This window comes from Schistocerca americana, chromosome 3 (genome assembly GCF_021461395.2).
Source record: "Schistocerca americana isolate TAMUIC-IGC-003095 chromosome 3, iqSchAmer2.1, whole genome shotgun sequence".
In the NCBI taxonomy this organism is placed as follows: Eukaryota; Metazoa; Arthropoda; class Insecta; order Orthoptera; family Acrididae; genus Schistocerca; species Schistocerca americana.
The window spans coordinates 960,590,157-960,733,145 of NC_060121.1; the positions used below are offsets into that span (position 1 = coordinate 960,590,157).

General features: G+C 48.5%; 4 protein-coding genes, 14 non-coding genes and 15 pseudogenes across 18 annotated transcripts; all 33 read left to right on the forward strand.

Moving 5' to 3' along the window:
* Positions 1 to 30,529: 30,529 nt before the first annotated feature.
* On the forward strand, positions 30,530 to 38,595 carry LOC124606580 (translation initiation factor IF-2-like). The gene is made up of 2 exons (XM_047138565.1): positions 30,530 to 30,691; positions 37,498 to 38,595. The coding sequence occupies exons 1-2, from the start codon at positions 30,530 to 30,532 to the stop codon at positions 38,593 to 38,595; spliced, it is 1,260 nt and encodes a 419-aa protein (XP_046994521.1).
* A 5,355-nt stretch (positions 38,596 to 43,950) lies between these two features.
* LOC124607818 lies at positions 43,951 to 44,068 on the forward strand (annotated as a pseudogene).
* A 7,104-nt stretch (positions 44,069 to 51,172) lies between these two features.
* On the forward strand, positions 51,173 to 51,291 carry LOC124607820. The gene has a single exon (XR_006978847.1). It is a non-coding gene; the product is annotated as a 5S ribosomal RNA (ribosomal RNA).
* A 1,260-nt stretch (positions 51,292 to 52,551) lies between these two features.
* Positions 52,552 to 52,670, forward strand: LOC124607831. The gene has a single exon (XR_006978848.1). It is a non-coding gene; the product is annotated as a 5S ribosomal RNA (ribosomal RNA).
* A 1,259-nt stretch (positions 52,671 to 53,929) lies between these two features.
* Positions 53,930 to 54,047, forward strand: LOC124607821 (annotated as a pseudogene).
* A 7,074-nt stretch (positions 54,048 to 61,121) lies between these two features.
* On the forward strand, positions 61,122 to 61,240 carry LOC124607842. The gene has a single exon (XR_006978849.1). It is a non-coding gene; the product is annotated as a 5S ribosomal RNA (ribosomal RNA).
* Positions 61,241 to 62,499: 1,259 nt separating this feature from the next.
* On the forward strand, positions 62,500 to 62,618 carry LOC124608179. Its single transcript, XR_006978881.1, has one exon. It is a non-coding gene; the product is annotated as a 5S ribosomal RNA (ribosomal RNA).
* A 7,112-nt stretch (positions 62,619 to 69,730) lies between these two features.
* Positions 69,731 to 69,848, forward strand: LOC124607756 (annotated as a pseudogene).
* Positions 69,849 to 76,930: 7,082 nt separating this feature from the next.
* Positions 76,931 to 77,046, forward strand: LOC124607709 (annotated as a pseudogene).
* A 1,407-nt stretch (positions 77,047 to 78,453) lies between these two features.
* LOC124607722 lies at positions 78,454 to 78,569 on the forward strand (annotated as a pseudogene).
* Positions 78,570 to 79,971: 1,402 nt separating this feature from the next.
* Positions 79,972 to 80,090, forward strand: LOC124607853. Its single transcript, XR_006978850.1, has one exon. It is a non-coding gene; the product is annotated as a 5S ribosomal RNA (ribosomal RNA).
* A 1,264-nt stretch (positions 80,091 to 81,354) lies between these two features.
* On the forward strand, positions 81,355 to 81,470 carry LOC124607789 (annotated as a pseudogene).
* A 1,402-nt stretch (positions 81,471 to 82,872) lies between these two features.
* On the forward strand, positions 82,873 to 82,991 carry LOC124607864. The gene has a single exon (XR_006978851.1). It is a non-coding gene; the product is annotated as a 5S ribosomal RNA (ribosomal RNA).
* Positions 82,992 to 84,253: 1,262 nt separating this feature from the next.
* On the forward strand, positions 84,254 to 84,369 carry LOC124607790 (annotated as a pseudogene).
* Positions 84,370 to 85,771: 1,402 nt separating this feature from the next.
* On the forward strand, positions 85,772 to 85,890 carry LOC124607876. The gene has a single exon (XR_006978852.1). It is a non-coding gene; the product is annotated as a 5S ribosomal RNA (ribosomal RNA).
* Positions 85,891 to 87,152: 1,262 nt separating this feature from the next.
* On the forward strand, positions 87,153 to 87,268 carry LOC124607791 (annotated as a pseudogene).
* A 1,402-nt stretch (positions 87,269 to 88,670) lies between these two features.
* On the forward strand, positions 88,671 to 88,789 carry LOC124607888. Its single transcript, XR_006978854.1, has one exon. It is a non-coding gene; the product is annotated as a 5S ribosomal RNA (ribosomal RNA).
* Positions 88,790 to 90,051: 1,262 nt separating this feature from the next.
* On the forward strand, positions 90,052 to 90,167 carry LOC124607792 (annotated as a pseudogene).
* Positions 90,168 to 91,569: 1,402 nt separating this feature from the next.
* LOC124607900 lies at positions 91,570 to 91,688 on the forward strand. The gene has a single exon (XR_006978855.1). It is a non-coding gene; the product is annotated as a 5S ribosomal RNA (ribosomal RNA).
* Positions 91,689 to 92,950: 1,262 nt separating this feature from the next.
* LOC124607794 lies at positions 92,951 to 93,066 on the forward strand (annotated as a pseudogene).
* A 1,403-nt stretch (positions 93,067 to 94,469) lies between these two features.
* LOC124607911 lies at positions 94,470 to 94,588 on the forward strand. Its single transcript, XR_006978856.1, has one exon. It is a non-coding gene; the product is annotated as a 5S ribosomal RNA (ribosomal RNA).
* Positions 94,589 to 95,850: 1,262 nt separating this feature from the next.
* Positions 95,851 to 95,966, forward strand: LOC124607795 (annotated as a pseudogene).
* Positions 95,967 to 97,368: 1,402 nt separating this feature from the next.
* On the forward strand, positions 97,369 to 97,487 carry LOC124607923. The gene has a single exon (XR_006978857.1). It is a non-coding gene; the product is annotated as a 5S ribosomal RNA (ribosomal RNA).
* Positions 97,488 to 98,756: 1,269 nt separating this feature from the next.
* On the forward strand, positions 98,757 to 98,874 carry LOC124607768 (annotated as a pseudogene).
* A 789-nt stretch (positions 98,875 to 99,663) lies between these two features.
* Positions 99,664 to 100,380, forward strand: LOC124606581 (brain acid soluble protein 1-like). The gene has a single exon (XM_047138566.1). It carries the CDS (start codon positions 99,664 to 99,666, stop codon positions 100,378 to 100,380), a length of 717 nt encoding a protein of 238 aa, XP_046994522.1.
* Positions 100,381 to 105,884: 5,504 nt separating this feature from the next.
* On the forward strand, positions 105,885 to 106,002 carry LOC124607779 (annotated as a pseudogene).
* Positions 106,003 to 106,791: 789 nt separating this feature from the next.
* LOC124606582 (brain acid soluble protein 1-like) lies at positions 106,792 to 107,508 on the forward strand. Its single transcript, XM_047138567.1, has one exon. It carries the CDS (start codon positions 106,792 to 106,794, stop codon positions 107,506 to 107,508), a length of 717 nt encoding a protein of 238 aa, XP_046994523.1.
* A 5,504-nt stretch (positions 107,509 to 113,012) lies between these two features.
* Positions 113,013 to 113,130, forward strand: LOC124607788 (annotated as a pseudogene).
* Positions 113,131 to 113,919: 789 nt separating this feature from the next.
* Positions 113,920 to 114,636, forward strand: LOC124606583 (brain acid soluble protein 1-like). The gene has a single exon (XM_047138568.1). It carries the CDS (start codon positions 113,920 to 113,922, stop codon positions 114,634 to 114,636), a length of 717 nt encoding a protein of 238 aa, XP_046994524.1.
* A 5,463-nt stretch (positions 114,637 to 120,099) lies between these two features.
* Positions 120,100 to 120,217, forward strand: LOC124607697 (annotated as a pseudogene).
* A 7,016-nt stretch (positions 120,218 to 127,233) lies between these two features.
* On the forward strand, positions 127,234 to 127,352 carry LOC124608193. Its single transcript, XR_006978884.1, has one exon. It is a non-coding gene; the product is annotated as a 5S ribosomal RNA (ribosomal RNA).
* Positions 127,353 to 134,405: 7,053 nt separating this feature from the next.
* LOC124608309 lies at positions 134,406 to 134,524 on the forward strand. The gene has a single exon (XR_006978985.1). It is a non-coding gene; the product is annotated as a 5S ribosomal RNA (ribosomal RNA).
* Positions 134,525 to 141,577: 7,053 nt separating this feature from the next.
* Positions 141,578 to 141,696, forward strand: LOC124608424. The gene has a single exon (XR_006979066.1). It is a non-coding gene; the product is annotated as a 5S ribosomal RNA (ribosomal RNA).
* The last annotated feature ends 1,293 nt before the right edge of the window (positions 141,697 to 142,989 follow it).

Sequence of the window (142,989 nt, forward strand, 5' to 3'; positions counted from 1 at the left end):
CTGAAGCATCTTTATCTTCTATGGGTTGCAGGGGTTACGACCCCTGGGGAGGTGGGTGGGTATTCATGCATGGCTGTCTTCACTTACACGTTGTAGCTACGCAAGGCGTCTAAATTTGTTTATATTTAGTTTACCCCCCACCCAAAACACCCCATTTCCCGCGCTTGTCCCATTAGTGTCATTAGGCTTCTTGTGGAAAGTGTGTGTGTTTTTGTTTCCGCCATATTTGTGACGTCATAGGTCAAAGCAGACTGGTGGGCTCGGACGCTTCCGTATTTCCGATATAAATGAAAGTCAGAAGCAAAGAGGTATAAATATACTTCTCACGATTTTGATAAGACTAAAGTCACTTGTACCTCTTTCCTTCTGACATCCTCAAATAAGGTAGTTGTGTTCAATTTCATTTATTTTGCTAATTTAATATCATCTCCAAGTACATTAAATTTTAAAACAAGTTTAATGGGACAAATGCATCCTATCACAATTTTCGACAATTTTTTTGAAATCAGGTATCAGACTGCTAGTTCAGTATTTTAAACATAGCTGCGCAACAGCAACGGTTCCACGTAATAAGATTAAAAACAGCCGACCAGTTGCAATGGATAAAGTAATCTTTACCTAGGTTTCGACAGATTTAAATCTATCTTCTTCAGAAGGCGGCAGTATTACATTAATATGGAATGATATGTCATTGTCGTTTTTACTAATTCTTATTTACATGACAAACCCTATTTTCAGGGCTATATTTTATTTTGGACTAATGGATCTAGGCAGATATTTGTAAAAACGACAATGACATATCATTCCATATTAATGTAATACTGCCGCCTTCTGAAGAAGATAGATTTAAATCTGTCGAAACCTAGGTAAAGATTACTTTATCCATTGCAACTGGTCGGCTGTTTTTAATCTTAAGACTGCTAGTTGATATTCTCATCACAGCCTACAAATTACTGTCTGTTAAACAGCTTCGGTATTTGCTCTTGTTGATTTTTCAGGCAAGAAAAAACTTTTTGCACAAATATACGTCGATCCAAATATGGAGAACATTTTGCCTGCAAATTTCTTGATACATGGAAATTTTTCAGATGAGAAAGATTTATAAAAGTCAACTAAAGTTACAGCACTAAACATTTCTTTCACTGCGTGATCTGCCTGCATGTCAGTCGGTTCAAGTTGCAGCTCCTGTGGTGAAGTGTCAATATCAGCAGTGATGGGATACGATAAAACATTAAATTGAGCCTCAACTTTCTTAAAATCCTGAAATCTTATAGTAAACTCAGCCTCTACACTCTGCAGATAATCCCTAATCTTAGCTGAAACACTTCCAGGTACTTTGTTTCCCTAGTAAAGGGAAATGACAAAATTTGCCTTCATTTGCTTCCTTTGCAAACAGACCTAGTTTTGTTTTAAATGCTTTGACACATGTCCACATTTCATGAGCAAACAACCCCCTTCCCTGCAATCTCTCATTCAGCTCATTCAGTTTTTCAAAATCAGCTGCAAACATCATCTCATATCTCCACTCTTCACATCCTATTTTTGCAACAAAATCATGAGATATCTCCTTAGTGTCCAGAAATAAAATAATTTCATCATGTAATGGCCAGACTCTTTTTAATACTTTGCCCAAGCTCAGCTACGTCACACTGTTATGGTAAATTGCATCTTCATATTCGGCCCCCACCTCCTCAAGAAGAGATTTGAACTGTCTGTGATGGAGTGCCCTTGCTCTGATTGTGTTCATAACACCAACAACAGGATCTACCACATGCATTAAGTCTAGTGCAGTCCTGCGGAGGCCTTCCTGATTTAAATACAATGAAAATCCAAAATATCACCGTCTGTGTCTTCGGCTTGTAACTTGTTTTTTTAGAAGTTTCACCATACCTATATTTTCCCCACGGAAAGCTCTGGCCTTATCTGTTGTAATGCTCACCATTTTGTTCTAGGATAAGCCACTTGTTTCCACTTAATTAACAACACATTCTCACAAGTCCTGACCAGTGGTTCTATCTTTCATGGATACTATACCAAGTAATTCCTCGGTGATGACGAAATGTTCATTCATAAAGATGAGTACTTGTGCAGTGTCTTCAATATCTGTGCTTTCGTCCATTGCTAGTGAAAACCAAACAAAATCTTCGCTCACAGTCCTTAGCTGGTCTGCAAGTTCGTCACTAATTAAATCAATGCGCCGCGCTATAGTCCTCCGTGACAACGAAATGCTCTCAAATTTGGTTTTAGCCTCAGGACACAATACACTTGTACATTCTACCATGCTCTGTTTAATGAACTCGCCATCCGAAAAAGGTTGTTTCGTTTAGCAAGGTTATAGGCGACCGTGAAACTTGCTTCTATAGCACTATTTTGAAGCGGTGTTTGCTTCGTAAATAACACTTGTTACTTTTTCACGAACTCCGCTGCTTTTATTTTTCGTTCCTCATCCGAAAATTTGCAGCCAAAGTCACTGTATTTTGTTTCGTGATGCCGTTTCAGATTGTAGTCCTTGAATACGGCAACTGTATCGTGGCATAGTAAGCATGCGGCTTTATTTCCTGCATCAATAAAGAAATATTTGGTCGTCCAGTCTTCATTAAACAGACGGCACTTATTACCGACTTTACGCTTCTTCTTAAGTCATGATTGCACTGGAGTTATATATATATATATATATATGCTGCACAGACAAAACACAAGTAAACCCCACCCGAAAAAGAAGAAAATTGCTCTGAACATCTTACAAGGGGAGGCCGCCAATTGTGAAATTCAGATTCAATTCATACTGCGCATAATGAAAGCTCATGGCCAGAGGTGTAATGTGGCAAAGCACCAAGATGCACCTCTCAGCCGTTGTCGAGAAAATCGACAGTTAAAATAAACCGTTGCGGTGAAATACTCTCAACGATTAATAAATGTCGACAGCGTCATGGCGCAGCGGTAAGCGCTCGGGTTCGTAATCCGAAGGTCGCCGGATCGAATCTCGCACCATGCAATTTTTTTTTAGTATTTGTTTTTTGTTATTCAAATGTGTATATATATACACACACACACATATATATATATATAATCCCCGGCAATCAGTTGCAACAATTATGCATATAATAAGTTGTTGAAAGTCGTTTGTTGTGGAAAAACTGGCGACTTCGAACATCATTACGTTTTCGGCGAACAAAGTTGTATTTCACAAATGTTATTAATTGTCTTCATAATGTTAACCACGTATAGTTAACGGAAGACGTAGAAACGATATTCCGAAACGAATACGTATAGCGTAAGTCAAACGTTGGAATTAGAGTAGAGACCCCACGAACACAAATTTGCTGTGGCAGGTATGAAATATAAGCTCCGTTACTCGCTCGTTACACTTGAAGGACAGATGTTGAATGGGCCGAAACGAGCCGCCGCATAAAAGCGTAGTTGCCTGCTAACTTCGAAAGAAGGTAGATGCAGTCCCTAGCGCAACTTATAACATCGTCAAAAATCAGTGCGGACGTGAGAGCTTTGGTACACCCTGTTAAACAAACGGAAAAATGGAGGCGGTACAATTGGAGAGCGATCCGCCTTCACCAAAATGCATAAGCAATTCCTTAATAGTTTATATATATATATATATATATATATATATATATATATATATATATATATATATATATATATATAAATTTGAATTGCAAAAAACTAATAATAAAAAAATGTTGCATGGCGCGAGATTCGATCCGGCGACCGACCTTCCGGTTACAAACCCGAGCGCTTACCGCTGCGCCACGACGCTGTATAAAACTATTAACCGTAGAGAGCATTTCACCGCAACGGTTTCTTTTAACTGTCGATTTTCTCAACGGCTGAGAAGTGCATCTTGGTGCTTTGCCGCATTACACCTCTGGCCATGAGCTTTTATTATGCGCAGTATGAATCGAATCTGAATTTCACAATTGGCGGCCTCCCCTTGTTAGTATTCACTCGGCGCGGGAGAAATACAGCGCTCCCATCAGCCACCGCGTGGAGCATAAATTTGCGCCAATAGCAGGATGCACAGTGCTTTCTTCCGTGCCCGTGGTTGGTGATGGTAGTGCTCCCGTAATCCACCGCGCCCACATGCAGCTAGGTTGGTTGCGTGACAGTAGACATCAGTCGGTAGTACGCACTACCAAGTAGCGCAGACACTAACGGATTTTTTTAGTCGTGCGGGGAAGGGAAATTTTGTTTCTCCTATGATATTTGTAGATGTCTTGGCGGGCCACACAAAACCCCTCCGTGGGTCACATGTGGCCCGAGGGCCGCTATTTGCCCACCCCTGGCGTAGACCTTGGCCATCGACCGTCTCAGGGTGCGGGTAGCAGGCCTCTTCCCGCACTCAGCCGTAGTGATGGGCTAAACTGCGATTTTCCGATATCAGTGATTTCTGTGAATGCTACTTTTCAGTATCTGTTATTCTTAACTGTGATTTGTCGCAGTTAAGAGTCGCAGTTAAGGAACCTAAGTCGCGTATCCCTCCGCCACTGCTATTTCTGCGACTTCTGCGACTTCTGCGACTTCTGCGACTTCTGCGACTTCTGCGACTTCTGCGACTTCTGCGACTTCTGCGACTTCTGCGACTTCTGCGACTTCTGCGACTTCTGCGACTTCTGCGACTTCTGCGACTTCTGCGACTTCTGCGACTTCTGCGACTTCTGCGACTTCTGCGACTTCTGCGACTTCTGCGACTTCTGCGACTTCTGCGACTTCTGCGACTTCTGCGACTTCTGCGACTTCTGCGACTTCTGCGACTTCTGCGACTTCTGCGACTTCTGCGACTTCTGCGACTTCTGCGACTTCTGCGACTTCTGCGACTTCTGCGACTTCTGCGACTTCTGCGACTTCTGCGACTTCTGCGACTTCTGCGACTTCTGCGACTTCTGCGACTTCTGCGACTTCTGCGACTTCTGCGACTTCTGCGACTTCTGCGACTTCTGCGACTTCTGCGACTTCTGCGACTTCTGCGACTTCTGCGACTTCTGCGACTTCTGCGACTTCTGCGACTTCTGCGACTTCTGCGACTTCTGCGACTTCTGCGACTTCTGCGACTTCTGCGACTTCTGCGACTTCTGCGACTTCTGCGACTTCTGCGACTTCTGCGACTTCTGCGACTTCTGCGACTTCTGCGACTTCTGCGACTTCTGCGACTTCTGCGACTTCTGCGACTTCTGCGACTTCTGCGACTTCTGCGACTTCTGCGACTTCTGCGACTTCTGCGACTTCTGCGACTTCTGCGACTTCTGCGACTTCTGCGACTTCTGCGACTTCTGCGACTCCTGCGATTTCTGCGACGTACCACCGTATGAAAAAGTTACATCTGTCCACACAGAAAATTGCATCTCAACAAACCTGTCATTGGTAAGTATGTTTTACGTTTATTCTTCCGTTGGCTTTAATTTTGTATTAAAGAAACAACTGTGAAAATATTAATAGTGTAATTAATATGTAAGTAGCCGCACAGTACCGTAATAGTTCGTGTTTAGAAAATGAATTCTAACATATTGTTATGTTCATAGGTACCTGAACTACATTTCAGTCACTCAGTAAAGTGATAATTCAAAATATCATTGTCAACAGAGCTGAAGAAATTGCCAGTCTTTAGACCGTTTTCGTCAGACGAGAGGTTAGTTTCTAAGCGCTTTGATGAACTTAAATACTTCAGTGAGATCGTTCTTGCGAATGTGATATAGCAAATATTAGCAAATGTGATATAGCAAATATTAGCAATCTACTCTGTCAGTTATATTGCTAGTAAAGTGACAGCAAAAATTGTTTAATAATCCTTGTGTTTTTGCAGACACAGTTCTGACTGATTACTGGTTGCTGTACATATCTATCCACATCAAGGCTGTTGAGAGAGACTCGTGAAGATTCAAGACAGCTCTTAGAGGATTTGCAGTTTAAAAGTGAAATAATTATGAAATAAGTGTGTGACTGATTAAAGTGTTTTATTGAAGTTGTTGTGCGATTTTAAAGGAATAATAAATGTTAAATACATTGAGTGAATAATAAAAATCTCATTTTCCACATGTTAAGCCGTCCTATACCCGTAATTTTCCGCCACTTATTTACTGGTAAACACTTGTTGGAGAGTGACATGCCGCCCCCCCCCCCCCAACCCCCCTTCCCCACAATCTTGGTGTGACACTGACCTGTGACATATCCCGAAATCTACAATATGCATTTTGAGGCTGTTGATATGAAAGTGGGAAGTACAGATCTTCCAGTTAAATCAGGAATAGCTTAAGTGCATTACTTGAAAGTGACACAGGAAAAGCTTACTTATGTAGGTGGTAGTAGTGTCGGCAAAAAGTTCTTGTGTGTGAAGTTGCCATGTAGAACACCAGGTGTAAAACTTTTCTCCCGAGTCTTGAACTGTGTCAGAACAAAAGTGAGGCATTCATATGACTGTTTTCATTTCTCTACACTTATACAGATGTCTGAGTTCTGCTGTGTTAACATTGCAAAGTCCTGTAGGCATGTGGAGTATTAACCAAAACTGTCATATTGGAAGCAGAATCAAACACATTTGTTACGTTACTTGATATTTTCAGGAGAAAAAGGCAATGTTGCTTCTTATTAATATAATACATTCAGAGTCACAGCAGTATTTGACCAACCATAACTGATGCTGAATGTGCATGTCGTCATATAATATGAAGGGCTTATTTCAATAGTGGTACAAGTCCATTACCTACACTTTTCTGTCTATAATGCTTCTGAAATTAGTGATCCAAACAAACATAAATAAAGGTTCATCTCTAGCAAGAAGCCATATGCTTGAATATTTCTGGTATCTCAACTGCAGATTTTTCAGCACTCATTTAACTTTACGACTCTATATCTCAAAATGAACAAAAATGGACTTGTACCACTATTGAAATAAGCCCTTCATATGCACACACAGCACATCGATCTCGTGAGGCACAAGGCTCTCATAACGAAGTACGTACGTCGGTCAACAGATGACACTGGGAAAAGGATGTTAACTGCGCTTTTTAGTTGCTACCTGCGACTCTTAGTTGCGATTTGTCACAGAAATCGCAGTTTGACTCGGTAGCGAATAGCGTAGTATGAACTTTGCTCAACAGATGGCAGTGCTAACTGCGCTTTTTAGTTGCTACTTGCGACTGTTAGTTGCGACTTGTCACGGAAATCGCAGTTAGACTACCGCAGCGTACCGCAGAGATGGGCGTAGTACGAACTTTGACCCACAGATGGAACTGTTAACCGCGCTTTCTAGTTGCTACTTGTGACTCTTAAGGCCGGTTCCCACTAGAGCGCGGCAGCGCGTCGCGCGGCAACGCCAGCGGCAAGCGTTTTCCGCGTTGACGCGGCGGCTCGCGGAATTGGCGTTCCCACCTGGAAGCGGCAGACGCTAGCGGTAGCCAATGACAACAGCCACTGAGGTACGGGCTGGGACCCACCGAAACGACCGGTGTGTTTGAATAACTATATCTTATACCTACATGAAGGAAAGACGAAGTTGGGTGAAGACATACAAATTTTTCATTTTCTGTACAATGTACTCTTTTACACATTTCATTATTATGTTTTCTCATTTCAATATAAACAGATTTCATGACTACCGTTCATGATTGTTCACTATCTCCTTACACATTGAAACAATGTACGATAAAAGAGATTATTCAGATAGTTAAGCGAGACAAAAATTTAAAGTGTGATACGGTAGCAGGTACAGGAAAACACTAAAAACACAAAGGCTTGGGGGAAGGGATGAAAGTGGAAGCCACCTGATGGAATTTAGCACAGAGCACAATGTAATCATCGCCAGCACCTTGCTTAAGAATCATGAAAGAATTATAGATACTTGGAACAAAGTTTTCGAAACCAGATTTTAAATTATAAGATATTTCCTGGTGCAGACGCAAACCTACAATTATTTATTGGTTACGAGCTGCGGTTTACAACTAAAGAGACAGTAAACGGTAGCAAATTAAGGAAATGGAACTTGAATAAGTCAAGACCCACAGTTTCCGATAATCTTAAAGTTACCGTAATGCAACGACTGACTGAAACAGAGAAAGGAATCCGCTAGAATACGAATGGATATCTTTGAGAGAAAAAGTGGTGAATGCAGCAGAGTATGTGAACGGGAAGAAGGTACAGTAGAAATCGTTAGATAAAACGTGATATATTAAATTTGACACGAGGGAAATATATAAAAATGCAGCAAATAAAGTAGGCCGTGGGAAATAGAAATGTCTAAACATGACGTTGACAGAAAGTCCAAAATTGCAACGCGATTTTGCACTTGGAAAACAGGGGAATGAAAATGAGAAAGAACAAAGAAAACTTTGCTCAAAGGAGAAGCAACTGCCAAGGACTCATCTGGCAAGCCAGAACTAAGCAAATAAGAGAAGGCTAGAAAGTGGAAGGAATATGTAGAGAGGAGAGGGGGAGGGGTTGTACAAACTAACATAAGCACAATGTTAGATTCCTGTGAAATGTCTGAACACGCAAGGCAATACAGATCCTACCACTTAGTTAAGTAGACACACTGAAGAACTGCGAAACTGTGTTTATGGCATTTGCATGTTTAGAGAAAGATTTTGACAATCTTAATTAAAACATTCTTTGAAGCTCTAAAACATAGGGCCACAAGATTATCTACTACTTGTACAGAAACCAAACTGCATTTCTAAGACTTTAATGACTTGCAAGGGAAGCAGTAATTGAGAAGGCAGAAGTAGAGAGGATATAAAATGAAGACTGTGAATAGCAACAAAAGCGTTCTGAAAAAGAAACTTTGTTCACATCGAATATAAATTCTAATGATTGGGTACAATTTTACAAAGGTATTTGTGTGGAGTGCAGCCTTGTATGTAAGTGAAACGTGGGCTATGAACAGTTCTGTCAAGAAGACAATGGACGCTTTCAAAACGTGGTGATCAATAAGAATGCTGAAGATTAGATATGAGGAGCGTGTAACTAAAGAAGAGGAACGGAATTAGAGCAGGAAGAGGAAGAGGAAATTACGGCACAACTTTGACTACAAGAGGGGTAAGTTGACAGGACATATTATGAGGCGTCAAAGAGTGAGGACAAAGGGGTTGGGTGATAGTATTCTGATAATAATCATCTGTTGAAATGCTATTCTGCTATTTTATCGATTAATGTAAGCAGTGAATTTACTATTCCATGCACTTCTCCACGAAACATTTAAACCAGAACTGAAATCAGCTGAACACCAAATCTTTCAACCACTGTCTGACAACTACTGCATTCTCTTTCAACTTTCTATAACAATCACTGGCTAGCCACACACACATAAAGATATAAGGAGGACAGAAATAAACAAACATTAGTTTTCAGCACATAATTCTTTAGATTGACAACATGCACATAAACAAACCAAACAGGAAGGGACATGAGGTGAACACACAGTAGTTATGACTTCAAATCAGTGTTTTCGGTAAAATGTCTACAGCTAGTGACAGAAGAAAAAAGAGCGAATAAGAAAATATGCTTATGTTCCATAATATAAGTTTTAGTTCAACCTCCAGCATGTGACCAGGTGAGGGGAAACGCAGATGTCCGCCAAAAACTCGATTCACTGTAAGTAATCAGTTGTTGTTGTTGTTGTTGTGGTCTTCAGTCCTGAGACTGGTTTGATGCAGCTCTCCATGCTACTCTATCATGTGCAAGCTTCTTCATCTCCCAGTACCTACTGCAGCCTACATCCTTCTGAATCTGCTTAGTGTATTTATCTCTTGGTCCCCCTCTACGAGTTTTACCCTCCACGCTGCCCTCCAATACTAAATTGGTGATCCCTCGATGTCTCAGAACATGTCCTACCAACCGATCCCTTCTTCTAGTCAAGTTGTCCCACAAACTTCTCTTCTCCCCAATTCTATTCAATATCTCCTCATTAGTTATGTGATCTACCCATCTAATCTTCAGCATTCTTCTGTAACACCACATTTCGAAAGCTTCTATTCTCTTCTTGTCTAAACTATTTATCGTCCACATTTCACTTCCATACATGGCTACACTCCATATAAGTACTTTCAGAAACGACTTCCTGACATTTAAATCTATACTCGATGTTAACAAATTTTTTCTTCTTCAGAAACGCTTTCCTTGCCATTGCCAGTCTACTTTTATATCCTCTCTACTTCAACCATCGTCAGTTATTTTGCTCCCCAAATAGCAAAACTCCTTTACTACCTTAAGTGTCTCATTTCCTAATCTAATTCCATTAGCATCACCCGACTTACTTCGACTACATTCCATTATCCTCGATTTGCTTTTGTTGATGTTCATCTTATATCCTCCTTTCAAGACACTGTCCATTCCGTTCAGAGTAATCAGTTATTCACGTAAAAAAAGATGTGAACTGTTTTATAATCAGCAAGTATCACATATCAAAACAAAACTGAATCATTCTAGATTCCACCGAAGATGCCTTAAAGTAAAAGGCGAAACGCGTCTTGAACCAATAAAGTACACTGGATAAAGAAAAAAACGTTTGTTACTTCCAAAGGAAATAATCAATAGCTGTAGATAATTAGCAAATTACATCTTATGGCATACCAGCAAATTAGTCTCGGTTTAAGTTCTCATTACACATGCTATTAAATGCTGTTTAAAAAAATTCATCTATCCCTTCTGAAAAAACTGTAGTTTCTTTCATATCTTGGTAGGTAAACAGATTTTGGATATTTATCATGCGACGAAATACATGAGTTTTTACAAGTTATCGTTTGCAAAAAAACACGTTTCGATTTCTTGAACCGTTTACGAAATTTGCGGTTGATACAACCACATGGTTTACGACGAGCAGGACGAAAGTACCGGTCGCGTCGCGAGCGACACGCGGTCGGTCACCGCACAACCCGTCCGCCGACATATCATTCAATATCTCGAGAACGGTGATAGCTATCGTTCTGCTCTCAGCTTTAAAAACAATTTCGATATGTTGACTAAATTTCATACGCAATAATGTATTACCTAAAATGAACTGTACGCAAAGTCCACGCAATGCGTTTTTACCTCTGCACACTCATTCAAATTTCGTGTAAAGGTTTACGTAAATGCGATACAGCAAGTAACCACGACGAATAACGAGAAGAAATTCGGTCCTTTATCGAGAGAAGATATCAGGCTGTAACATGCCCAAGAATCAAATTTTTCTACCGAATAGTTTCCTTGGAATCGGATGATAAGTATTTCATAGCTGCCGCCGCGTCCGCGCCAGCGGTTCGGCGAAAGTTCGTGTGGCCCGGGAGTCAGGTACTGACGTCACGCTCAGCGCGTTCTGTGATTGGCGGCGCGCACCTGGAGCGCGGCACGCGGCAGCGGAAGCGGTTCGACATGGTCAAACCGCGACGCAGAGCCCGCCGCGCCTTGCCGCTGACGCCATTTCCATGGCAACCACGCCGCTGACGCGCCGTTTTGACGCGCGGCAGCCCTAGTGGGAACCGGCCTTTAGTTGCGACTTGTCACGGAAATCGCAGTTAGACTCCATAGCGTACCGCAGAGATGGACGTAGTACGAACTTTGGCCAACAGATGCCACTGTTAACCGCGCTTTTTAGTTGCTACTTGCGACTCTTAGTTGCGACTTGTCACGGAAATCGCAGAAAGCAGTGCTAAATTCGACCAATAGATGGCTCACGTCTTTGAATGTGAAATACTACTTGCGACTGCTAACTGTGACTGAAATCGCAGTTAGATTCTGTAAAGTTGCTACTGTGATATCTGTGACTTCTCAGTCACTGCGATTTCTAACAGATACGCGATTTCCTGCCCACCACTACTCAGCCGGAAGGCAATGTCACTACTGCAGCTCAAAAACGAGACATTACGGTTCAACACCTAAAAGCCATACTGAGTCAACCGAACTTGGATACCGATTCCGGCATGGCGGTGGATCCACCTCTGTCTCTAGCATCGTCCCACTTTCCTACAAAACGGAAAGTCGAAAATTCGTACCAGCGTCTTGCTCCACCTTCCACCCACAATTTGGTGCCAGTTTAATCTTCGGATGTAGAGATTCCCGTCGTGGAGCACTCGGCCACAGAGTGTGGTGTAACAATTTCTGCGCCCACACCCTACTCACACTTTGGACTGGTCGGCGGAAGTTGAGAAAGGTGACAGACCTTAGTGTGACTTATTGTGTATCCTCCCCCCCCCCCCCCCCTCCCAGCACGTTGGCGTGATTTTTAGTGTTATTTGTTTTTAACTGTGTCTTACGTGCACATGACTTAGGATTGTAGTCAGTGGAATATTTTTACTGTTAATCTTAACAAGATGCGCAATCCCAGAAGGCAATGCTTTTTAAAAAAATTTTGCAAGATGTCACTTGTGATGCTCTCTTATTTTTTGCACGATTTTACCTATTGTGTTGTGATTGACATTATTGTGCCCGATCAGGGTACGGGAACTGCAATTTTAGTGCGTTATGACTTAGAAACAACAAAAGTTGACATTTTACCAAGTGATCGTGTTGTGGCTTCTACTATTTTTGGAATTGTGTTTGTCAATGTGTATGCTTCGTTAGGGAACAACAAACCGGCCAGAACAGGATTTTATAGAAGAGACTTGTGTCAGCTTTTATATAGGAATGTAGATACTTCAATCGTCGGAGGTGATTTTGTGTTTTGGATGACAGACATCAGAACTGGGAACTTCGGTCATTAACTTTAAACTCCTCGATACGTGGCGTGCTTTAAATCCAGACGTTACGTGCTTCGCCTATTTTTACGGTGCGGGACGTAGCCGCCTCGACAGGATTTACGTGTCTACACAACTTTCTGCCCGCATCTGTCGGACTGAAGTGATTCCTGTAATTTTTTTTTCCGAGCACTCTAGTTATCCTTGTGGGGTCTTGTTGCCTCGTTTGTGTGTTCATCGACGTACCAATCAGTGGAAGTATAATTGTAGTTTATTAAATGACGAACATTTTGTGACTCGTTTTACCTTTATGTGGCAAAGCTTGGTGCGGACTAGGAACAGTCATAGTAGCGCAATTGCGTGGCGGGTCGAGATAGCCAAGCCGGCGATCAAAAAGTTTTTGATAGAGTACAGCCGCGAGGCGGCACGCTGGTCTCGGGCGACGACTACCTTCCACCAAGCGTGTTTACAGGACCTGGCGTTACGGGTGACGTCACAGCCCGAGCTGTTGCCCACTCTGAAACAGCTCCAAGCCAAACTTTTACATGAAATGCGTGCAGTCAGTGATGGAGTGACTAAACGCAGCCTGTGGGAACTGCTAATGGAGAACCTTTGTCCATCTATCATTAAAACAGGGAACGCAAAAGGCGCGACCGGTTGAGTATTAACGTTTGGCAGATGCCAAACGGCAGTCGGACTTCTGTACAGACAGACATCTAAACTGATATTTTTGAGCATTTCAATTAGCTTTTCCGTGCTATTGAGGTGGATTCAGAAGCACTGCGTTTTTTTTTACGGACTATACTACATGGATTAACGAGCACGGATAGAAATCACTTAAATGACGCCTTTATGTCAGACGCCGTTCGACCGAGCCCCAAGGGGAAATCTCCATGGTCCGATGGGATTCCCGCGGAATTTCACTTGAAAGTTTTTACTACTTTTAGGGAGATTTAGCGGATCCAGCAACTGATATTCAAAATGGTGTGACTATACCTACTGCCTTTGTGGAGGGGGAGGTGAGGCTCGTCCCCAAATCGAATGCTACACCACATATCCACGCTGTCCGGCGATTACTTTATTAAATGCCGATTACAAAACTATGACGCGCTGCGTAGTCCATCGAGTTAAAAAGTTTTACAGGCAGTTCTCAGTGACCATCAAACGTGTGCGGTGCGAGATCAGAACATTTTTGACGCTATCCTCACTTACAGAGACTGTATTGGTTACGTGAAAAGTGCTCGGCCACAGACAGCGGCGATACTATTAATTGACTTTAAAAACGCTTTTGAACGCATCAGTCATGTCTGCCTGCGTCGTATCATGGTGCGCGTGGGGTTTGGACTGAAATTTACTAAACTGGTGGCACATTGGTTACAAAATGCGACGTCCCATATATGTTATTGGACGCATTACTCCTGCTTTCCGGGTGGGTCGCTCGGTGCGGCAGGGTGTCCGCTTTCAATATCACTCTTTGCCATTGCACGGGATCCCCTGCTCCGGTATATCGCCCAGGAATGTCGTGGAATTCAGATGGAGGCTGCCAGATTAATATGCAATGTGTACGCTGATGGCCTTGGCGTTTTTATTGAACATTCGGACGATGTTGACAAGTTGCATGGTGTCCTGCAAAACTTTCAACGAGCTACAGGTGCAATTGTTAACACCCGGAAGACAGTAGTGTGTTTACATTTTGCGGCGTGCACTGCAGCTGTAGCGGTTATAAAGCTAAGTACTGACAAACGTATTTGTGCTCTGTAATACAGTTATTAAATTTAATAGTTTTCAGCGGTGTTGCGTGCCGTTTGTGGCGAAATAACGACTTAATAAACTTTTGTAATCGTTCGCTCGCTGTGTTTTTTAGGGTTTTCTGTGCGTCGAAGTCGTTTAGTAAATGTCGTGCTTTAGTTTTCAACTGACGTTTATTATTGTTTCTAGTGAAATATTTCAGTAAAATTTTCATTCGGTGTTTTAACTTCGCTTAGTGTTCCAGTGGCCGTTTGAATTTTTTGGTTTTAGCAAATAATTTTGTGAAATTTTGTTGGTATTGGTATTACCTGTTGTGTAGTAGTATTAATACGTGTAGTAGCTTTCTCAATAGGCAGAGAATTTCGAGACCAATATTGTTAGTTCTTAAATAGTTCTACTGGTGTACCTGAGCTTTGGTAACGTAGACATATAGTTTTTTCAGTAACTGTAAAATTTTACCAGTGAGAAGTGTGGGCCGGCCGCAGTGGTCTAGCGGTTCTAGGCGCGCAGTCCGGAATCGCGCGACTGCTACGGTCGCAGGTTCGAATCCTGCCTCGGGCATGGATGTGTGTGATGTCATTAGGTTAGTTAGGTTTAAGTAGTTGTAAGTTCTAGGGGACTGATGACCACAGATGTTAAGTCCCATAGTGCTCAGAGCCATTTGAACCATTTTTTGAGAAGTGTGGGCTCTGTCGAAGGTTTGTGGGTAGTGGGTTACGGTGTGGGATTTGTTGAAAGCATTTTCATCGATGGAAATGCAGTGGGGAAGCCAGTGGTCATTTTAGTGAGGTTCTCTCCTGGGAATGCAGAATCTGTAATAGAAATAAGTTGAAAGAGGAGCAGGAGCGTAAGATCTGTGCCCTTCAATTGCAGTTACAATGTGCAGAGGGGGAACTACATAGGTTGAGGAGGATGAAGGGTGGTGGGGAATGGGAACTGGCAGTTGGCAAGAAGGCAGCTAGGAAGAGGAGGTATTCAGACAGTTTTACTTTGCATACATGCAATAGATATGACCAACTGTCAGAGCTGAGTGGAGAGGAGCCTCGTGTAGCTGTAGAGGCAGGGAACATGCAGCAGTCCTCACCAATTAGGAGGCTTAGGTTAGTCGCAAAGTGTAGCAGAAAGAAGGAGGTTCTGCTGCTAGGTAGTTCTCACGGTAGAGGTGTGGGCCAGTAGTTGCAGGAAATGTTGGGGAGTGAGTACCAGGTCACCAGTATTGTGAAGCCTAGTGCAGGGTTGGCTCAGGTGACTGACAGCATAGGGGAGTTATGTAAGAATTTTACGGAGGAGGATCAGGTAGTGGTAATGGGTGGAGCAGGGAACAGTCTCGATAGGGACGGTGAATATGATGTGTTGACCCCGTAAAGATAGCTACTCCAACTGGTGGCACTAGTGTGTATTTTGTGCAACTGTTTCAGCATCATTATCAACCTCACCGTAATGCGGCTGTTAGGCGCGTTAACGTGGGGCTGTGGAGGGCGCTGATGGCGGAGGGCATGGGTTACATATCAGTGGTGCCAGTTGGGACTATCAGTAGATCGGATTTCACTAGGCATGGCCTGCACCTCAATAGGTACGGGAAGGGGATGCTGGCTAAGCTTATAGGTGACAGTGTAGTGGGGAGTGGTGATGTCACTCATGGAAAAATTCCTGTAGTAGTTGGTGTTAGAGGTGCACCTTTTTTAGATTGAAGTCAGCTGATAGGTATACCTGCTTAAAGGAAGTCCCTCTAACTAAGGGCTAACCTTCAGAGGATGTAATGTTTCCAAGTAGAGAAGGAATTAGCAATATTTCATCAAAATATAAGAGGTATTAAAGTTAGTGAACTGCTTATAGATGTTGACTATGAAATTATTGGTATATCAGAGCACCACTTAAACAATTTGACAATTCAGAGGCTTCCTTTACCAAGCTACAGATTAGGTGGCTGTTTCTCAAGGAGTTCCTTGCGGGGTGGGGGAGTGGCTCTATACGTAAAAAAAAAATAAATAAATAAATAAAAATAAAAAAACAGTATTCCATTTGAGTCCATAGACGTATCACAACACTGCACGGAGCAGATATTTGAATGTTGTGCAGCGGTAGTTGAATTTAGTGAAAGTAAACTTCTAATTGTTGTTGTTTATAGGTCCCGTAACTCCAACTTCAGAGCATTCCTGCTCAGGCTAGAGACGGTTTTTGGTTCACTTTGTAGTAAGTACCAGAAACTAGTTATATGTAGTGACTTCAATATAAATTTTGTATATGATCGTGCAAGGAAAAGGATGTTGGTAGATCTCCTAAATTCATATGATCTGATGCAAACTGTGTTTTTTAAACTAGGGTGCAGGGCAACAGTAGCACAGCCATAGACAATATTTTTATTCATTCTTCATTACTAGATGGGCATTCTGTTAGTAAAAGCGTGAATGGCCTTTCAGACCATGATGCACAAATTTTAACACTAAAAAGCTTTTGTACTCACACCAATGTCATATTTAATTACAAACTATATAGGAAAGTTAATCCAACAGCAATAGAGAGTTTTTAAAAACCTTGTCAAGGAACAAGAATGGCAGGATGTTTATAGTGCCGATAACATAGATGATAAATACAATGCTTTCATTAACACATTTCTCATGCTCTTTGAGTGTTGCTTTCCATTTGAATATCCTAAACGGGGTACTAGCAGTAGCCCAGGTGGCTGACTAGTGGGATAAGGATATCATGTAGAGCAAAGTGGGAATTATATCAGAATGTTAGAAGTCGTCACAATCTAGCTACAGTAGCTCATTACAAACAGTACTGTAAGGTGCCTAAAAATGTTATCAGGAAGGCAAAGAGTATGTGGTATGCAAATAGAATAGCTAATTCATAGGATAAAATTAAAACCATATGGTCAGTTGAGAAGGAAGTGTCTGGTCAGCAGCACAAGGTCGACGATATAACGTCAGTTTGCAGTAAAAATATGTCTGTTACTGATAAATTACATATATGTACAGTATTTAACAATCATTTTCTGAGCATTGCTGGTGAATTAAATAAGAATTTAGTTTGTACAGGAAATCATATAACTTTCTTGGCAAATGCCTTTCCGAGTTTGATGTCTGAAATAATCCTCTGGGATACAGACAAGAGGGAGATTGAGTCAATAATTAAATCACTGAAGACTAAGGACTCTACATCTACATCTACGTCCATACTCCGCAAGCCACCTGACGGTGTGTGGCGGAGGGTACCTTCAGTACCTCTATCGGTTCTCCCTTCTATTCCAGTCTCGTATTGTTCGTGGAAAGAAGGACTGTCGGTATGCCTCTGTGTGGGCTCTAATCTCTCTGGTTTTATCCTCATGGTCTCTTCGCGAGATATACGTAGGAGGGAGCAATATACTGCTTGACTCTTCGGTGAAGGTATGTTCTCGAAACTTCAATAAAAGCCCGTACCGAGCTACTGAGCGTCTCTCCTGCAGAGTCTTCCACTGGAGTTTATCTATCATCTCCGTAACGCTTTCGCGATTACTAAATGATCCTGTAACGAAGCGCGCTGCTCTCCGTTGGATCTTCTCTATCTCTTCTATCAACCCTATCTGGTACGGATCCCACACTGCTGAGCAGTATTCAAGCAGTGGGCGAACAAGCGTACTGTAACCTACTTCCTTTGTTTTCGGATTGCATTTCCTTAGGATTCTTCCAATGAATCTCAGTCTGGCATCTGCTTTACCGATGATCAACATTATATGATCATTCCATTTTAAATCACTCCTAATGCGTACTCCCAGATAATTTATGGTATTAACTGCTTCCAGTTGCTGACCTGCTATTTTGTAGCTAAATGATAAAGGATCTATCTTTCTGTATATTCGCAGCACATTACACTTGTCTACATTGAGATTCAATTGCCATTCCCTGCACCATGCGTCAATTCGCTGCAGATCCTCCTGCATTTCAATACAATTTTCCATTGTTACAACCTCTCGGTACACCACAGCATCATCTGCAAAAAGCCTCAGTGAACTTCCGATGTCATCCACCAGGTCATTTATGTATATTGTGAATAGCAACGGTCCTATGACACTCCCCTGCGGCACACCTGAAATCACTCTTACTTCGGAAGACTTTTCTCCATTGAGAATAACATGCTGCGTCCTGTTATCTAGGAACTCCTCAATCCAATCACACAATTGGTCTGATAGTCCATATGCTCTTACTTTGTTCATTAAACGACTGTGGGGAACTGTATCGAACGCGTTGCGGAAGTCAAGAAACACGGCATCTACCTGTGAACCCGTGTCTATGGCCCTCTGAGTCTCGTGGACGAATAGCGCGAGCTGGGTTTCACATGACCGTCTTTTTCGAAACCCATGCTGATTCCTACAGAGTAGATTTCTAGTCTCCAGAAAAGTCATTATACTCGAACACAATACGTGTTCCAAAATTCTGCAACTGATCGACGTTAGAGAGTTTTTAAAAACCTTGTCAAGGAACAAGAATGGCAGGATGTTTATAGTGCCGATAACATAGATGATAAATACAATGCTTTCATTAACACATTTCTCATGCTCTTTGAGTGTTGCTTTCCATTTGAATATCCTAAACGGGGTACTAGCAGTAGCCCAGGTGGTTATGATGGAGTGTCTAGCAGAATATTAAGGTACTGTGCTGCACATGTTAGCCCAGTATTTAGCCATATTTGTAATTTTTCCTTTAGGAATGGTCAGTTTCCCGTGCGATTAAACAACTCAGTAGTAAAGCCGCTTTATAAAAAAAGGAGAAAGGGATAATGTAGATAACTTTAGACCTATTTCTATGCCATCAGTCTTTGCAAAAGTTATTGAAAAGGCTATGTATATCAGACGATTTGCTATCAAATGTACAGTTCGGCTTTAGAAGTCGTTTAACAACTGAAAATGTTATATTCTCTTTTCTCTGTGAGGTACTGGATGGGTTAAACAAGAGGTTTTGAACGCTTGGCATATTTTTTTGATTTAACTAAGGCATTTGATTGTGTTGATCACAAAATATTGCTCCAGAAGTTGGACCATTACGGAATACGGGCAGTAGCTCACAATTGGTTCACATCTTAGTTTAGCAACAGGCAGCGAAAGGTCATTATTCACAATATTGATAACGGCTGTGACGTGGGGTCTGAGTGGGGTACTGTCAAATGGGGGGTGCCGCAGGGATCAGTGTTGGGGCCACTCCTGTTCCTTATTTATATAAATGATATGTCCTCTAGTATTATGGGTAACTCTAAAATATTTCTGTTTGCTGATGACACTAGCTTGGTAGTAAAGGATGTTGTGTGCGACATTGGCTCGGTTTTAAATAGTGCAGTACATGACCTCAGTTCATGGCTTGTAGGAAATAAACTTACGCTAAATCACAATAAGACTCAGTTTTTACAGTTTCTAACACACAAATCAACAAAACCTGACGTTTTAATTTCACAGAACGGTCATATGATTAGTGAAACGGAACAGTTCAAATTTCTAGGTGTTCAGATAGGAAAGGCCACGCTGTCGTGGAAAGGCCACGTTCAGGATCTTGTTCAAAAACTTAATACTGCCATTTTTACTATCTGAACGGTATCAGAAGTGAGTGATCGCTCGACACGAAAATTAGACTACTTTGCTCTTTTTCATTCGTTGTTGTCGTATGGTATTATATTGTGGGGTAACTCTTCCCATTCTAAAAGGATATTTTTGGCTCAGAAACGGGCGTTTCGGGAAATAAGTGGTGTATTTCACGAACCTCTTGTCGACCTCTGTTCACGAGTCTGGATATTTTGACATTGGCCTCTCAATACGTATATTCCCTATTGTCGTTTCTTGTTACCAATATTAGTTTATTCCCAAGAATAAGCAACTTTCACTCGGCTAATACTCGGCAGAAATCAAACCTGCATTTGGATCTGACTTCCTTAACTCTTGTGCAAAAAGGTGTGTATTATACTGCTGCATCCATTTTCAACAAGCTGCCACTCGAATTAAAAAATCTTAGCAGTAATCCACGCGCTTTCAAACGTAAACTGAAGCGTTTCCTCATGGGTCACTCCTTCTACTCCGTCGACGAGTTCCTTGAAAAATTAAACTGATTTTTATTGTATTGCTGATAGCGTTTACTTAAACTTATGGACTGACTTTATAAAGGTTCATGAACATTTATTTTTATCTGTTACTACGTTTATGTTGTAATTTCATGTACTGACACGTTCCATGACCTTGGAGATTAGCTCCTCAGTTTGGTCCTACGGAACTTGAATAGTAAATTAATAAACTATTCTTTTACCTCTGATCCCCCGCGCACGTACCCTCAGTCGGGACTGATTTTGTGTACAGGAGCAGCATAAAGTTCTCGAGGTTCTTTTATTTTCTAACACGCAGCAGATGGAAGCGTTAAATTTGAGGTCCACGCTGTATCAGATACGCGCCGTTGCGAAGATCTAGGCGGTTCGTAATTTGGCCCTTCGAAATAAGGTGAACCTAATTAATGTTAACATCCTGGCCAGGGCGTGATACCTTGCGCAGGTTCTCCCGGTGCCTAAGCAGGGGGGGGGGGGGGGGCGGCGCGCGCTATTAAACAGGTAGTTTATTGGTTTTTGTGGAGGGGGCACATTTTTAAAGTGTCGCATGCCATCTGCACATTGGGCCTGCACGACGGGGGTTGGGCTCGTCGATTTTCCGGCTAATTGTGCAGCTCTTTCCTGGAAGCGAACTACCGCTGTTATGAAGAAGGCCCCCTGCAGTCTCACCGGCAGTTTTCAGTCATTATCGTCCTCACTCTGAGACGGCGCCTGTCACTGTGTTACACATCCCATTCTTTCTTACCTACGTGCGTCGCTATTATCTGGACAATATCTACCTGACGCTTGGCGACATCAGCACCGACACACTTCGCGCTGCTTGCAGTGCTTTTCGCGGGTCTCCTGTTCGCTGCAAGTAGGAGTATCGATTGCCACACTGTGATTGGCTGGCAGTCTGGCAAAACCTCGCCAACGAAGTTCTCCGTGCTTCTGTGCACGCAGTGTGGTATACGGTTGTGCACCGTACCTTCCCCATCAACTCCAAACGGCACACTATCAACCTTATCCAGTCAGGGGCGTGTGACTTGTGTAACGCAGAAGATACTTTTGAACACCGCTTTTAATGTGAACACTTGCGTCGCGTCTGGGGTGTCACTAGAGACATGACCCGTTTTATACATTGAGTGGACACTCGTGCTGTTACAGTGGCTCATGTTTTAATTCCACAGTCGGCCGTATCCACACTGACCAAGCTGAATGCCACGGTATGGATTTTTGTCTACACAGTCTTTGAGATTTTTCCCCTAAAGTTGCGTACAATTTGGACTTTCTTACCTATCTATCGACTCAACACGGTCAGACTCAAACTTTACCAAACTATCGGCAAATTTCTGCTAACTTTTTGGGGAGGTTGCACTCGCGAATACATTTGCACGAATGTCAGTAGCTCCGTAGCGTGGACATTCTATTCTAATTCCTTCTATCACCCTTAAACGAAAAAAAAGATAAAAAAACATAGATTCGTATATAACTTCATCAATGTTTGTTTCTTTCTTCAACGACAATTGACGAAAATGAAAAACGAACAAAAAAAGTGTGTTTCATGGATGTCATTGCCAACAATCGTCTTTGGCTTTAGTGCCAGTATATACCGGTTATTCTCGTTTTGAAGCATGACGAGCTTATTGACTAATGTTTGAGTTTTAGGTTTGTTGCAGTGATTGTGTTTTCCTTTTCACTACCGCGAAGTGGTCTGTTTTTCGTCACGAACTTGTGCTCAAATATATATCGGATTTCTGCCGGTGAGGCACACTACAAAGGTATTGGGGGAACCTCAAGTAGCAGTGTTTTCCGTTTCGGAAGGAGGTTTCAACAAAAATTAGACACAGGTGCTGTTGGCTTCCCCTCATTAAAAAAAATGTGCTGTTGGCTCCCCCCCATTTTTTCCTTTTTTACGTCGCTACCCCTGCAGCCCTCTTCTCATACTTACATGCGGATGTGACAAAGATGCTTTCACTGGAATTTTAAACGACTGTATTAAACGTAAGATATGGAATTACAGTAATGAACTCAGTTTGAGGAAGAACGCGAGAAGGAACAGTGCTAGGAATTAATTGAAAATAACGGAACACTACGAATCGACAGATCTGTTGTGAAATACGTCAGAGCCTACTGTTTTGTAGCAGTTCTACATTCCACAAACTAAATAAAGAAATCAATAAATCAACCGTTCTCTTCCGATCACCGAAGTTAGGCAGCAACGTTAGTACTCGGATCGGTGACCGCCTGGAAACTCTGGTTGTCTTCATTTTTTGCTTTTTTGTCGTTACCCCTGCCAGCTCTAAGATTTCCAAAAAGTCACTGAAAATAACAAAACAGTATGAAACGACAGATATCTTCTGAAATACGTCAGAGCTTATTGTTTTTTAGCAGTGTACAGTCATGCTCAAAAGTATCCGAACGACCTGCATTCCATTTCACCTGATTTGCATGCAACCTTCATAACGCAGCTGAACTGTCTAGCAGGTGCTCTAATCGTTTTACTATTGAAAACAGTTCCAACAAGTCACCACTAGAAAACACTGCTCTGTATCGCAATAACTCAAGGTGGAAAGTAACACCACGATACTACAAATAACAGGGAACACCTTATCACAGATATGACTGTCCTTAAGGCTTGTAAGCTCACATTTATTACAATAAATGACATACCTGAAATGTTACCACTCTAACTTTTGCGTCAGATAGGTAATGCACGTAGTAAGTTCGTCGTATTCATGGCTTCCTCTTCAAGGTAACATACCGTACTTATTATTTAACACAAAATGTCATTAAAAATTTAAGTTTCTGACGAGCAGCGATTTGAGAATATGTATGAACTTCAAATGACACGACGAACCATCTCGTTCTGCATATGGATTAAAACTCAGGTCATGCAGACTAAGCAAAGATTTCGTGACTGACGGTAACTACCAGTCATTCCTGACAAGGCATACAGAGAGTGATATACCTCGACTTTAGACAGTATCAGTTATCAAATATCAACTTTAAATTACATTACGTAAACATTTTTAACGGACGGGAATTCCTACCCAGCATCTATTGCCCCTGTTAAAGAACTACGAGAGATGTTAAATATTGCTCCTTCACAAGTAACTTACTTGAAATGCCGTGAGGTAAAGCCTTGTGTTGGACAGGTATTCGAACCCAGGACCTAATCGGATTGATATCGGAGCACAATCAACTGTGACATAGCTTATTTTCTCGGCAATAGCTACATGTATAACTGAGATAACGAGACGAAAAACTACTTTTTTCCTTTCCAGAGTTTCAACCCGGCACGCATTGCTGTTATAATCTAGATAAAACGAACGTTAAATATGGGTTTGTTAAACCAGCAGCCACATGTGAGCATGTTTGAACTAGAAATAAAATGACGAATTGTTCAATGCTGACTGGGAATCGAACCCCACACATATTGTTGTTGACTACACACAAAGAGACGTCAGCTACCGAAATTTTCTCCACCAGCAGCTCGGAATAACAGCCTTGAACTTACAGTGATATCGCAAGTAGTTCTGTCTCTCACTGGGAGTCCAAAACGTCAGATATCGTTAGTGTTGACTACGAATGAAAATACATTAAAAATCAAAATTATTATCCACCAGCAGATAGGTGTTCTCAGCTAGAGCTTGATAATACATAATGAGAACTTTAGTGACGGGTCAGGATTGGAACCCATTCACGCGCAATATGTGAAGGTGTTGAGGAATCTGCAGTTTTGAACAAACAACAAATTGTAGTCGTGCTGTATTGTCACGAAGGGATCAAATTGCGCGTTAAGGGCGGTCTGAGTTGCATTCCCAGTTCAGAACCAAATTTATGTACATACAGAAGCTCAAATAAAAGATGGAATAAGTGTCCCGTGTCCCTACATAGCGTTTTTTTCGTCACTAGAAATAAATAACTAGTATAAGAAAGGTTGTGATGGAGTTTCTACATGTCGCCACTCCTGACTTTATTGTGGTTCAACCTAACGTCTACTTAGCAGAGAGGCAATATAATGCTTAATGTGAATTTCAGACCACAATGCTATTATACCTTCTTCACTTGGCGTAGCCAGAAGAGAATAAAATCTGTCTCTCTCTATCAAAAATCATCGGCAGAATTTGTAATCAAACCCAGACCATAAGTATATGAACCTATCATCAATCCAATAGACCACCAAATCCTCTGACTCATTTATTTATCGTAACGCCGGTGCGCCACACTGGATGAGAATTCTGACACACAGGCTCCCTGTAGTGGTTTGCAGCATGTTCAGTACATTCATTTACTTGGTTGAGCGAATCGCCATGAACTAGCTGCCTCGGCAACCCAGTGCATACATTCGACTCTATTTTGTAATCACCGAAATAGAATTACGTAACTGCCACATACACAGAGCTGCCAACAGTGTTGGATGCAGAAATTTAGATAGGAAGAGTTCCTTTCCACTTGAGCTACTCTATTGCGCTATCTGTTTGTTGAGTACGTCATGCAGTGCAAAACAAAAGCTGTAATTGTCTGTCTCTCAGAAGCTTAGATCCAGTCATATGGATTATCTCACAGCACTGTGGAATGCGGAAGTTCTGGAGCAATTGTTGCTGATGTCTGGAGCTGCTGTAGCTATGTGTCAGCTAGTAGCTAACGGTAAGCGTTGCGCACTATAAATAAGCTGTCGCTAGTTCGAGTACATTCACTGCTACATTTTTTAAAACGCAATTCTGCTGAAGTTATCAATCTATTGGAACTTGGAACATAATTCCCTTCACTTCCCATCCCAAAATTGTCGCATGTGGAAAAAGGGCTAACTTCTGCCACATTTTGTTCTTGTTCAAATAGACGACCAGGCAAGAGATGCATCTCGAAATGTTTGTATTATGCATGGTGAGAACGCATTGTGCCAAAATACGTCAGAAAAGTATTTTCTACATTTGATGTCGTGTGGTGGTGGCATTTTATTCTTCTTCAAACCATGTTTGACAGCTTTAACTCAGAACAAGTTTTCTACATGCATGTAATCAATAAACTGCATGTGCATTGTCAGACTGTTATAGATAACATCAGAGAATTCGCATATGTCGTTGATGATTAATTTCTATCTCATGTTTACTATTGTTTTAACAACACTAAAAGAAACCTTACGAAAATAGAGCACTGTATTATAAGAAATGAAACAAAACTACCCACGATAACCTTACGTCGAAAGTCTGTTTTAATAAAACTGAATATCTGTACACAAGCGTGCCTCTATCGGCACGAATTAGTAAAATACTACTCACTTAGATTTCGATTGAGTCGGTGTTTAATTAGTATGCTGTGTCATACTCAAGAGGCATGCAAATGTGGCATTTCATAAATAATGTGGTGTATTCCTAGAAACCCAAAATTCGCTTGTCAGTGGCGAAATTTTTTCACCATTGCACTTTGACCCGAAAGTCTTTTTTTGCGATTTCCTTATCGATGTTTGACTGCTAGTAGCTCTTTCACGGAAGGGATAAAAACGTCACAGTTGGTGAGATTGGAACCGCTAACTATAAGACACATTTTCTCAGGTCAGCATGTTTCCGCGCAGCTAGCGAAGAGGTGTCTTGGCTTCTTCTTATGAGTCCAATAGTGGCTAGAACTCGTAAACCGCTAATTAAAGGACGACATAAGTTGCGATTTCCACCTGCAACGACTTTCAGGGGCTCAAAACTGTAAATTTGCAATCCTTAGTTACACCTCAAGCGATAATAACTCAGATTATTCAATGGAAATGACAGGAAAAATCAAGTGATCTTTGAGACTTAATTCCGTGCGCACCAGGGAGTAACTCGTCCAGCACAGAGTCGCCAAACATACCCTGCCTTATTGCCAAATCTCAGTTACAGTACCAGCAGGAAGAAGACGAACCGATGTGATCTTACAGCGGGCTGAGATGTGACCATAGGTGGCGTCTCAAAGACGTGGCTGCTGCAGCCTGGAATACGTAATGCGTCTGATTCTCATTTCTGTACTAGGTTTAGGGGCTGGAGCGTAGTTACTGATAATACTCAGAACTGACTGCAAACTGTTGTTGTGGTCTTCAGTCCTGAGACTGGTTTGATGCAGCTCTCCATGCTACTCTATCCTGTGCAAGCTTCTTCATCTCCCAGTACCTACTGCAACCTACATCCTTCTGAATCTGCTTAGTGTATTCATCTCTTGGTCTCCCTCTACGATTTTTACCCTCCACACTGCCCTCCAATACTAAATTGGTGATCCCATGATGCCTCAGAACATGTCCTACCAACCGATCCCTTCTTCTAGTCAAGTTGTGCCACAAACTTCTCTTCTCCCCAATCCTATTCAATACTTCCTCATTAGTTAAGTGATCTACCCATCTAATCTTCAGCATTCTTCTGTAGCACCACATTTCGAAAGCTTCTATTCTCTTCTTGTCCAAACTGTTTACCGTTCATGTTTCACTTCCATACATGGCTACACTCCATACAAATACTTTCAGAAATGACTTCCTGACACTTAAATCTATACTCGATGTTAACAAATTCTCTTCTTCAGAAACGCTTTCCTTGCCATTGCCAGTCTACATTTTATATCCTCTCTACTTCGACCATCATCAGTTATTTTACTCCCTAAATAGCAAAACTCCTTTACTACTTTAAGTGTCTCATTTCCTAATCTAATTCCCTCAGCATCACCCGACCTAATTCGACTACATTCCATTATCCTCGTTTTGCTTTTGTTGATGTTCATCTTATATCCTCCCTTCAAGACACCATCCATTCCGTTCAACTGCTCTTCCAAGTCCTTTGCTGTCTCTGACAGAATTACAATGTCATCGGCGAACCTCAAAGTTTTTATTTCTTCTCCATGAATTTTAATATCTACTCCGAATTTTTCTTTTGTTTCCTTTACTGCTTGCTCAATATACAGATTGAATAACATCGGGGAGAGACTGCAACCCTGTCTTACTCCCTTCCCAGCCACTGCTTCCCTTCCATGTCCTTCGACTCTTATAACTGCCATCTGGTTTTCTGTACAAATTGTAAATAGCCTTTCGCTCACTGTATTTTACCCCTGCCACCTTTAGAATTTGAAAGAGTATTCCAGTCAACATTGTCAAAAGCTTTCTCTAAGTCTACAAATGCTAGAAACGTAGGTTTGCCTTTCCTTAATCTTTTTTCTAAGATAAGTCGTAAGGGCAGTATTGCCTCTACTGCAAACTAAGCATCATAAATCAGTAACTCCCATAGTTGGTTTTTATATTTCTTTCTTAAGTGTACTCAAAACTAAGAAACTCATTCATGGAGGTTTTCGTGCCTCGCCGATAGTCGAGCACAACAAACAAATAAAAATAAAAAGTGTGTGTGTGTGTGTGTGTGTGTGTGTGTGTGTGTGTGCGTGCGGAAGCGGCCAGCGCTGACAAAAGGCCACTTAGCGAGGACAGCGCCGAGGAGCAGCCGAAGCACACGAAAACCGCGGGAACTCAAGGAAAGAAGAAAGGCGAGAGCGAGACGGAAAGCACTGGGAAAATGACACACGAGGCAACGCCTGAGCAAATAATTAAAGAGGGAACAAACCAATTGAAAAGATCGTAAAACCAAGCCAAGACAACGAAAAGGACACAAAAAACATCCAGAAAAATAAGTGGCGAAAAATCGAAATCGAAAAAGGACACCGAAAAGAACACGAACCAAAACGGCACCGACGAATCAAGCACAATCAAGTAAGGCGAAAGTAAAAATGAAAAGAGGAGAAACAACTGTCGCTCAATACAAACAGGTGCAAGCGGAAGCAGAGAAAACTGGCCACCCGCACCAACCATGGATGCCGAATCTAGCTCCGAGGACTGACCCTGCAATGCACACGTACGCGATCGCAACATTAAATGTGAAAAAAAATCTCATCTACCGGAAAAATATCGAGACGCAACTGAATTTACCTTTTTCTACAGGAACGGAAAGAGTAGGCTCGACAGGATATACGGTTCCAAAAACTTAGAAAAAGCTATAGAAACAGTAGAAATTAAGCCCGTAGCGTTTTCGGACCATAACTGCCAAATTACAAAAATAATTCTCCCAAAATGGAAGAAAGATCGTCGCATAAGCTTCTGGAAAATGTCCACCAACGATTTAAAAGACACAACACTGCGCAAAGAAATCATCGACATGTGGACAGAATGTTTAATAAAAAAATCAAACACACAATCACCCATAGAATGGTGGGTAAAATGCGCAAAACCGTTGCTACGGAAAAGGTCACAAAGTACAGTGCGGAAAAAGCAATGTGGAAGAAATGGACCGCTGACTTCTACACAAAGTGCATGAAAGACGTAATAAACACCCAGACGAACGATCACCCTGTCCTCCTCTCAAAATTAAGGCGCATAAAAACAAAACTAGTAAACATGCAGAAAGAACAAACTGAAGCAATAAAAAGAAGCAGCCAGCCCTTACGGACAGTGGAAGAAGAACCGGCCACATATCACCACATACACAGAATAATCCGAAGGACACAACAAAAACAGATCAAACACCTGCAGAAAGAAGACGGAACCACCACAGAAGCGCCAGCAGAGATCCTAAAGCTTGTACACAAGTACTTCAGCCAACTCTTCAAGCGAGAAGAAACGAGCGAAGCAGCAACAGACACTCTACTCCACGACCTGCCGTACGTCCTGACAGACACAGAAAAGGCGGAGCTTGTGGCAAACATGGAAAAAGACGACGTACACAACATTATCAAATCCAGTGCGATTGTAAAATCCCGAGGAATTGACGGAATTCCAACCGAATTCCACATCCAATACTGGGACATAATCGGCGACACGATCACCGAAGTCGTCAACGATATAATACAGGGAGAGAGACTGCCAGAAGACTTCACAATGGGAAACATAATACCAATCCCAAAAAAGATGCGCCCCGGAAAGTGGAAGATTACCGCCCCATCACGCTACTAAACGCAGATTATAAAATAGCTGCGAGATGCGTGGCCGACAAACTAAAAACAGTCAGGGCAAAAATAATAAGCCCTCACCAGACATGTGCCGTACCGGGAAGGACAATATTCGAGGCCATAGGCGAATACAGAAACTGCATCGGGATTACAGCAGTCGCCACTGAGACGCCGGGCGCGCAGGTTGCTCCGGTCCGAGGGTCTAGCAGCCCATTGTGTGTCGCAGGTAGAGGGGAATACCGGCCGCCGAGCCGCCACCGCCCGATATTCAACCGCGCTCGCCGGCTTGCGCGCCGCGCCAGCCGTAGCTGTTTCGCCGTCGGCGATCGTTTATTCGTGTGAAACGGTTTTGTGAGTCTTCAACGGAATAATGACATCGTTCAACCGCTTCAGTACCACGATACAGTGCGCGTTCGATCGTGAATACGAGAGGCCATCCTCCTTCGGTATAGAGGAATGGATATTCGACGATCTAAAAATACAGGACGACGAAATAGAGGGGCTGCAGCTAGACTTTAGGCTGCTAAGCCTCTTTCTGAAACTAAAATCTTTAGTGAGATGCGAGACGCTCGTGAACGTAAAATTCAAACACAGGGACGGTCGTGTGAGCGATGTAAAAATCACGTACGCCGGACACGGCGTGAGAAACGTCAAAGTCTATAACCTCCCCTCCGAGGTGCCAAACGAGGAAGTTGCACGCTACCTCAAGCTGTACGGTGAAGTTCTCTCTGTAACGAGAGACTTCTGGGGTGCCGGGCACCGGTATAAAGTGGACTCTGGTGTTAGGTCCTTCAGGATGGTCCTAAGAAAACACGTGCCGTCGTTCATAGTGATAGGGGGACACAGAGGTGTGGTCCAATACAGCGGACAACCACCGACGTGCTCCATTTGTAGCTCCACGGAGCACATGAGGAGCAGCTGCCCCAGAAATGAGAGTGGCTCAGCTGGCGCGTGAAAACGCGGACAACGCAGCGGAGCAGGCAGCAAGTTACGCCGGAATTTTGTCGGGCCAGAGCCCGCGCGCCAACGACGAGCCTGCCGTAGCGGAAGCGGCGCCAGCCGAGGCCGCCCAGCCGGCAACACCGGCCCGGCAGCGGCCGCCGCGGTCAGCCGCAGGGGAGAAGCGGCAGTAGACCACCATGGTGGCCGAGCCGGCGGCCGCCCCCTCCCCCGCCGGCCAAAGGGTGAAGGTGACGCGCGCCGCCGCGCCCGCCCAGCCGTCAGCTGAGGCTGTCATTCAGAGCAGCCAGCAGGCCGGGCCGAGCGCCGAGTCCACGCCCACCGCGTCGGACATACCGTCCGCAAATGCGGGGAAACAACTCTCCGAACCGGAGGACGTCGTTCTCCGGCCGGACCGGCCACAGCAAGCACAACTCCCGCCTCCACACAGCGCTTAAATGCAGACACGCTCATGCTATAACGTCATCACGTGCAACGTAAATAGGATGAATTCGGTTGTCAAGATAGAGGCCCTCACGGAGTTCCTGCAGCACCGAGCTGCTGATGTAGCAATGCTACAAGAAGTAGTAACCACCGATATAGAAGTAATACCGGTTCTACGTCTTTACGAACATAGACGCAGAAGCGAGAACTGGTACTGCGATAATGGTGAGAAATGAGATCGACGTGGAGAACATCAAGACCCCGACTGACGGCCGCGGAATAGCGATCCAACTAGCCGACACCTACCTCGTCAATATCTATGCGCCGTCAGGCACAGAATACAAGCGGGCCAGAAGCCAGTTCTTTAACGAAGACGTCTGTGGACTCCTTCCACACAACAATATCAACGTCGTGTTGGGAGGAGACTTTAAGTGCGTGGCTGCTCCAGAAGACCAAGTCTCGGTACCAAATCTGTGCACGGAGCTGCAGGAACTCGTAAGAAAGCTAAGGCTAGACGACTCTTGGCGTGTACTAAATCCAAACACAACCGAATTCACTTATTACCACAACCGCGGAAGAAGCGGGCTTGACAGGTTTTATGTGACCAGAGAGTTGGCCTGTGATCTTCTCCGACCACTGTGCCTACATTTTCAAGCTACAGCTGTCAACGAGGAAAATCTCAGGCGGAAGATCAGTGTGGAAGCTTAAGACGCAACACCTAAGTGACGCCAAATTACATCAGGAGAGTGCGCACACCATAGAAGAAAGCTTACGGACGCGACAGCAGTATCCGTCCACCACACAATGGTGGCTTGAACGTGGGAAACCACAAATAAGGAAGACACTGATTAGGCACAGTGCGGAAAAGGCTTTCTGGAGGAAGAGCACGGCAGACTTTTACACGCAGTGTCTGAAGGACGCGCTCAACTGTCCTCCAGACGACGACCTGCTTCTCACGCGAGTGAGAGGAATAAAGGCGCGACTACTGAATATCAGGCGTCAACAGATGAAAGGCGTCGTCGTCCGCAGCCAGACACACGGCGCCACTGAAGACGAACCTGCCACACTGCACCACCTGCATAGAGAGAGGGAGAGGGCACAAAACAGAACTGTAAGAGAGCTTAGCGACGCAGCTGGCCGCAAAATAACAACTAGGAGGGACATGATGCGTCACGTAGAAGAACACTTCTCTGAACTCTTCAAGGGAGAGGAACCAGATGACGCAGAAACAGCAAAAATACTACAAGGAACGCGCAGACGGCTGAACGACACCGATCGCGCTTTGCTGACGGAAGCTTTTTTCTACGATAAGTCGTAAGGTCAGTATTGCCTCACGTGTTCTAGTATTTCTTCGGAATCCAAACTGATCTTCCCCGAGGTCGGCTTCTACTAGTTTTTCCATTCGTCTGTAAAGAATTCGTGTTAGTATTTTGCAGCTGTGGCTTATTAAACTGATTGTTCGGTAATTCTCACACCTGTCAACACCTGCTTTCTTCGGGATTGGAATTATTGTGTTCTTCTTGAAGTCTGAGGGTATTTCGCCTGTTTCATACATCTTGCTCACCAGATGGTAGAGTTTTGTCAGGACAGGGCTCTCCCACGGCCGTCAGTAGTTCCAATGGAATATTGTCTACTCCGGGGGCCTTGTTTCGACTCAGGTCTTTCAGTGCTCTGTCAAACTCTTCACGCAGTATCGCATCTCTCATTTCATCTTCATCTACATCCTCTTCCATTTCCATAATATTGTCCTCAAGTACATCGCCCTTGTATAGACCCTCTATATACTCCTTCCACCTTTCTGCTTTCCCTTCTTTGCTTAGAACTGGGTTTCCATCTGAGCTCTTGATGTTCATACAAGTGTTTCTCTTATCTCCAAAGGTCTCTTTAATTTTCCTGTAGGCAGTATCTATCTTACCCCTAGTGAGATAGGCCTCTACATCCATACATTTGTCCTCTAGCCATCCCTGCTTAGCCATTTTGCACTTCCTGTCGATCTCATATTTGAGACGTTTGTATTCCCTTTTGCCTGCTTCATTTACTGCATTTTTATATTTTCTCCTTTCATCAATTAAATTCAATATTTCTTCTCTTACCCAAGGATTTCTACTAGCCCTCGTCTTTTTACCTACTTGATCCTCTGCTGCCTTGACTACTTCATCCCTCAAAGCTACCCATTCTTCTTCTACTGTATTTCTTTCCCCTATTCCTGTCAATTGTTCCCTTATGCTCTCCCTGAAACTCTGTACAACCTCTGGTTCTTTCAGTTTATCCAGGTCCCATCTCCTTAAATTCCCACCTTTTTGCAGTTTCTTCAGTTTTAAACTACAGGTCATAACCAATAGATTGTGGTCAGAGTCCACATCTGCCCCTGGAAATATCTTACAATTTAAAACCTGGTTCCTAAATCTGTCTTACCATTATATAATCTATCTGATACCTTTTAGTATCTCCAGGGTTCTTCCATGTATACAACTTTCTATCATGTTTCTTAAACCAAGTGTTAGCTATGATTAAGTTGTGGTCTGTGCAAAATTCTACCAGGCGGCTTCCTCTTTCATTTCTTAGCCCCAATCCATATTCACCTACTATGTTTCCTTCTCTCCCTTTTCCTACACTCGAATTCCAGTCACCCATGACTATTAAATTTTCGTCCCCCTTCACTATCTGAATAATTTCTTTTATTTCATCATACATTTCTTCAATTTCTTCGTCATCTGCAGAGCTAGTTGGCATGTAAACTTGTACTACTGTAGTAGGTGTGGGCTTCCTATCTATCTTGGCCACAATAATGCGTTCACTATGCTGTTTGTAGTAGCTTACCCGCGTTCCTATTTTCCTATTCATTATTAAACCTACTCCTGCATTACCCCTATTTGACTTTGTGTTTATAACCCTGTAGTCACCTGACCAGAAGTCTTGTTCCTCCTGCCACCGAACTTCACTAATTCCCACTATATCTAACTTTAACCTATCCATTTCCCTTTTCAAATTTTCTAACCTACCTGCCCGATTAAGGGATCTGACATTCCATGCTCCGATCCGTAGAACGCCAGTGTCCTCCAAATAATTGAATCCTTTGGCAAGGCATCTGGGGCGAAAACCAACCCCAAGAAAACCGTGCTGCTCCCGATAGGGAACGTGAAATTGAGAGAGGCTAGACCATGGTACCAGGTGACCGACAGATATAAGGTGCTAGGTGTCCAGCTGCAGGCCTGCCCACTCAAAATGGCCGCAGAGAACTGGCGGAACATCCTGAACACCACGAGAGGACTCGTCAGGACACACGCCAACAGAAACCTGACGTTGGATCAGAAAGCACAGCTGATCAACGAAACGATCCTGGCGAAGGCTTGGTACATGGCACAAGTCATAAACGTACCAACAGAAATAGGGAAGTCTATAAGAAGCGCTGTATACTACCTGCTGTGGAGGCGGGAAATTCTCAAAGTGTCGCAAGCCACCAGCACTCTCCCTAGAGAAGAAGGGGGGTTTGGTTAAATAGACGTCACAACCAAATGCGCGGCACTGTTGCTCCATAGAGCACAAAAAATGTAGGACAGAAGTGTACACTGTACCACGTCGTCTCTACTGAAGGAACACAGGCCAGACTCCGAGGAAGCGCCGATAGACGTCAGTCGAATACCTTTTAAGATGCGCTACCTAAAACAAGTAATAATGGACAGCAGCTACATAACATCCACCCTAGAAATCGAGGAGATGAGAACTGCAGGGAAAATCTACCGAGCGCTACGAGGTAAACAAGTCAGAAGCAGAACGGAGACGAATCTTCCAGGCCACGACTGGCCACAAGTCTGGAAGAATCTCTACGAAAAAGCCATACCTCCAGAAGCTAGAGACACGTGGTACAAAGTCGTACACAAGACGATCCCCACAAACGAGCGCTTAGCATGCATCGGCATGCGTGAGTCGCCGAACTGCGAAGCGTGCAACCGAATAGACCCCTGGAACACCGCTTCACATGCCAGCCAAGCCAGCAGATATGGGGGACGTGTAGAAGAATGGTGGCACACATGAAGAGGGCGGACCACCGTAACATAGAAACCACGGCTCTCACCATCCCAGAGGCAAAAGGCTTCCCTCGGCCAAAGCGCGTCGCGACCATGTGGACACTTGCAATGACAGCGCATGCGATAATTTCCAAAAAGCAGACGGACACAGTACAGTTCCTCACAGATCTCTGGGAGGAGCACAAAAGGGCCAGGCAGAAAAACAAATACCGGCAGACGTTCCAGAACTATTTGCAGATCGCGCTGGACGCCGCCTTCAAAGACGCCCTCCGTCCCCACACGCCTACGCCGACGCCGACGCCGCCACCACGACACACGACGACGACACACCACGCCCTCCCATAGCCCCTCAAGACCCGACCGTTTGTTGACGCAGACACCCCCACATCTTCCAACACCCTCAAAGTGCGTGTTTAGTGAGTGAGTGATTGTGTTTTGTGTGACAAATGGCAGTGCATCACCTGCGTTCTCACATGTGAAAGAGTGCGATACAGCAATCATATCGTCACACAACTAGGGAAGTGCCAAAATGTTGGTGATCTCCTGCGTGCGATATGTAAGTACTGCACAATTCACTAGCATTCATTTTAATAATCGTGGAAACCATAAACAGTTTGTGACAATATGCAAAATCACGATTGGCAATGATTTATTACCATATATCAAATGTTTTCCTCTCACTTTCTCTCCCTCCCTCTCTCTCTCTCTCTCTCTCTCTCTCTCTCTCTCTCTCTCTTTTGTTGAGTGTACCATAGAAATATGTCATAGTCAATAGGTTTAATCAAATTTAAAGGACGCCATCTTTTGGCGCCAACCAAATTAATCTCATTAAATGCCAATAAATATTCATAAAATAAAAAAATTACGCTCTAATAAGTGCACACGGAACTGGAGCTGGAAAAAAGACTAGAAAACAGACAAATATAAAAACACAGAATTTGCTTAATAGAGAAAATTAAACCATAAAGAAAATACAAGAAAGACTATACGAGAAGAAAAGATACGATTACTGTATAAGTAAACCTAAACGTACCTTTGATTAAGCAATGTCTTTTGTTAATTTGTAAATAAAAGTTTATTACGTTAAAAAAAAAAGGTGCTGTTGGCTCTGTCTCATTTTTTAATTTTTGCGTCGCTACACCTGCCAGCCCTCTTTTTCATACTATCTTTCAGGTGTGACAAAGATGCTTCCACAAGCATTTTAAAGTACTGTACTAAACGTAAGACACGAAATTGCAGTAATGAACTCAGTTCGAGCAAGAATGCGCGGAGGAAGAGTGCTAGGAACTCGTTGGAAATAACGAAACACTACGAATCGACAGATGTGTCCTTGAAATGCGTCAGAGCCAACTGTTTTGTAGCAGCGCTAAATTCGGAAAACTAACTAAATAAATGAAAAAAAAAAAAAAATGAACCGTTTTCGTCCGATGACCCAAGTTAAGCAACAACGTTAGTATTCGGATCGGCGACCGCCTGGGAACTCTGGCTGTCTTCATTTTTTGCTCTTTTGTCGCTACCCCTGCCAGCTTTCTCGTGTGACAAAGATGCTTCCATACTGATTTTAAACTATCGTAAGATGCGATATTAAGGAACTCCGTTTGAAGAAGAGTGTGCCAAGGAAGATTAGCAAAGTGTGTCTGCAAATAACGAAACAGTATGAAACGACAGAAATGTTGTGAAATACGTCATGGCATATTGTTTTGTAGCAGTGCACATCTGCAAATTTGTAAACAAAAATTTCTCTTTCGCCTCTAGAGGAGATGGATGCTTTGTTGAACCTCCTGTGTCCTCTGTCCGTGATTTCGCACCTTTCGAGCGCATCGCTGCTCTACTCTAGTAGCTCCGAACGGCCGCACACGGCGTCTCGGTCACGCCGGTTCGGCCCGCGCCCATCTCGCAGATGTTTCTCGTGCTTGTGCGGTCATATGGAGCGCGACCCGAGCGGCAGCGAGCGGCAGTCGAGCAGCTACATCGGGTCCGGCTAGTACCTGGCCGGCTGCCCGCCTGGCAACACCTCGTTGCAGAGCGAGCAGCGCTTACCTCGTGCGACTGGGCCGGCGGCGCCTCGCGTGTCGTCCGCTTCCTCTGCCTCGTGGCTTTCCTTCCTTCTACTGAACTGTAAGTAATGGTTATCCTTTACGATGACAGTGAAGGGCGACAGAACAATATTCAGTGCGAGTTTGATCGTTCCGTAGAGAAACCTTCGGCTTTTGAGATCCATCGTTGGTTACTTGAGGACTTGTTGTTGTCTCCTAGTGATGTGCTCGGCATTCAGTTCGATACGTTCTTAAATTCTGTGTTCTTGAAACTGAAATCTCCCGATCTGTGTGATGCTGTTGTTTCTGTTAATGACGGTGTTCGTAGATTTCGACACCTTAACGGAAATATTAGTAATGTCACTGTGTCTCATGCTGGGTTTGGTCTTCGACAAATACGCATATTTAACCTTCCGTTTGAAATTCGCAACGACACTTTTTCTCGTCACTTGCGGCCTTATGGCACTGTTTTATCTGTTGTGAAAGAGAAATGGTCGTCTGCGTACATATTTCAAGTCGAGAACGGTGTGCAGTGTTAGGATGGTGGTCAGGCAGCATATTCGGTCTTTTATTTTGGTAAACGGCCACCGTGCGTTTGTTACGTACAGTGGCCAGCCACAGACTTGCTCCTTTTGTAATGGTGTCGGACATTATCGGCAGGATTGTCCGAAGCGCAAACGGCCTGTTCAGCTACCACTTGAGGCCAATTTGCAAGGAGCTAGTTTTGCTTCCGTCGCCGCTACGGTCTTGGGTTCCGCCCCCACACCCCCCGCGCCCGCGCGGCGTGCGGCAGATGTTAATCTTGCTGCCGCCGCGGAAGCGATGGATGTGTCTGCTGTTGCTACTGTCTCTGTTCTTGCGACTACCGGCCAGGAATCTTTGTCCGCGGTTTCGGAAAACATGCCTGCTGTTCTTCAACCGGTTGTGGGTGCTTTTGTGTCGGAGGCTGTCTCTGACTCCGTGCCGCAATCGGTAACCGATGTTGTTCTGCGCCCTATTTCGGACCCTGTTGCACCTATTGTGTCGCAGCTGGCACGCTCTCCTTCTGTGCCTGCACCCGTCGTTGTACCCTCTGATGTTTCTGAGCCTACTCCTGTTGCGGAATCACGCGATGTTTTTGTGGACCAAAACCGCAACGGGATGAAGCTCGTTCTCGGAGTTCGAGAAGGCAACGCTTCCGCAGTGCCAGTAGCTCCCCCTTCTTGCGACAGGGGTTTCACGCGGGGTGACCGTAGTCCGTCCCCGGTAGGGCGCTCCCCCGCCTCTTCTTGGGCGTCGCAACGCCGTGCCGCGCGGCGCGACCTCGACGTGGAGCTACGGCCGCCTCAGGCTTCCGGCTCCGGGCGTCAGCCGCCGCGCAAACAGCAACAACAACAGCCGCAGCGGGCCTCCTCTCGCCACGCGCAGTCAGCTGATCTGAGTGTTGCAGCGCAGCATCGTGACGATGCTGTTCGCCATCTGCGGACTGTGTTAAGTCAACCCGCCTCTGTAGACGTGCCTGTTTTAGCGCCCGACGCAGTCTCGGCTATGACTGCGGCACCTATGTCGACGAAACGGAAGGCTGAGGATGTCCACCGACGTCGCGCTGGTCCTTCTATCCACGACCGCGTGTCGGTGCCTCCTTCCGACGCGCAGATGCCCGTCAGGGATCCTGTGTCGGTCGCTTCTGCCGTGCCAGCTACTGCCACCCTGCCACCCCTCTCCCCCTTCGAGCCTTCGGAGTGGGCGGAGGATGTTGTGGAGGGTGCGGAGACATAGTGTGTGTCCTGTGTGCCCCCTCCTCTGTCGTGCACCTGCACATTCCGTGTTTTCTGTGTGTTTTTACTTTTGTGTGTGTCTTTTAACTGTGTGAGTCTATGACTTACGATTTTAGCCAGTGGAATGTTGTCACTATTAATCCTAACAAGTTGTGCCACCCGTGCAAGTTAATGGCTTTTAAGGCCTTTTTACGTGATCACCGCTGCCATGTTGTCTTTTTACAAGAGGTGACGCGCGATGCACTTGTCTTCTTACACGATTTTAGTGACTTTATTGTTGTTGACAATGTTTTACCGGATTCCAATGCAGGAACTGCCATTTTAGTCCGTTCTGACCTTGCTATTTCCGACGTTGCTATTTTACCAAATGGTCGTGCTGTTAGTTGCACTATACTGGGCGTTGTCTTTGTTAACGTTTATGCCCCGTCTGGGAACGATAAGCCGGCGAGGGCTGTTTTTTATGGGCAGGAATTGTGTGCACTGCTACACCGGAATGTGGATGCTTTAGTTGTCGGCGGCGATTTTAATTGCGTTTTAGATGTTGTCGATCAGGTGCCTCGTCCTAACCTTTGTCGCGAGCTCAGCGACTTGATTCGCAGTTTTCAGCTCGTTGATACGTGGCGTGTTTTAAACCCTGATGTTACCCACTATACTCATTTTTATTCCACGGGGCACAGCCGCCTGGACAGAATTTACGTTTCTGCCTCGCTTTCTGCCCGTATTTGTCGCACGGAAATGTTTCCCGTGCTGTTTTCTGATCATTCCGGTTACCTCTGTCAGCTTTTATTGCCTCGCTTTTGTGTTTCCAGACGACCGAATCTGTGGAAATTTAATTGTGCTTTATTGACCGACGACCATTTTGTGCGGTGTTTTACCAATCTGTGGCATAAATTACTCGGGACCAGACGAGGTGACTGTAGTGTGTTGGAGTGGTGGGTCGGGGAGGCCAATCCAGTGATAAGGCAGTTTTTAATTGATTTTAGCCGCGAGGCGGCTCGTTGGCGTCGCGCCACGGCCCGCTTCCATCAGGCGTGTTTACAAGACCTCGCGCTGCGCGTGACGTCACAGCCTGCCTTGCTGCCCGCTTTTAAGCAATTTCAGCTTAAGCTTCTCGCTGATTTGCGCGCTGTTAGTGATGGTGTCGTCGTGCGCAGCCAGCCTGCGGGGGTTGTGGATGGCGAACCTTTGTCGCTTTACCATCTGACCAGGGAACGACGGAGGCGTGCCCGTCTGCAAATCAGTACTTGGAAAAAGTGCGATGGTGGACGGACTACTGTCCAGTCCGACATTGAGCGGGATATTTTTAATCATTTTAGTTCCCTTTTCCGTGCGCTGGATGTTGATTGTGATGCGCTGCGGGATTTTTTACAAGTCATACCTCATGTTTTAACTCGTGCGGATAGGACGCATTTAAATGCTGCTTATGTACCTGACGACCTGTACGACGCTATCCGACGAAGCCCTAAGTGTAAATCGCCTGGTCCCGACGGCATTCCTGCTGAATTTTATTTGAAGTTTTATGATCTTTTTCGTGATGTTTTTGTGGCTCTTTTAAATGAAATACGGGATGGTGCTGTTATCCCTGCTGCGTTTGAGGAGGGGGTAGTGATCTTAGTACCTAAATCGACTGCGACGCCCTGTATTGACGCTGTTCGGCCGATCACCTTACTTAACGCCGACTTTAAGATTGTGACGCGCTGTGTGGCTCAACGTCTTAAAGTTGTTTTACCGTCGGTTCTCAGTGATAGTCAATCATGTGCGGTGCCGGGTCGAAACATTTTTGACGCCGTACTCGCATATCGCGACTGTGTCGGCTTTGTTAAAAGTGCGAGACTGCCGACAGCTGCCATCTTATTGATTGACTTCAAAAATGCTTTCGACCGCATTAGCCATGTATACCTCCGCCAGGTTCTTGTGCGGATGGGCTTCGGTCTTAAGTTTACGACAATGGTAAAGCATCTTTTACAAAATGCGACGTCACGAGTTAGTGTCAACGGCCGCTTGACGCCGGCTTTCCGTGTTGGGCGCTCGGTGCGGCAGGGGTGTCCCCTTTCGATGGCCCTTTTTTCTGTAGCCTTAGATCCGTTGCTGCGGATTATCGGCCGCGAATGCCGCGGCATTCAGGTCGGGGCGGACCGCCTCATTTGTAAGGCATACGCCGACGACCTTGGTGTTTTTCTTGGCCATTCCGATGACGTTGACAATTTATATGGCGCACTGCAACGCTTTGAAAAAGCCACAGGTGCCATTGTCAACCCTGCTAAGACTGTTTGTTTGCCTCTTACACCCCGCGCACGGTCTTTACAGCGGAACTGGTTCTGCGTCCGCGAACAGCAAAAAGTCCTAGGCGTGCTTTTTTCTTCTCACCCACAACGGATGGAGGCGCTTAATTGGCGGTCCACGCTGCACAAGGTGCGTGCCGTTGCCAAGATCTATGCGGCTCGCACGTTGGCGCTTCGTGATAAGGTGGCTTTGATCAATACTAACATTCTGGCCAGGGCGTGGTATCTCGCGCAGGTCCTTCCACTGCCTCGGCAATTGGAACGTGCCCTCAAGCAGGCGGTGTATTGGTTTTTATGGCGAGATGACATTTTTAAGGTCTCGTATGACACTTGTACTCTCAGCCCGACAGATGGTGGTTTGGGTTTAGTAGATCTTCGCGCGAAGTGCTCTGCTCTGTTTTGGAAACGGACCACTGTTGTGATGGAGAGGGCCCCGAACGGTACCACTGCGGCGGTCTTCAATCTGTATCGTCCTCCATCTGCGGCGGCGCCGGTGAATGTCTCACACATTCCCTTTTTTCTTAATTATGTGCGTCGCTACTATATGGAAAACAGCTACTTGGAGCTCTGTGACGTTCCCAGCCTTCGCGTCAGCGATGTCGTTTCCGCTTTCCGTGGGTCTACTGTGCGTTGTAAGTGGGAGTATCGGCTACCGTGGTATAACTGGATCACGGTATGGAAAAATCTTGCCAGCCATGTTCTTCCTCCCTCTGTACACGCAGTGTGGTACAAGGTTGTGCATCGTACCTTCCCTACGCATGCGAAGCTCCACTCCACTAATCTCCTCTCGTCTGGAGCTTGTGACCTGTGTGCTGTGGAAGATACGCTTGAACACCGTTTCGTGTGTGGCCATTTTTGCAGTGTTTGGCATACCGCCCGAGATATGGTTCGCCTTATCAATCGGGTGGATACGCGCTCTGTTTTGCCGACAGACGTCTTAATCCCTCAGTGCGCCGCCTACCCGAATACTAAGAAGAATGCCACGGTGTGGCTACTGGGTCATACCGTTTTTGCATTATTTTCCCTGAAATTGACAACCGAATTTGACTTTCTTACATACTTATGGACTCAGCATGAACAAACTGCAGCCATGCCTGGCTATCGTGCTAATTTCGCGAATTTTTTGCAGGTTGCCCTTGCTCATGCTTTTACCCGGATGTCGATGGCTACTTAACATGGTTTGATGATTTGGTATGCTCTTCTACTTTGACCGCTCATGTTGTGTTTTCTAGGAACGTACAATTATTGAAATTCGTGTAATCAGAGGTACTCTACTTTTTATTCTTTGTGTTCCTTTTCATTTCCGGTATGGTTTACCTTCTCCTTGATTCTGATTATTTTTATGCTGTGGACATCGGCAATTTCTTTTTGCAGAACTGACTTTCTCATGTAGGTCTCCCAAGTGGCGGCAGTACTATCTTTTAGTCTTTTCCTGTATTACCGCGCAGTGACTTTAATTTCCTTCTTTTAGCTTCACTTCTCCACTTGTTGGACTTTACTCCTCTGCTTTACTGGTGTGAAACTTTCCCGGTAATAGTACACCTGAGGAAGTGGCTTCTTTTTCTAGTTTTGTATTTTATATATTATATTTTTCTATACTGGAACCTTGTCTTCTGGTGGCATACTTGTCTCCATTTCAAAGATTTCATGGATTATGGATTTTTCTTTGCACCTACCGCCTTTTCCCGACGAACGTCGACATTCTCGAGGATACTAGCGGAAGATACGTTTTTCTTTTTCGTCTGTTCGTCGTGGGACATGGAGTCAACAGTACCTAGAGTAAAATAAAAAAAAATAAAAAAAAAGGTGCTGTTGGCTCTATCTCATTTTTTAATTTTTGCGTCGCTACACCTGCCAGGCCTCTTTTTCATACTAACTTTCAGGTGTGACAAAGATGCTTCCACAAGCATTTTAAAGTACTGCACTAAACATAAGACACGAAATTACAGTAATGAACTCAGTTTGAGTAAGAATGCGCCGAGGAATAGTGCTAGGAACTCGTTGGAAATAACGAAACACTTCGAATCGACAGATGCGTTCTTGAAATGCGTCAGAGCCTACTGTTTTGTAGCAGCGCTAAATTCCGAAAACTAACTAAATAAATGAAGAAGAAAAAGAAAAAAAAAAAAAAAATGAACCGTTCTCGTCCGATCACCCAAGTTAAGCAACAACGTTAGTATTCGGATCGGTGACTGCCTGGGACCTCTGGCTGTCTTCATATTTTGCTTTTTTGTCGCCACCACCACTGCCAGCCCTCTTATTCAGATGTGACAACGATGTTTCCACAATGACTTAAATCTGTTGTAATAAACAAAAGATACGATATTAGGGCACTCAGTTTGAAGAAGAGTGTGCCAAGGAAGATTTCCAGAGTCTCTGGAAATAACAAAACAGTATGAAACGACAGAAATGTTGTGAAATACGTCAGGGCATATTGTTTTGCAGCAGTGCACATCTGCAAATTTGTAAACAAAAATTTATCTTTCGCCTCTAGAGGAGATGGATGCTTTGTTGAACCTCCTGTGTCCTCTGTCCGTGTTTTCGCACCTTTCCAGCGCATCGCTGCTCTACTCTAGTAGCTCCGAACGGCCGCACACGGCGTCTCGGACACGCCGGTTCGGCCCGCGCCCATCTCGCAGATGTTTCTCGTGCTTGTGCGGTCATATGGAGCGCGACCCGAGCGGCAGCGAGCGGCAGTCGGGACAAGTCGGGACGGAAGGGGGGACAGGCGAGAATGCACCGCGCAAATTACGCAAATATCTGGAAGCGCGGCGCGTGTCAGGCAGGTGAGAAAGCCTCCGCCGGTCCAGCAGGACACTGCCACACCCCGCGCAGTCCCCCCGACGCCCGGCCCTGCGGCGGATAACAAGAACAAGGTGCGCCCCCCGCGGGTGTCGGAGGCCGCACGCACCAAACGAATGACAGGCGGTGCAACGAGCAGCTGTGTTGTGCGTGTCACCCACGTGGCGGTGGAAGGACGTGCCTTGCGTCAAATGTGCCACGGAAAACGGCGAATGCGTGTGTCGGGAGAAGGGCCGAACGCTTCTTCTGCAGTGCGGCTACATTATAAGGGCGCCAACGGCCATACCATGTTGAATACACCGGTTCTCGTCCGATCACCGAAGTTAAGCAACATCGGGCCCGGTTAGTACTTGGCTGGCTGCCCGCCTGGCAACACGTGTGCCGCTCGCTATTGTGCGTCCCAGGTAGTCGAGGATCACCGGCCGCCGAGCCGTCCCCGCCCGACATCCCACCGCGCCGCGCCCGCGCCCGCCGCCTGCCGGCTCCCGCGCCGCGCCAGCCGTAGCTGTTCGTTTTCAACGCACGATACAACGATTCGGTAAGTGACGATGACGACGTATAACCGCTCGAACACGACGTTGCAATTGCAATTCGATCGAGAGTACGTGAGGCCGACGGCCTACGAAATCGAAGAATGGATGTTTGACGAACTTCGTATAGAGGAGGAGGAACTGGAGGGGCTGATGCTCGATTTTACGTTGTATAGCTTGTTTATCAAGTTGACAACACTAATACGGTGTGAAACCCTCGTGTCCACACACGGTGGAATACGAAAATTCAAGCACAGAGACGGCGCAGTGAGTGACGTGAAGATCTCCTTCGCCGGATATGGTGTGCGTCATTTGAAGGTGTACAACCTACCATTTGAAGTGCCTGACGACGAAGTGGGACGTTACTTGCGTCTTTATGGCGAAGTAATCTCCGTGAACCGCGAGTTCTGGGGTGCTGGCCACCGGTACAAAGTGGACTCGGGCGTCAGAGCAGTGACGATGGTGCTAAAAAAGCACGTGCCTTCGTTTGTAACGATCGGTGGGCATAGGGGGGTCGTGCAATACAACGGCCAGCCCCAGACGTGCTCCATCTGCAGCTCCACGGAGCACATGAGGGCAACGTGTCCGAGGAGCAGGCGTCCGGCGCAATTGCCGCGCACAGAAGCCGCGGAGGCACCTCAAGAAACCGCCACTGCCAGCTACGCTGGAGCGGTAACGCGCGAAGCTCCACGTGTTCACGAGACGGCCCCAGCGGAAGCGGCAGCGCCGCCAGCCGCCGCCACGGAGAGCCCAGCGGCTACCCCACCCCCTGCGCCCGTCCCTGCACCGGCCCCGGCCGTCGCAGGTAGCGCGGGTGAGAAACGTCAGCTGAGCTCCGACTCGGAGGGCGAAAGTACAATGGAGACTGACGCAGCCATGGCCCCCACCCCCTCGCCCGTCGCCCGGCGGCCGAGGATCGCGGAGGTCAGCGCACCCGCCCAGCCGACAGCTGCGCCTGCCGACAGCCCTGCCGCCCAGGCCGGGCCCAGCGCCGACGCCGCCACGCCATACAGCGAGATGCGTGAGCTTGCAATCAAAAAGCAAGTCACGAAACTGGCCCGCATTCTGAAGGAATCAGAAGGCGAGCCCAAAGAAAACAACGTGGACGTCCCGGCCGCGGGGAAAGCCAAAAAGCGACGGAGCAAGCGGCGAAGTCTCAGCCGCGAAAAAGACGAAAAGATGGACGTATCTGAGTCAGAGGAGTCAGATACGGCATCCGCAACCAAAAAGGCTACAACCCCTAAAGCAGAGGACGTAGTCCTGCGGCCGGAACGGCCACAGCACTCCACAGACCCGCCTCCACAAAGTGTTTAAATGCAACAGGGCTCGGGCTCAGTATACAGTGTAATTACGTGTAACGTGAACCGAATGACCGCCGCACTAAAATTAGATGCACTAATTGACTTCCTGCAGCACAAAGCCCCAGACGTGGCTATGTTACAGGAGGTGGTCACGACGGCTATAGAACAGGTACCGGGATACGAAGTCATCTGCAACATCGACGCAGAAACTCGCTGCGGAACTGCCACACTAATCAGGCACGGCCTCGAATTCGGCGACGCGAAAATGATGCCCGACGGACGCGGAATAGCGGTGAAGGTGGAAGACACTGATTTTGTAAACATTTACGCTCCGTCGGGAACGGAAAACAAGCGTGCCAGGAGCAAATTTTACAACGAGGACATCTGCGAGCTACTAGTTCACAGCAACAACGTCGTCCTGGCAGGTGACTTCAACTGTGTAATTTCACCCGAAGACCAGATCCCGGTACCCAACTTGTGCGCCGAACTGCAGGATCTAGTTAGGCGTCTAAAATTAGCAGACACCTGGCGTCTACTACACCAAAACCACACAGTGTTCACGTACCTGTATAACCGCGGCAGAAGCAGAATCGATAGAGTATACGTAAACAGAGAGATGGCCACCTCTGTGACACAAGTAGAAGTCTGCCCTGTGATCTTCTCAGATCACTGTGCCTATCAGTGCAAACTCCGTCTACCGAGAAGCAAGCTTCCAGCAGGTAGAGGAACGTGGAAGCTAAACACAAGCCACCTCACGGACGGGAAGCTGAAACAGGAAATTGCCGACACGATCCAGGCATGCAGAGAGCGGCGAGGCGAATACAATTCCACTACTGAGTGGTGGGTAGAACACGCCAAACCGCAAGTAAGACGGGAACTCATAAGGCACAGCGCTGAGAAGGCTTTCTGGAAAAGAAACACGGCAGACTTCTACACCAGATGCCTACGAGACGCAATGGACGCCCCCGCGGACGACGAACTGTTTCTGCCGCGGATAAGAAGACTCAAAGCACGTATACTGAGCCTGAAAAGAGACAAAATGAGAGGAGTCGTCGCCCGTAGCCAGACAAACGGCGAAATGGAAGATGAACCTGCCACGCTGCACCACCTGCACAGGGAGAGACAGAGGGCTAGTAGCAAACAAGTAAGGCAACTCGTCGACAAGGACGGGAACAGGTTAACGACGAAGAAAGACATTATGAGCCACGTCGAAGACCATTTCAACGACCTGTTCCGAGGAGAGGAAAATGACGACGGAGAAATGGCGAGGATCCTGCAAGAAACCCGTCGGATCCTCACCAATGCAGACCGGGCACTACTCAACGAAAACGTCACAGACGATGAGGTGAAAGCCGCCATCAAAGACAGCAGAAACGGAAGAGCACCAGGCGCAGACGGAATCCCATCAGAATTCTACGCTGCGCTCTGGGGCACAGTCGGCGGAATAATCACAGAAATAGTAAACGAAGTTCTCAACGGGACAGAATTGCCATCAAAATTCCTCCAAGGGACGGTGATTCTGATCCCCAAAACGAAGGCAGCCATCAAAATTGAAGACTTTCGGCCAATAACCCTCTTAAATTCAGATTACAAAATAGCAGCAAAGTGCCTGGCTGCAAACATCAAGGTCGCGCTACAGAAAGCTATTAGCCCATGGCAAACCTGTGCAGTGCTTGGCAGGAACATCTTCGACGCCGTCTGCACATACAGGGACATCATAGCCCACGCAGCAACAACGAGGAGACCCGCAGCCGTAATCTCTGTCGATTTCCACAAGGCTTTCGACAGGATCAGTCACCGGTACCTGCTGAAAACTATCGCACGCCTCGGATTCGGACCAAAATTCGGAAGAACAATCAAGAACGTCATTACAAATGCCACCTCAAAAATAACAGTAAACGGATGGACTTCCAAGTCAATAAGACTGGGAAGATCCGTCAGGCAAGGATGTCCATTATCGATGGCACTTTTCACAATAGCCCTCGACCCACTACTACGAAAACTAACAGCCGAAATCGGAGGATACACAATGGGTGCAACAAACATCGTATGCACGGCCTATGCTGACGACATGGGCATATTCATCCAAAACGAAGAAGAACTAGGAATAATCCAGCCTATCATGGAATCCTTCGAAAAGGCTTCAGGTGCCAAAACGAATCCGAGGAAGACAGTGCTACTACCAATAGGCAACGGCAGAATGCGACCAGCGAGACAGTGGTACCGAGTGACAAACAACCATAGGGCACTCGGAGTGGAACTACAGCAGTGCCCTTTGAAAATGGCAGCACAAAACTGGCGCAGCGTCTTGAACACAACGAGAGGGCTCGTGAGGATACACGCGAACCGGAACCTGACGCTGAGCCAAAGAGTGCAGTTAGTAAACGAAACAATCCTGTCGAAAGCGTGGTACATGGCGCAAATACTATGTGCTCCGACGGAAATTGCGCGAGCGATAGGAAGTGCGGCGTACTACTTGCTGTGGAGGCGGGAAATCTTCAAGGTCTCCCAGGCGACGTGTTTCCTGTCAAGGGACGAAGGCGGACTTGGTCTGACTGACGTTAAGACGAAATGCGCGGCACTGCTTCTACACCGTGCGATGAAAATGGCAAACCAGAACAACAACAGTATAACGTCCAGCCTGATAAACCAATATAAACCTGAATCTGAAGAGGCTCCTGTAGACACTACGAACATACCATTCAAGTTGCGGCACATAAAACAGATGGCAATCGACAAGAGTTACATCACCGCGGTCGTTGCCAACCCACAGCAAAGAACGGCGAGGAACATCTACAGCGCTCTGAGGGGGAAGGCAAGAAAGTCCAAAATAGAGACGAGTTTTCCAGACCATGACTGGCCACAGGTCTGGAAGAATGTCTCGGAACGGACACTTCCTGAGCACGCCAGGGACACGTGGTATAAAATCATCCACAAAACAGTGCCGACAAACGAAAAACTGGCACGCATAAAAATGCGGGAATCCCCAAACTGCGAGCTCTGCAACCAGACCGACACCATCGAGCATCGTTTTGGCTGCAGAGAGAGCGGGGAAATATGGGCGGCAGCGAGAAAAATGATCGCCCACATCAACAGAACCGACGAGAGGGCGATACATGTCTCAGCTGTCACTGTCCCGGACGCGAAGCCTTTCCCCAAAGCGAAACGCCTGGCCACAATGTGGATCATCGCCATGACGGCACACGCCATCGTCACGAAACGGCAGACCGACAAGGCGCAGTTCCTCACGGACCTGTGGGAGGAACACAGGAGGGCCAAACAACGCTCCAAGTACCGCGAGACCTTCCAGAACTTCCTGCAGGTCCCGCTGGACGCCGCCTTCCGAGACGCCTTCAACACGACGTGACCGACGCCCTCCCACAACACCCAAACCCCAGTCGCTGAGGACGTCGCCCACCAATCCCTCCAAAGCCCCGACGGCAAGAGTGGTGCATCGAGAAAGTGTTGTGAAAATGCGCGCAGAGTGAAAGTGGGTACGTGTAGCAGTGCCAAAGTGAGAGTGACGTGTGCCAATCATAGCCATACAGTGTCCAGTGCCCAATAGCCAAATAAAGCAGGCAAAAGGAAATGATCAGTTATTAATTTAGTGCAAAGGATACAAGACGTGTTCCAAGGTAACAGCGAAATGTCAAACAGTGTATTTCATGTAATTAATGTGTTCTCTCGCCATCTCCATTCAAGGTACGTTTTTTTTTTCCCTCTCTCTCTCTCTCTCTCTCTCTCTCTCTCTCTCTCTCTCTCTCTCTTCTATAATCTTTTTTTTTTTGTTGTTTTTGTATGTTTTTTTTTTGTGTTTGTTTGTGTTTATTCCTTTGATGTATCCGTGTGTATAGATATAGTTATATACATTTATAAAGTTCGGCGCATCATGTGCCAAAACGTTGCATACTCCTTTGCGATTTACAATAATTCTAACTTTAGACTTTCTCTGCCCCAAATTTTCCGTGGAACTGTTGCGTCCACTCTCACACAGTACACTAAATAACTTCCCCATTCATCATTTATGCACATAGAAGTTCTGGCCCATATTCTCCTTTAGCCTTTGGCAAACACATAGCGAACATGTCAAAATAGGTGTATTCAAATACCATACGGGAAAAAAAAAAATTAAAATTAATTTAAATTCAATTTTAAAAAAAAAATAAAATCAAAGTAATGCAGTTTCTTTTTTTGTATAAAAAACCATAAACATTGAAGGGAAAATTTAAATAAAGGACACTCAGTGAATAAAAGTGTTGTAACTCAGCCAAGAGACTACTAAAAGAACAATCAGAACTGAAAACGAGAAAATATACAATTTCATGTAAAGATATGTATTTGTTAAAAATTGTAAATAAAAGTTTATATACGTTACAAAAAAAAAAAAAAAAAGGTGCTGTTGGCTCTATCTCATTTTTTAATTTTTGCGTCGCTACACCTGCCAGGCCTCTTTTTCATACTAACTTTCAGGTGTGACAAAGATGCTTCCACAAGCATTTTAAAGTACTGCACTAAACATAAGACACGAAATTACAGTAATGAACTCAGTTTGAGTAAGAATGCGCCGAGGAATAGTGCTAGGAACTCGTTGGAAATAACGAAACACTTCGAATCGACAGATGCGTTCTTGAAATGCGTCAGAGCCTACTGTTTTGTAGCAGCGCTAAATTCCGAAAACTAACTAAATAAATGAAGAAGGAAAAAAAAAAAAAAAAAAAAAAATGAACCGTTCTCGTCCGATCACCCAAGTTAAGCAACAACGTTAGTATTCGGATCGGTGACTGCCTGGGACCTCTGGCTGTCTTCATATTTTGCTTTTTTGTCGCCACCACCACTGCCAGCCCTCTTATTCAGATGTGACAACGATGTTTCCACAATGACTTAAATCTGTTGTAATAAACAAAAGATACGATATTAGGGCACTCAGTTTGAAGAAGAGTGTGCCAAGGAAGATTTCCAGAGTCTCTGGAAATAACAAAACAGTATGAAACGACAGAAATGTTGTGAAATACGTCAGGGCATATTGTTTTGCAGCAGTGCACATCTGCAAATTTGTAAACAAAAATTTATCTTTCGCCTCTAGAGGAGATGGATGCTTTGTTGAACCTCCTGTGTCCTCTGTCCGTGTTTTCGCACCTTTCGAGCGCATCGCTGCTCTACTCTAGTAGCTCCGAACGGCCGCACACGGCGTCTCGGACACGCCGGTTCGGCCCGCGCCCATCTCGCAGATGTTTCTCGTGCTTGTGCGGTCATATGGAGCGCGACCCGAGCGGCAGCGAGCGGCAGTCGGGACAAGTCGGGACGGAAGGGGGGACAGGCGAGAATGCACCGCGCAAATTACGCAAATATCTGGAAGCGCGGCGCGTGTCAGGCAGGTGAGAAAGCCTCCGCCGGTCCAGCAGGACACTGCCACACCCCGCGCAGTCCCCCCGACGCCCGGCCCTGCGCCGGATAACAAGAACAAGGTGCGCCCCCCGCGGGTGTCGGAGGCCGCACGCACCAAACGAATGACAGGCGGTGCAACGAGCAGCTGTGTTGTGCGTGTCACCCACGTGGCGGTGGAAGGACGTGCCTTGCGTCAAATGTGCCACGGAAAACGGCGAATGCGTGTGTCGGGAGAAGGGCCGAACGCTTCTTCTGCAGTGCGGCTACATTATCAGGGCGCCAACGGCCATACCATGTTGAATACACCGGTTCTCGTCCGATCACCGAAGTTAAGCAACATCGGGCCCGGTTAGTACTTGGATGGGTGACCGCCTGGGAACACCGGGTGCTGTTGGCTCTATCTCATTTTTTAATTTTTGCGTCGCTACACCTGCCAGGCCTCTTTTTCATACTAACTTTCAGGTGTGACAAAGATGCTTCCACAAGCATTTTAAAGTACTGCACTAAACATAAGACACGAAATTACAGTAATGAACTCAGTTTGAGTAAGAATGCGCCGAGGAATAGTGCTAGGAACTCGTTGGAAATAACGAAACACTTCGAATCGACAGATGCGTTCTTGAAATGCGTCAGAGCCTACTGTTTTGTAGCAGCGCTAAATTCCGAAAACTAACTAAATAAATGAAGAAGGAAAAAAAAAAAAAAAAAAAAAAAAATGAACCGTTCTCGTCCGATCACCCAAGTTAAGCAACAACGTTAGTATTCGGATCGGTGACTGCCTGGGACCTCTGGCTGTCTTCATATTTTGCTTTTTTGTCGCCACCACCACTGCCAGCCCTCTTATTCAGATGTGACAACGATGTTTCCACAATGACTTAAATCTGTTGTAATAAACAAAAGATACGATATTAGGGCACTCAGTTTGAAGAAGAGTGTGCCAAGGAAGATTTCCAGAGTCTCTGGAAATAACAAAACAGTACGAAACGACAGAAATGTTGTGAAATACGTCAGGGCATATTGTTTTGCAGCAGTGCACATCTGCAAATTTGTAAACAAAAATTTATCTTTCGCCTCTAGAGGAGATGGATGCTTTGTTGAACCTCCTGTGTCCTCTGTCCGTGTTTTCGCACCTTTCCAGCGCATCGCTGCTCTACTCTAGTAGCTCCGAACGGCCGCACACGGCGTCTCGGACACGCCGGTTCGGCCCGCGCCCATCTCGCAGATGTTTCTCGTGCTTGTGCGGTCATATGGAGCGCGACCCGAGCGGCAGCGAGCGGCAGTCGGGACAAGTCGGGACGGAAGGGGGGACAGGCGAGAATGCACCGCGCAAATTACGCAAATATCTGGAAGCGCGGCGCGTGTCAGGCAGGTGAGAAAGCCTCCGCCGGTCCAGCAGGACACTGCCACACCCCGCGCAGTCCCCCCGACGCCCGGCCCTGCGCCGGATAACAAGAACAAGGTGCGCCCCCCGCGGGTGTCGGAGGCCGCACGCACCAAACGAATGACAGGCGGTGCAACGAGCAGCTGTGTTGTGCGTGTCACCCACGTGGCGGTGGAAGGACGTGCCTTGCGTCAAATGTGCCACGGAAAACGGCGAATGCGTGTGTCGGGAGAAGGGCCGAACGCTTCTTCTGCAGTGCGGCTACATTATAAGGGCGCCAACGGCCATACCATGTTGAATACACCGGTTCTCGTCCGATCACCGAAGTTAAGCAACATCGGGCCCGGTTAGTACTTGGATGGGTGACCGCCTGGGAACACCGGGTGCTGTTGGCTCTATCTCATTTTTTAATTTTTGCGTCGCTACACCTGCCAGGCCTCTTTTTCATACTAACTTTCAGGTGTGACAAAGATGCTTCCACAAGCATTTTAAAGTACTGCACTAAACATAAGACACGAAATTACAGTAATGAACTCAGTTTGAGTAAGAATGCGCCGAGGAATAGTGCTAGGAACTCGTTGGAAATAACGAAACACTTCGAATCGACAGATGCGTTCTTGAAATGCGTCAGAGCCTACTGTTTTGTAGCAGCGCTAAATTCCGAAAACTAACTAAATAAATGAAGAAGAAAAAGAAAAAAAAAAAAAAAAAAATGAACCGTTCTCGTCCGATCACCCAAGTTAAGCAACAACGTTAGTATTCGGATCGGTGACTGCCTGGGACCTCTGGCTGTCTTCATATTTTGCTTTTTTGTCGCCACCACCACTGCCAGCCCTCTTATTCAGATGTGACAACGATGTTTCCACAATGACTTAAATCTGTTGTAATAAACAAAAGATACGATATTAGGGCACTCAGTTTGAAGAAGAGTGTGCCAAGGAAGATTTCCAGAGTCTCTGGAAATAACAAAACAGTATGAAACGACAGAAATGTTGTGAAATACGTCAGGGCATATTGTTTTGCAGCAGTGCACATCTGCAAATTTGTAAACAAAAATTTATCTTTCGCCTCTAGAGGAGATGGATGCTTTGTTGAACCTCCTGTGTCCTCTGTCCGTGTTTTCGCACCTTTCGAGCGCATCGCTGCTCTACTCTAGTAGCTCCGAACGGCCGCACACGGCGTCTCGGACACGCCGGTTCGGCCCGCGCCCATCTCGCAGATGTTTCTCGTGCTTGTGCGGTCATATGGAGCGCGACCCGAGCGGCAGCGAGCGGCAGTCGGGACAAGTCGGGACGGAAGGGGGGACAGGCGAGAATGCACCGCGCAAATTACGCAAATATCTGGAAGCGCGGCGCGTGTCAGGCAGGTGAGAAAGCCTCCGCCGGTCCAGCAGGACACTGCCACACCCCGCGCAGTCCCCCCGACGCCCGGCCCTGCGCCGGATAACAAGAACAAGGTGCGCCCCCCGCGGGTGTCGGAGGCCGCACGCACCAAACGAATGACAGGCGGTGCAACGAGCAGCTGTGTTGTGCGTGTCACCCACGTGGCGGTGGAAGGACGTGCCTTGCGTCAAATGTGCCACGGAAAACGGCGAATGCGTGTGTCGGGAGAAGGGCCGAACGCTTCTTCTGCAGTGCGGCTACATTATAAGGGCGCCAACGGCCATACCATGTTGAATACACCGGTTCTCGTCCGATCACCGAAGTTAAGCAACATCGGGCCCGGTTAGTACTTGGCTGGCTGCCCGCCTGGCAACACGTGTGCCGCTCGCTATTGTGCGTCCCAGGTAGTCGAGGATCACCGGCCGCCGAGCCGTCCCCGCCCGACATCCCACCGCGCCGCGCCCGCGCCCGCCGCCTGCCGGCTCCCGCGCCGCGCCAGCCGTAGCTGTTCGTTTTCAACGCACGATACAACGATTCGGTAAGTGACGATGACGACGTATAACCGCTCGAACACGACGTTGCAATTGCAATTCGATCGAGAGTACGTGAGGCCGACGGCCTACGAAATCGAAGAATGGATGTTTGACGAACTTCGTATAGAGGAGGAGGAACTGGAGGGGCTGATGCTCGATTTTACGTTGTATAGCTTGTTTATCAAGTTGACAACACTAATACGGTGTGAAACCCTCGTGTCCACACACGGTGGAATACGAAAATTCAAGCACAGAGACGGCGCAGTGAGTGACGTGAAGATCTCCTTCGCCGGATATGGTGTGCGTCATTTGAAGGTGTACAACCTACCATTTGAAGTGCCTGACGACGAAGTGGGACGTTACTTGCGTCTTTATGGCGAAGTAATCTCCGTGAACCGCGAGTTCTGGGGTGCTGGCCACCGGTACAAAGTGGACTCGGGCGTCAGAGCAGTGACGATGGTGCTAAAAAAGCACGTGCCTTCGTTTGTAACGATCGGTGGGCATAGGGGGGTCGTGCAATACAACGGCCAGCCCCAGACGTGCTCCATCTGCAGCTCCACGGAGCACATGAGGGCAACGTGTCCGAGGAGCAGGCGTCCGGCGCAATTGCCGCGCACAGAAGCCGCGGAGGCACCTCAAGAAACCGCCACTGCCAGCTACGCTGGAGCGGTAACGCGCGAAGCTCCACGTGTTCACGAGACGGCCCCAGCGGAAGCGGCAGCGCCGCCAGCCGCCGCCACGGAGAGCCCAGCGGCTACCCCACCCCCTGCGCCCGTCCCTGCACCGGCCCCGGCCGTCGCAGGTAGCGCGGGTGAGAAACGTCAGCTGAGCTCCGACTCGGAGGGCGAAAGTACAATGGAGACTGACGCAGCCATGGCCCCCACCCCCTCGCCCGTCGCCCGGCGGCCGAGGATCGCGGAGGTCAGCGCACCCGCCCAGCCGACAGCTGCGCCTGCCGACAGCCCTGCCGCCCAGGCCGGGCCCAGCGCCGACGCCGCCACGCCATACAGCGAGATGCGTGAGCTTGCAATCAAAAAGCAAGTCACGAAACTGGCCCGCATTCTGAAGGAATCAGAAGGCGAGCCCAAAGAAAACAACGTGGACGTCCCGGCCGCGGGGAAAGCCAAAAAGCGACGGAGCAAGCGGCGAAGTCTCAGCCGCGAAAAAGACGAAAAGATGGACGTATCTGAGTCAGAGGAGTCAGATACGGCATCCGCAACCAAAAAGGCTACAACCCCTAAAGCAGAGGACGTAGTCCTGCGGCCGGAACGGCCACAGCACTCCACAGACCCGCCTCCACAAAGTGTTTAAATGCAACAGGGCTCGGGCTCAGTATACAGTGTAATTACGTGTAACGTGAACCGAATGACCGCCGCACTAAAATTAGATGCACTAATTGACTTCCTGCAGCACAAAGCCCCAGACGTGGCTATGTTACAGGAGGTGGTCACGACGGCTATAGAACAGGTACCGGGATACGAAGTCATCTGCAACATCGACGCAGAAACTCGCTGCGGAACTGCCACACTAATCAGGCACGGCCTCGAATTCGGCGACGCGAAAATGATGCCCGACGGACGCGGAATAGCGGTGAAGGTGGAAGACACTGATTTTGTAAACATTTACGCTCCGTCGGGAACGGAAAACAAGCGTGCCAGGAGCAAATTTTACAACGAGGACATCTGCGAGCTACTAGTTCACAGCAACAACGTCGTCCTGGCAGGTGACTTCAACTGTGTAATTTCACCCGAAGACCAGATCCCGGTACCCAACTTGTGCGCCGAACTGCAGGATCTAGTTAGGCGTCTAAAATTAGCAGACACCTGGCGTCTACTACACCAAAACCACACAGTGTTCACGTACCTGTATAACCGCGGCAGAAGCAGAATCGATAGAGTATACGTAAACAGAGAGATGGCCACCTCTGTGACACAAGTAGAAGTCTGCCCTGTGATCTTCTCAGATCACTGTGCCTATCAGTGCAAACTCCGTCTACCGAGAAGCAAGCTTCCAGCAGGTAGAGGAACGTGGAAGCTAAACACAAGCCACCTCACGGACGGGAAGCTGAAACAGGAAATTGCCGACACGATCCAGGCATGCAGAGAGCGGCGAGGCGAATACAATTCCACTACTGAGTGGTGGGTAGAACACGCCAAACCGCAAGTAAGACGGGAACTCATAAGGCACAGCGCTGAGAAGGCTTTCTGGAAAAGAAACACGGCAGACTTCTACACCAGATGCCTACGAGACGCAATGGACGCCCCCGCGGACGACGAACTGTTTCTGCCGCGGATAAGAAGACTCAAAGCACGTATACTGAGCCTGAAAAGAGACAAAATGAGAGGAGTCGTCGCCCGTAGCCAGACAAACGGCGAAATGGAAGATGAACCTGCCACGCTGCACCACCTGCACAGGGAGAGACAGAGGGCTAGTAGCAAACAAGTAAGGCAACTCGTCGACAAGGACGGGAACAGGTTAACGACGAAGAAAGACATTATGAGCCACGTCGAAGACCATTTCAACGACCTGTTCCGAGGAGAGGAAAATGACGACGGAGAAATGGCGAGGATCCTGCAAGAAACCCGTCGGATCCTCACCAATGCAGACCGGGCACTACTCAACGAAAACGTCACAGACGATGAGGTGAAAGCCGCCATCAAAGACAGCAGAAACGGAAGAGCACCAGGCGCAGACGGAATCCCATCAGAATTCTACGCTGCGCTCTGGGGCACAGTCGGCGGAATAATCACAGAAATAGTAAACGAAGTTCTCAACGGGACAGAATTGCCATCAAAATTCCTCCAAGGGACGGTGATTCTGATCCCCAAAACGAAGGCAGCCATCAAAATTGAAGACTTTCGGCCAATAACCCTCTTAAATTCAGATTACAAAATAGCAGCAAAGTGCCTGGCTGCAAACATCAAGGTCGCGCTACAGAAAGCTATTAGCCCATGGCAAACCTGTGCAGTGCTTGGCAGGAACATCTTCGACGCCGTCTGCACATACAGGGACATCATAGCCCACGCAGCAACAACGAGGAGACCCGCAGCCGTAATCTCTGTCGATTTCCACAAGGCTTTCGACAGGATCAGTCACCGGTACCTGCTGAAAACTATCGCACGCCTCGGATTCGGACCAAAATTCGGAAGAACAATCAAGAACGTCATTACAAATGCCACCTCAAAAATAACAGTAAACGGATGGACTTCCAAGTCAATAAGACTGGGAAGATCCGTCAGGCAAGGATGTCCATTATCGATGGCACTTTTCACAATAGCCCTCGACCCACTACTACGAAAACTAACAGCCGAAATCGGAGGATACACAATGGGTGCAACAAACATCGTATGCACGGCCTATGCTGACGACATGGGCATATTCATCCAAAACGAAGAAGAACTAGGAATAATCCAGCCTATCATGGAATCCTTCGAAAAGGCTTCAGGTGCCAAAACGAATCCGAGGAAGACAGTGCTACTACCAATAGGCAACGGCAGAATGCGACCAGCGAGACAGTGGTACCGAGTGACAAACAACCATAGGGCACTCGGAGTGGAACTACAGCAGTGCCCTTTGAAAATGGCAGCACAAAACTGGCGCAGCGTCTTGAACACAACGAGAGGGCTCGTGAGGATACACGCGAACCGGAACCTGACGCTGAGCCAAAGAGTGCAGTTAGTAAACGAAACAATCCTGTCGAAAGCGTGGTACATGGCGCAAATACTATGTGCTCCGACGGAAATTGCGCGAGCGATAGGAAGTGCGGCGTACTACTTGCTGTGGAGGCGGGAAATCTTCAAGGTCTCCCAGGCGACGTGTTTCCTGTCAAGGGACGAAGGCGGACTTGGTCTGACTGACGTTAAGACGAAATGCGCGGCACTGCTTCTACACCGTGCGATGAAAATGGCAAACCAGAACAACAACAGTATAACGTCCAGCCTGATAAACCAATATAAACCTGAATCTGAAGAGGCTCCTGTAGACACTACGAACATACCATTCAAGTTGCGGCACATAAAACAGATGGCAATCGACAAGAGTTACATCACCGCGGTCGTTGCCAACCCACAGCAAAGAACGGCGAGGAACATCTACAGCGCTCTGAGGGGGAAGGCAAGAAAGTCCAAAATAGAGACGAGTTTTCCAGACCATGACTGGCCACAGGTCTGGAAGAATGTCTCGGAACGGACACTTCCTGAGCACGCCAGGGACACGTGGTATAAAATCATCCACAAAACAGTGCCGACAAACGAAAAACTGGCACGCATAAAAATGCGGGAATCCCCAAACTGCGAGCTCTGCAACCAGACCGACACCATCGAGCATCGTTTTGGCTGCAGAGAGAGCGGGGAAATATGGGCGGCAGCGAGAAAAATGATCGCCCACATCAACAGAACCGACGAGAGGGCGATACATGTCTCAGCTGTCACTGTCCCGGACGCGAAGCCTTTCCCCAAAGCGAAACGCCTGGCCACAATGTGGATCATCGCCATGACGGCACACGCCATCGTCACGAAACGGCAGACCGACAAGGCGCAGTTCCTCACGGACCTGTGGGAGGAACACAGGAGGGCCAAACAACGCTCCAAGTACCGCGAGACCTTCCAGAACTTCCTGCAGGTCCCGCTGGACGCCGCCTTCCGAGACGCCTTCAACACGACGTGACCGACGCCCTCCCACAACACCCAAACCCCAGTCGCTGAGGACGTCGCCCACCAATCCCTCCAAAGCCCCGACGGCAAGAGTGGTGCATCGAGAAAGTGTTGTGAAAATGCGCGCAGAGTGAAAGTGGGTACGTGTAGCAGTGCCAAAGTGAGAGTGACGTGTGCCAATCATAGCCATACAGTGTCCAGTGCCCAATAGCCAAATAAAGCAGGCAAAAGGAAATGATCAGTTATTAATTTAGTGCAAAGGATACAAGACGTGTTCCAAGGTAACAGCGAAATGTCAAACAGTGTATTTCATGTAATTAATGTGTTCTCTCGCCATCTCCATTCAAGGTACGTTTTTTTTTCCCCTCTCTCTCTCTCTCTCTCTCTCTCTCTCTTCTATAATCTTTTTTTTTTTTGTTGTTTTTGTATGTTTTTTTTTTTTGTGTTTGTTTGTGTTTATTCCTTTGATGTATCCGTGTGTATAGATATAGTTATATACATTTATAAAGTTCGGCGCATCATGTGCCAAAACGTTGCATACTCCTTTGCGATTTACAATAATTCTAACTTTAGACTTTCTCTGCCCCAAATTTTCCGTGGAACTGTTGCGTCCACTCTCACACAGTACACTAAATAACTTCCCCATTCATCATTTATGCACATAGAAGTTCTGGCCCATATTCTCCTTTAGCCTTTGGCAAACACATAGCGAACATGTCAAAATAGGTGTATTCAAATACCATACGGAAAAAAAAAAAAATTAAAATTAATTTAAATTCAATTTAAAAAAAAAAATAAAATCAAAGTAATGCAGTTTCTTTTTTTGTATAAAAAACCATAAGCATTGAAGGGAAAATTTAAATAAAGGACACTCAGTGAATAAAAGTGTTGTAACTCAGCCAAGAGACTACTAAAAGAACAATCAGAACTGAAAACGAGAAAATATACAATTTCATGTAAAGATATGTATTTGTTAAAAATTGTAAATAAAAGTTTATATACGTTACAAAAAAAAAAAAAAAAAAGGTGCTGTTGGCTCTATCTCATTTTTTAATTTTTGCGTCGCTACACCTGCCAGGCCTCTTTTTCATACTAACTTTCAGGTGTGACAAAGATGCTTCCACAAGCATTTTAAAGTACTGCACTAAACATAAGACACGAAATTACAGTAATGAACTCAGTTTGAGTAAGAATGCGCCGAGGAATAGTGCTAGGAACTCGTTGGAAATAACGAAACACTTCGAATCGACAGATGCGTTCTTGAAATGCGTCAGAGCCTACTGTTTTGTAGCAGCGCTAAATTCCGAAAACTAACTAAATAAATGAAGAAGAAAAAGAAAAAAAAAAAAAAAATGAACCGTTCTCGTCCGATCACCCAAGTTAAGCAACAACGTTAGTATTCGGATCGGTGACTGCCTGGGACCTCTGGCTGTCTTCATATTTTGCTTTTTTGTCGCCACCACCACTGCCAGCCCTCTTATTCAGATGTGACAACGATGTTTCCACAATGACTTAAATCTGTTGTAATAAACAAAAGATACGATATTAGGGCACTCAGTTTGAAGAAGAGTGTGCCAAGGAAGATTTCCAGAGTCTCTGGAAATAACAAAACAGTATGAAACGACAGAAATGTTGTGAAATACGTCAGGGCATATTGTTTTGCAGCAGTGCACATCTGCAAATTTGTAAACAAAAATTTATCTTTCGCCTCTAGAGGAGATGGATGCTTTGTTGAACCTCCTGTGTCCTCTGTCCGTGTTTTCGCACCTTTCGAGCGCATCGCTGCTCTACTCTAGTAGCTCCGAACGGCCGCACACGGTGTCTCGGACACGCCGGTTCGGCCCGCGCCCATCTCGCAGATGTTTCTCGTGCTTGTGCGGTCATATGGAGCGCGACCCGAGCGGCAGCGAGCGGCGGACGGAAGGGGGGACAGGCGAGAATGCACCGCGCAAATTACGCAAATATCTGGAAGCGCGGCGCGTGTCAGGCAGGTGAGAAAGCCTCCGCCGGTCCAGCAGGACACTGCCACACCCCGCGCAGTCCCCCCGACGCCCGGCCCTGCGCCGGATAACAAGAACAAGGTGCGCCCCCCGCGGGTGTCGGAGGCCGCACGCACCAAACGAATGACAGGCGGTGCAACGAGCAGCTGTGTTGTGCGTGTCACCCACGTGGCGGTGGAAGGACGTGCCTTGCGTCAAATGTGCCACGGAAAACGGCGAATGCGTGTGTCGGGAGAAGGGCCGAACGCTTCTTCTGCAGTGCGGCTACATTATAAGGACGCCAACGGCCATACCATGTTGAATACACCGGTTCTCGTCCGATCACCGAAGTTAAGCAACATCGGGCCCGGTTAGTACTTGGATGGGTGACCGCCTGGGAACACCGGGTGCTGTTGGCTCTATCTCATTTTTTAATTTTTGCGTCGCTACACCTGCCAGGCCTCTTTTTCATACTAACTTTCAGGTGTGACAAAGATGCTTCCACAAGCATTTTAAAGTACTGCACTAAACATAAGACACGAAATTACAGTAATGAACTCAGTTTGAGTAAGAATGCGCCGAGGAATAGTGCTAGGAACTCGTTGGAAATAACGAAACACTTCGAATCGACAGATGCGTTCTTGAAATGCGTCAGAGCCTACTGTTTTGTAGCAGCGCTAAATTCCGAAAACTAACTAAATAAATGAAGAAGAAAAAGAAAAAAAAAAAAAAAAAAATGAACCGTTCTCGTCCGATCACCCAAGTTAAGCAACAACGTTAGTATTCGGATCGGTGACTGCCTGGGACCTCTGGCTGTCTTCATATTTTGCTTTTTTGTCGCCACCACCACTGCCAGCCCTCTTATTCAGATGTGACAACGATGTTTCCACAATGACTTAAATCTGTTGTAATAAACAAAAGATACGATATTAGGGCACTCAGTTTGAAGAAGAGTGTGCCAAGGAAGATTTCCAGAGTCTCTGGAAATAACAAAACAGTATGAAACGACAGAAATGTTGTGAAATACGTCAGGGCATATTGTTTTGCAGCAGTGCACATCTGCAAATTTGTAAACAAAAATTTATCTTTCGCCTCTAGAGGAGATGGATGCTTTGTTGAACCTCCTGTGTCCTCTGTCCGTGTTTTCGCACCTTTCGAGCGCATCGCTGCTCTACTCTAGTAGCTCCGAACGGCCGCACACGGCGTCTCGGACACGCCGGTTCGGCCCGCGCCCATCTCGCAGATGTTTCTCGTGCTTGTGCGGTCATATGGAGCGCGACCCGAGCGGCAGCGAGCGGCAGTCGGGACAAGTCGGGACGGAAGGGGGGACAGGCGAGAATGCACCGCGCAAATTACGCAAATATCTGGAAGCGCGGCGCGTGTCAGGCAGGTGAGAAAGCCTCCGCCGGTCCAGCAGGACACTGCCACACCCCGCGCAGTCCCCCCGACGCCCGGCCCTGCGCCGGATAACAAGAACAAGGTGCGCCCCCCGCGGGTGTCGGAGGCCGCACGCACCAAACGAATGACAGGCGGTGCAACGAGCAGCTGTGTTGTGCGTGTCACCCACGTGGCGGTGGAAGGACGTGCCTTGCGTCAAATGTGCCACGGAAAACGGCGAATGCGTGTGTCGGGAGAAGGGCCGAACGCTTCTTCTGCAGTGCGGCTACATTATAAGGACGCCAACGGCCATACCATGTTGAATACACCGGTTCTCGTCCGATCACCGAAGTTAAGCAACATCGGGCCCGGTTAGTACTTGGATGGGTGACCGCCTGGGAACACCGGGTGCCGCTCGCTATTGTGCGTCCCAGGTAGTCGAGGATTACCGGCCGCCGAGCCGTCCCTGCCCGGCATCCCACCGCGCCGCGCCCGCGCCCGCCGCCTGCCGGCTCCCGCGCCGCGCCAGCCGTAGCCGTCTCGCCGTAGGCGATCGTGTTTCGTGTTTCAACGATTTGGTGAGTGCTCCACGGAAAAAATGACAACGTTTAATCGCTCAAGTACGACGATTCAGTGCGCGTTTGATCGTGAACACGAACGGCCGTCCTCCTTCGATATAGAGGAGTGGATGTTTCACGAACTTAAAATTCAGGAGGACGAATTAGAGGGGTTGCAGCTAGATTTCACGCTGCTTAGCCTCTTTCTGAAATTGAAAACGGACGTGAGATGCGAGACGCTTGTAAACGTAAGCGGTGGTGTGAGAAAATTTAAACACAGAGATGGCCGCGTCAGCGATGTAAAAATAACGTACGCCGGACACGGCGTGAGGAACATAAAGGTGTATAACCTCCCCTTCGAGGTGCCAAATGAGGAAGTTGCACGCTACTTCAAGCTGTACGGTGAGGTTCTCTCTGTAACGAGAGACTTCTGGGGTACTGGGCACCGGTATAAAGTGGACTCTGGTGTTAGGTCCGTCAGGATGGTCCTACGAAAACACGTGCCGTCGTTTATTGTAATAGGAGGACACAGAGGTGTTGTCCAATATAGCGGACAACCACCGACGTGCTCCATCTGCAGTTCGACTGAACACATGAGGAGCAGCTGCCCCAAAAATAAGAGGGTGGCTCAGCTGCCGCGCGAAAACGCGGACAACGCAGCGGAGCAGGCGGCAAGTTACGCCGGAATTTTGTCGGGCCAGAGCCCGCGCGCCAACGACGAGCCTGCCGTAGCGGAAGCAGCGGCGCCTGCCGCGCCAGCCGAGGCCGCCCAGCCGGCAACACCGGCCCCAGCGGCTGCCGCCGCGGTCAGCGCAGGGGAGAAGCGGCACCTGAGCTCCGACTCGGACAACGAGACCACAATGGAGGCCGAGCCGGCGGCCGCCCCCTCCCCCGCCGCCCGGCGGGTGAAGGTCACGCGCGCCGCCGCGCCCGCCCAGCCGTCAGCTGAGGCTGTCATTCACGGCAGCCAGCTGGCCGGGCCCAGCGCAGAGTCCACGCCCACCTCGTACACCGAGGCGCGCGAGATCGCCATCAAGAAGCAGGTGACCAAACTCGCCCGCATCTTGAAGGAGGCCGACGACGAACCGAAGGAGTCCAACGAGCAGCCGCAACCGGCGTCCAAAGCCAAAAGGCGGCGTAACAGGCGGAGAAGCCGCAGCAGCAGCTCAAACGACGAGAGGATGGAGACCTCCGACGGGGAAGCGTCGGACATCTCGCCCGAAAACGCGCGAAAACAAACCACCGAACCGGAGGACCTAGTCCTACGGCCGGACCGCCCACAGCAAGTTCAACCCCCGCCTCCACATAGCGCTTAAATGCAGGAACGCTCTGGCTATAACGTCATCACGTGCAATGTCAATAAAATGAATTCGGTTGTGAAGATAGACGCCCTCACGGAGTTCCTGCAGCACCGAGCTGCCGATGTAGCGATACTACAAGAAGTCGTCACCACGGACTTGGAACAAGTACCGGGATTCGACGTCTTCACGAACATTGACGCAGAAACGAGAACTGGCACTGCTGTAATGGTGAGGAATGGTATCGACACAGAGGACATCAAGACCCTGACTGACGGCCGTGGAATAGCAATCAAAATAGCTGGGACGTACTTTGTCAACATCTATGCGCCGTCAGGCACAGAAAACAAGAGGGCCAGAAGCCAGTTCTTCAATGAAGATATTTGTGCACTCCTTCCACGCAACAACAGCAATGTTGTGCTGGGAGGCGATTTCAACTGCGTGTCTGCTCCAGAAGATCAAGTCCCGGTACCTAATCTGTGCATGGAGCTGCAGGAACTGCTAAGAAAACTGAATCTACGTGATTCTTGGCGTCTATTATATCCCAACACAACGGAATTCACGTACTTCCACAACCGCGGAAGAAGCACGCTTGACAGGATTTATGTGACCAGAGAGTTGGCCACCTCTGTGTCACGTGTGGAAGTCTGCCCTGTGATCTTCTCCGACCACTGTGCCTACATTTGCAAGCTCCAGCTGCCAACGAATAAAATATCAGGAGGAAGATCAGCGTGGAAACTTAACACGGAACATCTAAGTGACGCCAAACTACAGCAGGAGATAGCGCTCACACTAGAAGAAAGTTTACAGACGCGACGACAATATCCGTCCACCACACAATGGTGGGTCGCATCTGGAAAACCACACATAAGGAAGACGCTGATAAGGCACAGTGCGGAAAAGGCTTTCTGGAGGAAGAGCACGGCAGACTTTTACACGCAGTGTCTGAAGGACGCGCTCAACTGTCCTCCAGACGACGACCTGCTTCTCACGCGAGTGAGAGGAATAAAGGCGCGACTACTGAATACCAGGCGTCAACAGATGAAAGGCGTCGTCGTCCGCAGTCAGACACACGGCGCCACTGAAGACGAACCTGCCACACTGCACCACCTGCATAGAGAGAGGGAGAGGGCACAAAACAGAGCTGTAAGAGAGCTTAGCGACGCAGCTGGCCGCAAAATAACAACTAGGAGGGACATGATGCGTCACGTAGAAGACCACTTCTCTGATCTCTTCAAGGCAGAGGAACCAGATGACGCAGAAACAGCAAAACTACTACAAGGAACGCGCAGACGGCTGAACGACACCGATCGCGCTTTGCTGACGGAAGCTGTGTCAGAGGATGAAGTGAGAGCCGTCCTCAAAACCTGCGCCAACGGCAAAGCCCCAGGAGCGGACGGATTACCGTCAGAATTCTATGCCACCTGCTGGGACAAAGTAGGTGGAATAATAACAGAAATTGTGAACGAAATTCTGGACGGGAAGGAGATACCACCTCCGTTCCTGGAAGGGACCATCACTCTGGTACCGAAAAATAAGGCGCCAAAAACGTTAACAGACTTCCGCCCAATTACCCTCCTAAATGCGGACTACAAGCTCGTAGCGAAATGCGTCGCGGAAAATATGAAGCTCGCCCTCAAAAAAGCAATCAGCCCATGGCAGACATGTGCAGTGTTAGGCAGAAACATTTTCGACGCCGTCTGCACGTACAGAGACGTTATAGCCCACGCCGCATCCAACAGAGCGACTGCAGCGATCATCTCTGTAGACTTCCAAAAGGCCTTCGACAGGATCGGTCACCGGTACCTGCTGAAGACCTTGGCAAGACTGGGTTTTGGCTCCGAATTCGCTCAAGTCATCAAAAACATGTTAACAAATGCCACGTCAAGAGTTACTGTAAACGGCTGGACATCTACGCCGATAAAACTGGGGAAATCTGTGAGGCAAGGGTGCCCACTGTCGATGGCACTATTCACAGTAGCCCTCGACCCAGTCCTCAGGAAACTCGCTGCCACCGTCAACGGCTACAAGCTGAACGATATAAACGTGACATGTATGGCATATGCCGATGACTTGAGCATTTTCGTGGACGGTAAAGAGGACATCGACAAAGTCCTCCCAATAATAGAGTCTTTTGGGAAGGCATCTGGGGCGAAAACCAACCCCAAAAAAACCGTGCTCGTCCCGATAGGGAACGGGAAACTGAGAGAGGCCAGACCATGGTACCAGGTGACCGACAAATATAAAGTTCTAGGTGTTCAGCTGCAGGCCTGCCCACTCAAAATGGCCGCAGAGAACTGGCGGAACATCCTGAACACCACCAGAGGGCTGGTCAGGACACACGCCAACAGAAACCTGACGTTGGATCAGAAAGCACAGCTGATCAACGAAACGATCCTGGCGAAGGCTTGGTACATGGCACAAGTCATGAACGTACCAACAGAAATAGGGAAGTCTATAGGAAGCGCTGTATACTACCTGCTGTGGAGGCGGGAAATTCTCAAAGTGTCGCAAGCCACCAGCACCCTCCCTAGAGAAGAAGGGGGGCTGGGCCTGATAGATGTCACGAGAAAATGCGCGGCACTGTTGCTCCACCGAGCTCTACAAATGGAGGACAGAAGTGTAGACTGTACCACGTCGTCTCTACTGAAAGAACACAGACCCGATTCCGGGGAAGCGCCGGTAGATGTCAGTAGAATACCCTACAAGATGCGCTACTTGAAGCAGATAGTAATGGACAGTAGCTACATCTCATCCACGCTAGCAGTGAAAGAGATGAGAACTGCAGCGAAAATCTACCGTGCACTGAGAGGCAAACAAGGAAGAAGCAGAACAGAGACGAATCTTCCAGACCACGACTGGCCACAAGTCTGGAAGAATCTCTCTGAGAAAGCCATACCCCCGGAAGCTAGAGACACGTGGTACAAAGTCGTACACAACAAGATACCGACGAACGAGCGCCTAGCGCGCATTGGCATGCGCGAGTCGCCGCACTGCGAAGTGTGCAACGAGATCGACACCGCGGAACACCGCTTCACATGTCCGACAAGTCAGGCGATATGGGAGACATGCAGGAAAATGGTGGCGCTCATGAACAGGGCGGATCACCGAACTATAGAAGCCACAGCCCTCACGATCCCGGCTGCAAAATGTTTCCCACGTCCCAAACGCGTCGCGACCATGTGGACGTTCGCGATGACAGCGCACGCCATAATCGCGAAAAAAGAAACGGACGGAGTGCAGTTCCTCACCGATCTCTGGGAGGAACACAAGCGAGCCAAGCGGAAAAACAACTACAGGCAGACGTTCCAGAACTACCTTCAGATAGCGCTGGACGCCGCCTTCAAGGACGCCCTCCGTCCCCACACGCCACGACCGCCTCCGACGTCTCCGCCGCCGCCGCCGCCGCCGCCGCCGCCGCCGCTGCCGCTGCCGCCGCCGTCGCCGCCGCCGCTGCCACCGCCGCCGACGCCGCCGGCGCCGCCGACGCCGCCGACGCCGCCGACACCGCTGCCGCCACACCACGCCCCCCCCTAGTCCTCCACGCCTCCGTCGTCACCGATGCAGAGACCCTCCAACGCCCCCAAAGTGTTGTGTGTTAAATGTGAGTTCGGTATAAAATTTGTGCAGTGCAACAACAGTGTCCGCAGTGCTACGGCTACACATATAGGGCATATCCAGGTAGCGTTCTTAAAAATGTGCGAAACATCACTACGCCGAAGATGACTATGTGAGTAGACTAACAAAAGAAACATCTATATTCAATCCATATTTAATCATGTTAAACTTAATCTAGAATATAGTTGTCCACTTATAGAATTATTCTTTAATTATGTTTCAAATGTGTTCCGTATCGCCCTCTCTCTCTCTCTCTCTCTCTCTCTCTCTCTCTCTCTCTCTGTCTCTCTATTTCTCTCTCTCTCCCTCTCTCGCTCTCCTCCCCTCAACCACCATCTCGTGGACACCTCGCTATATATATATAATATTCTTTCATACATATTTGTCATTGTCCTTTGTCTCTTAAATGTAAGCCTTAGCCAATAAGACATCTCTAATAATAGCTACAAGCCACATAATGGCACCAGACCAAAAACTCGACCTAAAGCAAAGAACTTAGAAGTGTTTGAATCAATAACCCATAAAATTTAACAAAAACGCAAACAAAACTGAAAAATGAAATATTCTTGCTCCACTGACTTACAAATCAGTGCAACAGTGTAAATTACCTGCAAATGCACAAAATATAATGAAACAGACAATTGCAACAAAGTTACATATCAGTAAAGAAAAGAAAAAGACTCGATAACTAACTGAAATTGAAAATACCTTGGAATCTCATGACTGTATTTGTTATTTTGTAAATAAAAGTTTATTACGTTTAAAAAAAAAAAAAAGGTGCTGTTGGCTCTGTCTCATTTTTTAATTTTTGGGTCGCTACACCTGCCAGCCCTCTTTTTCATACTAACTTTCAGGTGTGACAAAGATGCTTCCACAAGCATTTTAAAGTACTGTACTAAACGTAAGACACGAAATTGCAGTAATGAACTCAGTTTGAGCAAGAATGCGCGGAGGAAGAGTGCTAGGAACTCGTTGGAAATAACGAAACACTACGAATCGACAGATGTGTTCTTGAAATCCGTCAGAGCCTACTGTTTTGTAGCAGCGCTAAATTCCGAAAACTAACTAAATAAATAAATAAATAAAAAAAAAAAATGAACCGTTTTCGTCCGATCACCCAAGTTAAGCAACAACGTTAGTATTCGGATCGGTGACTGTCTGGGACCTGTGGCTGTCTTCATATTTTGCTTTTTTGTCGCCACCACCACTGCCAGCCCTCTTTTTCAGATGTGACAACGATGTTTCCACAATGACTTAAATCTGTTGTAATAAACAAAAGATACGATATTAGGGCACTCAGTTTGAAGAAGAGTGTGCCAAGGAAGATTTCCAAAGAGTCTCTGGAAATAACGAAACAGTATGAAACGACAGAAATGTTGTGAAATACGTCAGGGCACATTGTTTTGTAGCAGTGCACAACTGCAAAGTTGTAAACAACAATTTATCTTTCGTCGCTAGAAGAGATGGATGCTTTGTCGAACCTCCTGTGTCTTGTGTCCTTGTTTTCGCGCCTTTCCATGGCACGGCACAGCGCTGCTCTAGTACCTCCGAACGGCCGCACACGGCGTCTCGGACACGCCGGTTCGGCCCGCGCCCATCTCGCAGATGTTTCTCGTGCTTGTGCGGTCATATGGAGCGCGACCCGAGCGGCAGCGAGCGGCAGTCGAGCAAAGTCGGGACAAGTCGGGACGGAAGGGGAGGGGACACGACAGGCGAGGATGCAACGCGCAAATTACGCAAATATCTGGAAGCGCGGCGCGTGTCAGCCAGGTGAGAAAGCTTCCGCCGGTCCAGCAGGACACTGCCACACCCCGCGCAGTCCCCCCCGACGCCCGGCCCTGCGCCGGATAACAAGAACAAGGTGCGTCTCCCGCGAGTGTCGGAGGCCGCACGCACCAAACGAATGACAGGCGGTGCAACGAGCAGCTGTGTTGTGCGTGTCACCCACGTGGCGGTGGAAGGACGTGCTTTGCGTCAAATGTGCCACGGAAAACGGCGATTGCGTGTGTTGGGAGAAGGGGCGAAAGCTTCTTCTGCCGTGCGGCCACATTATAAGGACGCCAACGGCCATACCATGTTGAATACACCGGTTCTCGTCCGATCACCGAAGTTAAGCAACATCGGGCCCGGTTAGTACTTGGCTGGCTGCCCGCCTGTGAACACGTGTGCCGCTCGCTATTGTGCGTCCCAGGTAGTCGAGGATTACCGGCCGCCGAGCCGTCCCTGCCCGGCATCCCACCGCGCCGCGCCCGCGCCCGCCGCCTGCCGGCTCCCGCGCCGCGCCAGCCGTAGCCGTCTCGCCGTAGGCGATCGTGTTTCGTGTATCAACGATTTGGTGAGTGCTCTACGGAAAAAATGACAACGTTTAATCGCTCAAGTACGACGATTCAGTGCGCGTTTGATCGTGAACACGAACGGCCGTCCTCCTTCGATATAGAGGAGTGGATGTTTCACGAACTTAAAATTCAGGAGGACGAATTAGAGGGGTTGCAGCTTGATTTCACGCTGCTTAGCCTCTTTCTGAAGTTGAAAACGGACGTGAGATGCGAGACGCTTGTAAACGTAAGCGGTGGTGTGAGAAAATTTAAACACAGAGATGGCCGCGTCAGCGATGTAAAAATAACGTACGCCGGACACGGCGTGAGGAACATAAAGGTGTATAACCTCCCCTTCGAGGTGCCAAATGAGGAAGTTGCACGCTACTTCAAGCTGTACGGTGAGGTTCTCTCTGTAACGAGAGACTTCTGGGGTACTGGGCACCGGTATAAAGTGGACTCTGGTGTTAGGTCCGTCAGGATGGTCCTACGAAAACACGTGCCGTCGTTTATTGTAATAGGAGGACACAGAGGTGTTGTCCAATATAGCGGACAACCACCGACGTGCTCCATCTGCAGTTCGACTGAACACATGAGGAGCAGCTGCCCCAAAAATAAGAGGGTGGCTCAGCTGCCGCGCGAAAACGCGGACAACGCAGCGGAGCAGGCGGCAAGTTACGCCGGAATTTTGTCGGGCCAGAGCCCGCGCGCCAACGACGAGCCTGCCGTAGCGGAAGCAGCGGCGCCTGCCGCGCCAGCCGAGGCCGCCCAGCCGGCAACACCGGCCCCAGCGGCGGCCGCCGCGGTCAGCGCAGGGGAGAAGCGGCACCTGAGCTCCGACTCGGACAACGAGACCACAATGGAGGCCGAGCCGGCGGCCGCCCCCTCCCCCGCCGCCCGGCGGGTGAAGGTCACGCGCGCCGCCGCGCCCGCCCAGCCGTCAGCTGAGGCTGTCATTCACGGCAGCCAGCTGGCCGGGCCCAGCGCAGAGTCCACGCCCACCTCGTACACCGAGGCGCGCGAGATCGCCATCAAGAAGCAGGTGACCAAACTCGCCCGCATCTTGAAGGAGGCCGACGACGAACCGAAGGAGTCCAACGAGCAGCCGCAACCGGCGTCCAAAGCCAAAAGGCGGCGTAACAGGCGGAGAAGCCGCAGCAGCAGCTCAAACGACGAGAGGATGGAGACCTCCGACGGGGAAGCGTCGGACATCTCGCCCGAAAACGCGCGAAAACAAACCACCGAACCGGAGGACCTAGTCCTACGGCCGGACCGCCCACAGCAAGTTCAACCCCCGCCTCCACATAGCGCTTAAATGCAGGAACGCTCTGGCTATAACGTCATCACGTGCAATGTCAATAAAATGAATTCGGTTGTGAAGATAGACGCCCTCACGGAGTTCCTGCAGCACCGAGCTGCCGATGTAGCGATATTACAAGAAGTCGTCACCACGGACTTGGAACAAGTACCGGGATTCGACGTCTTCACGAACATTGACGCAGAAACGAGAACTGGCACTGCTGTAATGGTGAGGAATGGTATCGACACAGAGGACATCAAGACCCTGACTGACGGCCGTGGAATAGCAATCAAAATAGCTGGGACGTACTTTGTCAACATCTATGCGCCGTCAGGCACAGAAAACAAGAGGGCCAGAAGCCAGTTCTTCAATGAAGATATTTGTGCACTCCTTCCACGCAACAACAGCAATGTTGTGCTGGGAGGCGATTTCAACTGCGTGTCTGCTCCGGAAGATCAAGTCCCGGTACCTAATCTGTGCATGGAGCTGCAGGAACTGCTAAGAAAACTGAATCTACGTGATTCTTGGCGTCTATTATATCCCAACACAACGGAATTCACGTACTTCCACAACCGCGGAAGAAGCAGGCTTGACAGGATATATGTGACCAGAGAGTTGGCCACCTCTGTGTCACGTGTGGAAGTCTGCCCTGTGATCTTCTCCGACCACTGTGCCTACATTTGCAAGCTCCAGCTGCCAACGAATAAAATATCAGGAGGAAGATCAGCGTGGAAACTTAACACGGAACATCTAAGTGACGCCAAACTACAGCAGGAGATAGCGCTCACACTAGAAGAAAGTTTACAGACGCGACGACAATATCCGTCCACCACACAATGGTGGGTCGCATCTGGAAAACCACACATAAGGAAGACGCTGATAAGGCACAGTGCGGAAAAGGCTTTCTGGAGGAAGAGCACGGCAGACTTTTACACGCAGTGTCTGAAGGACGCGCTCAACTGTCCTCCAGACGACGACCTGCTTCTCACGCGAGTGAGAGGAATAAAGGCGCGACTACTGAATATCAGGCGTCAACAGATGAAAGGCGTCGTCGTCCGCAGCCAGACACACGGCGCCACTGAAGACGAACCTGCCACACTGCACCACCTGCATAGAGAGAGGGAGAGGGCACAAAACAGAGCTGTAAGAGAGCTTAGCGACGCAGCTGGCCGCAAAATAACAACTAGGAGGGACATGATGCGTCACGTAGAAGACCACTTCTCTGATCTCTTCAAGGCAGAGGAACCGAATGACGCAGAAACAGCAAAACTACTACAAGGAACGCGCAGACGGCTGAACGACACCGATCGCGCTTTGCTGACGGAAGCTGTGTCAGAGGATGAAGTGAGAGCCGTCCTCAAAACCTGCGCCAACGGCAAAGCCCCAGGAGCGGACGGATTACCGTCAGAATTCTACGCCACCTGCTGGGACAAAGTAGGTGGAATAATAACAGAAATTGTGAACGAAATTCTGGACGGGAAGGAGATACCACCTCCGTTCCTGGAAGGGACCATCACTCTGGTACCGAAAAATAAGGCGCCAAAAACGTTAACAGACTTCCGCCCAATTACCCTCCTAAATGCGGACTACAAGCTCGTAGCGAAATGCGTCGCGGAAAATATGAAGCTCGCCCTCAAAAAAGCAATCAGCCCATGGCAGACATGTGCAGTGTTAGGCAGAAACATTTTCGACGCCGTCTGCACGTACAGAGACGTTATAGCCCACGCCGCATCCAACAGAGCGACTGCAGCGATCATCTCTGTAGACTTCCAAAAGGCCTTCGACAGGATCGGTCACCGGTACCTGCTGAAGACCTTGGCAAGACTGGGTTTTGGCTCCGAATTCGCTCAAGTCATCAAAAACATGTTAACAAATGCCACGTCAAGAGTTACTGTAAACGGCTGGACATCTACGCCGATAAAACTGGGGAAATCTGTGAGGCAAGGGTGCCCACTGTCGATGGCACTATTCACAGTAGCCCTCGACCCAGTCCTCAGGAAACTCGCTGCCACCGTCAACGGCTACAAGCTGAACGATATAAACGTGACATGTATGGCATATGCCGATGACTTGAGCATTTTCGTGGACGGTAAAGAGGACATCGACAAAGTCCTCCCAATAATAGAGTCTTTTGGGAAGGCATCTGGGGCGAAAACCAACCCCAAAAAAACCGTGCTCGTCCCGATAGGGAACGGGAAACTGAGAGAGGCCAGACCATGGTACCAGGTGACCGACAAATATAAAGTTCTAGGTGTTCAGCTGCAGGCCTGCCCACTCAAAATGGCCGCAGAGAACTGGCGGAACATCCTGAACACCACGAGAGGACTCGTCAGGACACACGCCAACAGAAACCTGACGTTGGATCAGAAAGCACAGCTGATCAACGAAACGATCCTGGCGAAGGCTTGGTACATGGCACAAGTCATGAACGTACCAACAGAAATAGGGAAGTCTATAGGAAGCGCTGTATACTACCTGCTGTGGAGGCGGGAAATTCTCAAAGTGTCGCAAGTCACCAGCACTCTCCCTAGAGAAGAAGGGGGGCTGGGCCTGATAGATGTCACGAGAAAATGCGCGGCACTGTTGCTCCACCGAGCTCTACAAATGGAGGACAGAAGTGTAGACTGTACCACGTCGTCTCTACTGAAAGAACACAGACCCGATTCCGGGGAAGCGCCGGTAGATGTCAGTAGAATACCCTACAAGATGCGCTACTTGAAGCAGATAGTAATGGACAGTAGCTACATCTCATCCACGCTAGCAGTGAAAGAGATGAGAACTGCAGCGAAAATCTATCGTGCACTGAGAGGCAAACAAGGAAGAAGCAGAACAGAGACGAATCTTCCAGACCACGACTGGCCACAAGTCTGGAAGAATCTCTCTGAGAAAGCCATACCCCCGGAAGCTAGAGACACGTGGTACAAAGTCGTACACAACAAGATACCGACGAACGAGCGCCTAGCGCGCATTGGCATGCGCGAGTCGCCGCACTGCGAAGTGTGCAACGAGATCGACACCGCGGAACACCGCTTCACATGTCCGACAAGTCAGGCGATATGGGAGACATGCAGGAAAATGGTGGCGCTCATGAACAGGGCGGATCACCGAACTATAGAAGCCACAGCCCTCACGATCCCGGCTGCAAAATGTTTCCCACGTCCCAAACGCGTCGCGACCATGTGGACGTTCGCGATGACAGCGCACGCCATAATCGCAAAAAAACAAACGGACGGAGTGCAGTTCCTCACCGATCTCTGGGAGGAACACAAGCGAGCCAAGCGGAAAAACAACTACAGGCAGACGTTCCAGAACTACCTTCAGATAGCGCTGGACGCCGCCTTCAAGGACGCCCTCCGTCCCCACACGCCACGACCGCCTCCGACGTCTCCGCCGCCGCCGCCGCCGCCGCCGCCGCTGCCGATGCCGCCGCCGTCGCCGCCGCCGCCGACGCCGCCGGCGCCGCCGACGCCGCCGACACCGCTGCCGCCAAACCACGCCCCCCCCTAGTCCTCCACGCCTCCGTCGTCACCGATGCAGAGACCCTCCAACGCCCCCAAAGTGTTGTGTGTTAAATGTGAGTTCGGTATAAAATTTGTGCAGTGCAACAACAGTGTCCGCAGTGCTACGGCTACACATATAGGGCATATCCAGGTAGCGTTCTTAAAAATGTGCGAAACATCACTACGCCGAAGATGACTATGTGAGTAGACTAACAAAAGAAACATCTATATTCAATCCATATTTAATCATGTTAAACTTATCTAGAATATAGTTGTCCACTTATAGAATTATTCTTTAAATATGTTTCAAATGTGTTCCGTATCGCCCTCTCACTCTCTCTCTCTCTCTCTCTCTCTCTCTCTCTCTCTCTCTCTGTCTCTCTCTCTCTCCCTCTCTCGCTCTCTTCCCCTCAACCACCATCTCGTGGACACCTCGCTATATATATATAATATTCTTTCATACATATTTGTCATTGTCCTTTGTCTCTTAAATGTAAGCCTTAGCCAATAAGACATCTCTAATAATAGCTACAAGCCACATAATGGCACCAGACCAAAAACTCGACCTAAAGTAAAGAACTTAGAAGTGTTTGAATCAATAACCCATAAAATTTAACAAAAACGCAAACAAAACTGAAAAATGAAATATTCTTGCTCCACTGACTTACAAATCAGTGCAACAGTGTAAATCAACCTGCAAATGCACAAAATATAATGAAACAGACAATTGCAACAAAGTTACATATCAGTAAAGAAAAGAAAAAGACTCGATAACTAACTGAAATTGAAAATACCTTGGAATCTCATGACTGTATTTGTTATTTTGTAAATAAAAGTTTATTACGTTTGAAAAAAAAAAAAAAAAAAAAAGGTGCTGTTGGCTCTATCTCATTTTTTAATTTTTGCGTCGCTACACCTGCCAGGCCTCTTTTTCATACTAACTTTCAGGTGTGACAAAGATGCTTCCACAAGCATTTTAAAGTACTGCACTAAACATAAGACACGAAATTACAGTAATGAACTCAGTTTGAGTAAGAATGCGCCGAGGAATAGTGCTAGGAACTCGTTGGAAATAACGAAACACTTCGAATCGACAGATGCGTTCTTGAAATGCGTCAGAGCCTACTGTTTTGTAGCAGCGCTAAATTCCGAAAACTAACTAAATAAATGAAGAAGAAAAAGAAAAAAAAAAAAAAAAAATGAACCGTTCTCGTCCGATCACCCAAGTTAAGCAACAACGTTAGTATTCGGATCGGTGACTGCCTGGGACCTCTGGCTGTCTTCATATTTTGCTTTTTTGTCGCCACCACCACTGCCAGCCCTCTTATTCAGATGTGACAACGATGTTTCCACAATGACTTAAATCTGTTGTAATAAACAAAAGATACGATATTAGGGCACTCAGTTTGAAGAAGAGTGTGCCAAGGAAGATTTCCAGAGTCTCTGGAAATAACAAAACAGTATGAAACGACAGAAATGTTGTGAAATACGTCAGGGCATATTGTTTTGCAGCAGTGCACATCTGCAAATTTGTAAACAAAAATTTATCTTTCGCCTCTAGAGGAGATGGATGCTTTGTTGAACCTCCTGTGTCCTCTGTCCGTGTTTTCGCACCTTTCCAGCGCATCGCTGCTCTACTCTAGTAGCTCCGAACGGCCGCACACGGCGTCTCGGACACGCCGGTTCGGCCCGCGCCCATCTCGCAGATGTTTCTCGTGCTTGTGCGGTCATATGGAGCGCGACCCGAGCGGCAGCGAGCGGCAGTCGGGACAAGTCGGGACGGAAGGGGGGACAGGCGAGAATGCACCGCGCAAATTACGCAAATATCTGGAAGCGCGGCGCGTGTCAGGCAGGTGAGAAAGCCTCCGCCGGTCCAGCAGGACACTGCCACACCCCGCGCAGTCCCCCCGACGCCCGGCCCTGCGCCGGATAACAAGAACAAGGTGCGCCCCCCGCGGGTGTCGGAGGCCGCACGCACCAAACGAATGACAGGCGGTGCAACGAGCAGCTGTGTTGTGCGTGTCACCCACGTGGCGGTGGAAGGACGTGCCTTGCGTCAAATGTGCCACGGAAAACGGCGAATGCGTGTGTCGGGAGAAGGGCCGAACGCTTCTTCTGCAGTGCGGCTACATTATAAGGACGCCAACGGCCATACCATGTTGAATACACCGGTTCTCGTCCGATCACCGAAGTTAAGCAACATCGGGCCCGGTTAGTACTTGGATGGGTGACCGCCTGGGAACACCGGGCATATCAGTAAAGAAAAGAAAAAGACTCGATAACTAACTGAAATTGAAATTGAAAATACCTTGGAATCTTATGACTGTATTTGTTATTTTGTAAATAAAAGTTTATTACGTTTTAAAAAAAAAAAAAAAAAAAAAAAAAAAGGTGCTGTTGGCTCTATCTCATTTTTTAATTTTTGCGTCGCTACACCTGCCAGGCCTCTTTTTCATACTAACTTTCAGGTGTGACAAAGATGCTTCCACAAGCATTTTAAAGTACTGCACTAAACATAAGACACGAAATTACAGTAATGAACTCAGTTTGAGTAAGAATGCGCCGAGGAATAGTGCTAGGAACTCGTTGGAAATAACGAAACACTTCGAATCGACAGATGCGTTCTTGAAATGCGTCAGAGCCTACTGTTTTGTAGCAGCGCTAAATTCCGAAAACTAACTAAATAAATGAAGAAGAAAAAGAAAAAAAAAAAAAAAAAAAAATGAACCGTTCTCGTCCGATCACCCAAGTTAAGCAACAACGTTAGTATTCGGATCGGTGACTGCCTGGGACCTCTGGCTGTCTTCATATTTTGCTTTTTTGTCGCCACCACCACTGCCAGCCCTCTTATTCAGATGTGACAACGATGTTTCCACAATGACTTAAATCTGTTGTAATAAACAAAAGATACGATATTAGGGCACTCAGTTTGAAGAAGAGTGTGCCAAGGAAGATTTCCAGAGTCTCTGGAAATAACAAAACAGTATGAAACGACAGAAATGTTGTGAAATACGTCAGGGCATATTGTTTTGCAGCAGTGCACATCTGCAAATTTGTAAACAAAAATTTATCTTTCGCCTCTAGAGGAGATGGATGCTTTGTTGAACCTCCTGTGTCCTCTGTCCGTGTTTTCGCACCTTTCCAGCGCATCGCTGCTCTACTCTAGTAGCTCCGAACGGCCGCACACGGCGTCTCGGACACGCCGGTTCGGCCCGCGCCCATCTCGCAGATGTTTCTCGTGCTTGTGCGGTCATATGGAGCGCGACCCGAGCGGCAGCGAGCGGCAGTCGGGACAAGTCGGGACGGAAGGGGGGACAGGCGAGAATGCACCGCGCAAATTACGCAAATATCTGGAAGCGCGGCGCGTGTCAGGCAGGTGAGAAAGCCTCCGCCGGTCCAGCAGGACACTGCCACACCCCGCGCAGTCCCCCCGACGCCCGGCCCTGCGCCGGATAACAAGAACAAGGTGCGCCCCCCGCGGGTGTCGGAGGCCGCACGCACCAAACGAATGACAGGCGGTGCAACGAGCAGCTGTGTTGTGCGTGTCACCCACGTGGCGGTGGAAGGACGTGCCTTGCGTCAAATGTGCCACGGAAAACGGCGAATGCGTGTGTCGGGAGAAGGGCCGAACGCTTCTTCTGCAGTGCGGCTACATTATAAGGACGCCAACGGCCATACCATGTTGAATACACCGGTTCTCGTCCGATCACCGAAGTTAAGCAACATCGGGCCCGGTTAGTACTTGGATGGGTGACCGCCTGGGAACACCGGGCATATCAGTAAAGAAAAGAAAAAGACTCGATAACTAACTGAAATTGAAATTGAAAATACCTTGGAATCTTATGACTGTATTTGTTATTTTGTAAATAAAAGTTTATTACGTTTTAAAAAAAAAAAAAAAAAAAAAAAAAAGGTGCTGTTGGCTCTATCTCATTTTTTAATTTTTGCGTCGCTACACCTGCCAGGCCTCTTTTTCATACTAACTTTCAGGTGTGACAAAGATGCTTCCACAAGCATTTTAAAGTACTGCACTAAACATAAGACACGAAATTACAGTAATGAACTCAGTTTGAGTAAGAATGCGCCGAGGAATAGTGCTAGGAACTCGTTGGAAATAACGAAACACTTCGAATCGACAGATGCGTTCTTGAAATGCGTCAGAGCCTACTGTTTTGTAGCAGCGCTAAATTCCGAAAACTAACTAAATAAATGAAGAAGAAAAAGAAAAAAAAAAAAAAAAAAAATGAACCGTTCTCGTCCGATCACCCAAGTTAAGCAACAACGTTAGTATTCGGATCGGTGACTGCCTGGGACCTCTGGCTGTCTTCATATTTTGCTTTTTTGTCGCCACCACCACTGCCAGCCCTCTTATTCAGATGTGACAACGATGTTTCCACAATGACTTAAATCTGTTGTAATAAACAAAAGATACGATATTAGGGCACTCAGTTTGAAGAAGAGTGTGCCAAGGAAGATTTCCAGAGTCTCTGGAAATAACAAAACAGTATGAAACGACAGAAATGTTGTGAAATACGTCAGGGCATATTGTTTTGCAGCAGTGCACATCTGCAAATTTGTAAACAAAAATTTATCTTTCGCCTCTAGAGGAGATGGATGCTTTGTTGAACCTCCTGTGTCCTCTGTCCGTGTTTTCGCACCTTTCCAGCGCATCGCTGCTCTACTCTAGTAGCTCCGAACGGCCGCACACGGCGTCTCGGACACGCCGGTTCGGCCCGCGCCCATCTCGCAGATGTTTCTCGTGCTTGTGCGGTCATATGGAGCGCGACCCGAGCGGCAGCGAGCGGCAGTCGGGACAAGTCGGGACGGAAGGGGGGACAGGCGAGAATGCACCGCGCAAATTACGCAAATATCTGGAAGCGCGGCGCGTGTCAGGCAGGTGAGAAAGCCTCCGCCGGTCCAGCAGGACACTGCCACACCCCGCGCAGTCCCCCCGACGCCCGGCCCTGCGCCGGATAACAAGAACAAGGTGCGCCCCCCGCGGGTGTCGGAGGCCGCACGCACCAAACGAATGACAGGCGGTGCAACGAGCAGCTGTGTTGTGCGTGTCACCCACGTGGCGGTGGAAGGACGTGCCTTGCGTCAAATGTGCCACGGAAAACGGCGAATGCGTGTGTCGGGAGAAGGGCCGAACGCTTCTTCTGCAGTGCGGCTACATTATAAGGACGCCAACGGCCATACCATGTTGAATACACCGGTTCTCGTCCGATCACCGAAGTTAAGCAACATCGGGCCCGGTTAGTACTTGGATGGGTGACCGCCTGGGAACACCGGGTGCTGTTGGCTCTATCTCATTTTTTAATTTTTGCGTCGCTACACCTGCCAGGCCTCTTTTTCATACTAACTTTCAGGTGTGACAAAGATGCTTCCACAAGCATTTTAAAGTACTGCACTAAACATAAGACACGAAATTACAGTAATGAACTCAGTTTGAGTAAGAATGCGCCGAGGAATAGTGCTAGGAACTCGTTGGAAATAACGAAACACTTCGAATCGACAGATGCGTTCTTGAAATGCGTCAGAGCCTACTGTTTTGTAGCAGCGCTAAATTCCGAAAACTAACTAAATAAATGAAGAAGAAAAAGAAAAAAAAAAAAAAAAAAAAATGAACCGTTCTCGTCCGATCACCCAAGTTAAGCAACAACGTTAGTATTCGGATCGGTGACTGCCTGGGACCTCTGGCTGTCTTCATATTTTGCTTTTTTGTCGCCACCACCACTGCCAGCCCTCTTATTCAGATGTGACAACGATGTTTCCACAATGACTTAAATCTGTTGTAATAAACAAAAGATACGATATTAGGGCACTCAGTTTGAAGAAGAGTGTGCCAAGGAAGATTTCCAGAGTCTCTGGAAATAACAAAACAGTATGAAACGACAGAAATGTTGTGAAATACGTCAGGGCATATTGTTTTGCAGCAGTGCACATCTGCAAATTTGTAAACAAAAATTTATCTTTCGCCTCTAGAGGAGATGGATGCTTTGTTGAACCTCCTGTGTCCTCTGTCCGTGTTTTCGCACCTTTCCAGCGCATCGCTGCTCTACTCTAGTAGCTCCGAACGGCCGCACACGGCGTCTCGGACACGCCGGTTCGGCCCGCGCCCATCTCGCAGATGTTTCTCGTGCTTGTGCGGTCATATGGAGCGCGACCCGAGCGGCAGCGAGCGGCAGTCGGGACAAGTCGGGACGGAAGGGGGGACAGGCGAGAATGCACCGCGCAAATTACGCAAATATCTGGAAGCGCGGCGCGTGTCAGGCAGGTGAGAAAGCCTCCGCCGGTCCAGCAGGACACTGCCACACCCCGCGCAGTCCCCCCGACGCCCGGCCCTGCGCCGGATAACAAGAACAAGGTGCGCCCCCCGCGGGTGTCGGAGGCCGCACGCACCAAACGAATGACAGGCGGTGCAACGAGCAGCTGTGTTGTGCGTGTCACCCACGTGGCGGTGGAAGGACGTGCCTTGCGTCAAATGTGCCACGGAAAACGGCGAATGCGTGTGTCGGGAGAAGGGCCGAACGCTTCTTCTGCAGTGCGGCTACATTATAAGGACGCCAACGGCCATACCATGTTGAGTACACCGGTTCTCGTCCGATCACCGAAGTTAAGCAACATCGGGCCCGGTTAGTACTTGGATGGGTGACCGCCTGGGAACACCGGGCATATCAGTAAAGAAAAGAAAAAGACTCGATAACTAACTGAAATTGAAATTGAAAATACCTTGGAATCTCATGACTGTATTTGTTATTTTGTAAATAAAAGTTTATTACGTTTTAAAAAAAAAAAAAAAAAAAAAAAAAAAGGTGCTGTTGGCTCTATCTCCTTTTTTAATTTTTGCGTCGCTACACCTGCCAGGCCTCTTTTTCATACTAACTTTCAGGTGTGACAAAGATGCTTCCACAAGCATTTTAAAGTACTGCACTAAACATAAGACACGAAATTACAGTAATGAACTCAGTTTGAGTAAGAATGCGCCGAGGAATAGTGCTAGGAACTCGTTGGAAATAACGAAACACTTCGAATCGACAGATGCGTTCTTGAAATGCGTCAGAGCCTACTGTTTTGTAGCAGCGCTAAATTCCGAAAACTAACTAAATAAATGAAGAAGAAAAAGAAAAAAAAAAAAAAAAAAATGAACCGTTCTCGTCCGATCACCCAAGTTAAGCAACAACGTTAGTATTCGGATCGGTGACTGCCTGGGACCTCTGGCTGTCTTCATATTTTGCTTTTTTGTCGCCACCACCACTGCCAGCCCTCTTATTCAGATGTGACAACGATGTTTCCACAATGACTTAAATCTGTTGTAATAAACAAAAGATACGATATTAGGGCACTCAGTTTGAAGAAGAGTGTGCCAAGGAAGATTTCCAGAGTCTCTGGAAATAACAAAACAGTATGAAACGACAGAAATGTTGTGAAATACGTCAGGGCATATTGTTTTGCAGCAGTGCACATCTGCAAATTTGTAAACAAAAATTTATCTTTCGCCTCTAGAGGAGATGGATGCTTTGTTGAACCTCCTGTGTCCTCTGTCCGTGTTTTCGCACCTTTCCAGCGCATCGCTGCTCTACTCTAGTAGCTCCGAACGGCCGCACACGGCGTCTCGGACACGCCGGTTCGGCCCGCGCCCATCTCGCAGATGTTTCTCGTGCTTGTGCGGTCATATGGAGCGCGACCCGAGCGGCAGCGAGCGGCAGTCGGGACAAGTCGGGACGGAAGGGGGGACAGGCGAGAATGCACCGCGCAAATTACGCAAATATCTGGAAGCGCGGCGCGTGTCAGGCAGGTGAGAAAGCCTCCGCCGGTCCAGCAGGACACTGCCACACCCCGCGCAGTCCCCCCGACGCCCGGCCCTGCGCCGGATAACAAGAACAAGGTGCGCCCCCCGCGGGTGTCGGAGGCCGCACGCACCAAACGAATGACAGGCGGTGCAACGAGCAGCTGTGTTGTGCGTGTCACCCACGTGGCGGTGGAAGGACGTGCCTTGCGTCAAATGTGCCACGGAAAACGGCGAATGCGTGTGTCGGGAGAAGGGCCGAACGCTTCTTCTGCAGTGCGGCTACATTATAAGGACGCCAACGGCCATACCATGTTGAATACACCGGTTCTCGTCCGATCACCGAAGTTAAGCAACATCGGGCCCGGTTAGTACTTGGATGGGTGACCGCCTGGGAACACCGGGTGCTGTTGGCTCTATCTCATTTTTTAATTTTTGCGTCGCTACACCTGCCAGGCCTCTTTTTCATACTAACTTTCAGGTGTGACAAAGATGCTTCCACAAGCATTTTAAAGTACTGCACTAAACATAAGACACGAAATTACAGTAATGAACTCAGTTTGAGTAAGAATGCGCCGAGGAATAGTGCTAGGAACTCGTTGGAAATAACGAAACACTTCGAATCGACAGATGCGTTCTTGAAATGCGTCAGAGCCTACTGTTTTGTAGCAGCGCTAAATTCCGAAAACTAACTAAATAAATGAAGAAGAAAAAGAAAAAAAAAAAAAAAAAAATGAACCGTTCTCGTCCGATCACCCAAGTTAAGCAACAACGTTAGTATTCGGATCGGTGACTGCCTGGGACCTCTGGCTGTCTTCATATTTTGCTTTTTTGTCGCCACCACCACTGCCAGCCCTCTTATTCAGATGTGACAACGATGTTTCCACAATGACTTAAATCTGTTGTAATAAACAAAAGATACGATATTAGGGCACTCAGTTTGAAGAAGAGTGTGCCAAGGAAGATTTCCAGAGTCTCTGGAAATAACAAAACAGTATGAAACGACAGAAATGTTGTGAAATACGTCAGGGCATATTGTTTTGCAGCAGTGCACATCTGCAAATTTGTAAACAAAAATTTATCTTTCGCCTCTAGAGGAGATGGATGCTTTGTTGAACCTCCTGTGTCCTCTGTCCGTGTTTTCGCACCTTTCCAGCGCATCGCTGCTCTACTCTAGTAGCTCCGAACGGCCGCACACGGCGTCTCGGACACGCCGGTTCGGCCCGCGCCCATCTCGCAGATGTTTCTCGTGCTTGTGCGGTCATATGGAGCGCGACCCGAGCGGCAGCGAGCGGCAGTCGGGACAAGTCGGGACGGAAGGGGGGACAGGCGAGAATGCACCGCGCAAATTACGCAAATATCTGGAAGCGCGGCGCGTGTCAGGCAGGTGAGAAAGCCTCCGCCGGTCCAGCAGGACACTGCCACACCCCGCGCAGTCCCCCCGACGCCCGGCCCTGCGCCGGATAACAAGAACAAGGTGCGCCCCCCGCGGGTGTCGGAGGCCGCACGCACCAAACGAATGACAGGCGGTGCAACGAGCAGCTGTGTTGTGCGTGTCACCCACGTGGCGGTGGAAGGACGTGCCTTGCGTCAAATGTGCCACGGAAAACGGCGAATGCGTGTGTCGGGAGAAGGGCCGAACGCTTCTTCTGCAGTGCGGCTACATTATAAGGACGCCAACGGCCATACCATGTTGAGTACACCGGTTCTCGTCCGATCACCGAAGTTAAGCAACATCGGGCCCGGTTAGTACTTGGATGGGTGACCGCCTGGGAACACCGGGCATATCAGTAAAGAAAAGAAAAAGACTCGATAACTAACTGAAATTGAAATTGAAAATACCTTGGAATCTCATGACTGTATTTGTTATTTTGTAAATAAAAGTTTATTACGTTTTAAAAAAAAAAAAAAAAAAAAAAAAAAAGGTGCTGTTGGCTCTATCTCATTTTTTAATTTTTGCGTCGCTACACCTGCCAGGCCTCTTTTTCATACTAACTTTCAGGTGTGACAAAGATGCTTCCACAAGCATTTTAAAGTACTGCACTAAACATAAGACACGAAATTACAGTAATGAACTCAGTTTGAGTAAGAATGCGCCGAGGAATAGTGCTAGGAACTCGTTGGAAATAACGAAACACTTCGAATCGACAGATGCGTTCTTGAAATGCGTCAGAGCCTACTGTTTTGTAGCAGCGCTAAATTCCGAAAACTAACTAAATAAATGAAGAAGAAAAAGAAAAAAAAAAAAAAAAAAATGAACCGTTCTCGTCCGATCACCCAAGTTAAGCAACAACGTTAGTATTCGGATCGGTGACTGCCTGGGACCTCTGGCTGTCTTCATATTTTGCTTTTTTGTCGCCACCACCACTGCCAGCCCTCTTATTCAGATGTGACAACGATGTTTCCACAATGACTTAAATCTGTTGTAATAAACAAAAGATACGATATTAGGGCACTCAGTTTGAAGAAGAGTGTGCCAAGGAAGATTTCCAGAGTCTCTGGAAATAACAAAACAGTATGAAACGACAGAAATGTTGTGAAATACGTCAGGGCATATTGTTTTGCAGCAGTGCACATCTGCAAATTTGTAAACAAAAATTTATCTTTCGCCTCTAGAGGAGATGGATGCTTTGTTGAACCTCCTGTGTCCTCTGTCCGTGTTTTCGCACCTTTCCAGCGCATCGCTGCTCTACTCTAGTAGCTCCGAACGGCCGCACACGGCGTCTCGGACACGCCGGTTCGGCCCGCGCCCATCTCGCAGATGTTTCTCGTGCTTGTGCGGTCATATGGAGCGCGACCCGAGCGGCAGCGAGCGGCAGTCGGGACAAGTCGGGACGGAAGGGGGGACAGGCGAGAATGCACCGCGCAAATTACGCAAATATCTGGAAGCGCGGCGCGTGTCAGGCAGGTGAGAAAGCCTCCGCCGGTCCAGCAGGACACTGCCACACCCCGCGCAGTCCCCCCGACGCCCGGCCCTGCGCCGGATAACAAGAACAAGGTGCGCCCCCCGCGGGTGTCGGAGGCCGCACGCACCAAACGAATGACAGGCGGTGCAACGAGCAGCTGTGTTGTGCGTGTCACCCACGTGGCGGTGGAAGGACGTGCCTTGCGTCAAATGTGCCACGGAAAACGGCGAATGCGTGTGTCGGGAGAAGGGCCGAACGCTTCTTCTGCAGTGCGGCTACATTATAAGGACGCCAACGGCCATACCATGTTGAATACACCGGTTCTCGTCCGATCACCGAAGTTAAGCAACATCGGGCCCGGTTAGTACTTGGATGGGTGACCGCCTGGGAACACCGGGTGCTGTTGGCTCTATCTCATTTTTTAATTTTTGCGTCGCTACACCTGCCAGGCCTCTTTTTCATACTAACTTTCAGGTGTGACAAAGATGCTTCCACAAGCATTTTAAAGTACTGCACTAAACATAAGACACGAAATTACAGTAATGAACTCAGTTTGAGTAAGAATGCGCCGAGGAATAGTGCTAGGAACTCGTTGGAAATAACGAAACACTTCGAATCGACAGATGCGTTCTTGAAATGCGTCAGAGCCTACTGTTTTGTAGCAGCGCTAAATTCCGAAAACTAACTAAATAAATGAAGAAGAAAAAGAAAAAAAAAAAAAAAAAAATGAACCGTTCTCGTCCGATCACCCAAGTTAAGCAACAACGTTAGTATTCGGATCGGTGACTGCCTGGGACCTCTGGCTGTCTTCATATTTTGCTTTTTTGTCGCCACCACCACTGCCAGCCCTCTTATTCAGATGTGACAACGATGTTTCCACAATGACTTAAATCTGTTGTAATAAACAAAAGATACGATATTAGGGCACTCAGTTTGAAGAAGAGTGTGCCAAGGAAGATTTCCAGAGTCTCTGGAAATAACAAAACAGTATGAAACGACAGAAATGTTGTGAAATACGTCAGGGCATATTGTTTTGCAGCAGTGCACATCTGCAAATTTGTAAACAAAAATTTATCTTTCGCCTCTAGAGGAGATGGATGCTTTGTTGAACCTCCTGTGTCCTCTGTCCGTGTTTTCGCACCTTTCCAGCGCATCGCTGCTCTACTCTAGTAGCTCCGAACGGCCGCACACGGCGTCTCGGACACGCCGGTTCGGCCCGCGCCCATCTCGCAGATGTTTCTCGTGCTTGTGCGGTCATATGGAGCGCGACCCGAGCGGCAGCGAGCGGCAGTCGGGACAAGTCGGGACGGAAGGGGGGACAGGCGAGAATGCACCGCGCAAATTACGCAAATATCTGGAAGCGCGGCGCGTGTCAGGCAGGTGAGAAAGCCTCCGCCGGTCCAGCAGGACACTGCCACACCCCGCGCAGTCCCCCCGACGCCCGGCCCTGCGCCGGATAACAAGAACAAGGTGCGCCCCCCGCGGGTGTCGGAGGCCGCACGCACCAAACGAATGACAGGCGGTGCAACGAGCAGCTGTGTTGTGCGTGTCACCCACGTGGCGGTGGAAGGACGTGCCTTGCGTCAAATGTGCCACGGAAAACGGCGAATGCGTGTGTCGGGAGAAGGGCCGAACGCTTCTTCTGCAGTGCGGCTACATTATAAGGACGCCAACGGCCATACCATGTTGAGTACACCGGTTCTCGTCCGATCACCGAAGTTAAGCAACATCGGGCCCGGTTAGTACTTGGATGGGTGACCGCCTGGGAACACCGGGCATATCAGTAAAGAAAAGAAAAAGACTCGATAACTAACTGAAATTGAAATTGAAAATACCTTGGAATCTCATGACTGTATTTGTTATTTTGTAAATAAAAGTTTATTACGTTTTAAAAAAAAAAAAAAAAAAAAAAAAAAAGGTGCTGTTGGCTCTATCTCATTTTTTAATTTTTGCGTCGCTACACCTGCCAGGCCTCTTTTTCATACTAACTTTCAGGTGTGACAAAGATGCTTCCACAAGCATTTTAAAGTACTGCACTAAACATAAGACACGAAATTACAGTAATGAACTCAGTTTGAGTAAGAATGCGCCGAGGAATAGTGCTAGGAACTCGTTGGAAATAACGAAACACTTCGAATCGACAGATGCGTTCTTGAAATGCGTCAGAGCCTACTGTTTTGTAGCAGCGCTAAATTCCGAAAACTAACTAAATAAATGAAGAAGAAAAAGAAAAAAAAAAAAAAAAAAATGAACCGTTCTCGTCCGATCACCCAAGTTAAGCAACAACGTTAGTATTCGGATCGGTGACTGCCTGGGACCTCTGGCTGTCTTCATATTTTGCTTTTTTGTCGCCACCACCACTGCCAGCCCTCTTATTCAGATGTGACAACGATGTTTCCACAATGACTTAAATCTGTTGTAATAAACAAAAGATACGATATTAGGGCACTCAGTTTGAAGAAGAGTGTGCCAAGGAAGATTTCCAGAGTCTCTGGAAATAACAAAACAGTATGAAACGACAGAAATGTTGTGAAATACGTCAGGGCATATTGTTTTGCAGCAGTGCACATCTGCAAATTTGTAAACAAAAATTTATCTTTCGCCTCTAGAGGAGATGGATGCTTTGTTGAACCTCCTGTGTCCTCTGTCCGTGTTTTCGCACCTTTCCAGCGCATCGCTGCTCTACTCTAGTAGCTCCGAACGGCCGCACACGGCGTCTCGGACACGCCGGTTCGGCCCGCGCCCATCTCGCAGATGTTTCTCGTGCTTGTGCGGTCATATGGAGCGCGACCCGAGCGGCAGCGAGCGGCAGTCGGGACAAGTCGGGACGGAAGGGGGGACAGGCGAGAATGCACCGCGCAAATTACGCAAATATCTGGAAGCGCGGCGCGTGTCAGGCAGGTGAGAAAGCCTCCGCCGGTCCAGCAGGACACTGCCACACCCCGCGCAGTCCCCCCGACGCCCGGCCCTGCGCCGGATAACAAGAACAAGGTGCGCCCCCCGCGGGTGTCGGAGGCCGCACGCACCAAACGAATGACAGGCGGTGCAACGAGCAGCTGTGTTGTGCGTGTCACCCACGTGGCGGTGGAAGGACGTGCCTTGCGTCAAATGTGCCACGGAAAACGGCGAATGCGTGTGTCGGGAGAAGGGCCGAACGCTTCTTCTGCAGTGCGGCTACATTATAAGGACGCCAACGGCCATACCATGTTGAATACACCGGTTCTCGTCCGATCACCGAAGTTAAGCAACATCGGGCCCGGTTAGTACTTGGATGGGTGACCGCCTGGGAACACCGGGTGCTGTTGGCTCTATCTCATTTTTTAATTTTTGCGTCGCTACACCTGCCAGGCCTCTTTTTCATACTAACTTTCAGGTGTGACAAAGATGCTTCCACAAGCATTTTAAAGTACTGCACTAAACATAAGACACGAAATTACAGTAATGAACTCAGTTTGAGTAAGAATGCGCCGAGGAATAGTGCTAGGAACTCGTTGGAAATAACGAAACACTTCGAATCGACAGATGCGTTCTTGAAATGCGTCAGAGCCTACTGTTTTGTAGCAGCGCTAAATTCCGAAAACTAACTAAATAAATGAAGAAGAAAAAGAAAAAAAAAAAAAAAAAAATGAACCGTTCTCGTCCGATCACCCAAGTTAAGCAACAACGTTAGTATTCGGATCGGTGACTGCCTGGGACCTCTGGCTGTCTTCATATTTTGCTTTTTTGTCGCCACCACCACTGCCAGCCCTCTTATTCAGATGTGACAACGATGTTTCCACAATGACTTAAATCTGTTGTAATAAACAAAAGATACGATATTAGGGCACTCAGTTTGAAGAAGAGTGTGCCAAGGAAGATTTCCAGAGTCTCTGGAAATAACAAAACAGTATGAAACGACAGAAATGTTGTGAAATACGTCAGGGCATATTGTTTTGCAGCAGTGCACATCTGCAAATTTGTAAACAAAAATTTATCTTTCGCCTCTAGAGGAGATGGATGCTTTGTTGAACCTCCTGTGTCCTCTGTCCGTGTTTTCGCACCTTTCCAGCGCATCGCTGCTCTACTCTAGTAGCTCCGAACGGCCGCACACGGCGTCTCGGACACGCCGGTTCGGCCCGCGCCCATCTCGCAGATGTTTCTCGTGCTTGTGCGGTCATATGGAGCGCGACCCGAGCGGCAGCGAGCGGCAGTCGGGACAAGTCGGGACGGAAGGGGGGACAGGCGAGAATGCACCGCGCAAATTACGCAAATATCTGGAAGCGCGGCGCGTGTCAGGCAGGTGAGAAAGCCTCCGCCGGTCCAGCAGGACACTGCCACACCCCGCGCAGTCCCCCCGACGCCCGGCCCTGCGCCGGATAACAAGAACAAGGTGCGCCCCCCGCGGGTGTCGGAGGCCGCACGCACCAAACGAATGACAGGCGGTGCAACGAGCAGCTGTGTTGTGCGTGTCACCCACGTGGCGGTGGAAGGACGTGCCTTGCGTCAAATGTGCCACGGAAAACGGCGAATGCGTGTGTCGGGAGAAGGGCCGAACGCTTCTTCTGCAGTGCGGCTACATTATAAGGACGCCAACGGCCATACCATGTTGAGTACACCGGTTCTCGTCCGATCACCGAAGTTAAGCAACATCGGGCCCGGTTAGTACTTGGATGGGTGACCGCCTGGGAACACCGGGCATATCAGTAAAGAAAAGAAAAAGACTCGATAACTAACTGAAATTGAAATTGAAAATACCTTGGAATCTCATGACTGTATTTGTTATTTTGTAAATAAAAGTTTATTACGTTTTAAAAAAAAAAAAAAAAAAAAAAAAAAAGGTGCTGTTGGCTCTATCTCATTTTTTAATTTTTGCGTCGCTACACCTGCCAGGCCTCTTTTTCATACTAACTTTCAGGTGTGACAAAGATGCTTCCACAAGCATTTTAAAGTACTGCACTAAACATAAGACACGAAATTACAGTAATGAACTCAGTTTGAGTAAGAATGCGCCGAGGAATAGTGCTAGGAACTCGTTGGAAATAACGAAACACTTCGAATCGACAGATGCGTTCTTGAAATGCGTCAGAGCCTACTGTTTTGTAGCAGCGCTAAATTCCGAAAACTAACTAAATAAATGAAGAAGAAAAAGAAAAAAAAAAAAAAAAAAATGAACCGTTCTCGTCCGATCACCCAAGTTAAGCAACAACGTTAGTATTCGGATCGGTGACTGCCTGGGACCTCTGGCTGTCTTCATATTTTGCTTTTTTGTCGCCACCACCACTGCCAGCCCTCTTATTCAGATGTGACAACGATGTTTCCACAATGACTTAAATCTGTTGTAATAAACAAAAGATACGATATTAGGGCACTCAGTTTGAAGAAGAGTGTGCCAAGGAAGATTTCCAGAGTCTCTGGAAATAACAAAACAGTATGAAACGACAGAAATGTTGTGAAATACGTCAGGGCATATTGTTTTGCAGCAGTGCACATCTGCAAATTTGTAAACAAAAATTTATCTTTCGCCTCTAGAGGAGATGGATGCTTTGTTGAACCTCCTGTGTCCTCTGTCCGTGTTTTCGCACCTTTCCAGCGCATCGCTGCTCTACTCTAGTAGCTCCGAACGGCCGCACACGGCGTCTCGGACACGCCGGTTCGGCCCGCGCCCATCTCGCAGATGTTTCTCGTGCTTGTGCGGTCATATGGAGCGCGACCCGAGCGGCAGCGAGCGGCAGTCGGGACAAGTCGGGACGGAAGGGGGGACAGGCGAGAATGCACCGCGCAAATTACGCAAATATCTGGAAGCGCGGCGCGTGTCAGGCAGGTGAGAAAGCCTCCGCCGGTCCAGCAGGACACTGCCACACCCCGCGCAGTCCCCCCGACGCCCGGCCCTGCGCCGGATAACAAGAACAAGGTGCGCCCCCCGCGGGTGTCGGAGGCCGCACGCACCAAACGAATGACAGGCGGTGCAACGAGCAGCTGTGTTGTGCGTGTCACCCACGTGGCGGTGGAAGGACGTGCCTTGCGTCAAATGTGCCACGGAAAACGGCGAATGCGTGTGTCGGGAGAAGGGCCGAACGCTTCTTCTGCAGTGCGGCTACATTATAAGGACGCCAACGGCCATACCATGTTGAATACACCGGTTCTCGTCCGATCACCGAAGTTAAGCAACATCGGGCCCGGTTAGTACTTGGATGGGTGACCGCCTGGGAACACCGGGTGCTGTTGGCTCTATCTCATTTTTTAATTTTTGCGTCGCTACACCTGCCAGGCCTCTTTTTCATACTAACTTTCAGGTGTGACAAAGATGCTTCCACAAGCATTTTAAAGTACTGCACTAAACATAAGACACGAAATTACAGTAATGAACTCAGTTTGAGTAAGAATGCGCCGAGGAATAGTGCTAGGAACTCGTTGGAAATAACGAAACACTTCGAATCGACAGATGCGTTCTTGAAATGCGTCAGAGCCTACTGTTTTGTAGCAGCGCTAAATTCCGAAAACTAACTAAATAAATGAAGAAGAAAAAGAAAAAAAAAAAAAAAAAAATGAACCGTTCTCGTCCGATCACCCAAGTTAAGCAACAACGTTAGTATTCGGATCGGTGACTGCCTGGGACCTCTGGCTGTCTTCATATTTTGCTTTTTTGTCGCCACCACCACTGCCAGCCCTCTTATTCAGATGTGACAACGATGTTTCCACAATGACTTAAATCTGTTGTAATAAACAAAAGATACGATATTAGGGCACTCAGTTTGAAGAAGAGTGTGCCAAGGAAGATTTCCAGAGTCTCTGGAAATAACAAAACAGTATGAAACGACAGAAATGTTGTGAAATACGTCAGGGCATATTGTTTTGCAGCAGTGCACATCTGCAAATTTGTAAACAAAAATTTATCTTTCGCCTCTAGAGGAGATGGATGCTTTGTTGAACCTCCTGTGTCCTCTGTCCGTGTTTTCGCACCTTTCCAGCGCATCGCTGCTCTACTCTAGTAGCTCCGAACGGCCGCACACGGCGTCTCGGACACGCCGGTTCGGCCCGCGCCCATCTCGCAGATGTTTCTCGTGCTTGTGCGGTCATATGGAGCGCGACCCGAGCGGCAGCGAGCGGCAGTCGGGACAAGTCGGGACGGAAGGGGGGACAGGCGAGAATGCACCGCGCAAATTACGCAAATATCTGGAAGCGCGGCGCGTGTCAGGCAGGTGAGAAAGCCTCCGCCGGTCCAGCAGGACACTGCCACACCCCGCGCAGTCCCCCCGACGCCCGGCCCTGCGCCGGATAACAAGAACAAGGTGCGCCCCCCGCGGGTGTCGGAGGCCGCACGCACCAAACGAATGACAGGCGGTGCAACGAGCAGCTGTGTTGTGCGTGTCACCCACGTGGCGGTGGAAGGACGTGCCTTGCGTCAAATGTGCCACGGAAAACGGCGAATGCGTGTGTCGGGAGAAGGGCCGAACGCTTCTTCTGCAGTGCGGCTACATTATAAGGACGCCAACGGCCATACCATGTTGAGTACACCGGTTCTCGTCCGATCACCGAAGTTAAGCAACATCGGGCCCGGTTAGTACTTGGATGGGTGACCGCCTGGGAACACCGGGCATATCAGTAAAGAAAAGAAAAAGACTCGATAACTAACTGAAATTGAAATTGAAAATACCTTGGAATCTCATGACTGTATTTGTTATTTTGTAAATAAAAGTTTATTACGTTTTAAAAAAAAAAAAAAAAAAAAAAAAAAAAGGTGCTGTTGGCTCTATCTCATTTTTTAATTTTTGCGTCGCTACACCTGCCAGGCCTCTTTTTCATACTAACTTTCAGGTGTGACAAAGATGCTTCCACAAGCATTTTAAAGTACTGCACTAAACATAAGACACGAAATTACAGTAATGAACTCAGTTTGAGTAAGAATGCGCCGAGGAATAGTGCTAGGAACTCGTTGGAAATAACGAAACACTTCGAATCGACAGATGCGTTCTTGAAATGCGTCAGAGCCTACTGTTTTGTAGCAGCGCTAAATTCCGAAAACTAACTAAATAAATGAAGAAGAAAAAGAAAAAAAAAAAAAAAAAAATGAACCGTTCTCGTCCGATCACCCAAGTTAAGCAACAACGTTAGTATTCGGATCGGTGACTGCCTGGGACCTCTGGCTGTCTTCATATTTTGCTTTTTTGTCGCCACCACCACTGCCAGCCCTCTTATTCAGATGTGACAACGATGTTTCCACAATGACTTAAATCTGTTGTAATAAACAAAAGATACGATATTAGGGCACTCAGTTTGAAGAAGAGTGTGCCAAGGAAGATTTCCAGAGTCTCTGGAAATAACAAAACAGTATGAAACGACAGAAATGTTGTGAAATACGTCAGGGCATATTGTTTTGCAGCAGTGCACATCTGCAAATTTGTAAACAAAAATTTATCTTTCGCCTCTAGAGGAGATGGATGCTTTGTTGAACCTCCTGTGTCCTCTGTCCGTGTTTTCGCACCTTTCCAGCGCATCGCTGCTCTACTCTAGTAGCTCCGAACGGCCGCACACGGCGTCTCGGACACGCCGGTTCGGCCCGCGCCCATCTCGCAGATGTTTCTCGTGCTTGTGCGGTCATATGGAGCGCGACCCGAGCGGCAGCGAGCGGCAGTCGGGACAAGTCGGGACGGAAGGGGGGACAGGCGAGAATGCACCGCGCAAATTACGCAAATATCTGGAAGCGCGGCGCGTGTCAGGCAGGTGAGAAAGCCTCCGCCGGTCCAGCAGGACACTGCCACACCCCGCGCAGTCCCCCCGACGCCCGGCCCTGCGCCGGATAACAAGAACAAGGTGCGCCCCCCGCGGGTGTCGGAGGCCGCACGCACCAAACGAATGACAGGCGGTGCAACGAGCAGCTGTGTTGTGCGTGTCACCCACGTGGCGGTGGAAGGACGTGCCTTGCGTCAAATGTGCCACGGAAAACGGCGAATGCGTGTGTCGGGAGAAGGGCCGAACGCTTCTTCTGCAGTGCGGCTACATTATAAGGACGCCAACGGCCATACCATGTTGAATACACCGGTTCTCGTCCGATCACCGAAGTTAAGCAACATCGGGCCCGGTTAGTACTTGGATGGGTGACCGCCTGGGAACACCGGGTGCTGTTGGCTCTATCTCATTTTTTAATTTTTGCGTCGCTACACCTGCCAGGCCTCTTTTTCATACTAACTTTCAGGTGTGACAAAGATGCTTCCACAAGCATTTTAAAGTACTGCACTAAACATAAGACACGAAATTACAGTAATGAACTCAGTTTGAGTAAGAATGCGCCGAGGAATAGTGCTAGGAACTCGTTGGAAATAACGAAACACTTCGAATCGACAGATGCGTTCTTGAAATGCGTCAGAGCCTACTGTTTTGTAGCAGCGCTAAATTCCGAAAACTAACTAAATAAATGAAGAAGAAAAAGAAAAAAAAAAAAAAAAAAATGAACCGTTCTCGTCCGATCACCCAAGTTAAGCAACAACGTTAGTATTCGGATCGGTGACTGCCTGGGACCTCTGGCTGTCTTCATATTTTGCTTTTTTGTCGCCACCACCACTGCCAGCCCTCTTATTCAGATGTGACAACGATGTTTCCACAATGACTTAAATCTGTTGTAATAAACAAAAGATACGATATTAGGGCACTCAGTTTGAAGAAGAGTGTGCCAAGGAAGATTTCCAGAGTCTCTGGAAATAACAAAACAGTATGAAACGACAGAAATGTTGTGAAATACGTCAGGGCATATTGTTTTGCAGCAGTGCACATCTGCAAATTTGTAAACAAAAATTTATCTTTCGCCTCTAGAGGAGATGGATGCTTTGTTGAACCTCCTGTGTCCTCTGTCCGTGTTTTCGCACCTTTCCAGCGCATCGCTGCTCTACTCTAGTAGCTCCGAACGGCCGCACACGGCGTCTCGGACACGCCGGTTCGGCCCGCGCCCATCTCGCAGATGTTTCTCGTGCTTGTGCGGTCATATGGAGCGCGACCCGAGCGGCAGCGAGCGGCAGTCGGGACAAGTCGGGACGGAAGGGGGGACAGGCGAGAATGCACCGCGCAAATTACGCAAATATCTGGAAGCGCGGCGCGTGTCAGGCAGGTGAGAAAGCCTCCGCCGGTCCAGCAGGACACTGCCACACCCCGCGCAGTCCCCCCGACGCCCGGCCCTGCGCCGGATAACAAGAACAAGGTGCGCCCCCCGCGGGTGTCGGAGGCCGCACGCACCAAACGAATGACAGGCGGTGCAACGAGCAGCTGTGTTGTGCGTGTCACCCACGTGGCGGTGGAAGGACGTGCCTTGCGTCAAATGTGCCACGGAAAACGGCGAATGCGTGTGTCGGGAGAAGGGCCGAACGCTTCTTCTGCAGTGCGGCTACATTATAAGGACGCCAACGGCCATACCATGTTGAGTACACCGGTTCTCGTCCGATCACCGAAGTTAAGCAACATCGGGCCCGGTTAGTACTTGGATGGGTGACCGCCTGGGAACACCGGGCATATCAGTAAAGAAAAGAAAAAGACTCGATAACTAACTGAAATTGAAATTGAAAATACCTTGGAATCTCATGACTGTATTTGTTATTTTGTAAATAAAAGTTTATTACGTTTTAAAAAAAAAAAAAAAAAAAAAAAAAAAGGTGCTGTTGGCTCTATCTCATTTTTTAATTTTTGCGTCGCTACACCTGCCAGGCCTCTTTTTCATACTAACTTTCAGGTGTGACAAAGATGCTTCCACAAGCATTTTAAAGTACTGCACTAAACATAAGACACGAAATTACAGTAATGAACTCAGTTTGAGTAAGAATGCGCCGAGGAATAGTGCTAGGAACTCGTTGGAAATAACGAAACACTTCGAATCGACAGATGCGTTCTTGAAATGCGTCAGAGCCTACTGTTTTGTAGCAGCGCTAAATTCCGAAAACTAACTAAATAAATGAAGAAGAAAAAGAAAAAAAAAAAAAAAAAAATGAACCGTTCTCGTCCGATCACCCAAGTTAAGCAACAACGTTAGTATTCGGATCGGTGACTGCCTGGGACCTCTGGCTGTCTTCATATTTTGCTTTTTTGTCGCCACCACCACTGCCAGCCCTCTTATTCAGATGTGACAACGATGTTTCCACAATGACTTAAATCTGTTGTAATAAACAAAAGATACGATATTAGGGCACTCAGTTTGAAGAAGAGTGTGCCAAGGAAGATTTCCAGAGTCTCTGGAAATAACAAAACAGTATGAAACGACAGAAATGTTGTGAAATACGTCAGGGCATATTGTTTTGCAGCAGTGCACATCTGCAAATTTGTAAACAAAAATTTATCTTTCGCCTCTAGAGGAGATGGATGCTTTGTTGAACCTCCTGTGTCCTCTGTCCGTGTTTTCGCACCTTTCCAGCGCATCGCTGCTCTACTCTAGTAGCTCCGAACGGCCGCACACGGCGTCTCGGACACGCCGGTTCGGCCCGCGCCCATCTCGCAGATGTTTCTCGTGCTTGTGCGGTCATATGGAGCGCGACCCGAGCGGCAGCGAGCGGCAGTCGGGACAAGTCGGGACGGAAGGGGGGACAGGCGAGAATGCACCGCGCAAATTACGCAAATATCTGGAAGCGCGGCGCGTGTCAGGCAGGTGAGAAAGCCTCCGCCGGTCCAGCAGGACACTGCCACACCCCGCGCAGTCCCCCCGACGCCCGGCCCTGCGCCGGATAACAAGAACAAGGTGCGCCCCCCGCGGGTGTCGGAGGCCGCACGCACCAAACGAATGACAGGCGGTGCAACGAGCAGCTGTGTTGTGCGTGTCACCCACGTGGCGGTGGAAGGACGTGCCTTGCGTCAAATGTGCCACGGAAAACGGCGAATGCGTGTGTCGGGAGAAGGGCCGAACGCTTCTTCTGCAGTGCGGCTACATTATAAGGACGCCAACGGCCATACCATGTTGAATACACCGGTTCTCGTCCGATCACCGAAGTTAAGCAACATCGGGCCCGGTTAGTACTTGGATGGGTGACCGCCTGGGAACACCGGGTGCTGTTGGCTCTATCTCATTTTTTAATTTTTGCGTCGCTACACCTGCCAGGCCTCTTTTTCATACTAACTTTCAGGTGTGACAAAGATGCTTCCACAAGCATTTTAAAGTACTGCACTAAACATAAGACACGAAATTACAGTAATGAACTCAGTTTGAGTAAGAATGCGCCGAGGAATAGTGCTAGGAACTCGTTGGAAATAACGAAACACTTCGAATCGACAGATGCGTTCTTGAAATGCGTCAGAGCCTACTGTTTTGTAGCAGCGCTAAATTCCGAAAACTAACTAAATAAATGAAGAAGAAAAAGAAAAAAAAAAAAAAAAAAATGAACCGTTCTCGTCCGATCACCCAAGTTAAGCAACAACGTTAGTATTCGGATCGGTGACTGCCTGGGACCTCTGGCTGTCTTCATATTTTGCTTTTTTGTCGCCACCACCACTGCCAGCCCTCTTATTCAGATGTGACAACGATGTTTCCACAATGACTTAAATCTGTTGTAATAAACAAAAGATACGATATTAGGGCACTCAGTTTGAAGAAGAGTGTGCCAAGGAAGATTTCCAGAGTCTCTGGAAATAACAAAACAGTATGAAACGACAGAAATGTTGTGAAATACGTCAGGGCATATTGTTTTGCAGCAGTGCACATCTGCAAATTTGTAAACAAAAATTTATCTTTCGCCTCTAGAGGAGATGGATGCTTTGTTGAACCTCCTGTGTCCTCTGTCCGTGTTTTCGCACCTTTCGAGCGCATCGCTGCTCTACTCTAGTAGCTCCGAACGGCCGCACACGGCGTCTCGGACACGCCGGTTCGGCCCGCGCCCATCTCGCAGATGTTTCTCGTGCTTGTGCGGTCATATGGAGCGCGACCCGAGCGGCAGCGAGCGGCAGTCGAGCAAAGTCGGGACAAGTCGGGACGGAAGGGGGGACAGGCGAGAATGCACCGCGCAAATTACGCAAATATCTGGAAGCGCGGCGCGTGTCAGGCAGGTGAGAAAGCCTCCGCCGGTCCAGCAGGACACTGCCACACCCCGCGCAGTCCCCCCGACGCCCGGCCCTGCGCCGGATAACAAGAACAAGGTGCGCCCCCCGCGGGTGTCGGAGGCCGCACGCACCAAACGAATGACAGGCGGTGCAACGAGCAGCTGTGTTGTGCGTGTCACCCACGTGGCGGTGGAAGGACGTGCCTTGCGTCAAATGTGCCACGGAAAACGGCGAATGCGTGTGTCGGGAGAAGGGCCGAACGCTTCTTCTGCAGTGCGGCTACATTATAAGGACGCCAACGGCCATACCATGTTGAATACACCGGTTCTCGTCCGATCACCGAAGTTAAGCAACATCGGGCCCGGTTAGTACTTGGCTGGCTGCCCGCCTGTGAACACGTGTGCCGCTCGCTATTGTGCGTCGCAGGTAGCAGAGGATTTTCCCGGCCGTCCCGCCGTCGCCGGCCGGCCACGAGACCGTCCCCGCACCGCGCCCGCTGCCCGAGGTGGACAGCGTGCCGCCGCCGTCGCTGCTTTGGCGAGTATAAGTTCTTTATTTTATTGACCGGTTATTTTTGGAAAACATGGCATCAACGACAAACAGGAGGGACACTATTCAGTGTACTTTCGATAAGAATGGTGAAAGACCGAACGCGTTTGAAATTCACAATTGGATCATTGACGATGTGAAAGTACCAGTAGAGGAAATCGAGGGACTACAATTGGACTTTATTTTGAACACACTGTTTGTAAAAATCGGAAACGCCGCGGAAATTGATAGAGTAGTAAATCTAAACAGGGGCATCTGGAAGTTCAAACATAGGGACGGAACCACAAGTGACGTCACGATCCAGCATTCTGGTTACGGAATCAGGAATATAAAAATATGCAATCTGCCTTTCGAAGTCCCTGACGAAGAAATTGTAAAAACCTGCAGACTATACGGAAACGTTTTCGGGATATCGAGAGACAAGTGGTCGAGTGCATACCGCATTCAGGTAGACTCGGGTGTGCGCACCGTAAAAATGGACCTAAGGAAACTTATTCCGTCGTTCATCAACGTATGCGGGCACAGAGGCTTCGTCTCGTACACAGGCCAACCTCAGACGTGTTCCATTTGTCATGCCACGGATCACATGAGGAACGACTGCCCACGAAAACGGCCGGTACAGATTCCTAGAGAGAATACGTACGCAGGCGCGATGATGAATCTCAACGCAGATTTTCCGTCGCTGAGAATAGCGGACGCTGCCCCGCAGCCACAGGGAGAGGACAGTAACGACAACGAGCCTGCCTCCGCGGGCCCCGCCGCCGCTACAGCCGAGCAGGACACAATGGAGGAGGAGGAGGAGGAGGCCACAGAACCCGCGCCCCAGCCCGCTGCCCCGGCTACCCCCGGCCCCGAGCCGGCCGCCGGGCCAGCACCCGGAAGCGCCGACAAAAGGAAGATTAGCGACGGCAGCTCGGACGAGGCCGAACAGCAAGTACAGCCCAAGACGGCGCGTACACAGAAAACGCTGGCGAAGCAAGCGAGAAAGGAAAAAGAACCAGAACGAGAAATAGAAATGATGGAAACTGAAAAAGCAGAAAATGAAAGTGGTACTCCAGCCACACACGAACAGGCACGCGAGCAGAAGATAAGAGAAAACGTGAACCAACTTAAAAAGATACTGAAATTAAACCAAGAAGATGACGTCGCCGCAACCACCTCCAAGAAGAGGAGCGGAGAAAAAGCCAAGGGGAAACAACGGAACACAGAAGAAGACACAGAAACGACAAACAAAACGGCAAACAAAACAGGAACCAAAAAGGAAAGGAAAAGGCAAAATTCCAGTTCCTCACAGGAGAGGAGGCAAAGCGGGCCAGACCGGCCACAGCTGCAGCACACGGACTCTGACGACAGCTCTGACGGACAATAGAAATGGCTAGGCTGGCAAAAAACTCATACCAGATAATCACTTGCAACGTAAATAAAATGACTACAGCAGTAAAGATAGACGCCCTCGCACAGTTCTTAAGACACAGAGCCGCAGACGTAGCGCTTTTGCAAGAAGTGGCATCGACGGCGATAGAACGGATACCGGGGTTCGACATCTACACAAACATAGACCCAGAATCGAGGTGCGGCACCGCGATAATGGTCAGACATGGAATAGAAACTGACGAACCCAAGATGTTATCAAACGGCCGAGGAATTGCGATCCAAATAGAGGGCACGTTAGTTGTGAACGTATATGCACCGTCAGGCACAAACAACAAGAGAGCCAGGAGCAACTTCTTTAATGAAGAAATATGTGAACTTATCCTACACAACAACAGCAATATCATAATTGGTGGTGACTTCAATTGTGTGACCGCTCAAGAGGATCAGATCCCAGTGGCAAACGTGTGCGCCGAATTACAAGAATTTGTTAAACGTTTAAAACTGGAGGATTCGTGGAGAGTGAAAAACCCCGCACTCACAGAGTTCACATACTTCTACAGAAACGGAAGAAGCAGACTTGATAGAATTTACGTAAGCAGAGATTTGGCAGACAAAATATCGCGAGTGGAGGTCTGTCCAGTCATGTTTTCCGACCACTCCTGCTACGAGTGCAGCATCCGTTTGGAAACAGAGAAGACGGCAGCGGGAAGAAGCTCCTGGAAGCTTAACACCGACCACCTGCAAGACGTCGCTCTGAGAAAGGAGATAGCAGCCACGTGGCAGGAATGCTTGGCGAAGAGAGCAGAGCACAGCACCACAATAGACTGGTGGATTACGCGCACGAAACCAGCGCTGAGAAGACTGCTAATTCGGTTCTGCGCCGAAAAAGCGTTCTGGAGGAGGAACACTGCCGACTTTTATCAACAGTGCCTGAAAGATGCCCTAAATGCGCCGTTAGAAAACCAATCTTTCTTGCCTAGGGTGAGGAGGATCAAAGCAAAAATGCTACTGATCAAAAAACAGCAACTGAGGGGAGTAATCACAAGAAGTAAAACGTACGGCGAAGTGGAGGACGAGCCCGCTACCCTGCACCACATCAACAGGGAGAGGGAAAGGGCGGCGAGCAAGACCATTAAGGAACTGTGCGACGGCGAAGGGCGATCACTTAAAACAAAACTAGAAATTAAAAGACACATAGAGACGTACTTCGAACAACTCTTCCAAAAAGAAGAAATAAAACAACGAGCAGTAACAAAAATCCTGCAAAACACAACACGGATGCTAACGGAGGCAGACAGAACAAAACTGACGGAGACCTTCGACGAAGATGAAGTCAGAGCAGTCCTCAAGAGCAGTGCCAAAGGAAGATCACCGGGCACCGACGGCATCCCGACCGAGTTTTACACCGAGTACTGGGACATAATCGGAGGGAAAGTGACGGAGATGGTAAATGAGATCTTAGGCGGAGCAGAGATACCAGCCAAGCTCACGGATGGGACCATCATACTCATACCGAAACAGAAAAAAGCCCGACGAATAGAAGACTACCGTCCCGTCACGCTCCTGAATACCGATTATAAATTAATAGCCAAGTGCCTCGCAAGCAACTTGAAGACTGCAATGACCAAAACAATAAGTCCGTGGCAGACGTGTGCAGTGCCACGTAGAAGTATATTTAACGCTACCTCCACCTATAGAGACGTGATAGCACATGCAGCTACCAACAGGAATACAGCAGCAATAATATCCGTAGACTTCAACAAGGCTTTCGATAGGATCGATCACAGCTACTTAATGAAGACGTTAAGAAGACTAGGATTCGGACCAAAATTCAACAGCATCGTCGAAAAACTACTAAAGAATGGCAAATCCAGAATAGCCATAAACGGCTGGACAACAAAATACATAGAGCTTAACAGGTCAGTGAGGCAAGGCTGCCCCCTGTCAATGGCCCTTTTTGCAGTAGCACTAGACCCGCTATTGAAGAAGATCGCAAATAGCATAGCAGGCTACACGGTGGAAGACAAAACAGTGGCTTGCGTAGCCTACGCAGATGACATGGGAATCTTCATCCAACATCGCGAAGAAATAAAAACGGTGGAAGAAATACTGCACACTTTTGAAGAAGCGTCAGGTGCAAAAATAAACAAAAAGAAAACAGTGCTACTGCCAATTGGGAATAAGCAGATAAATGCAGCGAGTCAGTGGTATGAAGTAGTCGAGAACCACAAAGTACTCGGCATCTTCATGCAGCCGGGTCCACAAAAAATGGCAACATACAACTGGAGGAACGCACTACATGTAATACGAGGCCTCACGAGAGTGCATTCAAACAGGCAACTAACCCTGCAGCAAAGAATAGACCTCATAAACACAACGATCCTATCGAAAGCCTACTACCTGGCACAGATCCTGACCTTACCCAAAGAAACAGCTAGGGCAATCACGGGAGCCGTATACTACCTCCTGTGGCGAAGAGAAATCTTCAAGGTGGCGCAGGAAACATGCTCGCTACCGATAGAGGAAGGTGGACTCGGTCTTGTGGAAGTAAGAACGAAATGTGCGGCGCTTCTACTAAAAAGGACGCTGGAAATCCAGGAGAAGAATCCAGAAAGCATCACAGCAGCACTGATAAGAAGAATGAAACCTGCATCTGAAGAACCGCCAATAAACACGAGCCACATCCCGTATAAGATTTGCCACGTAAGACAATACTACATAGACAAGAGCTATGCATTGACAACCGTGGCAAATCCCAGTCACAGGACAGCGAGGAAAATATACAAGGCGCTGAGGGGAAGGCCTGCCAGAAACAAAATAGAAAACAAGTTCCCAAATCACAACTGGCCACAAATATGGAAAAACATCACGGAAACCACGCTACCAAAGCACGTGAAGGCGAGCTGGTACCGAATAGTAAACAGGACGGTAGCAACAAACGAAAAATTAGCCCGGATCAAACTGAGAGATTCAGATAAATGTGAAGCCTGCAACTGTGTCGACACACTAGAGCACCGCTTCACATGTAAAAACGGGGTCAGCATATGGGAAACGTGCCAGAGAATAGTGGCAAAAATAAATAGAACGGACCAGCGAGCTATAACACCTACAGTCATCACTGCGCCCGATATCAAACCATTTCCCAGGCCGAAAAGGCTGGCAACCTTGTGGATCCTCGGCATGACAGGTCACGTCATCGTGACGAAGCGGCAGACGGACCACGTCGATTTCCTGATGGACCTCTGGGAGGAACATAAGGTAGCGCAGCAGCACAGGAGGTACGACGAGAACTTCCAGAACTTCCTCCGGATACCCCTGCAGGCAGCCATCGACGACGTCTTCCCCGGCGGCACGTGAACACCAGCGAGCCTCCCCACAGCACCGCAGCAACCTCGACAGTGCAGTGCAGTGATAAAAGTGAAGTGCAAATCCAAAAAGAAAGTGAAAGTAGAAGTGCGCCAAAGTGTTTTAAGAAATGCAGCAAAAAGAAAAAGAAAGTGTTTTTAACTGTGTGAACACCCTAGGGTGTAGTGTTTCAGTGCTACAACCTCCCAATCACCACCGGATAACAGGTACATATTAAAGTGTTCTTTCCCTTCCTAAGTGCCACAAAGTCATAAGATGTACTAATAAAACTTTGCACTCATCTCTACTTTCACCTTCGTCCTTCAACTGTCAGATCTGTCTTTCCATGTAAGTAATATGTGATGCATGCTTAAACGCCGAACTAAAACCGGACCTCCTTTGTTTCTACCATCCTTTCATGCCTTAAATGCAATATGTAATTTAAATGTATATAACTTAATGTAATCAATATCTAAATTCCTATGCTCATTTTTTGTTTTGTTTTGTTTGTTTGTTTGTATGCACATTGCAAGTGAATAACTCTGTGACATCAGAGAAATGCCAGTCGTGTCAGTATTTGCCACAACAAACTTGGACATAAACATATAGCAATGAAAATGGACTACTCTCAGTAACGAATATAGGAAAAACTTATCGAATTGCTTAAAAACGAAAAGAATGAAAGGAAAATTACCAAATGGACAGCTTGTCTTACAAAATAAGTAAGGGTAACAAATACCATACAAAGATGAATAAAAAAAAAAAAAATTAATTAGACAACTGTAGTGCTCAACCATGCAGATGATTTATTTTGTTGTTTTTTTCTTATTTCTGAAATAAAGATTTGGTTACAAAAAAAAAAAAAAAAAAAAAAAAGGTGCTGTTGGCTCTATCTCATTTTTTAATTTTTGCGTCGCTACACCTGCCAGGCCTCTTTTTCATACTAACTTTCAGGTGTGACAAAGATGCTTCCACAAGCATTTTAAAGTACTGCACTAAACATAAGACACGAAATTACAGTAATGAACTCAGTTTGAGTAAGAATGCGCCGAGGAATAGTGCTAGGAACTCGTTGGAAATAACGAAACACTTCGAATCGACAGATGCGTTCTTGAAATGCGTCAGAGCCTACTGTTTTGTAGCAGCGCTAAATTCCGAAAACTAACTAAATAAATGAAGAAGAAGAGAAAAAAAAAAAAAAAATGAACCGTTCTCGTCCGATCACCCAAGTTAACCAACAACGTTAGTATTCGGATCGGTGACTGCCTGGGACCTCTGGCTGTCTTCATATTTTGCTTTTTTGTCGCCACCACCACTGCCAGCCCTCTTATTCAGATGTGACAACGATGTTTCCACAATGACTTAAATCTGTTGTAATAAACAAAAGATACGATATTAGGGCACTCAGTTTGAAGAAGAGTGTGCCAAGGAAGATTTCCAGAGTCTCTGGAAATAACAAAACAGTATGAAACGACAGAAATGTTGTGAAATACGTCAGGGCATATTGTTTTGTAGCAGTGCACATCTGCAAATTTGTAAACAAAAATTTATCTTTCGCCTCTAGAGGAGATGGATGCTTTGTTGAACCTCCTGTGTCCTCTGTCCGTGTTTTCGCACCTTTCGAGCGCATCGCTGCTCTACTCTAGTAGCTCCGAACGGCCGCACACGGCGTCTCGGACACGCCGGTTCGGCCCGCGCCCATCTCGCAGATGTTTCTCGTGCTTGTGCGGTCATATGGAGCGCGACCCGAGCGGCAGCGAGCGGCAGTCGAGCAAAGTCGGGACAAGTCGGGACGGAAGGGGGGACAGGCGAGAATGCACCGCGCAAATTACGCAAATATCTGGAAGCGCGGCGCGTGTCAGGCAGGTGAGAAAGCCTCCGCCGGTCCAGCAGGACACTGCCACACCCCGCGCAGTCCCCCCGACGCCCGGCCCTGCGCCGGATAACAAGAACAAGGTGCGCCCCCCGCGGGTGTCGGAGGCCGCACGCACCAAACGAATGACAGGCGGTGCAACGAGCAGCTGTGTTGTGCGTGTCACCCACGTGGCGGTGGAAGGACGTGCCTTGCGTCAAATGTGCCACGGAAAACGGCGAATGCGTGTGTCGGGAGAAGGGCCGAACGCTTCTTCTGCAGTGCGGCTACATTATAAGGACGCCAACGGCCATACCATGTTGAATACACCGGTTCTCGTCCGATCACCGAAGTTAAGCAACATCGGGCCCGGTTAGTACTTGGCTGGCTGCCCGCCTGTGAACACGTGTGCCGCTCGCTATTGTGCGTCGCAGGTAGCAGAGGATTTTCCCGGCCGTCCCGCCGTCGCCGGCCGGCCACGAGACCGTCCCCGCACCGCGCCCGCTGCCCGAGGTGGACAGCGTGCCGCCGCCGTCGCTGCTTTGGCGAGTATAAGTTCTTTATTTTATTGACCGGTTATTTTTGGAAAACATGGCATCAACGACAAACAGGAGGGACACTATTCAGTGTACTTTCGATAAGAATGGTGAAAGACCGAACGCGTTTGAAATTCACAATTGGATCATTGACGATGTGAAAGTACCAGTAGAGGAAATCGAGGGACTACAATTGGACTTTATTTTGAACACACTGTTTGTAAAAATCGGAAACGCCGCGGAAATTGATAGAGTAGTAAATCTAAACAGGGGCATCTGGAAGTTCAAACATAGGGACGGAACCACAAGTGACGTCACGATCCAGCATTCTGGTTACGGAATCAGGAATATAAAAATATGCAATCTGCCTTTCGAAGTCCCTGACGAAGAAATTGTAAAAACCTGCAGACTATACGGAAACGTTTTCGGGATATCGAGAGACAAGTGGTCGAGTGCATACCGCATTCAGGTAGACTCGGGTGTGCGCACCGTAAAAATGGACCTAAGGAAACTTATTCCGTCGTTCATCAACGTATGCGGGCACAGAGGCTTCGTCTCGTACACAGGCCAACCTCAGACGTGTTCCATTTGTCATGCCACGGATCACATGAGGAACGACTGCCCACGAAAACGGCCGGTACAGATTCCTAGAGAGAATACGTACGCAGGCGCGATGATGAATCTCAACGCAGATTTTCCGTCGCTGAGAATAGCGGACGCTGCCCCGCAGCCACAGGGAGAGGACAGTAACGACAACGAGCCTGCCTCCGCGGGCCCCGCCGCCGCTACAGCCGAGCAGGACACAATGGAGGAGGAGGAGGAGGAGGCCACAGAACCCGCGCCCCAGCCCGCTGCCCCGGCTACCCCCGGCCCCGAGCCGGCCGCCGGGCCAGCACCCGGAAGCGCCGACAAAAGGAAGATTAGCGACGGCAGCTCGGACGAGGCCGAACAGCAAGTACAGCCCAAGACGGCGCGTACACAGAAAACGCTGGCGAAGCAAGCGAGAAAGGAAAAAGAACCAGAACGAGAAATAGAAATGATGGAAACTGAAAAAGCAGAAAATGAAAGTGGTACTCCAGCCACACACGAACAGGCACGCGAGCAGAAGATAAGAGAAAACGTGAACCAACTTAAAAAGATACTGAAATTAAACCAAGAAGATGACGTCGCCGCAACCACCTCCAAGAAGAGGAGCGGAGAAAAAGCCAAGGGGAAACAACGGAACACAGAAGAAGACACAGAAACGACAAACAAAACGGCAAACAAAACAGGAACCAAAAAGGAAAGGAAAAGGCAAAATTCCAGTTCCTCACAGGAGAGGAGGCAAAGCGGGCCAGACCGGCCACAGCTGCAGCACACGGACTCTGACGACAGCTCTGACGGACAATAGAAATGGCTAGGCTGGCAAAAAACTCATACCAGATAATCACTTGCAACGTAAATAAAATGACTACAGCAGTAAAGATAGACGCCCTCGCACAGTTCTTAAGACACAGAGCCGCAGACGTAGCGCTTTTGCAAGAAGTGGCATCGACGGCGATAGAACGGATACCGGGGTTCGACATCTACACAAACATAGACCCAGAATCGAGGTGCGGCACCGCGATAATGGTCAGACATGGAATAGAAACTGACGAACCCAAGATGTTATCAAACGGCCGAGGAATTGCGATCCAAATAGAGGGCACGTTAGTTGTGAACGTATATGCACCGTCAGGCACAAACAACAAGAGAGCCAGGAGCAACTTCTTTAATGAAGAAATATGTGAACTTATCCTACACAACAACAGCAATATCATAATTGGTGGTGACTTCAATTGTGTGACCGCTCAAGAGGATCAGATCCCAGTGGCAAACGTGTGCGCCGAATTACAAGAATTTGTTAAACGTTTAAAACTGGAGGATTCGTGGAGAGTGAAAAACCCCGCACTCACAGAGTTCACATACTTCTACAGAAACGGAAGAAGCAGACTTGATAGAATTTACGTAAGCAGAGATTTGGCAGACAAAATATCGCGAGTGGAGGTCTGTCCAGTCATGTTTTCCGACCACTCCTGCTACGAGTGCAGCATCCGTTTGGAAACAGAGAAGACGGCAGCGGGAAGAAGCTCCTGGAAGCTTAACACCGACCACCTGCAAGACGTCGCTCTGAGAAAGGAGATAGCAGCCACGTGGCAGGAATGCTTGGCGAAGAGAGCAGAGCACAGCACCACAATAGACTGGTGGATTACGCGCACGAAACCAGCGCTGAGAAGACTGCTAATTCGGTTCTGCGCCGAAAAAGCGTTCTGGAGGAGGAACACTGCCGACTTTTATCAACAGTGCCTGAAAGATGCCCTAAATGCGCCGTTAGAAAACCAATCTTTCTTGCCTAGGGTGAGGAGGATCAAAGCAAAAATGCTACTGATCAAAAAACAGCAACTGAGGGGAGTAATCACAAGAAGTAAAACGTACGGCGAAGTGGAGGACGAGCCCGCTACCCTGCACCACATCAACAGGGAGAGGGAAAGGGCGGCGAGCAAGACCATTAAGGAACTGTGCGACGGCGAAGGGCGATCACTTAAAACAAAACTAGAAATTAAAAGACACATAGAGACGTACTTCGAACAACTCTTCCAAAAAGAAGAAATAAAACAACGAGCAGTAACAAAAATCCTGCAAAACACAACACGGATGCTAACGGAGGCAGACAGAACAAAACTGACGGAGACCTTCGACGAAGATGAAGTCAGAGCAGTCCTCAAGAGCAGTGCCAAAGGAAGATCACCGGGCACCGACGGCATCCCGACCGAGTTTTACACCGAGTACTGGGACATAATCGGAGGGAAAGTGACGGAGATGGTAAATGAGATCTTAGGCGGAGCAGAGATACCAGCCAAGCTCACGGATGGGACCATCATACTCATACCGAAACAGAAAAAAGCCCGACGAATAGAAGACTACCGTCCCGTCACGCTCCTGAATACCGATTATAAATTAATAGCCAAGTGCCTCGCAAGCAACTTGAAGACTGCAATGACCAAAACAATAAGTCCGTGGCAGACGTGTGCAGTGCCACGTAGAAGTATATTTAACGCTACCTCCACCTATAGAGACGTGATAGCACATGCAGCTACCAACAGGAATACAGCAGCAATAATATCCGTAGACTTCAACAAGGCTTTCGATAGGATCGATCACAGCTACTTAATGAAGACGTTAAGAAGACTAGGATTCGGACCAAAATTCAACAGCATCGTCGAAAAACTACTAAAGAATGGCAAATCCAGAATAGCCATAAACGGCTGGACAACAAAATACATAGAGCTTAACAGGTCAGTGAGGCAAGGCTGCCCCCTGTCAATGGCCCTTTTTGCAGTAGCACTAGACCCGCTATTGAAGAAGATCGCAAATAGCATAGCAGGCTACACGGTGGAAGACAAAACAGTGGCTTGCGTAGCCTACGCAGATGACATGGGAATCTTCATCCAACATCGCGAAGAAATAAAAACGGTGGAAGAAATACTGCACACTTTTGAAGAAGCGTCAGGTGCAAAAATAAACAAAAAGAAAACAGTGCTACTGCCAATTGGGAATAAGCAGATAAATGCAGCGAGTCAGTGGTATGAAGTAGTCGAGAACCACAAAGTACTCGGCATCTTCATGCAGCCGGGTCCACAAAAAATGGCAACATACAACTGGAGGAACGCACTACATGTAATACGAGGCCTCACGAGAGTGCATTCAAACAGGCAACTAACCCTGCAGCAAAGAATAGACCTCATAAACACAACGATCCTATCGAAAGCCTACTACCTGGCACAGATCCTGACCTTACCCAAAGAAACAGCTAGGGCAATCACGGGAGCCGTATACTACCTCCTGTGGCGAAGAGAAATCTTCAAGGTGGCGCAGGAAACATGCTCGCTACCGATAGAGGAAGGTGGACTCGGTCTTGTGGAAGTAAGAACGAAATGTGCGGCGCTTCTACTAAAAAGGACGCTGGAAATCCAGGAGAAGAATCCAGAAAGCATCACAGCAGCACTGATAAGAAGAATGAAACCTGCATCTGAAGAACCGCCAATAAACACGAGCCACATCCCGTATAAGATTTGCCACGTAAGACAATACTACATAGACAAGAGCTATGCATTGACAACCGTGGCAAATCCCAGTCACAGGACAGCGAGGAAAATATACAAGGCGCTGAGGGGAAGGCCTGCCAGAAACAAAATAGAAAACAAGTTCCCAAATCACAACTGGCCACAAATATGGAAAAACATCACGGAAACCACGCTACCAAAGCACGTGAAGGCGAGCTGGTACCGAATAGTAAACAGGACGGTAGCAACAAACGAAAAATTAGCCCGGATCAAACTGAGAGATTCAGATAAATGTGAAGCCTGCAACTGTGTCGACACACTAGAGCACCGCTTCACATGTAAAAACGGGGTCAGCATATGGGAAACGTGCCAGAGAATAGTGGCAAAAATAAATAGAACGGACCAGCGAGCTATAACACCTACAGTCATCACTGCGCCCGATATCAAACCATTTCCCAGGCCGAAAAGGCTGGCAACCTTGTGGATCCTCGGCATGACAGGTCACGTCATCGTGACGAAGCGGCAGACGGACCACGTCGATTTCCTGATGGACCTCTGGGAGGAACATAAGGTAGCGCAGCAGCACAGGAGGTACGACGAGAACTTCCAGAACTTCCTCCGGATACCCCTGCAGGCAGCCATCGACGACGTCTTCCCCGGCGGCACGTGAACACCAGCGAGCCTCCCCACAGCACCGCAGCAACCTCGACAGTGCAGTGCAGTGATAAAAGTGAAGTGCAAATCCAAAAAGAAAGTGAAAGTAGAAGTGCGCCAAAGTGTTTTAAGAAATGCAGCAAAAAGAAAAAGAAAGTGTTTTTAACTGTGTGAACACCCTAGGGTGTAGTGTTTCAGTGCTACAACCTCCCAATCACCACCGGATAACAGGTACATATTAAAGTGTTCTTTCCCTTCCTAAGTGCCACAAAGTCATAAGATGTACTAATAAAACTTTGCACTCATCTCTACTTTCACCTTCGTCCTTCAACTGTCAGATCTGTCTTTCCATGTAAGTAATATGTGATGCATGCTTAAACGCCGAACTAAAACCGGACCTCCTTTGTTTCTACCATCCTTTCATGCCTTAAATGCAATATGTAATTTAAATGTATATAACTTAATGTAATCAATATCTAAATTCCTATGCTCATTTTTTGTTTTGTTTTGTTTGTTTGTTTGTATGCACATTGCAAGTGAATAACTCTGTGACATCAGAGAAATGCCAGTCGTGTCAGTATTTGCCACAACAAACTTGGACATAAACATATAGCAATGAAAATGGACTACTCTCAGTAACGAATATAGGAAAAACTTATCGAATTGCTTAAAAACGAAAAGAATGAAAGGAAAATTACCAAATGGACAGCTTGTCTTACAAAATAAGTAAGGGTAACAAATACCATACAAAGATGAATAAAAAAAAAAAAAATTAATTAGACAACTGTAGTGCTCAACCATGCAGATGATTTATTTTGTTGTTTTTTTCTTATTTCTGAAATAAAGATTTGGTTACAAAAAAAAAAAAAAAAAAAAAAAAGGTGCTGTTGGCTCTATCTCATTTTTTAATTTTTGCGTCGCTACACCTGCCAGGCCTCTTTTTCATACTAACTTTCAGGTGTGACAAAGATGCTTCCACAAGCATTTTAAAGTACTGCACTAAACATAAGACACGAAATTACAGTAATGAACTCAGTTTGAGTAAGAATGCGCCGAGGAATAGTGCTAGGAACTCGTTGGAAATAACGAAACACTTCGAATCGACAGATGCGTTCTTGAAATGCGTCAGAGCCTACTGTTTTGTAGCAGCGCTAAATTCCGAAAACTAACTAAATAAATGAAGAAGAAGAGAAAAAAAAAAAAAAAATGAACCGTTCTCGTCCGATCACCCAAGTTAACCAACAACGTTAGTATTCGGATCGGTGACTGCCTGGGACCTCTGGCTGTCTTCATATTTTGCTTTTTTGTCGCCACCACCACTGCCAGCCCTCTTATTCAGATGTGACAACGATGTTTCCACAATGACTTAAATCTGTTGTAATAAACAAAAGATACGATATTAGGGCACTCAGTTTGAAGAAGAGTGTGCCAAGGAAGATTTCCAGAGTCTCTGGAAATAACAAAACAGTATGAAACGACAGAAATGTTGTGAAATACGTCAGGGCATATTGTTTTGTAGCAGTGCACATCTGCAAATTTGTAAACAAAAATTTATCTTTCGCCTCTAGAGGAGATGGATGCTTTGTTGAACCTCCTGTGTCCTCTGTCCGTGTTTTCGCACCTTTCGAGCGCATCGCTGCTCTACTCTAGTAGCTCCGAACGGCCGCACACGGCGTCTCGGACACGCCGGTTCGGCCCGCGCCCATCTCGCAGATGTTTCTCGTGCTTGTGCGGTCATATGGAGCGCGACCCGAGCGGCAGCGAGCGGCAGTCGAGCAAAGTCGGGACAAGTCGGGACGGAAGGGGGGACAGGCGAGAATGCACCGCGCAAATTACGCAAATATCTGGAAGCGCGGCGCGTGTCAGGCAGGTGAGAAAGCCTCCGCCGGTCCAGCAGGACACTGCCACACCCCGCGCAGTCCCCCCGACGCCCGGCCCTGCGCCGGATAACAAGAACAAGGTGCGCCCCCCGCGGGTGTCGGAGGCCGCACGCACCAAACGAATGACAGGCGGTGCAACGAGCAGCTGTGTTGTGCGTGTCACCCACGTGGCGGTGGAAGGACGTGCCTTGCGTCAAATGTGCCACGGAAAACGGCGAATGCGTGTGTCGGGAGAAGGGCCGAACGCTTCTTCTGCAGTGCGGCTACATTATAAGGACGCCAACGGCCATACCATGTTGAATACACCGGTTCTCGTCCGATCACCGAAGTTAAGCAACATCGGGCCCGGTTAGTACTTGGCTGGCTGCCCGCCTGTGAACACGTGTGCCGCTCGCTATTGTGCGTCGCAGGTAGCAGAGGATTTTCCCGGCCGTCCCGCCGTCGCCGGCCGGCCACGAGACCGTCCCCGCACCGCGCCCGCTGCCCGAGGTGGACAGCGTGCCGCCGCCGTCGCTGCTTTGGCGAGTATAAGTTCTTTATTTTATTGACCGGTTATTTTTGGAAAACATGGCATCAACGACAAACAGGAGGGACACTATTCAGTGTACTTTCGATAAGAATGGTGAAAGACCGAACGCGTTTGAAATTCACAATTGGATCATTGACGATGTGAAAGTACCAGTAGAGGAAATCGAGGGACTACAATTGGACTTTATTTTGAACACACTGTTTGTAAAAATCGGAAACGCCGCGGAAATTGATAGAGTAGTAAATCTAAACAGGGGCATCTGGAAGTTCAAACATAGGGACGGAACCACAAGTGACGTCACGATCCAGCATTCTGGTTACGGAATCAGGAATATAAAAATATGCAATCTGCCTTTCGAAGTCCCTGACGAAGAAATTGTAAAAACCTGCAGACTATACGGAAACGTTTTCGGGATATCGAGAGACAAGTGGTCGAGTGCATACCGCATTCAGGTAGACTCGGGTGTGCGCACCGTAAAAATGGACCTAAGGAAACTTATTCCGTCGTTCATCAACGTATGCGGGCACAGAGGCTTCGTCTCGTACACAGGCCAACCTCAGACGTGTTCCATTTGTCATGCCACGGATCACATGAGGAACGACTGCCCACGAAAACGGCCGGTACAGATTCCTAGAGAGAATACGTACGCAGGCGCGATGATGAATCTCAACGCAGATTTTCCGTCGCTGAGAATAGCGGACGCTGCCCCGCAGCCACAGGGAGAGGACAGTAACGACAACGAGCCTGCCTCCGCGGGCCCCGCCGCCGCTACAGCCGAGCAGGACACAATGGAGGAGGAGGAGGAGGAGGCCACAGAACCCGCGCCCCAGCCCGCTGCCCCGGCTACCCCCGGCCCCGAGCCGGCCGCCGGGCCAGCACCCGGAAGCGCCGACAAAAGGAAGATTAGCGACGGCAGCTCGGACGAGGCCGAACAGCAAGTACAGCCCAAGACGGCGCGTACACAGAAAACGCTGGCGAAGCAAGCGAGAAAGGAAAAAGAACCAGAACGAGAAATAGAAATGATGGAAACTGAAAAAGCAGAAAATGAAAGTGGTACTCCAGCCACACACGAACAGGCACGCGAGCAGAAGATAAGAGAAAACGTGAACCAACTTAAAAAGATACTGAAATTAAACCAAGAAGATGACGTCGCCGCAACCACCTCCAAGAAGAGGAGCGGAGAAAAAGCCAAGGGGAAACAACGGAACACAGAAGAAGACACAGAAACGACAAACAAAACGGCAAACAAAACAGGAACCAAAAAGGAAAGGAAAAGGCAAAATTCCAGTTCCTCACAGGAGAGGAGGCAAAGCGGGCCAGACCGGCCACAGCTGCAGCACACGGACTCTGACGACAGCTCTGACGGACAATAGAAATGGCTAGGCTGGCAAAAAACTCATACCAGATAATCACTTGCAACGTAAATAAAATGACTACAGCAGTAAAGATAGACGCCCTCGCACAGTTCTTAAGACACAGAGCCGCAGACGTAGCGCTTTTGCAAGAAGTGGCATCGACGGCGATAGAACGGATACCGGGGTTCGACATCTACACAAACATAGACCCAGAATCGAGGTGCGGCACCGCGATAATGGTCAGACATGGAATAGAAACTGACGAACCCAAGATGTTATCAAACGGCCGAGGAATTGCGATCCAAATAGAGGGCACGTTAGTTGTGAACGTATATGCACCGTCAGGCACAAACAACAAGAGAGCCAGGAGCAACTTCTTTAATGAAGAAATATGTGAACTTATCCTACACAACAACAGCAATATCATAATTGGTGGTGACTTCAATTGTGTGACCGCTCAAGAGGATCAGATCCCAGTGGCAAACGTGTGCGCCGAATTACAAGAATTTGTTAAACGTTTAAAACTGGAGGATTCGTGGAGAGTGAAAAACCCCGCACTCACAGAGTTCACATACTTCTACAGAAACGGAAGAAGCAGACTTGATAGAATTTACGTAAGCAGAGATTTGGCAGACAAAATATCGCGAGTGGAGGTCTGTCCAGTCATGTTTTCCGACCACTCCTGCTACGAGTGCAGCATCCGTTTGGAAACAGAGAAGACGGCAGCGGGAAGAAGCTCCTGGAAGCTTAACACCGACCACCTGCAAGACGTCGCTCTGAGAAAGGAGATAGCAGCCACGTGGCAGGAATGCTTGGCGAAGAGAGCAGAGCACAGCACCACAATAGACTGGTGGATTACGCGCACGAAACCAGCGCTGAGAAGACTGCTAATTCGGTTCTGCGCCGAAAAAGCGTTCTGGAGGAGGAACACTGCCGACTTTTATCAACAGTGCCTGAAAGATGCCCTAAATGCGCCGTTAGAAAACCAATCTTTCTTGCCTAGGGTGAGGAGGATCAAAGCAAAAATGCTACTGATCAAAAAACAGCAACTGAGGGGAGTAATCACAAGAAGTAAAACGTACGGCGAAGTGGAGGACGAGCCCGCTACCCTGCACCACATCAACAGGGAGAGGGAAAGGGCGGCGAGCAAGACCATTAAGGAACTGTGCGACGGCGAAGGGCGATCACTTAAAACAAAACTAGAAATTAAAAGACACATAGAGACGTACTTCGAACAACTCTTCCAAAAAGAAGAAATAAAACAACGAGCAGTAACAAAAATCCTGCAAAACACAACACGGATGCTAACGGAGGCAGACAGAACAAAACTGACGGAGACCTTCGACGAAGATGAAGTCAGAGCAGTCCTCAAGAGCAGTGCCAAAGGAAGATCACCGGGCACCGACGGCATCCCGACCGAGTTTTACACCGAGTACTGGGACATAATCGGAGGGAAAGTGACGGAGATGGTAAATGAGATCTTAGGCGGAGCAGAGATACCAGCCAAGCTCACGGATGGGACCATCATACTCATACCGAAACAGAAAAAAGCCCGACGAATAGAAGACTACCGTCCCGTCACGCTCCTGAATACCGATTATAAATTAATAGCCAAGTGCCTCGCAAGCAACTTGAAGACTGCAATGACCAAAACAATAAGTCCGTGGCAGACGTGTGCAGTGCCACGTAGAAGTATATTTAACGCTACCTCCACCTATAGAGACGTGATAGCACATGCAGCTACCAACAGGAATACAGCAGCAATAATATCCGTAGACTTCAACAAGGCTTTCGATAGGATCGATCACAGCTACTTAATGAAGACGTTAAGAAGACTAGGATTCGGACCAAAATTCAACAGCATCGTCGAAAAACTACTAAAGAATGGCAAATCCAGAATAGCCATAAACGGCTGGACAACAAAATACATAGAGCTTAACAGGTCAGTGAGGCAAGGCTGCCCCCTGTCAATGGCCCTTTTTGCAGTAGCACTAGACCCGCTATTGAAGAAGATCGCAAATAGCATAGCAGGCTACACGGTGGAAGACAAAACAGTGGCTTGCGTAGCCTACGCAGATGACATGGGAATCTTCATCCAACATCGCGAAGAAATAAAAACGGTGGAAGAAATACTGCACACTTTTGAAGAAGCGTCAGGTGCAAAAATAAACAAAAAGAAAACAGTGCTACTGCCAATTGGGAATAAGCAGATAAATGCAGCGAGTCAGTGGTATGAAGTAGTCGAGAACCACAAAGTACTCGGCATCTTCATGCAGCCGGGTCCACAAAAAATGGCAACATACAACTGGAGGAACGCACTACATGTAATACGAGGCCTCACGAGAGTGCATTCAAACAGGCAACTAACCCTGCAGCAAAGAATAGACCTCATAAACACAACGATCCTATCGAAAGCCTACTACCTGGCACAGATCCTGACCTTACCCAAAGAAACAGCTAGGGCAATCACGGGAGCCGTATACTACCTCCTGTGGCGAAGAGAAATCTTCAAGGTGGCGCAGGAAACATGCTCGCTACCGATAGAGGAAGGTGGACTCGGTCTTGTGGAAGTAAGAACGAAATGTGCGGCGCTTCTACTAAAAAGGACGCTGGAAATCCAGGAGAAGAATCCAGAAAGCATCACAGCAGCACTGATAAGAAGAATGAAACCTGCATCTGAAGAACCGCCAATAAACACGAGCCACATCCCGTATAAGATTTGCCACGTAAGACAATACTACATAGACAAGAGCTATGCATTGACAACCGTGGCAAATCCCAGTCACAGGACAGCGAGGAAAATATACAAGGCGCTGAGGGGAAGGCCTGCCAGAAACAAAATAGAAAACAAGTTCCCAAATCACAACTGGCCACAAATATGGAAAAACATCACGGAAACCACGCTACCAAAGCACGTGAAGGCGAGCTGGTACCGAATAGTAAACAGGACGGTAGCAACAAACGAAAAATTAGCCCGGATCAAACTGAGAGATTCAGATAAATGTGAAGCCTGCAACTGTGTCGACACACTAGAGCACCGCTTCACATGTAAAAACGGGGTCAGCATATGGGAAACGTGCCAGAGAATAGTGGCAAAAATAAATAGAACGGACCAGCGAGCTATAACACCTACAGTCATCACTGCGCCCGATATCAAACCATTTCCCAGGCCGAAAAGGCTGGCAACCTTGTGGATCCTCGGCATGACAGGTCACGTCATCGTGACGAAGCGGCAGACGGACCACGTCGATTTCCTGATGGACCTCTGGGAGGAACATAAGGTAGCGCAGCAGCACAGGAGGTACGACGAGAACTTCCAGAACTTCCTCCGGATACCCCTGCAGGCAGCCATCGACGACGTCTTCCCCGGCGGCACGTGAACACCAGCGAGCCTCCCCACAGCACCGCAGCAACCTCGACAGTGCAGTGCAGTGATAAAAGTGAAGTGCAAATCCAAAAAGAAAGTGAAAGTAGAAGTGCGCCAAAGTGTTTTAAGAAATGCAGCAAAAAGAAAAAGAAAGTGTTTTTAACTGTGTGAACACCCTAGGGTGTAGTGTTTCAGTGCTACAACCTCCCAATCACCACCGGATAACAGGTACATATTAAAGTGTTCTTTCCCTTCCTAAGTGCCACAAAGTCATAAGATGTACTAATAAAACTTTGCACTCATCTCTACTTTCACCTTCGTCCTTCAACTGTCAGATCTGTCTTTCCATGTAAGTAATATGTGATGCATGCTTAAACGCCGAACTAAAACCGGACCTCCTTTGTTTCTACCATCCTTTCATGCCTTAAATGCAATATGTAATTTAAATGTATATAACTTAATGTAATCAATATCTAAATTCCTATGCTCATTTTTTGTTTTGTTTTGTTTGTTTGTTTGTATGCACATTGCAAGTGAATAACTCTGTGACATCAGAGAAATGCCAGTCGTGTCAGTATTTGCCACAACAAACTTGGACATAAACATATAGCAATGAAAATGGACTACTCTCAGTAACGAATATAGGAAAAACTTATCGAATTGCTTAAAAACGAAAAGAATGAAAGGAAAATTACCAAATGGACAGCTTGTCTTACAAAATAAGTAAGGGTAACAAATACCATACAAAGATGAATAAAAAAAAAAAAAATTAATTAGACAACTGTAGTGCTCAACCATGCAGATGATTTATTTTGTTGTTTTTTTCTTATTTCTGAAATAAAGATTTGGTTACAAAAAAAAAAAAAAAAAAAAAAAGGTGCTGTTGGCTCTATCTCATTTTTTAATTTTTGCGTCGCTACACCTGCCAGGCCTCTTTTTCATACTAACTTTCAGGTGTGACAAAGATGCTTCCACAAGCATTTTAAAGTACTGCACTAAACATAAGACACGAAATTACAGTAATGAACTCAGTTTGAGTAAGAATGCGCCGAGGAATAGTGCTAGGAACTCGTTGGAAATAACGAAACACTTCGAATCGACAGATGCGTTCTTGAAATGCGTCAGAGCCTACTGTTTTGTAGCAGCGCTAAATTCCGAAAACTAACTAAATAAATGAAGAAGAAGAGAAAAAAAAAAAAAAATGAACCGTTCTCGTCCGATCACCCAAGTTAACCAACAACGTTAGTATTCGGATCGGTGACTGCCTGGGACCTCTGGCTGTCTTCATATTTTGCTTTTTTGTCGCCACCACCACTGCCAGCCCTCTTATTCAGATGTGACAACGATGTTTCCACAATGACTTAAATCTGTTGTAATAAACAAAAGATACGATATTAGGGCACTCAGTTTGAAGAAGAGTGTGCCAAGGAAGATTTCCAGAGTCTCTGGAAATAACAAAACAGTATGAAACGACAGAAATGTTGTGAAATACGTCAGGGCATATTGTTTTGTAGCAGTGCACATCTGCAAATTTGTAAACAAAAATTTATCTTTCGCCTCTAGAGGAGATGGATGCTTTGTTGAACCTCCTGTGTCCTCTGTCCGTGTTTTCGCACCTTTCCAGCGCATCGCTGCTCTACTCTAGTAGCTCCGAACGGCCGCACACGGCGTCTCGGACACGCCGGTTCGGCCCGCGCCCATCTCGCAGATGTTTCTCGTGCTTGTGCGGTCATATGGAGCGCGACCCGAGCGGCAGCGAGCGGCAGTCGAGCGAATGCACCGCGCAAATTACGCAAATATCTGGAAGCGCGGCGCGTGTCAGGCAGGTGAGAAAGCCTCCGCCGGTCCAGCAGGACACTGCCACACCCCGCGCAGTCCCCCCGACGCCCGGCCCTGCGCCGGATAACAAGAACAAGGTGCGCCCCCCGCGGGTGTCGGAGGCCGCACGCACCAAACGAATGACAGGCGGTGCAACGAGCAGCTGTGTTGTGCGTGTCACCCACGTGGCGGTGGAAGGACGTGCCTTGCGTCAAATGTGCCACGGAAAACGGCGAATGCGTGTGTCGGGAGAAGGGCCGAACGCTTCTTCTGCAGTGCGGCTACATTATAAGGGCGCCAACGGCCATACCATGTTGAATACACCGGTTCTCGTCCGATCACCGAAGTTAAGCAACATCGGGCCCGGTTAGTACTTGGATGGGTGACCGCCTGGCAACACGTGTGCCGCTCGCTATTGTGCGTCCCAGGTAGTCGAGGATCACCGGCCGCCGAGCCGTCCCCGCCCGACATCCTACCGCGCCGCGCCCGCGCCCGCCGCCTGCCGGCTCCCGCGCCGCGCCAGCCGTAGCTGTTCGTTTTCAACGCACGATACAACGATTCGGTAAGTGACGATGACGACGTATAACCGCTCGAACACGACGTTGCAATTGCAATTCGATCGAGAGTACGTGAGGCCGACGGCCTACGAAATCGAAGAATGGATGTTTGACGAACTTCGTATAGAGGAGGAGGAACTGGAGGGGCTGATGCTCGATTTTACGTTGTATAGCTTGTTTATCAAGTTGACAACACTAATACGGTGTGAAACCCTCGTGTCCACACACGGAGGAATACGAAAATTCAAGCACAGGGACGGCGCAGTGAGTGACGTGAAGATCTCCTTCGCCGGATATGGTGTGCGTCATTTGAAGGTGTACAACCCACCATTTGAAGTGCCTGACGACGAAGTGGGACGTTACTTGCGTCTTTATGGCGAAGTAATCTCCGTGAACCGCGAGTTCTGGGGTGCTGGCCACCGGTACAAGGTGGACTCGGGCGTCAGAGCAGTGACGATGGTGCTAAAAAAGCACGTGCCTTCGTTTGCAACGATCGGTGGGCATAGGGGGGTCGTGCAATACAACGGCCAGCCCCAGACGTGCTCCATCTGCAGCTCCACGGAGCACATGAGGGCAACGTGTCCGAGGAGCAGGCGTCCGGCGCAATTGCCGCGCACAGAAGCCGCGGAGGCACCTCAAGAAACCGCCACTGCCAGCTACGCTGGAGCGGTAACGCGCGAAGCTCCACGTGTTCACGAGACGGCCCCAGCGGAAGCGGCAGCGGCGCCAGCCGCCGCCACGGAGAGCCCAGCGGCTACCCCACCCCCTGCGCCCGTCCCTGCACCGGCCCCGGCCGTCGCAGGTAGCGCGGGTGAGAAACGCCAGCTGAGCTCCGACTCGGACGGCGAAGGTAGAATGGAGACCGACGTAGCCCTGGCCCCCACCCCCTCCCCCGCCGCTCGGCGGCCGAGGATCGCGGAGGTCAGCGCCCCCGCCCAGCCGTCAGCTGCGCCTGCCAACAGCCCTGCCGCCCAGGCCGGGCCCACCGCCGACGCCGCCACGCCGTACAGCGAAATGCGTGAGCTTGCCATCAAAAAGCAAGTCACGAAACTGGCCCGCATTCTGAAGGAATCAGAAGGCGAGCCCAAAGAAAACAACGTGGACGTCCCGGCCGCGGGAAAAGCCAAAAAGCGACGGAGCAAGCGGCGAAGTCTCAGCCGTGAAAAAGACGATAAGATGGACGTATCTGAGTCAGAGGAGTCAGATACAGCATCCGCAACCAAAAAGGCTACAACCCGAAAAGCAGAGGACGTAGTCCTGCGGCCGGAACGGCTACAGCACTCCACAGACCCGCCTCCACAAAGTGTTTAAATGCAACAGGGCCCGGGCTCAGTATACAGTGTAATTACGTGTAACGTGAACCGAATGACCGCCGCACTAAAATTACAAGCACTGACTGACTTCCTGCAGCACAAAGCCGCAGACGTGGCTATGTTACAGGAGGTGGTTACGACGGCTATAGAACAGGTACCGGGATACGAAGTCATCTGCAACATCGACGCAGAAACTCGCTGCGGAACTGCCACACTAATCAGGCACGGCCTCGAATTCGGCGACGTGAAAATGATGCCCGACGGACGCGGAATAGCGGTGAAGGTGGAAGACACTGATTTTGTAAACATTTACGCTCCGTCGGGAACGGAAAACAAGCGTGCCAGGAGCAAATTTTACAACGAGGACATCTGCGAGCTACTAGTTCACAGCAACAACGTCGTCCTGGCAGGTGACTTCAACTGTGTAATTTCACCCGAAGACCAGATCCCGGTACCCAACTTGTCCGCCGAACTGCAGGATCTAGTTAGGCGTCTAAAATTAGCAGACACCTGGCGTATACTACACCAAAACCACACAGTGTTCACGTACCTGTATAACCGCGGCAGAAGCAGAATCGATAGAGTATACGTAAACAGAGAGATGGCCACCTCTGTGACACAAGTAGAAGTCTGCCCTGTGATCTTCTCAGATCACTGTGCCTATCAGTGCAAACTCCGTCTACCGAGAAGCAAGCTTCCAGCAGGTAGAGGAACGTGGAAGCTAAACACAAGCCACCTCACGGACGGGAAGCTGAAACAGGAAATTGCCGACACGATCCAGGCATGCAGAGAGCGGCGAGGCGAGTACAATTCCACTACTGAGTGGTGGGTAGAACATGCCAAACCGCAAGTAAGACGGGAACTCATAAGGCACAGCGCTGAGAAGGCTTTCTGGAAAAGAAACACGGCAGACTTCTACACCAGATGCCTACGAGACGCAATGGACGCCCCCGCGGACGACGAACTGTTTCTGCCGCGGATAAGAAGACTCAAAGCACGTATACTGAGCCTGAAAAGAGACAAAATGAGAGGAGTCGTCGCACGTAGCCAGACAAACGGCGAAATGGAAGATGAACCTGCCACGCTGCACCACCTGCACAGGGAGAGACAGAGGGCTAGTAGCAAACAAGTAAGGCAACTCGTCGACAAGGACGGGAACAGGTTAACGACGAAGAAAGACATCATGAGCCACGTCGAAGACCACTTCAACGACCTGTTCCGAGGAGAGGAAAATGACGACGGAGAAATGGCGAGGATCCTGCAAGAGACCCGTCGGATCCTTACCAACGCAGACCGGGCACTACTCAACGAAAACGTCACAGACGATGAGGTGAAAGCCGCCATCAAAGACAGCAGAAACGGAAGAGCACCAGGCGCAGACGGAATCCCATCAGAATTCTACGCTGCGCTCTGGGGCAGAGTCGGCGGAATAATCACAGAAATAGTAAACGAAGTTCTCAACGGGACAGAATTGCCATCAAAATTCCTCCAAGGGACGGTGATTCTGATCCCCAAAACGAAGGCAGCCATCAAAATTGAAGACTTTCGGCCAATAACCCTCCTAAATTCAGACTACAAAATAGCAGCAAAGTGCCTGGCTGCAAACATCAAGGTCGCGCTACAGAAAGCTATTAGCCCATGGCAAACCTGTGCAGTGCTTGGCAGGAACATCTTCGACGCCGTCTGCACATACAGGGACATCATAGCCCACGCAGCAACAACGAGGAGACCCGCAGCCGTAATCTCTGTCGATTTCCACAAGGCTTTCGACAGGATCAGTCACCGGTACCTGCTGAAAACTATCGCACGCCTCGGATTCGGACCAAAATTCGGAAGAACAATCAAGAACGTCATTACAAATGCCACCTCAAAAATAACAGTAAACGGATGGACTTCCAAGTCAATAAGACTGGGAAGATCCGTCAGGCAAGGATGTCCATTATCGATGGCACCTTTCACAATAGCCCTCGACCCACTACTACGAAAACTAACAGCCGAAATCGGAGGATACACAATGGGTGCAACAAACATCGTATGCACGGCCTATGCTGACGACATGGGCATATTCATCCAAAACGAAGAAGAACTAGGAATAATCCAGCCTATCATGGAATCCTTCGAAAAGGCTTCAGGTGCCAAAACGAATCCGAGGAAGACAGTGCTACTACCAATAGGCAACGGCAGACTGCGACCAGCGAGACAGTGGTACCGAGTGACAAACAACCATAGGGCACTCGGAGTGGAACTACAGCAGTGCCCTTTGAAAATGGCAGCACAAAACTGGCGCAGCGTCTTGAACACAACGAGAGGGCTCGTGAGGATACACGCGAACCGGAACCTGACGCTGAGCCAAAGAGTGCAGTTAGTAAACGAAACAATCCTGTCGAAAGCGTGGTACATGGCGCAAATACTATGTGCTCCGACGGAAATTGCGCGAGCGATAGGAAGTGCGGCGTACTACTTGCTGTGGAGGCGGGAAATCTTCAAGGTCTCCCAGGCGACGTGTTTCCTGTCAAGGGACGAAGGCGGACTTGGTCTGACTGACGTTAAGACGAAATGCGCGGCACTGCTTCTACACCGTGCGATGAAAATGGCAAACCAGAACAACAACAGTATAACGTCCAGCCTGATAAACCAATATAAACCTGAATCTGAAGAGGCCCCTGTAGACACTACGCACATACCATTCAAGTTGCGGCACATAAAACAGATGGCAATCGACAAGAGTTACATCACCGCGGTCGTTGCCAACCCACAGCAAAGAACGGCGAGGAACATCTACAGCGCTCTGAGGGGGAAGGCAAGAAAGTCCAAAATAGAGACGAGTTTTCCAGACCATGACTGGCCACAGGTCTGGAAGAATGTCTCGGAACGGACACTTCCTGAGCACGCCAGGGACACGTGGTATAAAATCATCCACAAAACAGTGCCGACAAACGAAAAACTGGCACGCATAAAAATGCGGGAATCCCCAAACTGCGAGCTCTGCAACCAGACCGACACCATCGAGCATCGTTTTGGCTGCAGAGAGAGCGGGGAAATATGGGCGGCAGCGAGAAAAATGATCGCCCACATCAACAGAACCGACGAGAGGGCGATACATTTCTCAGCTGTCACTGTCCCGGACGCGAAGCCTTTCCCCAAAGCAAAACGCCTGGCCACAATGTGGATCATCGCCATGACGGCACACGCCATCGTCACGAAACGGCAGACCGACAAGGCGCAGTTCCTCACGGACCTGTGGGAGGAACACAGGAGGGCCAAACAACGCTCCAAGTACCGCGAGACCTTCCAGAACTTCCTGCAGGTCCCGCTGGACGCCGCCTTCCGAGACGCCTTCAACACGACGTGACCGACGCCCTCCCACAACACCCAAACCCCAGTCGCTGAGGTCGTCGCCCACCAATCCCTCCAAAGCCCCGACGGCAAGAGTGGTGCAGCGCGGAAAGCGTTTTTACGAAATGTGCACATAGTGAAAGTTTATATGTGAAGCAGTGCAAAAGTGAGTGACGTGTGCCAATTGTAGTGATACAGTGTCCAATTGCCACATAAAAGCAGGCAAGGAAATGGTCAGAGATAAATTTAGTGAAAAGGTTACAAAGTGCCCCAAGAAAACAACAAAATGTCATACAGTGTACTGCATGTAATTAATGTGTTCTCTCACTCACTCTCTCTCTCTCTCTCTCTCTCTCGCTCTCTCTCTCTCTCCACTCAAGGTACGCTTTTCCTTTCTCTTATGTTTTCATTTCTTTTGCTTATTGACTTGTTCTTTTTTTGTTTCATTGTTTTTTTTTGTTTTTTATTGGTTTGTTTGTTGTTCCTTTTTGCTTTTTGTTTTGTTGTAAATCTCGGCCCATCATGTGCCAATCGTAGCATGCCTCTCTGCGACTAATAATCCCCGGCATTCACAAATTTAATCACATAGATGTTTCTGGTTTATAATCCCCTTTTTCGCCTCTGGGTACATATAGCAAACATGCCAAAATAGGTGCATTTCAAATAGCATAGAAGCAAATTTTTTAATTTTCCCTTTATTTCATGTAAATTCAAAAAAAAAAAAATATATATATATATATAGAAATAACGCAAGCTTTGGAATTAAAAGACATAAAAAAAAAATCAAACAGGAAAATCTACATGAAGGACACTCAGTGAATAAACGTGTTGTAACTCGACCAAGAACTATCAAAAGAACAATCAGAACAGAAACCTAGACAGTGAATATCACCGTTCAATAATCAAGTACACCATTTAATGTAAAGACTTGTAATTGTTACAATTTGTAAATAAAAGTTTATATACGTTACAAAAAAAAAAAAAAAAGGTGCTGTTGGCTCTATCTCATTTTTTAATTTTTGCGTCGCTACACCTGCCAGGCCTCTTTTTCATACTAACTTTCAGGTGTGACAAAGATGCTTCCACAAGCATTTTAAAGTACTGCACTAAACATAAGACACGAAATTACAGTAATGAACTCAGTTTGAGTAAGAATGCGCCGAGGAATAGTGCTAGGAACTCGTTGAAATAACGAAACACTTCGAATCGACAGATGCGTTCTTGAAATGCGTCAGAGCCTACTGTTTTGTAGCAGCGCTAAATTCCGAAAACTAACTAAATAAATGAAGAAGAAAAAGAAAAAAAAAAAAAATGAACCGTTCTCGTCCGATCACCCAAGTTAAGCAACAACGTTAGTATTCGGATCGGTGACTGCCTGGGACCTCTGGCTGTCTTCATATTTTGCTTTTTTGTCGCCACCACCACTGCCAGCCCTCTTATTCAGATGTGACAACGATGTTTCCACAATGACTTAAATCTGTTGTAATAAACAAAAGATACGATATTAGGGCACTCAGTTTGAAGAAGAGTGTGCCAAGGAAGATTTCCAGAGTCTCTGGAAATAACAAAACAGTATGAAACGACAGAAATGTTGTGAAATACGTCAGGGCATATTGTTTTGTAGCAGTGCACATCTGCAAATTTGTAAACAAAAATTTATCTTTCGCCTCTAGAGGAGATGGATGCTTTGTTGAACCTCCTGTGTCCTCTGTCCGTGTTTTCGCACCTTTCCAGCGCATCGCTGCTCTACTCTAGTAGCTCCGAACGGCCGCACACGGCGTCTCGGACACGCCGGTTCGGCCCGCGCCCATCTCGCAGATGTTTCTCGTGCTTGTGCGGTCATATGGAGCGCGACCCGAGCGGCAGCGAGCGGCAGTCGAGCGAATGCACCGCGCAAATTACGCAAATATCTGGAAGCGCGGCGCGTGTCAGGCAGGTGAGAAAGCCTCCGCCGGTCCAGCAGGACACTGCCACACCCCGCGCAGTCCCCCCGACGCCCGGCCCTGCGCCGGATAACAAGAACAAGGTGCGCCCCCCGCGGGTGTCGGAGGCCGCACGCACCAAACGAATGACAGGCGGTGCAACGAGCAGCTGTGTTGTGCGTGTCACCCACGTGGCGGTGGAAGGACGTGCCTTGCGTCAAATGTGCCACGGAAAACGGCGAATGCGTGTGTCGGGAGAAGGGCCGAACGCTTCTTCTGCAGTGCGGCTACATTATAAGGACGCCAACGGCCATACCATGTTGAATACACCGGTTCTCGTCCGATCACCGAAGTTAAGCAACATCGGGCCCGGTTAGTACTTGGATGGGTGACCGCCTGGGAACACCGGGTGCCGCTCGCTATTGTGCGTCCCAGGTAGTCGAGGATTACCGGCCGCCGAGCCGTCCCTGCCCGGCATCCCACCGCGCCGCGCCCGCGCCCGCCGCCTGCCGGCTCCCGCGCCGCGCCAGCCGTAGCCGTCTCGCCGTAGGCGATCGTGTTTCGTGTTTCAACGATTTGGTGAGTGCTCCACGGAAAAAATGACAACGTTTAATCGCTCAAGTACGACGATTCAGTGCGCGTTTGATCGTGAACACGAACGGCCGTCCTCCTTCGATATAGAGGAGTGGATGTTTCACGAACTTAAAATTCAGGAGGACGAATTAGAGGGGTTGCAGCTAGATTTCACGCTGCTTAGCCTCTTTCTGAAATTGAAAACGGACGTGAGATGCGAGACGCTCGTAAACGTAAGCGGTGGTGTGAGAAAATTTAAACACAGAGATGGCCGCGTCAGCGATGTAAAAATAACGTACGCCGGACACGGCGTGAGGAACATAAAGGTGTATAACCTTCCCTTCGAGGTGCCAAATGAGGAAGTTGCACGTTACTTCAAGCTGTACGGTGAGGTTCTCTCTGTAACGAGAGACTTCTGGGGTACCGGGCACCGGTATAAAGTGGACTCTGGTGTTAGGTCCGTCAGGATGGTCCTACGAAAACACGTGCCGTCGTTTATTGTAATAGGATGACACAGAGGTGTTGTCCAATATAGCGGACAACCACCGACGTGCTCCATCTGCAGTTCGACTGAACACATGAGGAGCAGCTGCCCCAAAAATAAGAGGGTGGCTCAGCTGCCGCGCGAAAACGCGGACAACGCAGCGGAGCAGGCGGCAAGTTACGCCGGAATTTTGTCGGGCCAGAGCCCGCGCGCCAACGACGAGCCTGCCGTAGCGGAAGCAGCGATGGCTGCCGCGCCAGCCGAGGCCGCCCAGCCGGCAACACCGGCCCCAGCGGCGGCCGCCGCGGTCAGCGCAGGGGAGAAGCGGCACCTGAGCTCCGACTCGGACAACGAGACCACAATGGAGGCCGAGCCGGCGGCCGCCCCCTCCCCCGCCGCCCGGCGGGTGAAGGTCACGCGCGCCGCCGCGCCCGCCCAGCCGTCAGCTGAGGCTGTCATTCACGGCAGCCAGCTGGCCGGGCCCAGCGCAGAGTCCACGCCCACCTCGTACACCGAGGCGCGCGAGATCGCCATCAAGAAGCAGGTGACCAAACTCGCCCGCATCTTGAAGGAGTCCGACGACGAACCGAAGGAGTCTAACGAGCAGCCGCAACCGGCGTCCAAAGCCAAAAGGCGGCGCAACAGGCGGCGAAGCCGCAGCAGCAGCTCAAACGACGAGAGGATGGAGACCTCCGACGGGGAAGCGTCGGACATCTCGCCCGAAAACGCGCGAAAACAAACCACCGAACCGGAGGACCTAGTCCTACGGCCGGACCGCCCACAGCAAGTTCAAACCCCGCCTCCACATAGCGCTTAAATGCAGGAACGCTCGGGCTATAACGTCATCACGTGCAATGTCAATAAAATGAATTCGGTTGTGAAGATAGACGCCCTCACGGAGTTCCTGCAGCACCGAGCTGCCGATATAGCGATATTACAAGAAGTCGTCACCACGGACTTGGAACAAGTACCGGGATTCGACGTCTTCACGAACATTGACGCAGAAACGAGAACTGGCACTGCTGTAATGGTGAGGAATGGAATCGACACAGAGGACATCAAGACCCTGACTGACGGCCGTGGAATAGCAATCAAAATAGCTGGGACGTACTTTGTCAACATCTATGCGCCGTCAGGCACAGAAAACAAGAGGGCCAGAAGCCAGTTCTTCAACGAAGATATTTGTGCACTCCTTCCACGCAACAACAGCAATGTTGTGCTGGGAGGCGATTTCAACTGCGTGTCTGCTCCGGAAGATCAAGTCCCGGTACCTAATCTGTGCATGGAGCTGCAGGAACTGCTAAGAAAACTGAATCTACGTGACTCTTGGCGTCTATTATACCCCAACACAACGGAATTCACGTACTTCCACAACCGCGGAAGAAGCAGGCTTGACAGGATTTATGTGACCAGAGAGTTGGCCACCTCTGTGTCACGTGTGGAAGTCTGCCCTGTGATCTTCTCCGACCACTGTGCCTACATTTGCAAGCTCCAGCTGCCAACGAATAAAATATCAGGAGGAAGATCAGCGTGGAAACTTAACACGGAACATCTAAGTGACGCCAAACTACAGCAGGAGATAGCGCTCACACTGGAAGAAAGTTTACAGACGCGACAACAATATCCGTCCACCACACAATGGTGGGTCGCATCTGGGAAACCACACATAAGGAAGACGCTGATAAGGCACAGTGCGGAAAAGGCTTTCTGGAGGAAGAGCACGGCAGACTTTTACACGCAGTGTCTGAAGGACGCGCTCAACTGTCCTCCAGACGACGACCTGCTTCTCACGCGTGTGAGAGGAATAAAGGCGCGACTACTCAATATCATGCGTCAACAAATGAAAGGCGTCGTCGTCCGCAGCCAGACACACGGCGCCACTGAAGACGAACCTGCCACACTGCACCACTTGCACAGGGAGAGGGAGAGGGCACAAAACAGAACTGTAAGAGAGCTTAGCGACGCAGCTGGCCGCAAAATAACAACTAGGAGGGACATGATGCGTCACGTAGAAGACCACTTCTCCGATCTCTTCAAGGCAGAGGAACCAGATGACGCAGAAACAGCAAAACTACTACAAGGAACGCGCAGACGGCTGAACGACACCGATCGCGCTTTGCTGACGGAAGCTGTGTCAGAGGATGAAGTGAGAGCCGTCCTCAAAACATGCGCCAACGGCAAAGCTCCAGGAGCGGACGGATTACCGTCAGAATTCTACGCCACCTGCTGGGACAAAGTAGGTGGAATAATAACAGAAATTGTCAACGAAATTCTGGACGGGAAGGAGATACCACCTCCGTTCCTGGAAGGGACCATCACTCTGGTACCGAAAAATAAGGCGCCAAAAACGTTAACAGACTTCCGCCCAATTACCCTCCTAAATGCGGACTACAAGCTCGTAGCGAAATGCGTCGCGGAAAATATGAAGCTCGCCCTCAAAAAAGCAATCAGCCCATGGCAGACATGTGCAGTGTTAGGCAGAAACATTTTCGACGCCGTCTGCACGTACAGAGACGTTATAGCCCACGCCGCATCCAACAGAGCGACTGCAGTGATCATCTCTGTAGACTTCCAAAAGGCCTTCGACAGGATCGGTCACCGGTACCTGCTGAAGACCTTGGCAAGACTGGGTTTTGGCCCCGAATTCGCTCAAGTCATCAAAAACATGTTATCAAATGCCACGTCAAGAATTACTGTAAATGGCTGGACATCTACGCCGATAAAACTGGGGAAATCTGTGAGGCAAGGGTGCCCACTGTCGATGGCACTATTCACAGTAGCCCTCGACCCAGTCCTCAGGAAACTCGCTGCCACCGTCAACGGCTACAAGCTGAACGATATAAACGTGACACGTATGGCTTATGCCGATGACTTGAGCATTTTCGTGGACGGTAAAGAGGACATCGACAAAGTCCTCCCAATAATAGAGTCTTTTGGGAAGGCATCTGGGGCCAAAACCAACCCCAAAAAAACCGTGCTCGTCCCGATAGGGAACGGGAAACTGAGAGAGGCCAGACCATGGTACCAGGTGACCGACAAATATAAAGTTCTAGGTGTTCAGCTGCAGGCCTGCCCACTCAAAATGGCCGCAGAGAACTGGCGGAACATCCTGAACACCACGAGAGGACTCGTCAGGACACACGCCAACAGAAACCTGACGTTGGATCAGAAAGCACAGCTGATCAACGAAACGATCCTGGCGAAGGCTTGGTACATGGCACAAGTCATGAACGTACCAACAGAAATAGGGAAGTCTATAGGAAGCGCTGTATACTACCTGCTGTGGAGGCGGGAAATTCTCAAAGTGTCGCAAGCCACCAGCACTCTCCCTAGAGAAGAAGGGGGGCTGGGCCTGATAGATGTCACGAGAAAATGCGCGGCACTGTTGCTCCACCGAGCTCTACAAATGGAGGACAGAAGTGTAGACTGTACCACGTCGTCTCTACTGAAAGAACACAGACCCGATTCCGGGGAAGCGCCGGTAGACGTCAGTAGCATACCCTACAAGATGCGCTACTTGAAGCAGATAGTAATGGACAGTAGCTACATCTCATCCACGCTAGCAGTGAAGGAGATGAGAACTGCAGCGAAAATCTATCGTGCACTGAGAGGCAAACAAGGAAGAAGCAGAACAGAGACGAATCTTCCAGACCACGACTGGCCACAAGTCTGGAAGAATCTCTCTGAGAAAGCCATACCTCCGGAAGCTAGAGACACGTGGTACAAAGTCGTACACAACAAGTTACCGACGAACGAGCGGCTAGCGCGCATCGGCATGCGCGAGTCGCCGCACTGCGAAGCGTGCAACGAGATCGACACCGTGGAACACCGCTTCACATGTCCGACAAGTCAGGCGATATGGGAGACGTGCAGGAAAATGGTGGCACTCATGAACAGGGCGGACCACCGAACTATAGAAGCCACAGCCCTCACCATCCCGGCTGCAAAATGTTTTCCACGTCCCAAACGCGTCGCGACCATGTGGACGTTCGCGATGACAGCGCACGCCATAATCGCGAAAAAACAAACGGACGGAGTGCAGTTCCTCACCGATCTCTGGGAGGAACACAAGCGAGCCAAGCGGAAAAACAACTACAGGCAGACGTTCCAGAACTACCTACAGATAGCGCTGGACGCCGCCTTCAAGGACGCCCTCCGTCCCCACACGCCGCGACCGCCTCCGTCGTCTCCGCCGTCGCCGGCGCTGCCGCCGCCGCCGCCGACGCCGCCGCCGCCGCCACACCACGCCCCCCCCTAGTCCTCCACGCCTTCGTCATCGCCGATGCAGACCCTCCAACACCCCCAAAGTGCTGTGTGTTAAAAGTGCGTGCGGTGCAAAATTTGTGCAGTGCAATCACAGTGTCCGCAACGGAAAAAAGTGTATATATTATTAGATGAGTGCTACGGCTACACACATAGCGCATATCCAGGTAGCGTTCATAAAAATGTGCGAAACATCACCCGCTACGCCGAAGATGACTATGTGAGTAGACTACCAAAAGAAACAACTCTCTGCAATTTCTATCTAATCATGTTAAGCTTACGTAGAATATATTTGTCCACTTATAGAGTTTTTCATTAATTATGTCTCAAATGTGTTCTATATCGTCCTCTCACTAGATTTCTCTCTCTCTCTCTCTCTCTCTCTCTCTCTCTCTCTCTCTCACTCTGTCTCTCTGTCTCTCTCCCTATCCCGCTCTCGCTCTCTTCCTCTCAGCCACAATCTCGTGGACACCTTCGCTATATAAATATATAATATTCATTCATACATATTTGTCATTGTCCTTTGCCTCCTAGATGTAAGCATTAGCCAGTAAGACAACTCTAATAATAGTTACATGCCACATAATGGCACCACACCAAAAACTCTACCTAAAGTCTAGAACTTAGAAGTATCTGAATTACACCCATGAAATTAACAAAAATGCAAAATAAACAGCGAAAAAATGAAATATTTTTGCTCCACTGACTTACAAATCAGTGCAACAGTGTAAATCAACCTGCAAATGCACAAAATATAACGAAACAGACAATAGCAACAAAGTCACATATCAGAAAAGAAAAGAAAAAGACTCGATAACTAACAGAAATTGAAATTGAAAATACCTTGGAATCTCATGACTGTATCTGTTATTTTGTAAATAAAAGTTTATTACGTTAAAAAAAAAAAAAAAAAAAGGTGCTGTTGGCTCTATCTCATTTTTTAATTTTTGCGTCGCTACACCTGCCAGGCCTCTCTTTCATACTAACTTTCAGGTGTGACAAAGATGCTTCCACAAGCATTTTAAAGTACTGCACTAAACATAAGACACGAAATTACAGTAATGAACTCAGTTTGAGTAAGAATGCGCCGAGGAATAGTGCTAGGAACTCGTTGGAAATAACGAAACACTTCGAATCGACAGATGCGTTCTTGAAATGCGTCAGAGCCTACTGTTTTGTAGCAGCGCTAAATTCCGAAAACTAACTAAATAAATGAAGAAGAAAAAGAAAAAAAAAAAAAAATGAACCGTTCTCGTCCGATCACCCAAGTTAAGCAACAACGTTAGTATTCGGATCGGTGACTGCCTGGGACCTCTGGCTGTCTTCATATTTTGCTTTTTTGTCGCCACCACCACTGCCAGCCCTCTTATTCAGATGTGACAACGATGTTTCCACAATGACTTAAATCTGTTGTAATAAACAAAAGATACGATATTAGGGCACTCAGTTTGAAGAAGAGTGTGCCAAGGAAGATTTCCAGAGTCTCTGGAAATAACAAAACAGTATGAAACGACAGAAATGTTGTGAAATACGTCAGGGCATATTGTTTTGCAGCAGTGCACATCTGCAAATTTGTAAACAAAAATTTATCTTTCGCCTCTAGAGGAGATGGATGCTTTGTTGAACCTCCTGTGTCCTCTGTCCGTGTTTTCGCACCTTTCGAGCGCATCGCTGCTCTACTCTAGTAGCTCCGAACGGCCGCACACGGCGTCTCGGACACGCCGGTTCGGCCCGCGCCCATCTCGCAGATGTTTCTCGTGCTTGTGCGGTCATATGGAGCGCGACCCGAGCGGCAGCGAGCGGCAGTCGAGCGAATGCACCGCGCAAATTACGCAAATATCTGGAAGCGCGGCGCGTGTCAGGCAGGTGAGAAAGCCTCCGCCGGTCCAGCAGGACACTGCCACACCCCGCGCAGTCCCCCCGACGCCCGGCCCTGCGCCGGATAACAAGAACAAGGTGCGCCCCCCGCGGGTGTCGGAGGCCGCACGCACCAAACGAATGACAGGCGGTGCAACGAGCAGCTGTGTTGTGCGTGTCACCCACGTGGCGGTGGAAGGACGTGCCTTGCGTCAAATGTGCCACGGAAAACGGCGAATGCGTGTGTCGGGAGAAGGGCCGAACGCTTCTTCTGCAGTGCGGCTACATTATAAGGACGCCAACGGCCATACCATGTTGAATACACCGGTTCTCGTCCGATCACCGAAGTTAAGCAACATCGGGCCCGGTTAGTACTTGGATGGGTGACCGCCTGGGAACACCGGGTGCCGCTCGCTATTGTGCGTCCCAGGTAGTCGAGGATTACCGGCCGCCGAGCCGTCCCTGCCCGGCATCCCACCGCGCCGCGCCCGCGCCCGCCGCCTGCCGGCTCCCGCGCCGCGCCAGCCGTAGCCGTCTCGCCGTAGGCGATCGTGTTTCGTGTTTCAACGATTTGGTGAGTGCTCCACGGAAAAAATGACAACGTTTAATCGCTCAAGTACGACGATTCAGTGCGCGTTTGATCGTGAACACGAACGGCCGTCCTCCTTCGATATAGAGGAGTGGATGTTTCACGAACTTAAAATTCAGGAGGACGAATTAGAGGGGTTGCAGCTAGATTTCACGCTGCTTAGCCTCTTTCTGAAATTGAAAACGGACGTGAGATGCGAGACGCTCGTAAACGTAAGCGGTGGTGTGAGAAAATTTAAACACAGAGATGGCCGCGTCAGGGATGTAAAAATAACGTACGCCGGACACGGCGTGAGGAACATAAAGGTGTATAACCTTCCCTTCGAGGTGCCAAATGAGGAAGTTGCACGTTACTTCAAGCTGTACGGTGAGGTTCTCTCTGTAACGAGAGACTTCTGGGGTACCGGGCACCGGTATAAAGTGGACTCTGGTGTTAGGTCCGTCAGGATGGTCCTACGAAAACACGTGCCGTCGTTTATTGTAATAGGAGGACACAGAGGTGTTGTCCAATATAGCGGACAACCACCGACGTGCTCCATCTGCAGTTCGACTGAACACATGAGGAGCAGCTGCCCCAAAAATAAGAGGGTGGCTCAGCTGCCGCGCGAAAACGCGGACAACGCAGCGGAGCAGGCGGCAAGTTACGCCGGAATTTTGTCGGGCCAGAGCCCGCGCGCCAACGACGAGCCTGCCGTAGCGGAAGCAGCGGTGGCTGCCGCGCCAGCCGAGGCCGCCCAGCCGGCAACACCGGCCCCAGCGGCGGCCGCCGCGGTCAGCGCAGGGGAGAAGCGGCACCTGAGCTCCGACTCGGACAACGAGACCACAATGGAGGCCGAGCCGGCGGCCGCCCCCTCCCCCGCCGCCCGGCGGGTGAAGGTCACGCGCGCCGCCGCGCCCGCCCAGCCGTCAGCTGAGGCTGTCATTCACGGCAGCCAGCTGGCCGGGCCCAGCGCAGAGTCCACGCCCACCTCGTACACCGAGGCGCGCGAGATCGCCATCAAGAAGCAGGTGACCAAACTCGCCCGCATCTTGAAGGAGTCCGACGACGAACCGAAGGAGTCTAACGAGCAGCCGCAACCGGCGTCCAAAGCCAAAAGGCGGCGCAACAGGCGGCGAAGCCGCAGCAGCAGCTCAAACGACGAGAGGATGGAGACCTCCGACGGGGAAGCGTCGGACATCTCGCCCGAAAACGCGCGAAAACAAACCACCGAACCGGAGGACCTAGTCCTACGGCCGGACCGCCCACAGCAAGTTCAAACCCCGCCTCCACATAGCGCTTAAATGCAGGAACGCTCGGGCTATAACGTCATCACGTGCAATGTCAATAAAATGAATTCGGTTGTGAAGATAGACGCCCTCACGGAGTTCCTGCAGCACCGAGCTGCCGATATAGCGATATTACAAGAAGTCGTCACCACGGACTTGGAACAAGTACCGGGATTCGACGTCTTCACGAACATTGACGCAGAAACGAGAACTGGCACTGCTGTAATGGTGAGGAATGGAATCGACACAGAGGACATCAAGACCCTGACTGACGGCCGTGGAATAGCAATCAAAATAGCTGGGACGTACTTTGTCAACATCTATGCGCCGTCAGGCACAGAAAACAAGAGGGCCAGAAGCCAGTTCTTCAACGAAGATATTTGTGCACTCCTTCCACGCAACAACAGCAATGTTGTGCTGGGAGGCGATTTCAACTGCGTGTCTGCTCCGGAAGATCAAGTCCCGGTACCTAATCTGTGCATGGAGCTGCAGGAACTGCTAAGAAAACTGAATCTACGTGACTCTTGGCGTCTATTATACCCCAACACAACGGAATTCACGTACTTCCACAACCGCGGAAGAAGCAGGCTTGACAGGATTTATGTGACCAGAGAGTTGGCCACCTCTGTGTCACGTGTGGAAGTCTGCCCTGTGATCTTCTCCGACCACTGTGCCTACATTTGCAAGCTCCAGCTGCCAACGAATAAAATATCAGGAGGAAGATCAGCGTGGAAACTTAACACGGAACATCTAAGTGACGCCAAACTACAGCAGGAGATAGCGCTCACACTGGAAGAAAGTTTACAGACGCGACAACAATATCCGTCCACCACACAATGGTGGGTCGCATCTGGGAAACCACACATAAGGAAGACGCTGATAAGGCACAGTGCGGAAAAGGCTTTCTGGAGGAAGAGCACGGCAGACTTTTACACGCAGTGTCTGAAGGACGCGCTCAACTGTCCTCCAGACGACGACCTGCTTCTCACGCGTGTGAGAGGAATAAAGGCGCGACTACTCAATATCATGCGTCAACAAATGAAAGGCGTCGTCGTCCGCAGCCAGACACACGGCGCCACTGAAGACGAACCTGCCACACTGCACCACTTGCACAGGGAGAGGGAGAGGGCACAAAACAGAACTGTAAGAGAGCTTAGCGACGCAGCTGGCCGCAAAATAACAACTAGGAGGGACATGATGCGTCACGTAGAAGACCACTTCTCCGATCTCTTCAAGGCAGAGGAACCAGATGACGCAGAAACAGCAAAACTACTACAAGGAACGCGCAGACGGCTGAACGACACCGATCGCGCTTTGCTGACGGAAGCTGTGTCAGAGGATGAAGTGAGAGCCGTCCTCAAAACATGCGCCAACGGCAAAGCTCCAGGAGCGGACGGATTACCGTCAGAATTCTACGCCACCTGCTGGGACAAAGTAGGTGGAATAATAACAGAAATTGTCAACGAAATTCTGGACGGGAAGGAGATACCACCTCCGTTCCTGGAAGGGACCATCACTCTGGTACCGAAAAATAAGGCGCCAAAAACGTTAACAGACTTCCGCCCAATTACCCTCCTAAATGCGGACTACAAGCTCGTAGCGAAATGCGTCGCGGAAAATATGAAGCTCGCCCTCAAAAAAGCAATCAGCCCATGGCAGACATGTGCAGTGTTAGGCAGAAACATTTTCGACGCCGTCTGCACGTACAGAGACGTTATAGCCCACGCCGCATCCAACAGAGCGACTGCAGTGATCATCTCTGTAGACTTCCAAAAGGCCTTCGACAGGATCGGTCACCGGTACCTGCTGAAGACCTTGGCAAGACTGGGTTTTGGCCCCGAATTCGCTCAAGTCATCAAAAACATGTTATCAAATGCCACGTCAAGAATTACTGTAAATGGCTGGACATCTACGCCGATAAAACTGGGGAAATCTGTGAGGCAAGGGTGCCCACTGTCGATGGCACTATTCACAGTAGCCCTCGACCCAGTCCTCAGGAAACTCGCTGCCACCGTCAACGGCTACAAGCTGAACGATATAAACGTGACATGTATGGCTTATGCCGATGACTTGAGCATTTTCGTGGACGGTAAAGAGGACATCGACAAAGTCCTCCCAATAATAGAGTCTTTTGGGAAGGCATCTGGGGCCAAAACCAACCCCAAAAAAACCGTGCTCGTCCCGATAGGGAACGGGAAACTGAGAGAGGCCAGACCATGGTACCAGGTGACCGACAAATATAAAGTTCTAGGTGTTCAGCTGCAGGCCTGCCCACTCAAAATGGCCGCAGAGAACTGGCGGAACATCCTGAACACCACGAGAGGACTCGTCAGGACACACGCCAACAGAAACCTGACGTTGGATCAGAAAGCACAGCTGATCAACGAAACGATCCTGGCGAAGGCTTGGTACATGGCACAAGTCATGAACGTACCAACAGAAATAGGGAAGTCTATAGGAAGCGCTGTATACTACCTGCTGTGGAGGCGGGAAATTCTCAAAGTGTCGCAAGCCACCAGCACTCTCCCTAGAGAAGAAGGGGGGCTGGGCCTGATAGATGTCACGAGAAAATGCGCGGCACTGTTGCTCCACCGAGCTCTACAAATGGAGGACAGAAGTGTAGACTGTACCACGTCGTCTCTACTGAAAGAACACAGACCCGATTCCGGGGAAGCGCCGGTAGACGTCAGTAGCATACCCTACAAGATGCGCTACTTGAAGCAGATAGTAATGGACAGTAGCTACATCTCATCCACGCTAGCAGTGAAGGAGATGAGAACTGCAGCGAAAATCTATCGTGCACTGAGAGGCAAACAAGGAAGAAGCAGAACAGAGACGAATCTTCCAGACCACGACTGGCCACAAGTCTGGAAGAATCTCTCTGAGAAAGCCATACCTCCGGAAGCTAGAGACACGTGGTACAAAGTCGTACACAACAAGTTACCGACGAACGAGCGGCTAGCGCGCATCGGCATGCGCGAGTCGCCGCACTGCGAAGCGTGCAACGAGATCGACACCGTGGAACACCGCTTCACATGTCCGACAAGTCAGGCGATATGGGAGACGTGCAGGAAAATGGTGGCACTCATGAACAGGGCGGACCACCGAACTATAGAAGCCACAGCCCTCACCATCCCGGCTGCAAAATGTTTTCCACGTCCCAAACGCGTCGCGACCATGTGGACGTTTGCGATGACAGCGCACGCCATAATCGCGAAAAAACAAACGGACGGAGTGCAGTTCCTCACCGATCTCTGGGAGGAACACAAGCGAGCCAAGCGGAAAAACAACTACAGGCAGACGTTCCAGAACTACCTACAGATAGCGCTGGACGCCGCCTTCAAGGACGCCCTCCGTCCCCACACGCCGCGACCGCCTCCGTCGTCTCCGCCGTCGCCGGCGCTGCCGCCGCCGCCGCCGACGCCGCCGCCGCCGCCACACCACGCCCCCCCCTAGTCCTCCACGCCTTCGTCATCGCCGATGCAGACCCTCCAACACCCCCAAAGTGCTGTGTGTTAAAAGTGCGTGCGGTGCAAAATTTGTGCAGTGCAATCACAGTGTCCGCAACGGAAAAAAGTGTATATATTATTAGATGAGTGCTACGGCTACACACATAGCGCATATCCAGGTAGCGTTCATAAAAATGTGCGAAACATCACCCGCTACGCCGAAGATGACTATGTGAGTAGACTACCAAAAGAAACAACTCTCTGCAATTTCTATCTAATCATGTTAAGCTTACGTAGAATATATTTGTCCACTTATAGAGTTTTTCATTAATTATGTCTCAAATGTGTTCTATATCGTCCTCTCACTAGATTTCTCTCTCTCTCTCTCTCTCTCTCTCTCTCTCTCTCTCTCTCACTCTGTCTCTCTGTCTCTCTCCCTATCCCGCTCTCGCTCTCTTCCTCTCAGCCACAATCTCGTGGACACCTTCGCTATATAAATATATAATATTCATTCATACATATTTGTCATTGTCCTTTGCCTCCTAGATGTAAGCATTAGCCAGTAAGACAACTCTAATAATAGTTACATGCCACATAATGGCACCACACCAAAAACTCTACCTAAAGTCTAGAACTTAGAAGTATCTGAATTACACCCATGAAATTAACAAAAATGCAAAATAAACAGCGAAAAAATGAAATATTTTTGCTCCACTGACTTACAAATCAGTGCAACAGTGTAAATCAACCTGCAAATGCACAAAATATAACGAAACAGACAATAGCAACAAAGTCACATATCAGAAAAGAAAAGAAAAAGACTCGATAACTAACAGAAATTGAAATTGAAAATACCTTGGAATCTCATGACTGTATCTGTTATTTTGTAAATAAAAGTTTATTACGTTAAAAAAAAAAAAAAAAAAAGGTGCTGTTGGCTCTATCTCATTTTTTAATTTTTGCGTCGCTACACCTGCCAGGCCTCTCTTTCATACTAACTTTCAGGTGTGACAAAGATGCTTCCACAAGCATTTTAAAGTACTGCACTAAACATAAGACACGAAATTACAGTAATGAACTCAGTTTGAGTAAGAATGCGCCGAGGAATAGTGCTAGGAACTCGTTGGAAATAACGAAACACTTCGAATCGACAGATGCGTTCTTGAAATGCGTCAGAGCCTACTGTTTTGTAGCAGCGCTAAATTCCGAAAACTAACTAAATAAATGAAGAAGAAAAAGAAAAAAAAAAAAAAATGAACCGTTCTCGTCCGATCACCCAAGTTAAGCAACAACGTTAGTATTCGGATCGGTGACTGCCTGGGACCTCTGGCTGTCTTCATATTTTGCTTTTTTGTCGCCACCACCACTGCCAGCCCTCTTATTCAGATGTGACAACGATGTTTCCACAATGACTTAAATCTGTTGTAATAAACAAAAGATACGATATTAGGGCACTCAGTTTGAAGAAGAGTGTGCCAAGGAAGATTTCCAGAGTCTCTGGAAATAACAAAACAGTATGAAACGACAGAAATGTTGTGAAATACGTCAGGGCATATTGTTTTGCAGCAGTGCACATCTGCAAATTTGTAAACAAAAATTTATCTTTCGCCTCTAGAGGAGATGGATGCTTTGTTGAACCTCCTGTGTCCTCTGTCCGTGTTTTCGCACCTTTCGAGCGCATCGCTGCTCTACTCTAGTAGCTCCGAACGGCCGCACACGGCGTCTCGGACACGCCGGTTCGGCCCGCGCCCATCTCGCAGATGTTTCTCGTGCTTGTGCGGTCATATGGAGCGCGACCCGAGCGGCAGCGAGCGGCAGTCGAGCGAATGCACCGCGCAAATTACGCAAATATCTGGAAGCGCGGCGCGTGTCAGGCAGGTGAGAAAGCCTCCGCCGGTCCAGCAGGACACTGCCACACCCCGCGCAGTCCCCCCGACGCCCGGCCCTGCGCCGGATAACAAGAACAAGGTGCGCCCCCCGCGGGTGTCGGAGGCCGCACGCACCAAACGAATGACAGGCGGTGCAACGAGCAGCTGTGTTGTGCGTGTCACCCACGTGGCGGTGGAAGGACGTGCCTTGCGTCAAATGTGCCACGGAAAACGGCGAATGCGTGTGTCGGGAGAAGGGCCGAACGCTTCTTCTGCAGTGCGGCTACATTATAAGGACGCCAACGGCCATACCATGTTGAATACACCGGTTCTCGTCCGATCACCGAAGTTAAGCAACATCGGGCCCGGTTAGTACTTGGATGGGTGACCGCCTGGGAACACCGGGTGCCGCTCGCTATTGTGCGTCCCAGGTAGTCGAGGATTACCGGCCGCCGAGCCGTCCCTGCCCGGCATCCCACCGCGCCGCGCCCGCGCCCGCCGCCTGCCGGCTCCCGCGCCGCGCCAGCCGTAGCCGTCTCGCCGTAGGCGATCGTGTTTCGTGTTTCAACGATTTGGTGAGTGCTCCACGGAAAAAATGACAACGTTTAATCGCTCAAGTACGACGATTCAGTGCGCGTTTGATCGTGAACACGAACGGCCGTCCTCCTTCGATATAGAGGAGTGGATGTTTCACGAACTTAAAATTCAGGAGGACGAATTAGAGGGGTTGCAGCTAGATTTCACGCTGCTTAGCCTCTTTCTGAAATTGAAAACGGACGTGAGATGCGAGACGCTCGTAAACGTAAGCGGTGGTGTGAGAAAATTTAAACACAGAGATGGCCGCGTCAGGGATGTAAAAATAACGTACGCCGGACACGGCGTGAGGAACATAAAGGTGTATAACCTTCCCTTCGAGGTGCCAAATGAGGAAGTTGCACGTTACTTCAAGCTGTACGGTGAGGTTCTCTCTGTAACGAGAGACTTCTGGGGTACCGGGCACCGGTATAAAGTGGACTCTGGTGTTAGGTCCGTCAGGATGGTCCTACGAAAACACGTGCCGTCGTTTATTGTAATAGGAGGACACAGAGGTGTTGTCCAATATAGCGGACAACCACCGACGTGCTCCATCTGCAGTTCGACTGAACACATGAGGAGCAGCTGCCCCAAAAATAAGAGGGTGGCTCAGCTGCCGCGCGAAAACGCGGACAACGCAGCGGAGCAGGCGGCAAGTTACGCCGGAATTTTGTCGGGCCAGAGCCCGCGCGCCAACGACGAGCCTGCCGTAGCGGAAGCAGCGGTGGCTGCCGCGCCAGCCGAGGCCGCCCAGCCGGCAACACCGGCCCCAGCGGCGGCCGCCGCGGTCAGCGCAGGGGAGAAGCGGCACCTGAGCTCCGACTCGGACAACGAGACCACAATGGAGGCCGAGCCGGCGGCCGCCCCCTCCCCCGCCGCCCGGCGGGTGAAGGTCACGCGCGCCGCCGCGCCCGCCCAGCCGTCAGCTGAGGCTGTCATTCACGGCAGCCAGCTGGCCGGGCCCAGCGCAGAGTCCACGCCCACCTCGTACACCGAGGCGCGCGAGATCGCCATCAAGAAGCAGGTGACCAAACTCGCCCGCATCTTGAAGGAGTCCGACGACGAACCGAAGGAGTCTAACGAGCAGCCGCAACCGGCGTCCAAAGCCAAAAGGCGGCGCAACAGGCGGCGAAGCCG

Excerpts from the sequence above, each read along its gene's own strand:
- LOC124606580 (XM_047138565.1), top strand. The coding sequence starts at position 30,530 with ATGGTGGCCGAGCCGGCGGCCGCCCCCTCCCCCGCCGGCCAAAGGGTG. Across the intron at positions 30,692-37,497 it reads CCGCGTCGGACATACCGTCC|GATTGTCCGAAGCGCAAACG; the intron begins GCAAATGCGGGG and ends CATTATCGGCAG.
- LOC124606581 (XM_047138566.1), top strand. The coding sequence starts at position 99,664 with ATGATGAATCTCAACGCAGATTTTCCGTCGCTGAGAATAGCGGACGCT.
- LOC124606582 (XM_047138567.1), top strand. The coding sequence starts at position 106,792 with ATGATGAATCTCAACGCAGATTTTCCGTCGCTGAGAATAGCGGACGCT.
- LOC124606583 (XM_047138568.1), top strand. The coding sequence starts at position 113,920 with ATGATGAATCTCAACGCAGATTTTCCGTCGCTGAGAATAGCGGACGCT.